The sequence below is a fragment of the Abramis brama genome (assembly GCF_963993115.1).
Source record: "Abramis brama genome assembly, chromosome: 16".
NCBI lineage: Eukaryota > Metazoa > Chordata > Actinopteri > Cypriniformes > Leuciscidae > Abramis > Abramis brama.
The window spans coordinates 28,364,457-28,508,635 of record NC_139978.1 but is presented as its reverse complement, the minus strand read 5'-3'; the positions used below and the strand labels follow the sequence as shown (position 1 = coordinate 28,508,635).

At 38.3% G+C, this 144,179-nt stretch overlaps 2 protein-coding genes and 1 long non-coding RNA gene across 8 annotated transcripts in view; 2 read left to right on the top strand and 1 right to left on the bottom strand.

The window, feature by feature from the left end:
* agbl4 (AGBL carboxypeptidase 4) overlaps positions 1-49,136 on the bottom strand; it is a 335,062-nt gene extending 285,926 nt beyond the window's left edge. Inside the window, exons 1-3 of the mRNA XM_084086490.1 lie at positions 49,038-49,136; positions 47,554-47,676; positions 21,396-21,520 (exon numbers count right to left, since the gene is read on the bottom strand). Coding sequence (XP_083942616.1) covers positions 21,396-21,520; positions 47,554-47,676; positions 49,038-49,074 — 285 coding nt within the window. The 5' untranslated portion in view covers positions 49,075-49,136. The remainder of the gene's footprint in view (positions 1-21,395; positions 21,521-47,553; positions 47,677-49,037) is intronic.
* Positions 49,137-50,686: 1,550 nt separating this feature from the next.
* Positions 50,687-52,843, top strand: LOC311065939. The gene is made up of 7 exons (XR_014602997.1): positions 50,687-50,983; positions 51,292-51,397; positions 51,495-51,601; positions 51,709-51,800; positions 51,914-52,197; positions 52,298-52,406; positions 52,709-52,843. It is a non-coding gene; the product is annotated as an uncharacterized lncRNA (long non-coding RNA).
* A 7,203-nt stretch (positions 52,844-60,046) lies between these two features.
* On the top strand, positions 60,047-138,355 carry elavl4 (ELAV like neuron-specific RNA binding protein 4). Of its 6 annotated transcripts, none has more exons than XM_084086483.1 (9): positions 60,047-60,628; positions 61,184-61,312; positions 90,795-90,881; positions 95,565-95,805; positions 111,804-111,907; positions 120,168-120,321; positions 126,862-127,087; positions 131,902-131,940; positions 134,352-138,355. In XM_084086483.1, exons 1-9 carry the CDS (start codon positions 60,581-60,583, stop codon positions 134,677-134,679), a joined length of 1,356 nt encoding a protein of 451 aa, XP_083942609.1. In that variant the 5' UTR covers positions 60,047-60,580; the 3' UTR covers positions 134,680-138,355. The 6 variants fall into 6 exon arrangements, with proteins under 6 accessions (XP_083942609.1, XP_083942612.1, XP_083942610.1 ...); XM_084086485.1 differs by lacking the exons at positions 60,047-60,628; positions 61,184-61,312 and adding exons at positions 76,851-77,084; positions 82,209-82,262; XM_084086486.1 differs by lacking the exon at positions 61,184-61,312.
* Positions 138,356-144,179: the final 5,824 nt, after the last annotated feature.

Below are 144,179 nucleotides of genomic sequence, written 5' to 3'. Positions count from 1 at the left end.
ACTATAGAACAAAAAGAGTTAAATAAACTTATCACTTCATCTAAAACAACAACATGTTTATTAGATCCTATACCAACTAAATTACTGAAAGAAGTGTTACCTGTAGTGGAAGAGCCTCTCCTCAATATTATTAACTCATCTTTATCTTTAGGTCATGTTCCTAGAACATTTAAACTGGCAGTTATAAAACCTCTCATTAAGAAACCACAATTAGATCTTAATAATCTAGCAAATTATAGACCCATTTCAAATCTTCCATTTATGTCTAAAATATTAGAAAAAGTGGTGTCCGCTCAACTGGGCTCTTTCTTACAAGAAAATGATATCTATGAAAAGTTTCAGTCTGGATTCAGATCACATCACAGCACTGAAACTGCGCTTGTTAAAATCACAAATGATTTACTTTTAGCTTCTGACCAAGGCTGTTTCTCAATACTAGTTTTACTTGATCTAAGTGCTGCGTTCGATACTATAGATCACACAATACTCTTAGATCGACTACAAAATTATACTGGTGTTCAAGGACAAGCATTAAGCTGGTTCAAATCATACCTATCTGACCGCTACCATTTTGTCTCTTTAAATGGAGAAAAATCTATCATAACTCCAGTAAACTATGGAGTGCCGCAGGGATCTGTGTTAGGCCCTCTGTTATTCTCAATATATATGCTGCCACTTGGAAATATTATAAGGAAACATGGAATTAGTTTCCATTGTTATGCTGATGACACTCAAATATATATTTCATCACGGCCGGATGAAAACGCTAAATTATCCAAATTGACAGAATGTGTTAAAGATATCAAAGATTGGATGACGCGTAATTTTCTTTTATTAAATCCAGACAAGACAGAGGTAATACTTATCGGTTCAAAAAAACGCCCACAGAACCTCTCACAATACAATTTTAACATCTTAAAATAGGATGTCCTGTTACTTTATCCTTTACAGTAAAAGACCTGGGTGTTATACTCGATTGCAACCTGTCTTTTGAAAATCATATTTCATATGTTACAAGAACAGCCTTTTTCCACCTTAGAAACATTGCTAAGCTACGTAATATGCTATCAGTTTCCGATGCAGAAAAGTTAGTTCATGCATTCATGACCTCGAGACTAGATTACTGTAATGCTTTATTAGCTGGTTGTCCTGCATCCTCAATAAACAAGCTACAGTTAGTCCAAAATGCAGCCGCTAGAGTTCTTACTAGATCAAGAAAATATGATCATATAACACCGATTTTATCATCACTGCATTGGTTACCTATAAAGTTCCGTATCAATTACAAGGTATTGCTACTGACTTATAAAGCCCTAAACAGCTTAGCTCCAGTCTATTTAACGGATCTTCTATCGCCCTATAATCCATCGTGCTCTTTAAGATCACTAAATTCGAGGCTTTTGGTCATACCTAGGATATCCAGATCCACCAAAGGAGGGAGAGCATTTTCACATTTAGCTCCGAAACTCTGGAATAGCCTTCCTGATACTGTTCGTTGCTCAGACTCGCTCTCCCAGTTTAAAACTAGATTAAAGACGCATCTCTTCAGCCAGGCATTCATATAACATTTTAAATCTTACTGTTCAAACTACAATCTGGCCTCTAGTTCATAAATGCCAGAGGAGAACTGGCCCCCGACTGAGCCTGGGTTCTCCCAAGGTTTTTTTTCTCCATTGGGTCACCTGATGGAGTTTTAGGACACCATTAGGTCACCTGATGGAGTTTTAGGACACCATTAGGTCACTTGATGGAGTTTTCGGTTCCTTGCCACTGTTGCCTTTGGCTTGCTCAGTTGGGGATATTTTGGGGATATTAATTTAATTTGATCAATCAATAAATTTACACTAGAAACAAACTTGTTGTGTTATTTTGGTTTAATGCTGTGAAGCTGCTTTGATGCAATCTGTATTGTGAAAAGCGCTATATAAATACACTTGACTTGACTTGACTTGACAGTCTCTTTCACGGGCACCAAACCAACAATTACTAAAAACACACACAAAAACTGATTTTGCACGGGCATTTTGCACTAGTCTATCTATAAATTACAGAAACGTCTGTCTGTCTGTCTGTGTGTCTGTCTGTCTGTCTGTGTGTGTGTGTGTGTGTGTGTATGTCTGTTATTTGCATATCTCTCGAACCGTTAGTCCGATGGATTTTAAACTTGACAGGTGTCTCGCTACGGGCACGAGTAAGTGCAGTGCCAAGTTTGACGTTGTTTGGATGAGAAATGCAAAAGATATCGTTAAATATATAATTTTTAGAAGGTTGTGGTTTAAAAATAAACATTCTGACATAAATACTCAGTCAGCTACACTGTTTACTTTGAATATTATAGTTTGGTTCCAAAACATGATAAATCCATTTTGATTAAGGCAAGACACGGCAGGCAAAAACATCGATTTTTCATGCATTGGTCAGTTTTGAGATTTTGGGCTAGTTTACTCCTTTAATATGTGTTCTTTCAAGCTGCTATAAAGAAAACGCTGAAAATATACATTAAGATGTTTATTTTATTACATTTTGTTTACTTGCGGCAGTAAGTTTCTCCCGAATTTACCAGGAAGTTAGTATTCCAACGCCACATGCCGAGCTCCGTGAGCCTCCGTCTGTTTACTGAAGTCTGTCATGACCGGTATCGCTGTAAAGCTCTGAGTCTAACCAATCGTGAATGTCCAAAGGGGGATTTAAAGCTAACGACGATTTCTCATTTAGAGCTATTTAAATCTTTAACTGCCGTTTTCTCAAAATGAGTTTTTTGTCATTCTCCAGTATAAACATCTCAGCCTATCTAGCACCTATGTACACCAAACTTCCCAGTTATACACTTAGCAGTATTCTGAAGATATTTTCAGAGGGATTTGTTAATAAATCCTGGCCTGATTTATGTGACATTTTAATTAAAAAAAATATGGCTAAAATCGATTTTTTAAGGCTATGGACAGTGTATTTTGATTTTCTAGGTAATGAAAGCATATATCCTGAAATCCCTCTGAGTTTTTTTTTTTTTTTTCATCTTGTGTGTAAACAAAATGAAAAAAGAATTTTGCACCTGGCTTTATCATATGTTCAGATCTATCTACCGAAAATATATGCAAAATCGTGCATATTTAATGAGATAATGCCTAATTTGCATAATTAAACATACACATTTCTAAAACTTGTAATACATTTTTTTATATACTTGTGTAAGTAATCAACTGATGAAGTTTCATGGTGATATCTATTATTTTAAAATTTTACCCTATTCACCTGTAGTGTCTCGCCTTAATTTGAGTAAAAATGTGTTTTCTTTACCAAGAAAGTGGCAAGATGAAAACCACTATTTTCTGTTTCAAACTTTCACATAGCATCTTTAGGTTATAATAACATAAATTCAAATCCAGATTTTGATTTTCAAAGATTTATTATAAAACGGATTATTTTTCCCCAAAAATGCAATAAATTCATGACACTTTTTTTTCAAAATGCTATCATATTGAAACTGTTGAAATCAGTCATCACTAAGAAATATCTCCTGAACTTTTTTGACGGCGATCAGCTCACAAAAACTGATTTTGCACGGGCACTTTGCACTGCTCCCTGAATCGATGCGCTTATTCATTTGTGGATGTTAACTGAATCTGTAAGTCAGCTATGCTGTTTACTACTGAATATTATATTTCATTCTGGTGCGCTTAAAGTTATCGCTACTGTGTAATAGTAGCCTAAGCTATTCACCAACTAAACATATCCTATTCAATGTGTTCACAGTCTCTTTCACGGGCATCATTTGTAGTTGCCTATTCACAAACTGTTTGCTCAAGCATAGCGTTTTCTCGGAGTTCACTGTGTGCTTTCTACCATGCACAAATAAAAATGTCACTGAACTTTTGCTGTGTAATTGTAACAATGAGCACTCAAACACACCAAACCAACAATTACTAAAAACACACTCATTATTTATAAAAAAATATATAAAGTGCACACTCAAAAAGGAAAAAAAAGAGGCTTAAACAGAGTGAAAAAGTGCAACTTTTGGGGGATTTTTTGACCTACTTGAGTGTGATGTTTGTATTTTAAATTAGTTTACATTTTGAGTCCACTCATCTGAAGTTTTTTGGATGTTTTGATTTGATTTCTGGATATTTGACACACATGTTATTTTTCATTAAGTTGCTCATTTTACTTAAAATAAATGGCTGTGTCAGTCATCGCTAAACCCAACATGTTGTTATATTGTATTATTGTGTCAGAGATTACCATAGTATCACCATGGTACGTATCCAAAAAACATGATTATGCCATGGTATTTCTATTTAAATATACAGAGGATGCTAAACTCACATCACCTCAGTGTGTTCTCTCTCTCTTCCTGCTGCAAGGAACAAAAACATAATTTTCTCAGTGCAGGTCATGCTTAAACAATTGTGATTGGACAAACAGTTTGTGTTTGTATGTGTGTATGAATGGAATCTATCCAGGCAAGCCAAACACAACAGAGTGTAAAGGAGATGATGACAGGAGAGAGAGAAAATATTACATAGAAACAGACAGGTATAGGATCCTTAAATTGGGGAATAGCTGGACGAGAAGGAATGAGATGAAAAGGAGGAGGGGGTAGATTGAAAAACACATTTACTTAGCGTTTGGCACACTGCTCACAAATTCAGCGCAGCATGAAGGACAATTTGGAGCTGACAAAGACAACACTCCATATGAAGGACACTGGCATGAGAAAGAAAGGGAATGTTAGTGCGTGTGTGCTGGGAGAGCCCTAATGAGATAATTCCACCTCAATCGAAAGTTCTCAAACTCTAAACGTGACCCCACAGATCCTCTCGGTTCTTACATAACAGCGTCAATCTGTACAATTACTGCTGAGACCAGTTCATATATACGCCGCCATATATATATACACGTGTCTTCCAGTCTTGGTTGAACAGAATTCCCCCTTCACCAAACAAGCCGTCCCATTATAGGAGAACAAACACAAACTAAAACCTATTCCCACTGCACTCAAGTCTCACTCGTGAAACGCACACTCGCACACGCCGCTCTAATTGAAACAGTAATGCTGGCAGTGAGCTGTCAGCCATGAGCTGAAACAAATGTGCGTTTGATTTGTTATGGTTTGTAAAGGAATGGGTTAAAGAGAAAAAGCAGGTGCACTAACGGCCTGCTGACAAATGGCGAGTGGGCTATATGAACCATGAAATGAACAATCAGGCAATAGAAGGCAGCAGGACTTTCAGCACCATGGTCAGCAACAAAGTGCCTGCAACAGCTCGCTGCCTGAGCGATGGTATTCATGAGGACAGAGAGAGAGTGAGAGAGAAAATGGGGAGAGACGGAGAGATGATCCTTCTGAAGAGAGATTACATGCTGCGTTTGGATTTCAAAACTCTGACTGGAAGAAAGTATCCCATCATATAAGTAATCAGAAAGAGTAAACATCTTCATCCTGACTGGCCAATGGGCACAAAGAGGTTTCAGACTCCACCTCCAGTGTCTCCTGATGTTTCTCACATCCTAATGCCCTGATAATTTTTTTTTTCTAAGTCAAGTTAATATTTTTATAATGTTGTATCTATAATTTCAAATTATGTGCAAATGAATGACGAAGCAGTCATATTTACCAGTGAACTCCATGATACTTGATGTTGCCAAGTTGGATCGGGTGTGCAAACATCAAAGGTGGCAGAAGGTAGATGGCATACAAATATAACTATAAGTAGTTATGTTGTAAAAGACGTTATTTAAAATTGTTTTTTATTTCAACAAAAACAGGACTGGAAAAGATGGACAACGTGATAAAGTGAAAACGGCTTCTTTTGAATGATGATGACAATAAAAATATTTTTTTTCTACCATATTCTACAGTAGCAGCCATGTTGGTGAAATTAGAATCCATTTAACTGATATCATCGCTTTATCTCTTAAAAACTGTTAAAACGTCCGAAAGAATTTAATGTGTCAATTAAATTTATTCTTCTGCTTATCATGAAAAAGTAGAGGTTAGCGAGTGATCATACATCCATGCTTTTAAGCTGCTTTTATGAACATGATTTAGAGCTTTGGTCCAGTATAAGGTCCTTGACATTAAAAAAAGCCATTTGAAGAGTAAAGAAAGAAGCTGCCCTCACATACACCCTATATTTCTGAGTCTTAAACACACAGGCACAGGTTAATATAGTCTATATCACCTATAACAGCTATATTCGCACACACACACACAGAGAGATACAAATAAACATACGCCTACACATGCACGCTCCTTCACATTCTCATAATCTGTGTTTGTAGCGTGTGTGAGTGAAATTACAGCCATTTCCTTATAACAAGGTGACCTGCAGTTACTAAGCCATGAAATTCACTTAGGGGTGCTGTCTGTGGCACAGTTTGAATTAATAGCACTAAGTTATGATGATTTGACCACTTCCATTATATCCTAAATCTCTGCATTACATCCTAGAGACAAAAATCTAACTTGTTTCCTTCATCTGTACAAATAGTATTGCTAGCTGACTGTCTTGCAATTTCATTTCAAATTCTGTTACATAAAGTCTATTCTCTTTTATTATGGGAGGACACTATCAGCCTGCATCTGAAGTGATTTCCTACATTCGCCTGTATGCATTTAATGTAATAACAGTCTCTTGAAAATTGAACATATAAATAAACAAACAAACAAAAATAGGTAACTCATATACTTATGAATGAGTACAGCTTGATATGGGTTTTCGGGTAGCCTGTTATTACAATAACCAGACCTGAAATAGAGGCCAAACAGTGGCAGATCTCATTTCATTGCCATTTTTTCATATGTGATTCACCTACTTTATGTCTAATTTAATGCTAACCCCCTCTCCAAGTGTCAACTTAAAAATTAAACACTGTATATATATATATATATATATATATATATATATATATATATATATATATATATATATATATATATATGATAAGGATACAGGAAATAATAATAATAATAATGATGATAATAATAATAATAATAATAAGGTAATAATAAGGAAAAGCAAACATCAGAATTATTGTCCTGACTGTGGGCCAACAGAAAAGATCCTTACTGCTAAAATAGCCAGAGTCTTTTAAAAACATTATAAAAAGGAGCATGGTTCTAAAACTTCACCCAAAAATGGCAAAATGGTGTCATTGTAATGGGGGTGTAATTAAAAACTGGCTCTCATCAAACTGCGGAGCAGATGAACGTTCTTTGTCTTCCTCTCGATGAATGTGTGAATACAGAGAGTATGAAATCATTCTTAATTACACATTTGTCACAAGAGAAGCATTCAGTCTCCTCTCTGTGTGTTTTAATGGCACCTTCTCTGCTCGCTGATTAATTCTGCAAAAGCCTCGTCCTGATGCCTCATTACATTAGAAAACTTTCCCTGCGTCTTTCATGTGCACATCCATTTTTTTTCTCTCTCTCTTTCCTGCACTCCTCTCCCAAACTCTAAATGTTTATTCAATGTTCAATTCAATGGTTTCAAATGCTGGCAGTCTCTAGGGACTAACGGTTTGACAACATGGAAAGCCTGCCACATTTTAACATGGGATAACTAATCAGGCTGAGTTAAGCCACAGGATTTCAATTACTGATATTTACGTTCCGTTCCATATCATACATGGGTGTTTTCTCGTTAAGGGTGTACATTAAAATTCATCTGTTAACTGGAGTGATGCCTTCCGCAAACTACTCAGTAGTCTGTAAAAAACCTGCAGCATAATTAATGTCATTTAGTGGTTTAATTAATGTAATGTTAATCTTTTATTAAATCAGGGGATGTTCTCTCAATTACTCATCTGACTGTGAGGGATAAATTAATAACTCATTGATATTTAAATGCAAACCTTCTGCAGATTCTCCAGATTACCTAAATCCATTGTAACTAAAATCACATGAAATTAGATTTAGTTGAAAGTCAACTGCAAAAAGCACAGCCCAAAATTGATAAGGAGGATGAAAGATATAGCCTACCTGATACCTGCTATCTCACATCACAACAAGAAATGTAAACAACAGATGGGAACATTCACAGAACACAGTTTTCGATGACTCTCTAAATCATGGACCACCCAGGATTGTTCTGGTATTTCAGAATATTCGAGTACATGTTTACTGATATCTGGGTTTTAATTTGGGGCCTGGAAGTGTTATAGGCTGTTAATCAGGGTCCTTCAGGTACAGCTTAACCGTGTTACATCTGGCCGATGAGCCGCCTGGAGCTGCAGCTAGCGCTGCTGATCAAATTCCCCGCTAGTCTCCTGATGAAAACATCATTTGTTTTGCATCCCGGCGCTGAAAAACAGGGCTGGCTGTGACTCTCTTTGTGGGCTCAGCATACTGCAATTTACACTGAATGAAAATGACAGCCACTGAACAGCGGCATAAGCAATTATGGAATGCAGGGGCCAGGCAATCGTGTGTGCATTTAAACCACGATAATACAATCTGCACAACTAAAGACGCTGCATATGTTTCAGCTATTAATGGCATGTGAACTCAACCTGCTTTCAACGTAAACGTGGCCTTGACGCACTCCCTGGATGAGATTATTATCCAGTCTCTTTATTATCATAAAAACTGCAGAAACATACATTAAAATGACTCCATTTCAAGCTATGAATTATTTGGTAATATTACCATGATTCGGTTGACAAATTTAAGAGGACATTTGTGTTTATCTCTTTTCTGGAGAGACTAGACCTTCTACATCCTAAAGACAAACACCAGCTGTTTACTATATGCAAACAGTATTTGGTATACCTACAGACCACAACCAAGCGTATGAGACAGAATAAAACATCTATGTCCAAGTAGAACTTTTTTTTCCTTTCAACAACTGTGGACATGGATAATAAAATGCAGGTTGCTGCAGGTTCCTTCACAGATTAAAGGGTTGGTTTCCTAGGAAAAAAAAGCTAAATCTAGTATCAGACTTTTTAAAAAAAACCTATTCAATAGAAAATCACCACTGACAGTGTAATTTAGCCCGAGCCTAGACATAATCTCTATCTGAGAAAGCATTGGCGAGGGAACTGCTGTGAATGAAAACTACATTTCCTTCTCATCTCTACTTTAACAGAACTTTAAGTCAGAATCTTAAAGAAAAGTGACATATCCATGATCTAATGATAATTTTCTTTCCTGCAGCATGAAACATGCTTGTTTCGAAGTAATACAAAAAAAAAATGATGTTTACTTGTTGCATTCAACTGGCTTTTTTATTTCTGTCAGGTAAAAACAGCAAGTAAAATCTTAGAGTAAATGCCATATTTTTAAATACTGACAACTTTCCCTAATCGTGTGCTTTACAGGATGAGTATTCAGCAAACACTTGATTGTTGTTGGTCCATGTGGAATGCAAATCCCCACACATACAGTGACAAAGGCCCTAAAAAGCTGTTGGATGCAGAGAGAGCCGTATCTCCCCCAGGGAACATGGGCAGCGCTGAGCCCTGTGGGTAGTACACTGTGGGTAAGAGCTACTTTGTTTCACTTCTACCCTGCCATATTCACTCCAGCTGCAGTCATGGCAGACAGAACACACACTGTCAGGCCTATTTCCTGCTTCATGAATTTGTTCTAGTCAGAGTTCTGTGGACGTGGACCAACAACAATGAAGAGCAGCCATCTTACCTCACATTTCTATGGTTATGTTACAACCACAGAATAGTGCCCTGTAAAGTGGACATCATACGACAAGTCATGATGTAAGGAAAGCTTGCATCAAAGTAAAACTTGAAATCAAAGGATGTTCTGTCTGAAGGGCACTGCAAAGACATGGGGAACAACAGAGTAATAATATTATAATAAAGTGCAACAAATGATAATCATTATCTGTGTCTATAATATTATTTATATATATATATTTAGACAAATGTATTATGACACTTATATACCACTATATAATATATATATTTGATATATAATATTATTGTAAAATTTAATAATACATATATTGTGTATAATATTAATGTATTTTAGATAAAGTAATTAAAAAATCATTATATAGTGTGGTGGTACATAAGTAATTTAGATGTATATATATCAAAAAATAGAAAATAGTACTGCTACAGTGGGCAAAAACTTGTCATGGCCCCCCTTGCCTATATCTAGCGCTGTGACTAACAGCAAAATATAAAATATAAGAATTGTTTTGTTTATTTTATTTTTTCTCCCCTTTCATGTTTTGTGTTGTTCTCTGACTGTACTATTTATATATCTGGATGTTAAAACTTGTAAAAAAAAAAAAACAAGTTAAGATGTTAAAAAAAAAACTGCAATAACATACAATATACAAAAAAGGACTGAGGTATTTTTATATTGACTGTTACATTATAATTCACTATACCCGTCAAAAGATTCAACACACCTGCTCATTCTTCTTGTTTTATATATTTTAGAATAATAACAAAAAGTCATTAAAAAAAAGTGCAAAAAAAATAAACAAACTATATCTACATATAAGGAGTGGTACTACCACAATGTACAACACTGTCTTCTATAATCAGTCCACATGCTGGCTTATCTTCTAAATCTTCTAAATCACAAAATTTCATGCATCTCTGTGTGAATCTTCAACCACTACAATCGATTGTGATAAAATGTGACCATAGGCCACAAATCTACATACTGTAGATAGAAGGTGATTTTGGAATTTGACAAAAAAGGTGGTTTGGATCCTAAATGTTTAATTTAAAGAGTCAATAGCTTTGAAGAAGCCCTGCTTCAAAATAGGCTAACTTATTATTGACCATTAAAGGCACAATATGTAATATTTTTGCATTATGACAGTCAGTTACAGTTTACGTTTATCAGTTTCCTGTGGATTAGGGTGTTGGTCTTGTGAATAATAAATGTTCTATATTTGGTGTTAGTAAAGTTAGTAAATTGCTAGTAAACATACTACATTGTGAAATGTGCTTTACTGTGAAAAAAAAAAAAAAGAAAAAAAAAAAAAAAAAAGAGCGTGAATATCTCTATTAGCTGCAAAGTACTAGTCACTGCAGAGCGCATAAACTACATTTAAGATTACACAAAAAACTGAATTGTAATTTAATACATACTTAATTCATTAAAATTATGTGTTTTTTACCATCATTCATTAAAAAGCATTACATCATCATCATTAGGGACACAGCTGTCATAAAACATTACAAAACTAACATGGCAGCGATAAAAAAAGAACACTTAATTTTTTATTTTCATTAAACAACATACAATATAACACAATATTTATAATTAAATTATACATTTTCTCTTTATTCATTAACATGCATAATTCAGCATCATATGCATACATGCAGTTATAAGTCATTACAATTCAAGTCTTATCATAACTGGTAAAACCTGAAAGCCAAAGAAAAAAAACATCTGTATTTTTTTACAGATTATACAAAATCACTCAATATTACTATTAAATGCTATGGTAATGCCGTAAACAAGTCCTACTTGTCGCAACATTCCCATCTCTGCCTTCTCTTATAGAATAAACCTTTTTATCATAGTAAAATCTACATATCTTTCCCAACAAAAGTATTGTTTAGCGTAAAACATGTTGAAGATTAGTGGACAGGCAGTCGATTCATTAAATGATTAGCTATTTCCCCACAAAAGTGGTTTATTCAGTGTAGTTCAGCCTCTTCTTCATTGACATCCATTCACAAAAAACGGTTTCTGGTCTCCTTCCCCCGTGTACCACCGCAGCGTTAGCACTAGTCGTTACGCTTTTTTGGCTAAAGGTTGCAGACTTGCCTTCTAGTGGATTTGTCAATTTGCGTCGTCTGTCAATGGCATCATGTCCGCGTTATCCTCGGTTTCCGCTTTTACTGCCGTAGAAACCATGGCAACACAGTCTCATAATAAAAATGCAGAAGTGGTAGTTGTAGAGTCTAGCATGCCACTCTGTTGTTGTTTCACACAGTCGTTATGGACAATGATTATTCATTATTGTTTGCAGCATGTTCTGTCGCCAAAGATAACAAAGAGTTTTGGACAAGAGGAGAAAAAAAACGAGGATCAGTATCGGTGTGGCATTTCCTAGATGGAGAGTGCTTAGGTAATTACCACTGTTTAACAAGTCTACGTCACTATAATTAACTACAGTATGTGTTATACATAAATAGTAAGTCAGCCTTTTTGCAAATGCTGTCGGCACGTTTAAATATACCTTTAGTATGATTGTTTTGAACACGTAAAACTGTGCTGCGTTACCTTACCAATTAATTCAACAAATAAAGTGATATGTATGAGTAGTAATTCAGCATTAAACATTAAGTTACTTGCAGCTAATTAGAATGAAATAAAATCATGTGGGATTGTAAGGGTTATAAAAATGTATTACCTCATCAATGAACATGTGAGTCCCGTCAGATTGATTTCCATCTGCAGTGGAGGTGAAGAAGATAACTCCCATCATCCCCCGCTCCTTCAAGCGTCATCAAGCTACGCTTTTGTTATTGTTTTAAATATGTGACCTCTAGCGGCGAAAATTACATACTGTGCCTTTAATCCACCCCAGAAACACACAAAATCAAGCTCCTAAATTCAGCTTCAAACCAAAATAACATGTAACTTATTTATCTGCCAAATTACACACAGCATCAATGAATTAATACCTTGCCAGGCAAAAAGTAAGCTAAATGGAGAACACAACATCTTCCTCATTTCTCTCTATCTCACTTCGCCAAGTCACCACCCAGCCCCCTGTTCACCACACCACGCATTGAAAACAACCATATTGGCTTTACTTAACCACATTAGCCATGAACACAGATTGACAGCACCTCTCTGCACTGCCTCCACATCAAATAATACAGAGCAAATGGCATTCAATACAGCCTCATAACCACAGAATTGGAGATTCAAAAACAATTTTAGAGCAATAAGTGGAAGCCACTGAATGGGATGAAAATGCAAATGTGGACAGCTCTCCGGCATGTCTCGTTCTAGGCCTCGGTCTGCCTTTCATAATATCCACATTCAATGCATTAAGAGTGTCATACAAAGGCAGAGCATGTTTGCATTTTGTAATTTGTGCCTTTTCATAACCACCAATAAACGTGGAGCAGTTTAGAGAGACGTCTAATGGATGGCAGTGCCCATGAGCGACAGCAGCACTCGTGAAGATCCTGCTCGTTTGGAGCGGCGAGGATGCTGGTGTCTGCACATGCCACTAATTCTGACAAGCAATTTCTATGAGCTCATCTAGTGAGAGATAACATTCATCTACTGCAAATACAACCAAGTTAACTGAGGATAGACACAGAGGTCATTAAAGTAACACTTAGTAAAATTAAAGTAACACTAAAGTAAAAATGAGTGATTAACTGTGTGATAAATCGGTGGTTGTCAACTGGATTTGATTCTGCATCCAGAAAAAAACAGTTTCAAAATTGTTAAAGGGATAGTTCACCCTAAAATGAAAAGTCATCATTAACTCACCCTGGTTTTGTTCTTATTCAGTATGCAGTTCTTTCTTTTTCAGACCACAAAATAATAATTTTTACAAAAAATATCCCAATCCTTGTCCATATAAATGGCACTGAATAGAGACCAGCATCAAGCTTTTTAAAACACAGAATGGCCCCATGCAACACGTGTATATACATCACAGTTTGTGCATTTGGAGTCTAAATGTGTCTTGGACACTTAGGCCCGTTTCACACTGGAAGACACTTGCGGAGTGTAAGCACATATTTTTTTGGTGCCCATGTTAACTGGGCCGAGGCAGTGTGGCAGCGCGTAGCAGGAGAAGAGCAGAAGTGGCAGTGCCGTGATCATTTTGGCGGAGTCTATTTTTGCTGCGCTGCTCATGCTGAATTAAAGCCACAGTGCATTGTTTTTGGTCAAAATAAACAAGTTAACAAGAAAACTAACAAATTTACAAAATAACAAAAATCCACAAAAACACATTATTGCCAGGAGTTTTTTGCCCAAACCTCAATAGCCTATTTAACGGACTAAAACTAGAGGTATATATTAACTTTGAAATTACTTTTATCATAACTACACACACATCTGTCTGAATTTCCAGTACACAAGCTTTGGTTCAGCTGTGCGTGACAAACACTGCCAGTGTGAAAGCACAATGGGCACGTGCTGCTCCCGCTCTGTATACGCACAGCTTCTGCGCTGCTTATGGTGTGAAAATTTTAAACGGTTTTAAAAGCTGATAAATCAACAACCCAACCAGAGCACACTTGCGACCCACCAGTTGAGAAACACTAATGTAAATCATCAAGTATGAACAAAAATTATATAAAAATGAGGATCTAAACATTTCTGGAAAACTTTAAAAGGCTCCAATGTAGTGAAAATTTGCTTTGTCTATTGGGTTTCTTCTTGGTAGGCAGAGAATAAAGGGCTAAAGCAAGGAGATGGCAGCTGCACACCTTCCTATATAAGGCATCTCTGCAGCACCCCATTGTAAATAAACACAGATATAACATCAAGACAACAATTTAGGCAGTAATTAACGGCGAAGAACAAACAGAATGGTTAGAGGGGGGCATGGAGCTGATTGAATTAAGCGCACAAACAGAAACAAAAGCTGCAACAAAGCATCAGCACGCCACAGCTCACCAGCTCCTCTTTGTTTAATAAACTGCAGACTCCCTGAATGCTAGTCAGCATAATGAATCTGACTTGGGCAGAGGGGTTCTGAAGGGCCCCAAAGAGTCTATAGCCTCAGCTTTCGCATTCAGCACATCGGGGCCACAATGGGTTACAACACAGATAGCGATCAGGAGGTACAAAGCAAGTGAAGATAGAGAACCAGCCTGTGCAGAACCCTCCTGTTTAAAAACAATGGTCTAATTACAACATTTATAACCCCAGAATTCTGGAATTGAATTTAGCCCCAACTTAAAGAGTATGCTGGCATGAAAAGACTATTTGATTAGAGCAGCAGTTGTTTCATTTTCGGCACAGCAGATTGCCAAGCATCTCGATCCGGCTGCGCAATCTGTATTCATTATGGCCTGTAAAAGGATGATCCTCGACCCGCTGCTGCGCACGTTTGTGCAGATGCGCGGCGCTCTGCATGGCCCCTGCCATTCCCTTACAACGCGCCCGCTAGCCGCGCCAAACACAGCAGCACCCAGCCGCCAAGTTCCGCCTTTTAGCCACTCAAAAGGGCCCCGCGGGCTCCCTCCCCTTCCTAGCAGCGGCCTTTATCAAAAAGCCCTGAAGTTGAGGCGAGAGATGTTTGGCTCTTTTAATGTATATAAATGGGCCACCTGCCTGGCTGCTTGGTGTTTCGGGGGAGGAGGATGAGGGACGCTGCAGATGTAATCTGAAGCTTTCATGTTGGCAGGGGGTCCGCGCATGGCACGGTCTCCGTCTTTCCCGCAGAGGGAGTGTATTGGGCTCCGTATGGAGCGCAGATGCACCCGCCATCCGGATGATCGCCGCGGTGCCGAGGTGCTGCTGGAGCCGCTCTGTGCAGCGTGCTTATATATCTGTGAAATGAGCTTCCTGTGCAGATCCCCTTGCAGCCTGGCCAAATCACAGTACATTAGCCACATTAGCCGCTTGTATAGCAAGACTGTAAATAGACACGCCATATTGGGAGGAAACACTCAGCTTGTGTGACCACATTAGCAATGGCTTGGAATGATCGCAAAAACAAAGCTGTGGCTTAATCACAATGTTTTTCTAAATGAACAAAGAATATAACTGCTGTTCTACTTTCTGCTGTTATCAATCAAAATATTATATAGGGATGTCAATCCATTACAAATTGTAACTGAAACCAATTTAATCACAATTAATGGCCTAGATCAATATTTGCTGAGAAAAGACTCAAATTAAGATAATTCTAAGGCATTAAAATATTGTGGCAACGAAGCAATGAATAGACATTTAAAAAATCAAATATTTGTTTTAATTTTACATAATTATAAAACAGCAATCTCCACCAGTTTGTAACCAGTCAAATGGATCTTCTGTAATGGTTTTTTTTTTTTTTTTTTTTTTACATATTTGGCCATTGGGTTGTACCATTTTTAAAATGTTTTGTTAAGTTATAAGAAGAGATCTTCGTGTTCTACTTCATTCCCACACATTATATCATGTAGTCCACTATAGCAGTTATTAAAGATAGAATGCATCCTGTGTGAAGGAAAGGAGCTCAACCTTTCAAACTCTCAAAAAAGCATCACAATCATTGTGTTCTGTTCCAATCTGTTGCACTCTATCCAACATGTAGAGCAGCTGGCTGCATTAGTAGTATTTAAAGCTTGAATTGCTGCAATGGTAGAAAACAATTCTTATAATGGCATTTACAAAAGGGTCAGGGGCATGATTAATTGTGCTAATTTTTAACACGTTATATTAAACTATTAATCCCACTAAATCAACATGTTAAGTTGACAACCCTAATTAATAACATAAAAATAAAAACAAACAACATCTGCAAGTAAAATCAGAGCTGATGGATTAAAAAAGGCTGTTTATTTCAAATATGACATGACATTTTAAGATGATGTTTATGAAGACTCCAGCAGGAGATTTTTAACCTGCATGAGAATATAGGAGGTCAATGTCTTGCTGGTTGGACTACTTTGCCTAAATTACAAGTGTAATCCTCAAACAATTCACCAAGGGTTGAACAGGACCCCTGCGACATGCCAGACATCTGCTCTCTCCTTCCAGCCCCCTGGAGACACCTCAAAATCAGTGGGCAGAGGGATGACAGGGAAATGACTTAAAAGCAGTTTTACACACAGACTGGAAAAAAGTGCCAGACAATACACACAAAGACTGGAAGAAAGTGAACAGAACCAACGCGAGTTGAAATAGTTATTTTTTGGTTTGTTCTTTTGATGTCTGTATAGTGGTATGACGTGTTAAAGACAGAATGCAACATATTTATGAGTAATGCAACATCTTTCCTAGTGAGTGGGTTTTATCATTTGGAAGATGCAAACATAACCTTTAAATTAGAATCATGTTAGAATAATTATCTTTATTTTCTATTTTCCTGTCATCCTGTCACCAATCTCGTAATGATAAATCTAGCTACAGTAGTATATCATATCCAGTATTGTCTAAATGGAAATGGCCACATGTCCACATCCACAAGGATACACGAATGGCAACACCCTTGGATATACAGATCTAGCTCTGGTCCTCTAGAGACAGAGCTGCAGACATCCATTACCCCTCCCACCATGTCCCTCAGTCCAGTCTGAAGGACACCAGAAGGGTTAAATGTCCCTGTACAAACACAGAGTTTTGTGCGTGTGTGCGTGTGTGTGTGTGTGTATGTATGTGTGTATGTGTGTGTGTGTGTGTGTGTGTGTGTGTGTGTGTGTGTGTGTGTGTGTGTGTGTGTGTGTGTGTGTGTGTGTGTGTGTGTGATAAGAGTCCATTATGCAGGTTTACAGAGTCAGATGCAGAGGCCGGGCTGTGCCAAAGAGCTGATATTACACAGCACAACCTCCAGCAGCCTTCCCAGAACACACAGCCAAGATCACTCAGCACACGCCCATTCCCGCAAATCTCTCTCACTCACACACACACACACACCAAGACCATCACATTCACACACTCACATAGACACACATTGATGGTGATGCACAAACACACGCTAATGCTACTGTTAATACAAGCACACACCTGCTCCACCCAGTCTCCCTCCACTCCAGAAAAAAAAAAAATCAATATGCATCTCATCCATTACAGCACTCATGGATGGGTCAGGATCTCTACTCCCATCTCCCTCTCTCCTTTCTCTGCTCTGTCTTTTCCTTTCTTTGTGCAGATACAAAACGTCAAAATGTTTACACTGTGCTGCCGTCACTCTGATAAGCTAATAGCAGTCTTCGATTCTCATACAGAGTGGAAAAAAAAAACACTTAATGACATTAATTAAGATCATCATACGCATGACTCAGAAGGTCCTTTCATCTATGAGCAGGTGTGATCAGGAACCTTTGCCTATAATATTGAAAGGAAAGGAAAGGAAAGGAAAGGAAAGGAAAGGAAAGGAAAGGAAAGGAAAGGAAAGGAAAGGAAAGGAAAGGAAAGGAAAGGAAAGGAAAGAAAAAAATCTTTTTTATACCCCAGTATTTTCCTGTCCTCTCTCTACTGTACCTTTCAATAAAAGCGCTGAAAAGGCCACAAAGAAAATTAGACATTTTGAAGCATCAAACAAAATCTAACACACACTCCCATCTTTCAAGCTGCCTACATTGTTTATAGGGTGTGTAATTCTACACTGAATATAAACATGCACAAACCCATCAAAGAAATTAATAAAAGCAGCTTTAATATTCACATCTATACTTTGTAAATCAAGGATGTGAACATTAAAAATGCCTAGAGCAAAATCATTCTCACCAAAAATAAAAACAGAAGAAGAAATGCCACTGATTACAAAATGACTATGAATTGAATAAAGCACCATAAGCACATCTTATGTGATCCAACTAAGGTGTTTCTGAGTTCCTTGTTCTCAAATACAATCATCCTCTCCAAAGACAATTAAATCTGTTGCAGCATTTTTGTCTCCAAAACAGGAACCAGGATAATGCACATTTTGGATTTGCATTAAAGCAACAACTTCATGACGCCACCACACACACACATTTACAGTCATCGATTAAATAGAAACCACAAACTCCATCACATCGCAAAATAATTAACCCCAGCTCAACGAGAGGGAGGGAGCCCAGGTTCTAAGGTAACCAGTTTTTTGGGGTGAAGAAGAAAAGGAAAAAGACATCCATCCATCATAAAAAAAAAAACACAGCAGCCAATTTCCACAAAGCCGCTAAGCTGATTAAGACGACCAAATCTGTTTCACCAGCTTACATTTACTTCAAAATGGTCATCTCAGCTTCAGTTTCACAGCTTCCCATTCCCCTGTTCTTTAGTAAAGGGAGAGTTGGGTGTGCAGGAATAAAACACTCGTCAACTTCTCTGTGCCTGGCCTGATATCTCTCCAGCGCAGGGCTGCCCAGATCAGTAAACTTTGATTTAACTATTTTGTTATTCAGCTTATTTGTGTTCTTATTCTCTTAAAAAAACTAAATGAAATGAATATAAATAAATATATTTATATATTTTATATATAAATAAAATAAATTAACAAAACATGCAATGTGTGTTGCATTTCACTCTCACAGACAACCCTTACCAAACAAACTCTATTCTGCTAAACCAACCGACCGCCCCACCTCCTCCCACTGAAGTAGATTAAATTCACACTAGTCCTCATTTTAAACGGAAATTGGATTGATGGAGAAAAGATTACGGAGACAGAGGGCAAGGTGGTGACAGCGGGAGAGAGTGGGGAGGGTGGAGCCGGCACCAACAAAGCACCTCCGAAGCTAATAGTGTAAATGTTTCTCTTTTGCCACCTGTAGTGTGTACGATGTAGTGTGTGTGTGTGTATGTGTGTGTGTCTGTGTGTGTGTGTGTGTGTGTGTGTGTGTGTCTGTTTTCTTTCCCCTCCTGATCTTTCTCTTTTTTGCCATAGCAGCAAATATCCTGTTGGCGCAGGATGCAGAGTGGTATCTGGCCCTAAAATCGATCAGACTCCCGGACTAGGGCTTCCATTCATCTCTTGCCCATAAAATTTGATTAGCGCTGACTACAGCACTGCAGGGAGATGGGCTGATAGAGTCAGGCTACAGAAGATGGCAACAGCATCCCGCATTTTCATCTAGTCTTTCTCTCTCTCGCATGTTATATTTTGTCTCTTTTCATATTTCTTTGTAAAGCACTTCCGATTAATAACAGCCCGTCTCTCTCTCCATCCCTCCTTATATCGTCCTCAGTATGTACAATCCTTGCGTGTAGGTATCTAAAATCAGTGAGATAGCGTGCATGCCCTCCTTCCGCCCCTCCTTTCTTGGTGTAAACCGTCCTCTAGCTATTAAACAAAAATGACAGCCGTGATGAGACTTCGACCGACCGGCATTAACAAAACTAAACAACTGCAGCCCGGCCCAGCCAGCTGGCCTGTCCGGCGGACACGCCCTCTGTTCCCACATATCACTGTGGCATGTGACCACTCCTCTCCACCAATGACAAAGTCCTGAGCTCATGAGTGGATACTGTCTGTCTGCGCAGTGAAAAGCTAAGAGGACAGGAGGGGGAAAAAGAGCTATACAGACCTGAATCTCGACAACAAGGTGAAGTTTGTCAATTTGACTTGTGCATGTTTCTTGGGAAGGACACTTCCACTTGTTGATTTGTCACATGATATTTCAAACCATGTGAAAAAGCAAAATAATAAAAAAAAAATAATGGAGAAGTTCATTCAAGAGATAACTTGACTCAATCATCCAAAATTACATTGTGTATAAACCAATCTGTGTGCCTGATGTTTGTACCACAAGGTCTCTGTAAATTGATTACAGGCATGAACTGGCACTTGAGCGTTACGCTTCTGCAGAAAAACTGATTTAAATTCATGTAAGCCTGCATGATTTAAGATTCATTTGCGATATTGATTCTTCCAGGAGCCGGAGACGTCATTTAAAGCATCAGTCATCCAATCTGCTGAGGATTCACGTCAGCATAAGGGATGAATTTATTTGGCTGATAATTGTCTACCTTTGGGAGCGTGTGGGTGACACTTGAAATTTTTTTGGCATATCATCAATGTGATAATGACAAGCAGACCTCACTGGCTCAAATCATTTTCAATCATTCATGACATTCAAAACTTTTGGACAGTTTCATCAAAAGTAACTTGCATGTGTTGCACATTACAATATTACAACAAGAAAGAAAGAAAGAAAGAAAGAAAGAAAGGTTAAATAAATTAAATGTATATAAATATTTAAGCACCAATGTGTGCAAAAAATTTTCCATCATACAAAAACCGTTCAAAATCCTAAAAAAAAAAAAAAAAAAAAAGTATCACAGCACCAAATTAGCATATTAGAATGAATTGTGTTGGATCATGTGACTAAACATTGGGGTAATGATGCAAAAAATTCAGCTATGTCATCACATAACTGTTTTTACTGTTTTTGATCAAATAAATGCTGTCTTAGTGAGCATAAAAAACTTCTTTCAAAGAAAAAAAAAAAACTAAAAATAAATCATACTGCCCCTAAACTTTTAAACAGTAGTGCATGTTTGTACATACTGCAAAAATCGTTGCACCTAGTTGTAATGTCTACCATCATTTTAATGGCTCAAAGGAAAGATTTGGGGTTAACATGATAAAACTGTTAATTTAACTAGTTAATTTAAGTCCCTAAGCATTTTCCTTTATTTCTTCTTCTTTTTTTTTGCACATGGTGCTCGGCAAGTTTTAATTTAGAGACCTGGATACATCTATATCCAAGTCTGAAAAATTCTAGGAACATCTCCGATGGGTAAGCTTTTGTAAGGAGTCTCTGTGCTGGTCTGGGCTCACCTGAGTCTCTCGAACGTTTTCCACCGTGAAGTTAAACCACACTCTGAACCGCGGATTACACGTGTCAGGCCTGATGAACAGATCAAACTCAAATTCACTGATGTAGTCAACACGGCCCAGGTTACCTATGGAGAGACATAGAGAATAACAAAGAAGTTGTCCAGAGTTACTTTCAGGCCTTGAAACTATTCCATAGCTCTATGATACACTAATATATGCATACAGAAACATACATTTCAAAAGCTTTACCTTGCAGAGCAGACATATATTTCCACACAGACAGCAGTGACTGGGAGAGATTTCCCTGTAGACTAATAATACATCAGTTGGGATTCTACTGATATATCTGTGTGTGTTCACAGTATTTCATTTATGTAAAGAGAAATAAAATGCTGCGCTGCCGTCTAAACCTTTTCTTTCCCCACAGATTTTGACACACACACACACACTTACTGGGTGGGATGGAGGAAGCCGAGCCGAGACGCTTGGCAGTCGCTCAGGTGACGACTAGACAGCTTTGGTAGCAGATCGCACAATAACAAGCCTCAACATGGCTGCCGCAAACAAATAAATATTAACAAACCAGAAAAGTGCTTTGTTGGTAACATATTATCCTGCAGGCCCCACACAAATGTCAAATGGCAGGTAATAAAGTTCAGCCTTAAATAAGCATGCTGATGGAAACACAGGCAATCTTCTTACACCATGCAGAGTAATAGAGAAAGTTTGATAAGCTGCAACAAAACATTGCCACACTGCAACATGCAAGTACAGGCTGCAATCTGAGGCCTTTACAACTGTCTTTAATGACTGATTTTGGAATATGAAAGAAAGGAAAGATAAAGCTAATTGCTTTACCAATAACATGGTTGCAGCCAGTTTGTTCCAAAGGGGGATTGTTGCTGTAATACACTGATAAAAGTATCTACTACACAACTAACTTCTTTATTTACCAACTAGTGAAATGCTGCATTGCCATGTACTAGTCCAGCAGCCCTGTTCTATGGTAATGCAAGTAAAGAGTTAACTCATAAGGCTGGATGAACAGAAAGAAAGAGGGAGGGAGGGGGAGATGCATCTGGTTGCCCTGCTCATGCAGTCTGGGTTCAGGGAAAGAAGTGTGGAAGTCACCGCCTGATGGAAGATAGCTCAGAGCTAATTACTGACAGATGGAGTGACCACCATTCCGTCACACCGGAGCCCAGCGGAACGTCATCCTTCTGCCAGAACAGAAACATTCCTAAACTCCTCGCAAACTTACTCGCCTGTCCACAAAACCAGCAGGAACGGATCCTCTCAGGACGAAACTGTAAAGTGCGAAGGTCAACCTTTTTGAGTTTCAACTTCCTGATATAGTCAGTTCTCACTATATAAACTTCCCAGACTCACTTTTCAGAAAAAAGCAGATTATAAATAAAACATGAAAACTTGTCACCTTTTTCCCCCTAAATATACAACTTCATAAACTAATTTATGCCTTTCTGTTCATTTTCTGAACAGCTGCCCATGGTTCTAATGGTAACTGCGTTTTTCTTCCAGTGTATTGGATACAGATTGATAGTGCTCTCCAGATGAAATGGATATTGGCACTTTAGCTGATTAAAGTCACTTTCTTTTAAACACAAATCTCCTGCAGCAAGAATCCAAGTATGACAGCAGTAGCACACTCCTGATGGAAAGGCGTTTTTATAGATTATCAGACAACTATTGCAAAGGTCAATGAGAGACCTTTATAAACATATCCGAATGAAATGGAAAGGTCCATGTGTAACTGAAACATGGTGCGTGAAGGAGAGAAATTGAATTCAATTTCATGTGTGGATCAATAGATGCAGTTTGCAATATTTTATGAAAGTGTGTTTGCATTAGAGTTTGATACCAAGCCATTGATACTAAATCAAAAAGTCTGGGCGACAAATGAAAATAAACTAGGGCTGTCAATAAATTCAATAATTGAATGAGAATAATTTGAGTTTAATCTCATAAACAGTAATTTTGTTAAGTTCTTTCTGAGGAAAGAAAACAACAAAATGTGCAAGTGTAATAATGTCATATACAGTATGGCTGAATATATGTGGACACCAGACAGGTTTCTGTATATTTCTATTTCTCAAATTTGATGCAAATTTAATTTTACTATAAAAAGGGTCCAAATTACATTTGATTCATCATCAAATTTTTATCTGATTAATACAGATTTTTTTTAATTGTAATATGAACCAGTTATACTGTCAAATTAATCATGTAATGAATAAATTACCTTTACACTGCCTGAACTGCACTGAATAGCAAAACATTGTCACCTGGGCCAACTACTAAAAAAATTGCTGGTGATATCGTAGCACTGTCAGTTTTTAGTAGAATGATAATATTTTAGGACCAGTATAACACACAACTGTGGTGAACACCCAATTTAAACTGAGACATCTAGATGAATGTAATCAGTTTTATAGTCCAAAACCTTCAGAGCAGCTAAGAACAAGATGTATTGCCATTTCACATTCCCCTTCATATCTTAACCTGAATGACAGACATGAACTCCCAGCAGCAGTGATAGGGCTCCACACCACAGCTCTCAGCAACTGAGAAGAGTCAAGTCAAACACACTTTACACCAAAAATAACATCTGTTTCACAGCTCTAACATGTATTTTTTATACATCAGCCAACCATACAGAGAAAGAGAGAAAGGATCAGTAGCTGAGCCAGTCACTGGAGGAGAAAAAGAGAGAAGGAGAGAATGGGAGATTGGTGGCTGCACCTGTTCCAGACAGATGTGCACTCTAATTCATCATTCATCCATTCCAGCACATTAACCATTTACGCCACTTTTAGCATCAAATATTGGTCATCGACATGCAGTAACAGTGATCCAGTGATTTGGTCTTAATTGTGATCGTTTAATAGTTGAGATGAGATTTCTCATAGTTTTCATGTCATTGTAAGACAAGCTACAATTAGTACATAAAAAATAAATACCAAAATAGTGTATATATATATATATATATATATATATATATATATATATATATATATTATATTATATTATATTATATTATATTATATTATATTATATTATATTATATATATATATATATATATATATATATATATAAAATATATATATATAGATATATATGGGGCCTAAAATTGACACTCGCCAAGAGCCAAATTCGAGTAAAAATCGGCGTTAGCGAGTATATGAAACTGTGTCAATCGCCAGTTGGCCGGTAACATTTTTTTTTTAATTCTAACAATGCATGAACATGAACAAACGTGAAGCGTGAAACGTGAACATCATAACGAAAGTTTGTGCCTTGATAATTTAAATATTCAAGCGCAAGAAGACACGAAAGGGAGCTCATTCCGTTACTCATGGAAAGATTTATACATCCGAAGCGCGTGCCTCTCTTTCACGTCTTCTTGAACTTGAGCGGACAAATTCACACAAAATCATAAAATAGCGAGTATACTAGTAAACTGCCTTTGGTTATGTCTTAAGTGAATGTAAACAGTTCAGAAAGTAAACACATGTGTCCAGTATCAGTATATTATATCAGTGAATTCGATTTTAAAGTAACAGCAGCTGCTGTCTGTGTTTTAATGTTAATCAAAAAACAAAGGACAAAGAAAAAATGCTCACTGCTCCCGACTGAATAACTTTTGTAACTTTACGGATTAATTGATAAGGACGTTTAATTTACAGTGAAGACTATGCAGTGAAAAACCTGAAAAGCAATATTTTTTTCATTTGTATATTTGCTATCTTGTATTTATTTGTGCTTTTGCTTGTGATTTGATTATTTGTTCATATTTTATCACTGACTGTTTAATTGTCTTTAATCATGTTTTAAAATTATATTAGTTAGGTTAGTAGTTTCAGCTGTGGTATCAAAATTGGAATAGGGAAATTAAAATTTTGAGAGTCATTACGGCCTGTTTTTACAAAAACAGTTCCATGGCCAGTAAAAAATAGGCTATATTATATATATATTTTATATAGCCTACATATATACATATATACATATATATATAAATATATGTTTTATATACTTTTCATGTATATAAAAAGTATACTTTTATGTACACATATTTATGTAGTTTTAAGCATACTTTTATACTTTTTATGACATTTTATGTTTATTTACTTCAATAAATGCTCCTTTGCTCGTTTGCTCCTCCCGCCACAATATATATATATATATATATATATATATATATATATATATATATATATATATATATATATATATATATATATATATATATATATATATATATATATATATTTTATATATAGTCACAATTATATTCAGTTTAGTTTGGTTTTCATTTCCTGTCTGCGTGTCTGATGTGTTGCTATGGTTCCTGTTCAGCTGTGTTCACCTCGTTAATCTGTGTATTTAAGTTCCTGTGTTTGAATGCTCATTTGTCTGGTATCGTCTGTTTTACGTGGTCGTACTAATTTGCCTGCCTGCCTTTATCTGAGTTTGTTCTGTGAATATTTACTATTAAGACTATTTAGTATTTTTATCTTTATCTTTATCTTTATGTTTATCGTCGTGCTTTGGATTTCCACGAGCGGGATATATAATATAATAGAATATAATATGTTCTTTTACAAGAAATAGTGTTTTACAAAAAACTGACAATCTCTACCCTGGCCACAAATATGGAAAGATAAAAAAACAGATCAATAATAGTAAAATGTATTTTTTTATAAGATTATGCAAAATACAGTTCCATTGCCAGTAAGAAACTAGTCATTAAATGTTCTTAATTTACTTGCTATTGGCAGGTATACAAAAAAGTTAATTTTGGACCCTGGCTGCATCTCATGTCATACATGTCAACAGACTGAGCTGTGAAAAAAAATAATAATACTGAATACGTTTTTTTCATACCGAAAAAAGGCAAGTTTATGTTGAGGGGGGAAAATACATTTTGCAAGTAATTTGCAATCTACTATCACAATTAGTTAAAAAGTTGATTGTTTTGAGCAAATATAATAACCTTTTACAAAAATGTAGTATATCCAGTTCAAATCTAATCCTATAATGTTCAATGGCTGAATGTTGATACAACAATTAAAAAAAAAATTGTATATCTGCAACTGAATTTTGTTTATTCCAAAGCCCCAAAAAATGGGGGGCACACACAAACCCGTTGAATCTAAATAGCAGATAATACTGCCTTTCTTTCAGAACACTTGACTTTTCAGCACCAAAGACAGCTCCCCAAAGACAGTGGAATGAATGTCGCTGTCCATGGTCCTGACAGACATACTGCAGTTTCCTATTAGAAATGCATTGCTGGGTAACTTCCAAACTCTCAATCACCCCTGCTAATTTTTTTATACACACAGCATTTTAATATGAATACAAGCACACACAAAAATGCTGATTTAGCTGCACGCATCTGATTAATTTTCCTTCAATGTTCAGGTATGTAATGTCTTACAGCCTTACATTTGTGAGAAGAAAAAAATACACTTCAGGGCTCCAGGGCAACAAGTCTCTGCTCAGCTTGATGGGAGAGGATATGATACACCATTGATTTGAGTTTTAATTTTATGGTGCCTGACTCCAGAGTCAGACCATGATGAGCTGTAATCTACAACACTTCGGCCAGCCCTAAACAAGCATAAATACTACAGTGCAGGAGAGGTCCAGCCATCACAGCGTGGAGGACGAACGCCATTTTGGATGACAGTTCACTGACAACACAGATAATTCAATGTATAACCAGGGGAGGAAAAATCAATGACTGTATTTTAACTTGTGGTAGCGTTTGTGTTTGTGTGTGTGTGTGTGTGTGTGTGTGTGTGTGTGTGTGTGTGTGTGTGTGTGTGTGTGTGTGTGTGTGTGTGTGTGTGTGCGTGTGTGTGTGTAGAAGGACAGAGTGGAAAACAGCGGGAGAAAGAGCAAGAAACAGAGATTGCAAGCAAATTCTCCTATGTTTCAACTGTTTTGAGAATTTCATCTACATACTGTCATAAGAGACTTCTATAACACAGTGCTTAGGATTTAACAAATTGGGTTTTTTGCAAATAATGCAAAAAGCTCAGAGGAGAACTCTATGTAGTTCAATGGGAATAGAGGCAGTGTTGTTTTATAGCCTGTTTGCTCTCAACAGAACGACACCACCGAGCTGCTGGGAGGAGAGACACTTTCTCATTTATAGGGAGTTAATTCCCACTGTTATCAGCGAACTGAAATAAACATTCCATATAGAGAAAAGAGTGGGAGGTTGAATCATCTTATCTGGTGTCGTGTGTGTGTGTGTGTGTGTGTGTGTGTGTGTGTGTGTGTGTGTGTGTGTGTGTGTTTCTCATGTGGTTAACCTTGTTATAGATGTAGAAGAGAAAAGCAAATGGAGAATCCGTATTAATGTAATGTGTTTGCTGTCTGGAGAAGCATGTGGGTGGTCTCCACTCAGCTACCTCACACTGTTCCTTCCTTCCAGCTGTTCAATTCAGACACTTATTTCTAAAACATACACTTGGCCTCCATTGCTTCTCATCTAATTTGCCTAACTTATATTCTTCGGTTTCTGATTCTATATTAGTGTTCAACACCTAGAATCTACAAACCATGTGCAACAGAAATATATTTCAAATAATTTAATATGTTGGTGGAATGGACAAAATCTATAATTCTATGTTTTTTAAGAGAAAAAGAGAAAGGAGAGAAACAGAATGGGGGGCAGGCCTGTCAAACATTGGCATACAATAGGAACATGGCTTGGCTAATCCCATTACAGAGCTACAAGCCTGGTCAGTTAGAGCAGTCCTCCTGCTTATCCAAAACAATGGGACACTCTGCAGTCTACAGCTTCCTAACAACCCACAAGCAGAGAACAGGACTATACAGGGAGAACCCGAGAGACTGAAAAAGAAAAGTAGAGGCAGAGAGAATAAGCCACCGATGAAGAAGTGTAGTTTATACATTGTACATTTCAGTGACAGATTATTTTATTAAAATACGCATGGTAAAACATAGCATGGAACCCATATAATGTTGTTTAGATTAAGTCACCATGTTATGCTAAGTAGCTGATTATAAAGCAATAAATAATAGGGATAAACACATCTATTTGAGCAACAAGGACAAGCACTATCTGGTATCTATTGACTAGCTGTACTTTAATTACTGGTGAGAAATGTGGTAATGTGGTGAGTCTAGAGCATTCCAGGTACTGATAACAGCATTGGACACAGATATATTTCAACCTTTCTACAAGTTTTTTTTTCTTTTGTTACAAACTGCATTGGAAATTAGAAGTGACTCTGGAGACTGGCCACCTCTTAAATGTGTTTTTGCCATGTGCTCCTTTTCATTATTGGAAAACACATCAGACTCTCCCACGGGTGAGAATACCTGGACACGGACAACTGATAAAGCTGAAATTGATTCAAACCCCAGGAAAGGTATCTGGCTCAAGACCTCCAGACAAACTCTCTTCATGCAGTTTTTCCTGTTCTCGGTCTAAAGGCAAGGTGTCACAGAGACAACATCAATCTCTCTCTCTCTCTCTGTCCCTCTTTTTCTCTTTCTCCATCTCTGCTAAACTTTTTCACATTTTTATTAAATGTTAAATCAAGACAAGAATAGAGCCATGACCTCTAACTCTCAGAACGTCTTTAACAGGTGTCAAAACTGTAAAAGCCTTCAAACTAGCATTCTTCACAACACTAGCGCTATTTCCATCGCCATTCCGGGAGTCCCATGAGGAAGGCCATGCTGCGCATGAATGTGGGTTTTTAGCCAAGCGGCCTCTAGATGCTAATTAATGACATCAATTACACAATGTCACCCGAATCACTAGACTGTCATTAAAATGGTACTAAATAGTAAAATAATCACATGCATTAGCATTTTATCAAAAATGGGGCAGGAAATAAATTCAAGAGTAGTAATTGCTTGACATCTATCTTTTAGCATGGATATGCAGAACCCTCAGTGGCACAAAATACAGAGTGTCTGCATCTGTGCTTTGCAGCCCACACGCTTGGCAGCAGTGATAAAGGGGCCAATGAATCTGAAAAGGTTCAAATTTTCTTGCTGCCCTTGTATCGGTATTGCTCGAATAAAAAAAGGGCCCAAAGCAAGTGTGTTCATTTCATAACAGTCGGCAGGTCACAGGGAGGCATTCACTGTGAAATGTACTAAATTGTATCATCGATCTCAGCCATGAAACATGCCGGCTTTTCTGAAGCCCCAGACTCCTGGAGGCACTCTCTTAAAAGAGCCACTCATCCCCGTCAACTGTGGTCTTCCCTCTTCATCTTATTTCGTGAAAATGCAGGGTTAACGTTGTTACCCCTTTATATCCAGATTTAGATTATGTATCGCTTTGTTCTCCTTCCCTTTCATTCCTTGCCTTATCATTTTGTTAGCTGTATGGTTTGAGTCCTTAGTGGGTAAACAGAAGTCACTTCAAATTTCATGCTCTCTCTTTACGAGTTAATTATATGAAGTCCTACAAAGGACAAATGACGCTTTGCCAGCGGGACAACAGTCTAGGTCCTTTTCTGTTTCTGTCGGCTGTTTTTTCAGGCTTTGTCTTTTTGTTTTCATCTTTCCCTAACACACTCCCTTGCTCTCTTTCGTTATCTCTTCCTCTAGTTCCTGCTCGATATCCCTGGCCTGGCAATAAGAATAATCTTTCCTGCGGAGAGTTGGGAGATAAAGACAGAAGAAGCTGAAGGGTCCTTGGTGAGCCTGTGGCGAAGAGAAGGTCAGAATGCTGCTAAGAGGGGTCTGTTATCAGGGTGGTAGCATCCTATTGGGGAGCGGCTGCCCTGTTTATTTACAGTTAATGCTCCCAGTTGGTCTGCGCTCTAATGCCTGGGGCTGACTTGTCAGTAATGGGAGGTGGGCACCAAAGGAGACAGGAACAAGGAAACCCAGAAATTAACAGCAACTCAAATAGGTCACTAATAAGAGAAGGGGCTTTCATTATGAGACACATGAAATGTTAAAACAAAAACTGAATAAAGATGAAATGTTGATCATTTCTACTAAAGTGCAACAAAACGCCTGGCACAAACTCAGTTAAAGGGGAACTATGCAGTTTTTTTAGCTTAATTTACCTTAACTGAACAGCTATCGAGTCATTGGAATGGTTATATGACTTTTTTCGGGTTGAATGGTGGTCTTCCCGATGTAACAATCAGGTCTCGCGATGTAACAAACTGCTTTATGGCACTGCACACATACACTATCTAAACATTTATATGCTAGCCTTCTGTGTATCATAAATACCTCAGTGGACATGGCTCCGTGCGTTCGCCGGCTTCTTTGAGAACAAATGCATATGAAAGGGAAAATATGGGGGGGGGGGGGTCGCCAACGAGTTTTGAGGACAGTGTTGTCAAATATCTATTCCGAAGCTGTAGGGGGAGCTCTATAGAGAAACCTGTGAGCAAAAAGCGAGAAAACAGCTAAGAAATTAACCAAACTGCATAGCGCCGCTTTAACCCTCTGAGGTCGACAAACGCGCGGGCGCATTTTGCTGGATTTTCTCCACATTGTAGCACTATAAACTTAAATTACTCCCGTCATTTATGGTCATACAGAAAAAAGATAATATAAAAAGAATCTGTGATATTTCTACTTTTGTATGTGTCCACTTACAATCAAATCAAAACATTGTGCTTTTGTAAAATAAAGAAAATAAACAGGGTGTGCGTTCTGCCTCTCCGTCACGGTGAACTTTTTTTTCTTGAGCACGTCTATAAACTGAAACAAAACTCAGCGAATACTTGTCACACATTTATGAGCCATATACCTTTATAAACATTTAAGTGTGTACTTTTAAATGATCGGATTCAAACTGAAAACAAATATTCTCTGTTTAAGTAATTTGTATAAAACAAACAAGATGTCCAGCTTCTCAAACGCTTCCTAATTATTTTTTAATTTACCACGCCCACTCGCGCAAAAGAGATTCACATGCAAATCTCCACATGGAACGCGATCGCGCTCATTAGGCCTACCTCAAAAACAAAACACCAAAACACTTCACAAGTCTCTGCTTTTAGACGCACCTGAGCTTACATTGGATTTACATCAGAAGAAGAAGAACGCGATTTGAAGACAAGAAAGATGTAAGGTAAGAAATTCTTACATATTAGTTTGCTGTTGTTGCATACATTTCACATTGCAGTTGAACTGTTGCTAGATATATGGTGAATATTATAATATTTAGCTTATTTAGATTATAATACTTGCTCAAACGTAGATATGTATATGGTAACCATAATGTTTTATATTTGAGCGCGATCGCGTTTGAATGTATCATATTTTGGATCGTGATCGCGTTTGAATGTATCATATTTTGCAGCGCGATCGTGTTTGAATGTATCATATTTTGCAGCGCGATCGCGTTTGAATGCATCATATTTTGGATCGCGATCGCGTTTGAAAAGCAAACGGCTTCATGTTTTTACTATTATCTCATTTCATATCATCATAACGAATGGAAACATTTGAAGTAACATGATAATCAATATATTTTTCTCTAGCTTAGTTGTTACTGAAATCTTTTGGAAGATTTATACTGCTATAGGTTATTGTTATTATTATTTTATCCAGCACTGCGCATAGCTTATGCCTACAAGGCACAACAAACCTGGTGTTCATTATATTATATATTGTTGGAAACATTTGTGTGTGTGTGTGTGTGTTCTGTGAATTTTAAAAAGCAATTTTAACCCTTGTATGGTGTTCGGGTCTGTTGGACCCGTTTTCATTTTTTATCAAAAGAAAAATGATACAATTAATTATTTTTTCAAACTGAGACTCATTGGCCTTGGCTCATTTTCTGTGAGGAATATATATCAGAACACATTTTCAATGAAAACACACTGTATACCCCCCCTACACATTTATATTACACACAGGATGTTCGGGTCCACTGGACCCGGGGCTAATAAAAGTGTAGAAATTGTAGGTCCTGTGTACCTTTACTCTGTCCTCCTCCTGTCAGGGCCTGCTGTTAGTGTGTGTATGTTCTTGTATATGGTTTATGAGGACACAAATGTGTATAATGACATGGGTATTACAACGTAAACATGGTTTATGACGACATCTGTGTCCTCATACTAAAACTTACTAAATGGTGTTTTTTGAAATTCAAAAAATGCCAAAAGTTTTCTGTGATTGGTAGGTTTAGGGGTAGGGTTAGTGTAGGGGGATAGATTATACAGTTTGTACATTAGAAAAACCATTATGCCTATGGAGAGTGACCGTACACCACATATCCAAGTGAGTGTGTGTGTGTGTGTGTTTTGTGTGTGTCTGTGTGTGTGTTGTGGGTGTGTGTGTATGTGTGTGCATGAGTGTGTGTGTGCGTGTGAGAGAGAGGTTGTGTGTAAGTGTGAAAGAGTGCAAGAGTGAGTTTTGTGTTTCTACTCCTGCCATTCCCACACGAGGTTGCAATTCTTAAATGTGATCTAACAAAGGTAAAGAGAAAATATTAACCATATATGCTGTTTATATTGCTTGTAATTGGGATGAAGTAAACATCTGTTGAGTATTTTAACATAACATTTTTGATTGTGTTGAATTAAAAACCCAAAAATGCAGCGGGTCCACCAGACCCCCGAACACTGGCTGAGTAACAAAAATATGAACACCACACAAGGGTTAACCAGAAAAATCTCAAATGTATTCCCAAAATCGTGCAGGCCTTTCTCTTGATATCAGTATGTTCACTTTTTTTTTTCAGGGCCCAGATGCCACTGAGGACTTCAACATTCACATGAGTCTCTGTACATGAACATGGTAAAGTGAAAATCAAACACCTTGGAAATGAAAGGTATGTACAATGTTTTTAGGAATGGCACAAAGGTCTCTGTCTTTGGATCGTTGTTTTCAATAAGTGCTTTTTTGGCATTTGTTGTGTATCTTTGGACTATGTTGTGTTGTAAATAAATCCAAACAATTTAAAAGCCATTCTTTTTTAAATCTCCTCATTTACAGTATTATGCAAGGTTGCTCAGAATGACAGGGCCTGATAGCTCCTAATAGGGCCGTTAGGGGAGGGTCTTTGTCTTTCTCAGGTGTGAAAAGCTTACATATTAATGACCTCCGCATAAAGCTTTTTCACACAAAACACGTCGTAAAATTTTTAAATCAATATATTGTCTTATCTGAATGAGCAGTTGGGGTGATTTTCACATAGTTCTAGAGCAAATATTCTAGGCTACGTGATACAATTTTCAAAAGTCTTGTGAAGAAATAATCAGTATGGGTTTCATGGCCTTATTTCAGTGAGAATTTTTTTTTGTATTTTCACAAACCACGCATAAATGTCATTATCTCAAAACTACAAACTTTTACATACATGCTGCTGATATATTATTGTAGCAGAGTTTGTGCTGAATACAGTGTAATTAGACTTTAGCCATGAAAATGTCACAAGTAACCGAAATAACCAGAAAAGTCAGAGCATGTCAGAACACCTCCAGGGCCCAGAAAACAGCTCAGACCTCAGAGGGTTAAAGATGACATCAGCAGGGTTGTGCACCATTCTGGATGCCTTTTAAATTCCAAATCAATTTCTGAATTGAATAGAATTTGAATTGAAGTTGCAAACAGGATGAAGATGTGAATTTAAATATAATCCATTCAAGAAATCTATGTCTATTAAAATAAATTTGTTAACTCTAATTATAACTTGCCTTGTTTGAAAGTCTTTTTAATTTAAAAAAATTAAGTGGTAAGAATTTATAGAATCCATAGATAGACAAATGGATTGATAGATCAATAATCCTACACAAAAATGGATCACCGTTTTCACTATAATTCTACACAAAAATGGATCAGTTTTATAGGTCTGTTAATAGATTACAATTTTTAATTGTGATCAATCGCACACTTATCGTGAAATTGAGCATACACCTCTTATCTTGTTTAACATTTAATTTTGTCATTATTTGCTATATCCAGCAAAATTAACAATCAGATTGAAGGATTATTCACACAAAACTGTATTTTCTGCAGGTTTTTTACAAGGAAATGCAGGTGTCTTTCCAAAAACCAAATAACCAATTGATATAAGGAGCCCATATAATTCATAAATGTAAGTACACCAAAGCACCCATGAAGAAGAAAAAAATCAGGAAATTACAACTTCATGGCACTGATGTTTGCCTACTGAACAACAATTGGCTCTGTACCCCTTCACCTAAACTCACTACTTCAGACCTATGTGCCCTCCAGAAGCTTGCAAGAGAAACGGCGCCTTGTGGTGCCATCCCAAAGAGGCACAAAATCACTTTCACTGACCTTTACCTTGACTGTTTCAAGCTAATGAAATGACCTGCCTAACTCAGCTCGAGCAGCTTTTCAAGAAAACGGCTGAAGACGCATCTTCTTCATCAACACTTGACCCATTAATACTAACACTTTCTATATCTATTTTTCTTAAACGCTATGTGTACTAACTGGTACACTAACTGTGTAGACTAACTGGGACTAACAGCACTTGCATATTGTTGCCATATTGTTGGTTTGATTGCTTCTATTGCTCTCCTCATTTGTAAGTGGCTTTTGATAAAAGCATCTGCTAAATGATTAAATGTAAATGTAATGTAAAGTTGCAAGGCTCTAGGCCTACTGTTTTCAAAAAAATATTAAGCAGCACAACTGTTTTGAAATGTTTCCTGAGCACCAAATCAGCATATCAGAATGATTTCTGTTGGATAATTTGACATTAAAGACTGGAGTAATCGCCGCTGAAAATTCCACTTTGCCATCACAGAAATAAATTACATTTTAAAATTCATAAAAATTATGAATTTTGCTCAAACCTTGTAATCAGATGTTTTCAGGAATCTCTAGTTTTTTTCCCTCTGCATGATTCATTTAAAACCGGAGAACAACACAGCTAGAGGCAGCACTGGTTCAACAAAGCACATCTATTTCCAGTAGGTTTACATCCAAGCTAAACCAAATGATTGTTTCATCTGGACTATGCCAGGGAATCGGTTTGGAGTGAATACTAACACACGACTCCTCTTCCAAGCAGCAGTCAGCACTCTAAGGGGTTGGTATGCAGTGATAAACTCATAGTTGAGTCCCATAGCAGTAGCATGCAGTAACTAGTGCACATCTGGTGTGCGCTATCGTGTTGTGCAGCAGTGTGATAAAACCACAGATGAATCAATGGCGCACAGCCATTGTGGACCAAGATGGCTACAAAATGCCAGCAAGGCTTCTTGGTCATCCCGAGCAAGAAACACAGAAATCTCACAACGTGCAAAAGCTTTTCAAAGCAGGGAATTACATAAAGTGATGCTACTGTCAATGGCCTGATAGACTCGAATGGAAAGAAAAAGAACGGAGGGGTTCAACTGCAAGCTGTTCAGAAATCTTGGCAGAAAATCAGTGTTCCTTCTCACCTCCCTTTGCACAAGCACTCTAGCAAACTACACCCACCACGGTGTAATTACTTAAGAGAATTAAGCAACAGTGCTCTAAATATATAGTAAAAGGAAAAAAATAAATAAATACAAAGAGAAATTCACTAGGGGGGAAAGGCACACTTATCGGATTTCTGCAAGGCTGCTAATACTCTGTCTATACATCAACTTTAGCTTTATTCACAGTCAATGTTTGAGACTGACAATTATATTTCTCAAGCTGTTCACACACTGCTTACATTGTATTTCAGCCATTACTGTATGAACAACTATCTGAACTTTTTTTAATTTTAAATCGATTCTCATTTTGAAGAACCAATATCGATTCTTAAATCCCAAAAATCGATCTTCCAGTCTATGCTGTTTTCAGTTGATGAATGAAGTTGATGAAAGCTTTGTTACATACCTCCCATCCAATAAGTAAGGAATAATTGACGACAGGCCGTTGAATTATTAGAAAAATAATGCACACCCGAGGTGGTAATGCGGTCACGACGCGAAGCGGAGTGGCCGTTACACCTCGGGTGTGCATTATTTTTCTAATAATTCAACGGCCTGAAGTCAATTATTCCGCTTATACTACAGTTACCACACCTCGAAACATTGTTCAGATTATGTATTTCAAGACGTTTGTAAAGTTTTTGTCATTAAAATGCTCTTGTATGTAGGACTAATTTCTTACGCATCTAATCCCATGCTCTGTTGCTAATTACAAAACGTAATTTTAGAGTTAGTAACGGAGGTTTGAGCCACTGATAGCAGACTAATGCTGGGGACACACGACTAGCTGACACATTCTCTGACTGTTTTCATCGACCGCAGCAGATTTTAAACACAGACTTTGAACACAGACTGAACGCGCTGGACGCGCGTTTGGGCATGATCAGTCATAAGTATCAAATTACATTCATTATGCAGTTATTAATGCAGTTATTAGAGAGAGACATTGCAATAATGAGACAGAAAAGCATGTGCGTCAATATTATTATTTATTTATTAATTCAATTCGTTTGAATTAATTCGTTCATTCTTTTTTTTTCCCATTATTGACAGATGACAGTAGACTATAGCCAAATAAATGAAACACAAAGCCCTTTTAACAAGTAGGCCTATCAATAATTATTTATTTGTTATATTATCTGCAATAAAAATCCGTGCTGCAGGACTATCCATTTATTTAGCCTATATTCAGTTTAATTTTATATTGATTATAGATAGGACACTAACGTTATATACTTTATTTAACTTATGAATTAAACTGCATGTTTCTATTGATTGTGAAGCTAGACATTGAAAATTGCAGATCAAGCGCATGGGGCTAAATGCTTTTTCTTGTTATGAATTGTAGCCTATTTTCCGTTATTACAGTTGACTACGCGAAGTGATATGGAACTGTAATGTGGTCAAGACCTGCCTGGAACTACTTTAGCCGTGCGTTTCCCTGAAAATAATGCACACCTTAGAACGTTCGTAAACCAATCAGATTCAAGCATTCAACGGCCCTGTAGTATAAATCACAATAAGTGATGTGCTTTGTTACTTATGATATGAAACAAAGTCTCAGCTTTCAAATTCTGTCAATTTTATAACGAATTTCAAACAATAAATACCATTTTGGCCCCATTTATTGTGACGTGACAGATCGCATAGCTCCTCAGTTGAAGCGAAGCAGCAGCGTGGTGCGCCTGTGAACTGATCATCTTTTCCGCTTTACTACTTGTTACAGCACAAAATAAACATCAGAAGGTGTATATATACATAAATATATATATATATATATATATATATATATATATATATATATATATATATATATATACATACATATATATACATACATATATATATACATATATATATATATACATACATATATACATACATATATACATATATATATACATACATACATACATACATACATGCATACATACGTGTATATATATGTATGTGTATATATATGTGTGTATTATATATATATATATATATATATATATATATATATATACACACATATATATACACATACATATATATACACGTATGTATGCATGCATGTATGTATGTATGTATGTATGTATGTATGTATGTATGTATGTATGTATGTATGTATGTATGTATGTATGTATGTATGTATGTATGTATATATATATATATATATATATATATATATATATATATACATCAGAAGGTATATATACATATATATATATATATACATATATATATACATATATATACACACACGTGTTACTGACCTTCTGATGTGTGTATATATATATATATATATATATATATATATATATATATATATATATATATATATATATATATATATATATATATATATATATATATATATATATATATATATATATATATATATATATCAGTAACATACTTCACTCTGTTTAAAGTGTTTTTCTATATCACTCTGGTTTAACTGGCTAGTGTGTGAATGTAACCGCATTTAGCACTATAAATTGGGACTGACTATGTTAAAGCAGACTATGAAGGATTCAACTTACATTTGATATTCATTTTTAATATCTCTTATTACAAGGGAAAAATAAATCAGTGATGGTCATTTTTGGCTGCATGGTAGGAGGCACTGGAATCAGTGGTGGCTGCCAAGAGCAAGGAAGCTTCTTGAACCTTCTTCAAAGGACAGATGCAAAGTTTTTACCCTAATTAAGGGCGAAGTATTTGCGCATTTAAAATGTTCCCGATTCAAAGACGGTGGGCGGTCTAGAATTGGTTTTCTGCTAGACATTGGCCTTTTTAGACTCTCTCAAAGAATCTTTTTGACAAAAATCTTTTCCGACACACTCCTCACAGCCTACAGTGGCAGATGAAAGGCTATAGATTTTGCTATTAATGTTACCATCTACCACACCAAATTTAGACTGAATAATATTCTTACATGATGAATATCACATCCTTTTACAGATCAATACTGATCATTCTGAAATAAAAATGCTATGCTGTGCTTACAGAGAAATCAGAGTGGAGAATGCAAACAAGAGGTGCTGTTAGCAAAACAGTACATCTAGATTCACTACGGCACTTTGTGATTTCACGTAACACAGAAGTGTTTGAATACAATCTCAGCAGAGAGCAACAATTAGAGCTTTTATCTTTGTAGGGGGGAATGTGCTCATCAAATGATGTAGAATAACAGTCAACAAGTTTGAGGATGGTACACAGGAAGCAGTTATCTGCTTGCAAAACATTTGTTATTTATCCTTTAGCACTGTATGTGAATGTGAAACGCAGAAAATGTCAGCAGTGGCAAAATCTGACAAACAGGTTTTGGTTCAGTCTCATGAAGCTATTAGAATCCAAACAGATGGAATTTCTATTAAAATTCCTCTATGTTCTTCTTATGCAGCGGTTTACAAACATACCCAGAGCATACAAATGTGTGAACCTGACATATCAATGAACTTTATCTCAAAGAAAATGTTTTAAATAAATCAGCAATATAAACAGGTGGTGTAAAATAAGAAAAAGGAAAAACAGAGCGCTAAAGCGGTACAAATCTCCAGCGTTTTCCCAAACTGCATGTCCTTGCCTAGAATGAGGAATGACAAGTCCGCCTGGCGCCTGTGTTTACGGCATCAGGAGAGCTGCTGGGGAAATGGATTACTCCATCATCGTGGAGCAGCGTGTTCATGTGGCAACGCATCACAACACGGCTCTGTGTGTAGTCATTTTCACCTGTGAGACACTCTCAATTCCCCGCTCGCGGCGTCGTTTCCGAACTTTGCTTCTGAATGCACAAAAACGGCATGTTTTTGATCAAGAGCTTTAACAGCAAACAATGGCCCGGCAGGCAGCCACGGGTCCTTGAAGCGTTAAATACGAAAGAAGTATTTAAACAAAACCCGAAAAGTGGAAACAAGTTGAAATGACTTTGCTACATAAAATGGAATGGTGATGCTGACTCGATCACTTGACCTAGTATATTAAACACTCTCTACACAAGAGTGGCGGCTTAGCTCTGACAGCTCTAGCACAAGAGTGGGTTAAAGAGCTCATTGAGAAAAACACACGCATACGGCATGACCCTGCGCAGATATTCAGGAAAGCCGCCATTCGTTGAAGTCTCTCCTAATAGGGGTCAGCGTCCAGCTAAAACCGCACAGATTCCATTTGCTTTAAAGAAGAGGCAGTTGTGCTCTGAGTTAACCTCCTGCTAATAACTGTAAAATAGAAAACGCTGAGCCTGTGAGTTTTATGCTAGTCTTCATACCGCCCATTATAATGTTCTGGTGAGAGCAAGTGAAGGGTGCTAATTGAAGTATGTGTCACGTTCACAAGTAAAACGCATGGCAGGAATTAGTTTAAAAACTGAGTGGCTGAAAGTGGGAACGTGTTGTACGGTTTGAAAACTGGTTCCTCACTGTGTCTAATTTGATAGCACTGAACCAAAAGATCGTTCAGCAACAGCACAAATGTGAGTGAAATTGAACTTGTGGACCAACCAAATCGAACAATTTTTTTTTGTTTAAAGCCTAAAGTAGATATATATAGATATATATAATATATACAGTATATACCCCAAAGCATAGAAAAAAGAACTTCAGAAGCCTTGACGACAGTGAAGGACGAGAGAGGACCAGGCCTGGACTATTTTAAGTTATGTTTTGTTTATGTGTAAGAGGCAGTCGTCTGTGACAGGCTGCCGCTTTTACTTTGGTTTTTCGTTTTGTTTGTTTATTTTACAAGATTGAAGTATGTTGAACGTTCGCCAGTTCCTGCCTCTTTCTTCTCATAACAACATACTGTGTTACATTGACATTCGCAGAGCAAGATACCAGAGGAAATACCTCAAAGAACAAGTCAATAAAATATGCGCAACCACACACGTTCACTCCATGATATTCCCATGCAGGAATCTCAACAGCCATCAATAGCCTAAGAGCTGATGTTTCATTCAAGATCTCTCCAGGCTGCAGGGCTCTGATCAAACATAACCAAGGCTGATGGTGGGAATGTCAGGCAGGATTATCACCTGTTTCATTTGCCTGTGCACATTTGAAATATCTGCTCGTCCGGCTCGTTCCACAGTGCGGACACTCTATAGCCGAGCACTCTAGGGGTGAGTAAATATTACAGCATGACTGTGCGCAGACCACTGTGCACTTTTGCTCTGAGAAGCAGTTGCTATACCGGCAGGAAGAGTGAGGACCAATTTAAATTATAGTTCAGCTATGCGGTTCATCTTTGTGTATGAGAATGTAAGGATGTGGTACAAACACGCAAAGTTCAAAGCACAAATGCTTGTTCTTCCATGTTAAATTACAATGACTTAGGAGACAATTTTTTTTTTTTAAATGCGAAGTGCAGGGCAGTGGAATGAAAAACATAACGCAAGGTCTAGCTATGCATCTTTTACCTAGATCGCCAAATTTTTAGAATGCGTGTCATGCATAAGATGCTGCAAAAGATGCCAGTGCACTTGTCAAAGAGGTTAGTCTAACACGTTTACAGAGAAAAACAATGGAGTGGAATACAAAAAGCCCCTTACTGTGCATAATTTGTTAGCTATTTTAAAGGACATTTATCAAAATTCAATAACATTTACCACCTCTGGAACAACTTTTATGTACTGCTGCTCTAGTTATTTAGCAGTACGGTGCAGCGCTATGATTTCTTGTTGAGTATGGGTTTAGCATAGTCCATTGTGGCGCTTTGATTTCGTGTTTTTGTAGTACAGTCCTACACTCCACATTCAGTTTTACTCATGAACATTGTAAACTACAGAAGCTTAATGATTTGGAACTGTTGCTTCATGTCGTCTTGACATTAACCTACTAGTGGATCAATTAGAAAAAGAAAAAAGACAGTATTTTGTCACAGAAAACACTGCTCAGACCACTTTGTGAAATACTTGTAAATGTTACAGCCGTTTGGCTTTGTGCATTGACTTGAGTGATATATGATTAAAGGGCCACAATGAGTAAGGATCTGTTACAGTAAAACTCAAGAACCGAGGCTGTTAACCTTGTGGTTTAGGAGGGGGAAGAGCGCAAAACCTCTTCCACACATGGTCTCTGAGTGCACAGATATTTTCTTCAGGGTCGAAGCTGTATAACATCACAGGCCTGAGGATCAGTTAGAGGAATGAAAGAGATAAAGCTACAAAATTGACAAAGGACAAGCAGGCTAGCTTCAACTAGCTAAATGGGGGACAAAAAAACACTTGATAAAAACAATAAATCAGAAAACTGAATCAGAAACCTAATCTGTTCTTCTCAGAAAACAGCCCAAATCAATTCAATTCAATCCTTCTTAAAACCTTGAGAGAGAAAAAAGAGAGAAAACCGTAAGGCACCAGACAGTGATGTAGCTTTCTTAGTAGGGGCATGACTTTTCTTCTAAACGCCAAAGCATTTACAAGCATAATATTCATCTTCTAAGCACTAAGCACAAAATCAGCAACTAATATCTCTTCCACTTGTCTTTTTATGCTTGTCCATGTAGTTGTTATGTTTTGTTGAGGGCAGGAATACATCTAGAGTAGCCTAATATCTGTTTAAGTACTCTTCATCCTCCCTGTAAAACCCTGCTGTGTCCAACAGCCACTTGTGCTGAGCATAAAGCCTGATTGTTAGAATGTTTCCACTTCTTTAATCAATGGGGATCTGAGTGTCTTGATTCAGGGTACATCTGAAGTATATAAATATCTGCTGGCAAGCCTGGTTGCTTTTTGTCCCCTTGGCCTTCTTACTTTTTTTTTCCTCCCTTCATCCCTCTCTTGTCTTTCTGGGGTGTTAAATGTAATCATTCATCCACTAGATGCACTCTGCAAGAGTGACATGAAGCATGAGGACTTTGAGGGAAGATAAAAACAGACAGAGAAACTCTACTGAATGTAAAAAAAAAAGAAGAAAAAAACCGCAAAACAATTAAAGCCCCATCAGCGGAGAGATTTTTCCCTACTGTTTATCCTCATTAGCAAGCGTGCGGCTGAGGCCTTGTCCCCTCTCCGAACACATTTCTTTTGTTCGCTGAATCGAAGGAGTTTTTTTTCATCTATTATGATTACAATGGATAATTTAAAATCCCCAGTGCAAATCCGTTAAATGCTTAGGGGGTACCGCACATCTCGGATTGTCATTGGTGGATACGTTATATCCTGCCCTTGGTAGGAATTGAATCATTATGTAGACACACATACGCATATATGCACTTGTGTACACACACACACCTTCTTCCTCTGCCTCTAGCAGGCACCAGATTTAATCAGAAGCTACAGTCAATAAGTTTTATCACTCAGAGCCTCTGATAAGCATCAGCATGTGGAGAAATATTTTTGACATAATTTACCACCAGAATGAATTATGAAACTAATGTGAGAACATCTACACGAATGAAAGGGAAGGTGTGAGGTAATGAATGACATGCACTTCAAAACCTTCAAGATCTCCTCAAAATGCTAAAAGGTTTACATTAAATATACTTGATTCTGGCATGCTAAATTTGGATGCTTTTATCCAGAGGCTATAGATTAATGCAAGACTATTAATCCTGTCAATGTCAGTTATGCAGTTTTTTTTTAAAAGTCAGCTACTCCCAAAAAAATATCGACAAACAAATGTTTCTAAATTAGAATAAAACCACATTATTAAAAACCTCAGATAATATCACACGATTAAAGTGCTAATTATAACCATTAAAGCTCTTTTAAATTCAAGAATCTATGGAATTTACATAATGCGGCAAACGTAACTATATCTATAGAGCCATCAATAATGTTTTAATGACGCCTTCGGGAAATATTCATTATGTTTTTTACTATCAAACTGTGCATAATGGGGGTTATTTTAATAAGTTATGCAAAAAAAGACAGAGACACAGAAGTGAGAGAATTAGAAACCTGTAGGCCCAAATGCCTAAGAAAAGATATACCACTGACCTAATCTGCATATGGCTGACAAGAAAATGAGTTACATCTCATCTAAATGTAAATTAAGTGTTTTATGCCTTCAGTAAACAGTTTACGTATCCATGGTCTGTTTTAATTAACCAATTAGAATTTATTACCCGGATACTAAAGATAAGAGAAATTTTTCTGACTTTTTTGTCTCTCTCATGACAGCTGTCTAAAGGGAGAGAGAAACAAGAAACAATTTTTCTGGCAGAGGGAAGGAACTTGAGTGATATCTTGGCTTTTAAGTCAGATGCATTTGCTTGAAGTTCCATTGGATGGTGCGATCAAGGATTGAAATCTTGTGTAGCAGTCACAGTGGAAATACTGTATAAATGTTGGGGAAGCAACTCTGAAAAATATTGTTTACTAAATTACAAGATAATCATAATCTGAAGTAGTTAAACTATACTCATGCTACTGCTTTGTAAAAGCAATTAGCTTTACTGCAAAACAAATAGAAGTGGCTAACTACAGTACATAGAAGGTTTTTTTTTATATTACATATACATACGGGTTATATATTACATATACAATATATATATAACTTGGATATAGCTGAGTCTCTTTTATATTTAACTATGTATATATGTATATGTATATGTATATATATGTATATGTATATATATATATATATATATATATATATATATATATATATATATATATATATATATATATATATATGCATGTATGAAAACTTTGTATGTATGTATGTGTATATATGTATATGTATATATGTATGTATGTATGTATGTATATGTATATATACAGTGAGGAAAATAAGTATTTGAACACCCTGCTATTTTGCAAGTTCTCCCACTTAGAAATCATGGAGGGGTCTGAAATTGTCAATTCTCTGATTAAATGATAAACTACATCGTTTTATATATATATATATATATATATATATATATATATATATATATGTATATATATATATATATATATATATATATATACATATACATATACATATACATATACATATACATATACATATATACACATACATACATACATACATACATACATATATATATATATATAAAACGATGTAGTTTATCATTTAATCAGAGGTTGCACAAAGGCAGTGACATGAACAATCTTGGTTGAGAGTATCAAAGTTAAACATGAAACATTGTACAGTGACTCAAATCATTTACATGAACTGCCTGAATGAAATATTCACTAGAACTAGATTCACTAGAATGGCTAAAAGTATCAATACTTTGAAAACAGCTGAACTAAATGTCACGCTCCTGAAAAAATGCTGTCAAGTTGGTAACATCACTGCTTCAAGTTAGTTACTAGAATTTACTAAAACTGTCTGCACAGTGCACAGCCATATATTTTGGAAAAGGGTATAACTTTTTTCTCAAGATATGAGCGAGTGATATCTAATGCATCTATACTATTATTTTCATTTTTTACAGGCTATCCGAGGGGATATTTTATCCTTTGACTGCGTATTAAATATCATTTCCATTTTGAAGGTGCTGACTTTCACCGTAACAAAGGAGAGGCTACGAACGGTGAAAAGTTATCACTCGCTGACAGGTGGCTTCTGACAAATGAGCCCACATCGCAACAAACCTTTACATTTCCACATCTTCTTCAACATAAAGGGAAGAGCGCTTGATTAATGACCAGGTGTGCCTAGCTCTGAAAACTTCAACTTTAAGTCCTTCAATTGACACCGGGGCTTCAGCTCTCAAAGTCACTTACGTCAAAACCCCAGACTGTTGCCAAGAAAGTGCCGCTTCCCTTTTGTCAGAGTGTAAGTGGTTAACATCATTTCACTGCAGTGTTGCTTTGCTGAAACAGCAACAGGACATTAATTTGACATTAGCGCTGTAACATCAATTCCTCTCCATTTTCCAAGTTGGATAATGCATTTACTGGAAGCAGATTAATATCTATTCCATAAATCATTCAGAGAATTTGCCGAGCCAGAGACATGGGGGTAATGTCATATATGTTAGCTGATCCTGGTCTTGCGGCTGGATGTTCATTAATCAGTGCCTCGGGGTCCTCGGGGCCAGTCAGAGGGGAAAACAGAGAAACTTATAAAACATCCTGATTATTTATTTATATTGACAAGGGCTCTGTAACTTATGTTAATATTCTATGTCCTTTTATTGCAGCCCTACGCCACTACGCCCAAAACATCATCCACTCTCGACAATCGCTTTCACATTGCTACCGCCAACATTCAAGCAAGCTTACAATGAACACCATTGTTTTGATAACAGTAATAAACATCTCTATGAAGACGGATGGTTTAACTCCTAAAGCACGATGTGAACATTATTAGTTCTGGTGGAGTTGCTCAGTCACAATCATATTGATTTATCAAGTTACTTTAGAATTGATTTGAAGTGGTCAGTCTTACGTTTCAGACACTGGATCCATAACCAACTGCTTTCTTTCAGTTTAACATTCAACCCAAACTACCAGATATGACCAGAATGACTCGCTCCACCTAAAAATTGTACTATTACAGAATATTTCCAAGACCAAAAAATCTATATAATAAAAAAAACCTCCCCACAGGGAGCCTAGCCACAGGCGAGCTCTTTCCCCGCAGAGGGGTGAATTGGTTGGCTGTCAAGAATATGAAAGCTGAGTCTCATCTGCTGGAGACCCTGAACCTAATCTCCCAGCAAAGAATGATATTGTGCCTGTTCCAGCCATACTGATTCACTGTCAATCTGGTCCAAAGCTGCTCTCAGCTGCCCACTTGACCTTGTCACTGCAAAAGCACTTTATTTTCATTACATCACTGTTCATTCAGACTGGCAAAAAGTGCCAAACAAAGGCCATTTACTCAAAAGCATTCTTTAAAATATCATAACTTGCTTTAATTACAGTTTTCAGTGAGGTAGACCGACAAGAGCAGTCACTTTCAAATGAAACACTTCAATTTTTACCCCTCCATTTAAAAGGGAGATAATTGTCCATTAAAAGCCCTGCTCACATGGACAATAGTCTCTCTCAGGCTGTGCTGCCATATGCTAAAATAGTATGGTTAAACAAAAGACACTGACAATGATTTTTGCACAAACATGTTTGACGATAGAGGTCTACTGCTCTCCTGGGAATTCAAGGGTGTATCGCATTTGTAGTGGTAACAGTGGGTTATTCTAGCTGTTCACCGTATTCATCCTTCTGAATCTATAATTAACTGCCATGTCAACATATTGTTCAACTAAGGTGCTGTTAAATTAATATTCTGTTTATGTACTAGATAAATTAGATCAGGAACATGTCAACGTCACGCTTATGTTAACATGTTACATTACACTCATGAAACTCGGCACAAGCTTATAATGGCAATTTAGTGTTAGTAAACTGCTGATAAAATATTGGTTCTAGATTCCTTTTACTTTGTAAATGTCTGATAAACAATGAATATTTAATATGACTTTAGAATAATGTACATATTTTAAACAAATATTTTATCAGCAATTTACTCACTGTACATTTTAAAATGTTAAAATGCTGTTTACTATTCCAGCTTACCCCATTTTTACAATTTTATCCTGTGCTAATGGTGCAGAATTTACACTAGTGTTTACACTAGAATTTATTATATATTTTTTTTACCTTCATTCAACAAAGATCCACTTAACTGATCTAAAATTACAGTAAATATATACTGACATTTATAACGTTACAAAAGATTTCTATTTCAAATAAATGCTATTCTTGAATGGTAGTGTAGACATGACAGCACTCAGTATGGGGATGAAAAAGGGACTAAAAAATACAAATAGTCAGATCTCTCACCACTCTCAAAGCAGGCGTCAAAGATGACATGACCTTTCTTGGGTGGTCCGGTGTATCCTGGAGGGGTGATCATCAGTTTGTTCACATTCCCAACCAGAGCATCCTCCCCCCCTGCTTCATTATCTGCCACACAAAATTCAGAAGTACATACAGTAAAGTCAAAAACGTTGTGATTGGCCCACAGTCTCAAATATCAAAAAACACATTTCATTTTAATACACCAAAAATTATTAAGCAACAGTTATACCATATTTATGTAACATAGCAATTGAAATCGGCCATCCAAACAGGGTTGTTGATCAGTGTGCACTGTGTGTATGACAAAAACAGTGCCAACACAGATGCTATTGAGTCATTGAATTATTTTTACATTAACATATATAACATGAAATGATTAACATATAACATAGAACATAACATATAACATGAAAAATGACATTGGAAATTAAACATAAAAAGCAGACATTATAAAAGAAATTGTTCTCCAAAAATGGTGTCTTAATTTACTCCAAATCTGTATCACTTTCTTTCTTCCACTCAAGCCAAAAGGAGATGTTAGGCAGAAATGACAGCACTCAGACACAATTCACTTCCACTGTATGGAGAGAGAAAAGAAAAGAAAAGAAAAAAAAAAGAAAAGAAAAGAAAAGAAAAGAAAAGAAAAGAAAAAAATGCATTCTGCTTAAGTGTATGCAAAGAGATGAGAGTAAATAAATGAAGATGAATTTTCATTTTGGGTGAACAAACCATTTAAGTACTGCTAAATATCCAAAGAACAACCAAACAGTATTGGCCAGTGTGTGTGTGTGTGTGTGTGTACACATGTATAGCGATAGAGATAGAGATAGAGATAGAGATAGAGATAGAGATAGAGGGGGGGGGGGGGGGGGGGGGGGGGGGGGGGGGGATACATAGGATGAATTTATATAGGACGTTGAATTTCAGAAAATTTTCAGAGAAGGCTGTCTGATCAGATTACTTCTAGAAGCTTGTGTATACTAGCAAAGTAGTGAACATCTAGTCTAGCTAGTCAGGACTTGTAAAGCTAACATAAACGAGTAACTTTACATGTCTTGTAAATTTTAACAATGAAATGCATAGGAAACCTAGTAGTCTCGTAAATATGTAGTAAAGCTATTAAAATGTGAATATAACGTTACCAGCGTCCACCTTAACAAGGCTGGACTACAAGCACACGTGGTGTTGCATTTCAAGACTTATCTAGCTGTAAGTGAATATATATCGCAATACATAGACGCTTTGTAATGTCTTGACTCTCTTGAGTGCTGGAGAGTATCACAATAATAAGGTTTATTGGGCTAACGTTAGCAAACAGTCACTGTGTTTACATGGACGAAGCGCTCATATCATGCACCTAACGGCTACATTTGCACGCTCTACATGCACAGACAGCATCCAACGCGTGTCTGTCAATAGAAAAAATGTCATATGACTCTGTATGAATGTGTTTTAATTTTACACACCAGTATCGAGATGTTCTCTGCTGTTTTCTTCCATCATCCGACCATACAGCCTCACACAGGCTTGCGACGCTGAAGGAGCGTTTCCAAGACGACGGCGTGCTGCGGCGGCGCGAGAAGAAGGATTTGACGTAACCAGCAGGTGCGTGTAAGCGCGGGAAAAGCACACAGCTCCCCCAGCCACACGGATGTCTCCCCACAACGCGCCTAGCAAAGCGTCCAAATGGAGAGAAAATGTCAGCAGTGTTTACAGACTGCAAGCCCTTTATTAGCTGCTGATAAAACATGCACTATAACATCCACTATATTATGCGTTCATGTTTTTTGTATGTGTGTCTATTTGATTTGAACCCACCTATGCAAGTGTGTAGCTAGGTCTACTCCTAAAAAGTTGGACTTAAAATGTACACACTTTCTTTTCTGGGAAAATAGCCCAAACATATTGTCCCTCCCACTAGGAAGTAGCAAATTAAGTAAATTATACTCACTTAATTAAAAGTAAAAGTAACCCAACAGTAAAGTTAAGTTAACAAACTTTCGATTGTTCATTTGTATAAAACAATATGTCTCAACAAACTAAATATTAGAATTTAATGTAAATATACATAATTGAAAATAAATTCAAAATACACAAGTGTACATACAACAACAACATACGTAACCCAACAGACGGGTTATTACTAGAAATTACTCAATTAAAAAACAAAAAACAAAACATTTTTGGAAAAATAACCCAACAAAGTGACCCAATATGTGTAACCCAATAGTTGGGTTAAAAAATAACCCAACATTTTTTTACTGTGTAGCTAATTAATGGCTGACATAACTACAGACTAATGGGGGAAAAAAGCTTTAAAATAGGCTATGTTCCACCCAAACATCCTGACTCAATGGAAAATATGGAAAAACAGGACAGACAGCTATGTATATATCCTAAAATGATAAGGATGTGGATCAGCGTTGTAGTACTGTGACCACAGTCCGAGAACAAGTCCATCTCGAGTCTCAGCCCAAAACCATATTATCTTGGACTTGTCATGGAATTGGGAGCATTTGGACTTGGTCTTGACTCAGACTCAATTTATTCAGGTCTTTGAACTAAATTCCTTCACAAGGGACCCATTGACAATGGATACATTGAGTGGTCAGTATAGGTAATTTGATCGTTAATGATCACATGATATTGGGTGGCATGTTCTCACAATTTCATTTCTGAAGCATTTTTCTTAAACAATCATGTTTGTTTTTTACCAGGCACCACACAAACAGCCAGTACACAAGCTGATTTTTTTTTTTAAACACAAGTGTCAGGGTTACTATGTCTTGTGTTTTTCCTGTGTTTGAATTTCACCCTGAGTTGGTTTTGCTCTGTTTTCTGTTTCCTTTGTTCCCACCTCTGGTTAGTCTCCTTGGTTGCTCATTGTTTGATTAGAGTTCACACCTGGTATTCATTGCATTGATTTGTTTGGTCTGTGTATTTAAGTTCTGTCTACGCATGCCAGCTACAGATTGTGCGAGTTCAGAAATTCTATAATACACTGTAAAACCTAAGACTGAAAGTTACTAAACTAAATGAGTACATTTAACTTATTTTTAAAAAAAAGTTAGTTTAACTTAATAAAATATGTGATATTAACTCAAAAACTGCAATGTATTAAGCAGAACTTAAACCGAATAAGTTATGAATAACCTATTTGTTATTTTAGCTTTTAAATTTTATTTTTCAAGAAATTACTTTTGTATAAGGAGATGAAATAAACACTTAAATACATACATTTAACATTTTCTGCTTCATTTGAAGCCTACATTTAGGTCTCTCTACGGCGTTCTCCCTCACGCACCGGAAAACCCCGCGTATTTATTTCAATCTGCCCATCCCCCACAGTTCAGCTCACACACGAAGTAACTCGGAGTCGGAACAGAATGGCGGCCATGGAGAGATTTAACAGGTAAGCACGGCAAAATGCTTCGTCCTCTTTAGAGCACTTGTACGTTTAACGTTGTATTGTCGTTACTCTTCATCTTATGAAGACCGACTAGCTAAAGTAACGTAGGCTACTAACTACTGTAATAAGACTTAGTTATGCCATTTGTGTCACGTCACAGAAACGCCAAGCCAACGCGACATTGCATTTAGCACTAACTTAGAGATTTTTTTTTAATCAGCGGCAGTAAGTTAGTTGTACTGTGAGTACACGACAGTTTTGTCACTGGAACAGTAATTTATATGTGTGTGCGTTTTGTCACATTTTTACAGAGCGTGTCCCGCGCAAATTTGGATATTTATCAGTGAGGACGAAACTGACTGACTCCACTAGTGCTAACGTTAACCGTCATTCACACGGCAAAAACTAAAGAAATAGGTAACGTTAATACAAGCTGACATACTCTTTAATTTATTATGTTGTGAGTAAACCACAGAAGTGGAAAATTAATATTTTTTGTGTTTTCTCATTTTAGCGTAAACAAACGTGTCCCGCGCAATTTTGGATATTGTGAGGAGACTAGCAGCTATAACGTTATCGTCCACCGACCGACATTTACCCGGCAAAAACTAAATAAAAAAGGTAATACAAGCTGACCTATTTCTTCATTTATAATGCTGTGAGTAAACTTAATTTTTTTCAGTGGAAGATTAATTAATTTCTGTGTGTTTTCTCACATTTTTGCTTAGACAAAAGTGTCCCGAGCCATTTTGGATCATCATCAGTGATTGAGACTACCATCCACCGCCCGTCATTCACATGGCAACAACTGCAGAAATAGGTAATACAAGCTGACTTATTCCTTTATTTATTATGCTGTGAGTAACGTAAACCAATTTTTTGACAGTGGAAAACTAATTAATATTTTGTGTTTTTTCTCACATTTTGTCATAGACAAATGTGTCCCTTGGGCAATTTTGGATATCGGTGAGGAGACTATCAACCACCGACCGTCATTCATACGGAAAAAAAAAAAGGTAATACAAGCTGACATATTTCCTCATTTATAATGATGAGTAAACTACAGTTTTGTCAGTGTAAGAGTAATTCATATTTTTGTGTTTTCTCACGTATTTGCATAGACAAACGTGTTCCGTGCAATTTAGGGTCTAGTGAGGAGACTGACTGACTGTCCTCCACATCGTCTGCCATTCACGTGGCAAAAATGAAAGAAAAAGGTACTACAAACTGACCTATTCTATTTATTATGCTGTGAGTAAATTATATTTTTGTCAGTGGAAAATGTATTAATTTTTTTTTTTTTTTTTTTTTTCACAGTTCAAAATAGACAAACGTGTCCTGCGCATTTTTGGATCTATTTCAGTAAGAAGACTGACTGACTATCCTCCAGTGACTGTCATTCACATGGCAAAAACTAAAGAAAAAGGTAATTTCCCAGGGAAAGCAAGAACTGAGAACTGATAAGAATGTAAAATGTGCACCTTGAAATGCAATGTAAGTCATTTTGGATCTTGTCAAATCTAGTTGTACTGTCAATCTCAAAGCTCTTTTCCATTTTAGATGTGTTTGTGTGTTTTTATAGTGAAAACAAATACTGCCGCTCAGTCTTTTTGCCACTTAGCCGACGGTGACGTCACGCATAACCTCTATTCTAGCATTTATGCTGTGAGTAAACCAGTTTTGTCAGTGGAAGATTAATGTTTTTTTTGTTTGTTTGTTTATTCACAGTTCGCCAGACAGAAGTCATGTGCAGTTTTGTATTTTGGACAGTGAGGAGACTGACTGACCATCTTTCACAACATTCATCACTGAGAACCTTTTGTAAAATAAATTATTTTTCAATAAATACTATTAATAACTGCATCCTTTTCTTTGACCATTTCTTTATACCAGGGTTCCTCAAACTCGGTCCTGGAGGGCCACTGTCCTGCAGAGTTTAGCTCCAACACTGATCAAACACACCTGAGCAAGCTGATCAATGTCTTCAGGATCTCTAGAAACTCACAGCTAGGTGTGTTTGATCAGGGTTGGAGCTAAACTGTGCAGGACAGTGGCCCTCCAGGACCGAGTTTGAGGAACCCTGCTTTATACCAATGTTTTTCCTTTGTCTTATAAAACTTTATTAATTTGAGTTTAATCAACTTAAATCATTTACCGCAATCGGTTTCCTAAAACCATTTGAGTAGCTATATAGTTGTTATGACTTGATTAGATTTATTAAATGAACTCAAACCAGTTAGTTTAAATGGTTTAAATTACTTTAAAAGTTTAATGGAATGAACTTAAAATATTCAAGTTACATATACTCAAAATGAATGACTAAACGAACACTAAATTATGAGTGAATATGACTCAATATATATAAGTTCACAATACTCATATGTATTTATTTTAAAACTTAAATGGTTTGCCGCAATTAGTTTCCTTAATCGGTTTGAGTTGAGTTAACTTGTTGGGTTTTACAGTGTATTAAATTACACTGTATGACATGGATCTAATATACTTGACATGTATGTAGACTGTATGATGATGACACCTATAAGGGATTTTCACACCTTAACCCTGGGTCATTCTAAACCCTGTGTAAACTGTATCCTGGGTTATCTTGCTTCACGTTTCACACTGCTCATAATTTACCCAGGGTTAACAGTTAATCCTGGGTATTCATAAGCTGATGTTTCACATTGTACATTCCTTAACCCTGCATATTTGCAGGGTCAGTGTCATTGATTGGATGAACACAGTACGCGACCTGTTTACATAAAAGCTCTAGCATGCGCATCCTCGTATTGCCGACTGTACTATCGAGTCTGAATGGATACTTCGAACTACAAAGGTAAGAATTAAACAGTCTCTTCTTCACTCAAATTGTCGTGTTTTCTGCCAGCATTTGACATTTTTCCTCTCAAACGCTGAATTTACTGTTTATACAATGTGCAGTGTTTCCGTGACTGTACACAATATGCAAATATGTACTCGATTGGTTGTCTGTTGCTAAGCGTCTAGCTTTAACATTCTAAAACTGCATCGTTTCACACTGTAGTTTGAAATGGCACCGCAATGGACGGTTAACACTGCAAAAGCGGTGCTAACCCTACTGCAGGGTTTCATAACCCCAGGTAAAAAGGGTGCTAACCCCGCTTCTAAATTACAAGTGTGAAACGTTCCTTTACCCAGGGTTAAAAGCGATGTTTAGAACGACTATAAGCCGGTGTTAAGCGCAGTGTGAAAAGCCCTATTGAATCATAGGCTACAACGCAAGGTAGTAGAAGAATAAAACATCAGCATGCGCTATTTACGCTAGTGCAAGATAAATCACACTTTGGCAATAGATGCAAATAGAGCAAGATAAATCACACTTTGGCAATTGTGGTTTTTATGTGTGCTGAAAAAAAGAAGAGCACTGTAAGCGAAAGTGGAGAATATGGATGTGGTTATGGTTAGGGAAAAGAGGCCAACTTGGCACGTCTATTTTGCAAATGGAGCTTGAGATAAGTAGTTTTAAGTTTTAGCGTTTTAAGTTGATCAATATGCCATTTCATGTTGTGTTTTTATTGGCTAGTCAGTAGACGTAGGCCGTAGCAGCAAACACACTGTGAGATGACACTGTCAGAAAATTATCGTAGGCTATCTTTAGTCACAAGACTGTGACAACAGCCGTCTTTGAACCTCTCTTACCACTGTTTAGGAGCCACAACCACAGAAATCGACACAATTAGTCATTTTTCCTCTGGGACAGCCCAAAATCGTACAATGTGTACCGGGAATTAGATTGCGTCATTCTGTTTATTTTGCCAGTTCTAGTCACCTGAGTATCTTGTTATTTAGAGTTTTGTTTTATTTAAAGAATTACTGGACCTAGATCCTGACTTTTATCATCACTGCCTCTAACCAATGCTGACACACAGACTATTTGATACAAATGTAAGTTATCACGACAATGTTATTGTATAAACGTGAATTTTGTGTTTACTATATGTTCTTGGCAACATTCAGATTCAAAATAAAGTAGATGTGATGTATGGTTTTGTGTAGGATTTTTCAAACTGCCACAATTGAGTGATTCCATTCAATTCCATTCAAAAGAAGATGCTCACTTTTGAATGGAATTCACTCCCAGATAAGAAATAAAGCAGGTTAGCACTCAACATGTAGGCCTTATATGAATTTTAAAAAGCATAGTATTATCTCTAGCTACCTAGAAGCTGATATTTCTTTTTCTTATATTGTGAGATCCGGACAGAGATTGAGGTCATTAACCACCCCTCTTCAAGTGTCTAATTTTTTTTAAAATTGCAATGTTCCTCACACCGACACTGGCTGTCTCTCAATATAGATTGATTAAAGTGTATGGATTCCAAGACAATTGGAGCATAGCCTCTGCCATCAACCACAATCAAATCCGACCTCATTCATTTTCCATTAATAGTGCAGCTTTCTGATTAGCCTGCAAATGAACAACCATATGACTTGCGTTTCAGGAGGACACAGACATAGAGACCCTCAGCCACTAATTTTCAGGTTATGAGCGGAGCGGCGAGTGTCAGAAGCAGATGAAGAGAACGGGGGTCATCTTTAATAAGACAAAATTGGCAATGATTTTTTCCCTTGCGATCATATTTGACGGCAAACTACAACCAGCAGGGCAGTCGGGGTAGTTTGATTGTTTTTAAATAATGATGCTGCACAGTACACCCTTCAAACTGAAAATTGAAAAGCTGTCCTTCATGGTATGTCATTCCCTAACATCTCCAATTATCTGGCTCCATGCCTCCCTGTTTATTTATTGAGACTGTCAATTCGTATTACGAATCGGCCAACAAAAATATAGATCGCTCAAAGCGATCTCCTCCAGGGTGCATGGCGATGTACATGCATACACCAACCGCATAGATCTGTGAACAAAAACCAGGAAATATAATTGTAGGGGAAACAGAATCACAGCAGATATTCCTATGACAATTATGACATGCCTGCAAAAGCAGAATTTCTTCTTCTTCGTGCGCTGGTCCTGTCATGTGATCTGCCAAGTGAACACATGATTTAATGAACCCATCAATCATAGAATACAAAAGCGAAGTACAGTCCACTTCTTGATCCTCTGATTTTTTAATTGGTTCCCATGAGACGCAATGTTTTTCCACATCAAAATAAGTTTTACCCCACCATTATAACCGACTATGCTGCTAACAATGATGTGAGACGAGTGTGACGCCAACGGCTATGGCAAAACTGGATTGAGTTAAACATTAAAGATGAGACTTTCTCTTTGGGCTAGAGGTATTTGAAGCAAACACTCTATAGAGTCAACTTGAGTGTTTGTCAGTGTGGATGTGCATTTCCAACGTGCCCAACATGTTTTTGGTGGTGTACAGGGAAACCCTTTTTAGACGGACCATGTTGGGAATCCACGCATGAGTCCCTTGCAGTGAATGGCAGGTCATCTGCATGGAACAGACAGCACACAGGAGAAGGGGCAGGCTCTGAACAGGCTTTATGAAGACACATAGAGTCACTATGGAGACAGCAATCAGAATCCTCCTGGGACCCTGGTGGACAGAGGAGGGAGAATGAGAGGCAGATGACTCTGGAATCAAGCAGTAGACTCCATGATTCAAGTGACAGCCCATCCCAGTGCGTGCGCATATACACACAATGTCTCCTGAACGATTTTTAACCAGGTCTGGTGTATAGGCTAAAATCCGGTATAGGCTACGGTACTTGACAAACATGAAATCCTGCACAGTGATAACATAATTACAGCGAGAGTGAGAAAACAGTGCTCTTTTAGCAATGGTGCCTTAGCATGCAACCCACTGGGTGGATTCTTAACTTCATAAGATTTGCCTATAATGATGTTATTCTAAATGGATTTAGCATTAAATGCTACAACGCAGATGCTGTGGAGGTACAAAATTGTTATAATAAAAAACAAATGTGATACAGTTTTAAAAAATGTCTCATGCACACACCATCTATGACGTAAAAATTGTAGTGTTCTCTCTCAACGCTCTCTCCATCTCTCTACTTTCAGTTGGCTTCAGTCCACCCTAACAGATGGGTCGGTGTCAATAGGCTGCTATTAACTGGACACACGCCTCTCATGGGGCCTGGAGACCAGATCATACTGTACCATACGCAGTTTTCAAAAAGAGGAAAGAAAAAAACAGCTCATTTTCCTGCTGTCATACCCACTTTTAGCTAACCTCCGCTTTTCACACTCACTAGAAACAAAACAGGTTGAAAATGACTTATTCTTGCATGCTTTGTTATTTTGAGAGAGAAACATGTGGTTTTGTGGTTTGTCTTGTACCTGAGTTTAGCTGTGTCTGTTGGCATAAAGATGATGATTAGGCTTTGCCATAGACAGAATTATATTTAATGTTGAACAATTAAAAAGTAATTGTTTAACACAAAACATCTTAATGAATCTTGACAATTTTATCCACTCTCTTTATAATTATAGCTAAACATTTTAAATGAAATATCTTGTTAAATTCTAATTTAGTACGGTATGCATATAGAATACTATTTTTTAAATGGTAAGATCACAGTGTTATGCAGTCATTGGCTGATGGGAATACATCTGCGAGTCTATGAATAAATCAATGAATAACAATGACCTCATGATTGCTCATACTTTTATAAGTTTGTCCATATAAAAGAATTATAAAGGAATCTAAAGCCAAGAATATGAGTCAACCAGTTATTTAAAGTAAAAAAAAAAAACCCATTAAATTAAAATAAATAGAATGATTTAAATCTGATTTGATTACTGTATTTTCCTACAAATAATGCTACACAGAAAATAACCTAAATTGTTGGATAACAATCAGGTTGTTTATTATTCTATGTAATTCTCAAATGAAATTAAAGGGTTTGGTTGTTGATGTTTAATTAGTCAGAGGACAGGTCATTACTCCTCGGGTTTCTCCTGCTAAGTGGGAATCAGCGTTTAAGTTTTCATCTAAAGATTATTGTATTTTTTATCTTTTTAAACTACTTCTAATGAATCAATGATTGTATTTCAGCAAATTCCAACACAACACAATTGAAAGACAAAAACTGTCTATGCAATTTAAAGGGGACATATCATGCCAAATGCACTTTTTTAGCCCTTAAATGCATTTTGTTGTATATTTGGAGTGTTTAGAAGTACAGAAAATATGAAATTATTCTCTTCAGGTGCTTCGTTGATATCTTTATATTCTGTTTTGGTCATATTTTTCAACCTGTTCCGATTTTTCTGTTATCTATGACGTTTTTTGAACTATTACGTCACAGTATTTGCAGCGGAACTGCCAAATAAGGACATTGACTTCTGGCCCAACACTTCGAGCAATCCGCCATTTTTATTTCTCGCTGCGGTTTTGTAGTCCAAGCTAAAGGATGCAGAAGTTACGAGAGGGTAAGTTAAAATGTTCGGTTGTTGGATGTAGTAACCCACACGCTTCATTACACCGTTTAATGTAGATGAACTGCCGCGCTTGTTACAGGACGCATGTTTAACTGAAAGAACGAGCAGAGAGAGAGAGACCCGGTCGCGCGCGCGCTCACTCTCTCTCTTCAGAGCCAGGCGAAATTGTAAACAAGACATCACCGTCTCCAAACTAGACGCTGTCTTGCTCTCTCTCCCTCGCACATATTAATCAAAATAAATCGACACGGTGGTAAAAGGTCGGAAGATCAAAGTTTCATGTGTAAATACAGTACACACCATTGCGATACATCCATATGAAGACGTTGTTCTTACAGGTTCGTCGTCTTCATTTTCATCTCGCTCCTGCTCCGACTCTGGCTCGAACATGTAAGGCTGGCTGGACAAGTCTTCCGTTGTTGACATTTTGTTAATAATGTCACGTGTGAATAAAAAGTTTCTGTTCCGCTAGATAATCGTATCTCTGCTATCAAACTACAAAAATGGCCGAACGGGGTGGAGTTGAACCGAGTGTGGGCGGGGTATGAAGTGTCTCAATTGTATTTAAAGAGACCGCACCAAAACGAGTTGCTCTCAGACGCACATCAGAAAAGGGGTAGAAAAGGGGCCTGTGGAGCTATAATAATGAGGAATTCAGACCCAAGCATTGCAGTTCCGCTTTACATAGACTACAAATGTATGATTTATATGTAAAAAGGAACAATTTAAAAGCATGATATGTCTCCTTTAATAATCAGGCATTATACAAATTCCTTTATACATACAGTACAATGGCCCCAAAACATATTTGAACACTTAAGCCAAAGTTGGAATATGTGAACAAATGATAAAAGACCTTTCAGAATTAACCAAGGTCAAGTCATATTAGCATGAAGTAAGTTCACACAGTTGTCTCTAGCATAGTAACCACAGGTTTCTTCATCTCATTAAATATGCACATGCCATCCTAACATTTGACAACCAGAAAGTATGCTTGTGCAACCTTTCTGTAAAATAAATACGACTTGGTTTGATATTTTGTTATCTAATGCAGTGGCATTTATATTTATTTACATATTTACATTTATACGTAAGTATCCAAATGCATTTCGGGGTCAGTGTAGCTATGTGAAGCAGTGAATCGAAGCACTGAACAGTGTACAACTACGCCAATGTCTTGCTCTGATGCCATTTCAGAGGAAGAGACGTGTCCGTTTCACAAATATGCTCCGGGAACGTTATGTCGACATCTCAGCAGGGGTTTTCTCCGGCTAGGTGCCACTGGTCAAAGTTTTCTTAATGCTATTGGTCTATAAATCAGCCCCGTTCTCTCCCATACATCAAACGAGGCTGTCGCGAAGCGACGAAGGCGCGGAGGGAGGCGAGAGAGAGGAGAATGGAGGTGAGCGGGTGCCAAAGCGATCATGTGTTCCCCGCAAGCAGCAGGAGGAGAGCCGTGAAGCCAAACGGAGAGGAAAAGATGAGCCAGGAAAGGCAGATGTGCCTGTGTCATGTCTGTTATGAACAGTCTTCCCACCTTGTGGTAACACTGTGAACTGTAACTGCAGGAGAGCGTGATCGAGAAATAGACAGAGGGAGCGAGTGGAGGGTAGGGTAGGGTGGGGTGGGGGTAAAGAGAAATAGAGAGAGAGAGGGAGTGTGAGGAAGGGAGGGAGCAAGGAAGGAGAGAAAGAGAAAGAGAAAGGGTGAGGGAGAGAGAGAGAGAGAGGAGTTTAAACTAAGAGCTATGTTTTGGGACGAACTAATCTGCTAGAGAGCAGTGTGAGGATCGTAACGCATTGTGCGAGCGAGTGTGTGGAGGACAGATAAGGGAAGAAGCCCGGCAGACCGACTGCTTGTTTTAATGTGCTGACTCTGGGGAGCTAAAAAAAAAAAAATATTGACTCTTCAGTCGTGTGCCGTGAGCCAGGGCACAAGCGCCACATTTAACAGAGGTGCACCAGAAAACACGGGCGCGAGAGAGGAGAAGATACATCCAGCCAGACAGCACATATAGAGGATTTCTCCTTCCTTTTCTTCTTTTTTTTTAATCTGTTCATTTTTCTTTCTTTTTTTTCTCGGGACTGATTCCCATTTCCAGTAGAGAAGAAGGAGCCGTAGAGCCACGAGAACGCAAAAAAAACATCACAAAAAGCGACAAGAAACGAAACACCGCCAACAAGATGTTTGAAATCAGCCGAACACTGAATGCTGCTTTGTTGAGCAATGAGGTAAAGGAATTGGATTTTCTTCTGTCACCTCACTTCTCTAAGTGTGTGTTCATTATTCTGTTGTGCGTAATGTTTCTCTGTTTTATCAGTGTGTCCATGCTTCTAAATGTGGCAGCTGACAGGTCCAAATGAATGTGCAGGGATTGAGCATTTAGGTCCAGTTAAACGTCTGCTAGCTGAAGGCAGAACCTCTTTGCTCTCCGGGCGTACTGTAATGGATGAGAGACTAGACTCGCTCTCTCTCTCTCTCCCACGCACAATCATTTCATTTTCTCATTTACTCAAAGCAAGATAGCTGTAACTGCTGAGCTTGCTTGATGACTTGCCCATCTGGGGCTTGCACTGAGTGTGTGCGTGCGTGTTTGTGTGAGTGCAGCGCCACTGTGAACGTAAGCACACGGCTCTCTATCACTGTGGCAGTCCAGTTTTCTCTTTCCTTTCGCCTCTTGCTATTTCTTTAGCCTGTATATTTCGTTACCACCTTGGCTAGCATTCTGTTCTCTTCCTCTTCTCTTCTTTTCTCCTCTTCCCTGTAAATGCGCACCTCGCGAGCAGTGTCTGAAGATGATGGTAAGGTGTTCACAGAACTCGGCAGTAGCCCAGGCGGAGGGCTCCTTCCCAGGCATGGGCTCGCCGCTTTTCCCCCGAGATCCATCCAGCCAACTGGGGGCCAGGGAGCTGGGGGTAAGAGGATAGACGGATCTGTTAGACATATGAACGAGAAAATAGATGGCACAGTAGAATAAGAATACTAACTTAATTTAGGTAAATGTGTGCAGCCCTAAGGCTTGAATTAGCCAATGTTTTCATGCCTCATTGTGTGATGATACGGCCGCCCACTCCGACTAGATCTTTCTATCAGTTAGCCAGAGAGAAAGAGAAAGAGTGAGAAAAAGCAGCTTGTGTAAGTGTATCGTTTGTGTATTCCAGCTCGGAATATGTTTGTGCGGCAGTGTACTGATGCCTAAAATTGAAAGTGCGCCACGTGTGTGTGTGTGTGTGTGTGTGTGTGTGTGTGTGTGTTAGTGTGTATGCTTCAAGTCATTTGAGCATAGTAAGGTTAGATAGCTAAAGGACAGATTTTTGTATGTAGGAGAGAGGTTTGTTTCGAGCATCATTTTGAATTTCAAACAACTTTCCGAATGTGTTGTTTTGGTGCTCCCTGCCGCCTTTCAGCAGAAACGTGCTTGGAAATGTGTGAAATAGAAAGCATGTGTCTTATACTGCACAGTCAGTTACAAAACTACCTGAAGTTCAACAAAATGTGAGTGGCTATATTGTATTTCTTTAATTCGTAGCACATCAAAATTCAGCCGTTTTATTTCTCCACTGATAGGTGGTCATAACAGAGCATACTAGACAAATAGCTGGCTAAGGTTTTCCTGATTATAATGAATGTGATTTCACTCAAGTCTGGAGCTATGAAAGTGGATATCCATCCTTACAATCTCATTCAGTCATTTTTGATATTCTACTACAGTCTTGGGGGGAAGAGAGATGACTGTATGGGAAAGCCCTGGCTGGCTGGTGCTGTACGCGCCGGTCGGTTAAGAATAAATCCCTGACTTGGTGCATTAAATCGACACGAAACTGTGGGTGTCTAATCTGTGATGGGCTCTCGTTCCTCGTCTCCACAAAACAGGATCAGCCTGCCTGCCTGGAGCCGCACCACATTCTCACACAAATCAGACTCATACTGACAGCACTGGAGCTCTTCTGCCAGTGCACAAACACACACACACAAGTATACATACACACACTGCGATCGCATGCAGCTGGGTGTTCATAGGCAGAGAGAGGAGATTTTTAAACCCTTCTTTGCAACCTTTCTGAGGTGTGTGTACACACTTTCCTTAAAATCCTCCACAGCTCAGGGATTTGAAACATTCTGAATATTCATCCTGGTGATTCTTCAGCTCTAAGAAGACAGAAAAAAGAGACAAGGCATGTAAAGTCACAACCACAAATATTCTCATTTGAACTACAAAACGATTATTAGTAAATCCGAAAAATCATTGTCATCCAGCAATTGGTCACTAAGCATGGGAAGGCGGAAAATCTAGGCAACATTTAATAATGAAAATTAGTGACAGCGATATGTATGCGCCACTAGTGGTTATGAACTGTGTGACTGCGTGAAGTGTTATTCTGGATTTTTCACAATAGCAGAACACAGTTTACAGTAAAATCTTTTTTTGAAGATAAAGACGGTTTGATGAGAAGTGAAGCTTCTCTCGGTTTCTCTTTCCACCTCGAGAGACTGTCAACAAACTGTTTTAAAGTTCTACTTTTGCACTTTTCATGTTAAAGACAGAAATGAATAGATTTAAACAATAAAATGACTGAAATGTAATTTTCAGTCGCTATGTCTGGCATAATTTAATTTCACATGTTTTACTGTTATACAATAACAGTCATTGTACATTATATGTAATATTTATTTTTTATCTTGATAAAAAATATACTCTTGCCAATATAATTTTTTCTTTTAAATCACATTTGGATAATAAATTGTGCTGTTTATACATATGGGGGCAGGGAAAAGCAGCTGGACTGTTGCTTCTCGTAAAAATCTGCATTTGTGACTCACATGTATCCGCAAACACACAACTCACATTTCAGATTGTAATTAACCAGGTTGAATCAGACCATCGTTACAAAGATTAATTGTGCCTTCATTAACTGAAGCCAGATCATTTGCATACATTAAATCATTGTACAGGGAAGAAGTAGAGGTCTGTCAAGGCATTTTTTTGCGAGAGGGAGATTTTATTCTCCCTTCTAGTTCTCTGTCAGTATTTTTTTATACATGCAATAGATTGCTCTCAGACATCTTGCTGAGGAAAACGACTAGAACGTTTCATTTGGATGCAGCTTTTTCAATTATATTTCTATATGCGCAGCATGTGTAGAATTCATATATCAAAGTAATGATTGTATTTTATGATTAAGTAAATCAATCAAGCGATGAAAACACTCAGAGCTAGATCTGAAGATGCTTTTACAAACACGAACTGACATTAAAAGCCAAGCGCAATCAAGAGAAGCAATGGATCACTAATTTTAACGTCTACCTATAAACAATCTGGAATAATTTAATAAAAGTAAAACATTTCATTTGCGGAAATAGAAAAACAGTTGCATCACATAACAGTAGTTATGTTTGATTTTGGCATCCTCGTGCCAAGCACTCTCATGGGTTCTCGAACATCCAGAAGACATTGAAATCATTTCTAATCACGGTTAATAACCACAGTGTTATTTTATTTTTTTAATCAAGCATGACACATTGCCACTAGAGATAATTCGCTAAGCAGGATACAGTGTGATTTCCAATTACAGAACATTTTTCAGCATTCAGCACAAATGATGAAAACCTCTGAAATAGCACAAAAGTACAATCATGAGAAAAGCGGCACGTTCCGAAGAAAATACATATGACTTGGTATGGTTACGTGCATTAATCCAAACAGATGCAGATTTGCTGGATTCAAAATTTCTGATGCTGATTGGAGATGCTGTTCATGCACACACACACACACACACACACACTCCAGCAGTCCACGGGTTACAGCTACTCTGTCAAATGCTTTTGTGCTCGCTTACTAACTTCATTTTCAGCCATTTTTGAAGGTTACGTTCACTCCTAAATTCGTTGGAGGGAGCTGAGAAACAAACAGAGATGAGGGGGAGAGGAGAGGGAATTGAAGAGCGATTGGCAAATGTCTGTTGGCAGTGTGAGAGATAGGCAGGGTCATCTCTATTTCACAACAATGATTAGCTCTGCCCATCTGCCGGCTCGACAGGCTCCTCCTGCTGTGATTGCAGTGTTCTCTGTTCAATGTAGCCCTGGAAATTAGTTCATTTGTGCTGCTCAACCCCAGCCTAACTGTACTGAGAACAGGTGCAGCATTCTACCCCCGCACAAAGCCGTAGCGAGCGTGTGCGCGAGTGTGAATCCTCTAAAAGAGCAGCCAAGCAGCAAGTAAAGCAGACTCATCAACTGTGAAAAGATTCGCATCTCGCAACACAATAGCAGTAGATTGCAGTGGATCAACTTCCTGTTCAGAAATAAGCACCTTTTTCTCCTTCTAGTAGGACGTATCTCCTCGCAGAGTTATTAGCGTTCACCTCAGAATTTCGACATCAATACCTTTTTACCTCTGTGTATATTTAGCCGGGTACAAAAGCCACTGTGTTAAACCAAATATGACACTAGCACTTTATTCTCGCTGCTGAGAATTTTAAGTACTTCTCATCAATATTCTGTCAAAATTTAATTTCCAATGGCTCTGTCAAGAAGCCTCAGTCTGTTATTCTGTGCTAGTGTGAAAATGGCAGAGTCATCACAGAGAAAGATCTGGAGCCCTGAGCCCTGCAGCTTCAGAGGCCTCCGCTTTTGTCAGGGCACTTTGCCATTTTGGAAGAAAAGGCCGCAAGAATGAGCTATTTAACCTGTGGGTCACTCAACGGGCACTGCGCGCGCACACACACAAGGCATTAGTGAGAGAATTAACCATCTTTCACTGCTCAAAACGCAAGTGTGTGTGTGCATGTGTAAATGACAGGGTGCAGAAACAAACTCCTGTTCCGTAAACTAGTGATGCAGGACCACCGGTTTTTAATAGACATACACCAAATGTTGCACAGGACTGCATCCAAATACTGTGTGAGCATTATGGTGGCGCTCTGCGCTCATATTGTAAATAGATGTGATATTAAGAGAAACTAAACAACGTATTCCAAATTTTGTGAATACCAAAGTAAATATGATTGTTGTTGTTTTTAAGTAATCTGATGGATGACAATAAAAATTGTCTATATAAAAAAAATGTGAAATACGAAAAAACTGAAAGCAAATGGACCTGCAATCAGATCATTTTTTGTGTTTCAGTACCACATAATCAGTGGCACAAACGTATTCTTATCAATTGACTGTAATAATGAGTTGACAACTGAGTTTGGGACTAACTAAAGAGACAAATCCAAGTTACAATATACATGGGACCCTAGACATCCTCTGAAACGTTTCTAAGGAAGCATTAGCTCAAGCAATCTGGATGCAGAGCCATAAATGCTCACAGTTTTGTGTTTTCAGGCTTAAGCATGTTAAGCAGAGAAACAGGATGAGAGTGCTCATTAGGAAACAAATGTAATGAAATTAAGTTCGTATCGTCATCACAAGGGTGCATGTGTGTGTGAATCTCACAGTCACATAAATATGACACACAAACAACACACACCTCACTTACATACACGCACTCGCACACCCGCGGTGCTTCAGGATGCTTGTGCATGTGAAAGTAGATGAAAAAAGCTGCATTGGGGTCCGTCACCATTGAGGCGAAGAGCAGGTGTCTCCAGCCAGGCAGAGAGAGAACCAGGGCAGCCTGCCTCAGAGTCTTAGCTCCACCAGAGCTCCCCTCGCCTGGGAGGACAGGTGACATCTGGCCCCTGTGCCTATGTAATGGAAGACGCTGCCTCCAGGGACATCAGTCACTGAATCTCTGAGCCCCGAGTCAGTATATGAAAAAAATTAGATTTTTTTTTTTCACTGCCTTTACTTTTCGATGATTTCACAGGGACTTGGTGTTGATGAAGATTGGAGGTCTTGAAAGCTCTCCCCTTTTTCTCTTTGAAAAAAAAGTCAGTGAAGAGAGGGGTCAGCGTGAGTTATACAGGCACCATGACCTGGAAGTAAAAAGCCAGTGATTTCAGCAGCAGGGGGCGAGTGCTGGTGATGATGGTCCCCAAAGAAAACACGTTCGCTTACCTCTCTCTGCGTACAGAATAAAGGTCTAGTCTTCATCTTTCTGCTGCGAAAAAGAACATCAAAACAGAGGATTCAGTGAACAGCGAGAGCTTTGTGTTTTAAGTGAGACTATTCAAGCAAAGCCATAAAAAGATACAAAATAAAAGAAAGAGCAGAAAAGGGGGAAAAATACAAAGGAAGAGTAATTTCTATGGCTGAGCCAGCACTCAAGACTGTTACTGAGAATGCATACTAAAATTCACAGTATTTCCAAATACAGAAAATAGTTCTGTTTTTTTTTTAGCAGCAGTGCTGTTTTATTCTTCCAGAAAAAGAAATAGACATTTTAATGATTCAGTATTTCACGAATGAGGATGGAGCGATTTATAAAAGAGAAACGTTAAATGCTTACACATGAATGTGTGCTAAGTGCACGAATGCTTGCTTGTCTGGTTTACCCCGGCTTGCTTAAGTACTATAATTAATGGTTTTGTTAATTGAACAGGAATTGCAAAGGCGCTGTAGTGTAGAAAGCAGCACCAGTAATTCATCAATTTCACTCTTTTTCTCCTTCCCTTTTTCACTTTGCACACGTTACTTTTACAGCTCGAGCACTGGCTACAAGGGTAACATTAGATGGCAAATTATACGAGCTACCATATTTTAAGAAATTTGAACTCAATTCAAAATTAAACTGACCACTTACTCAAAGTTCAGGAAAACAGATTCCAAAGATTCCTTGAAACACTCTAATGTGTTGGATTGCATGTTAAATACATTAAGAAAAGCAGTCAACCCTGCCGGTTGTTATTAAGGAAGTCCAATCATCCATCAGAATCGGCAGCCATTTTGTAGCAGGATTATCCGCTATGACAAAGCAGGCTGTTTTTGAAGTGATAAATGTGCTCTCTGCCTGAATGATAGCCTGTGCCCAAGAGCTGACACGTTGACGAACGGCGCTGTTTCCCCGTATTGATAGTTTCTGAGCCCATACATTTCATTGATTCGTTAATTGTTCAAGGGAGTTGGAGGCGCCTGACTGTCATGAATAAATGATAGATGCCTGGCATGTGTGCATTACCGAGGAAGACCTTTGAGGCGTGGTGTTGCTTCCTCAGAGACGCCAACCGTCCTCTTCACAGCCCTGAGGAGCTGCTGGTCCCCGTTAGTTTCCCCTCACATTAATAATGCATTCTCTCTAACAGCAGTGTTCAGCATTAAATGCTCTGCCATGGAGCCTGTTCAAAAACATCAATACAAACTCACTGAAATAACCCTGTTTCAGGCAGAGGGGGGAAAAAGAAGTTACATATGCTAATTGCTTCTTAAGGCATTCCTTCTGTCTACAGCTACAGGCTCTTGTATCTTTTCTCTTTCAGAATCTGTTCCTTTCTCTTGCCTTGCTCTCGTCTGCTCTGAATAAGTAAGGCACTATGAATTCTGGGAGAAAGACAGCATGGATGTAGGGGAGTGGTGCAGAAATACTGACGATGCTTTTCCCAGGGCTCAGAAAGACAAGGTGATGGAGTATCTACAAACAAGGAAAGATAGGTGGGGGAACAGGGGAACGAGAAAAGGAAAAAAGCGATATCGATGGCACATTTCTGTTCGATTTTACCCCAGAGATATGAGTTGTACATATTATATCAATGAGCTAAAAATGACATACTTTAAATGCTCGGAATGAAATTCTGTCGGTGCAGATAAAAAATAAAAAATAAAAAATCTGCCCCCTCTCTGAAGGGAAGCACTGATTAAAGACCAGGCCAGATGGACCACAGCGGTCTTCCTCATCGTGCTCGAGAGCTCCGACTGCGATCAAACACAGCAAAGGCCACCCTACAGCCAACCGTCATACAACTCGATCTTCACCATCGCTCAGTCTCCCTCCAGCCAACCATCAGTGACTGCACCACGCAAATGAGATGGAGAGAATCGTCAGTGATGTTAATGATCAGAAAAGAGCTAAAGCGTCTTGCTCAATGTCACCTTGGTTGATGCCACAATGAGAGCCACCCACCGGGTTAAATATCTGCTCAAGGATTCACCAGTGCCACATTTGTCTAATTTTCCACACAATCCATGAGGCTTTCCTTAATGTAGAATGTAAAAAGTCACCATGATAAGTACCAACAAAATCAGCATGATAATTATTAGTAGTCAAATTTTTTTACCTAGATGTATTTCATTAGCACTGAAAATCTACTAAACTCTCAGAGTCTTTGAGGAAAAAGTGAACCGACATGGATGATATATTTGTCTTTAACCAGTTAAATCTTAACTCAAACATTACCTGAATCCTTATCCTCTAAAATATCTTAGATACGAAGCACAACCGTCGTTTTCAGACAGGTTTTTCATATTTGAACGTGGCGAGCTCCATCAGGGTGAGCCGAGCCAGAGCTCAGCAGCCTGACACTTGCAGTGCTGCCTGGCGGTGAAGCCGCCAAAAAGAGTTGATGTGGTGTCGGGGTTCTCCTTTGAGAAGGTGACAGGAACAGGAATTGGACTGGGTGATCCTCATGTCCTCTGACAGAAAAAGATATTTGCTTCAGAGGGAGAAAACTTCACCCCTTACTCCCAAGACGAATGAGAATTGTGACAATCGGGATATGTCAAATAAGAGAGAGATTTTGATGTGAGGAGAAAAAAAATATTTGTCCTGGGATTATCCGTTTTTCGTTTTCTCCTTAATGTTTACGTTTTTCTAAAACAAAAGTTTAGCATTTTTATTGGCATATTGACTGGACTTTTTAAACAAAGTAATTTGAGGGAAAATACTAACTAAACTTTAACTAAACTGTAAACATGCAGTGTTTTGAATGAATTTCAGTTTTTTAATCTACTAATCTTCTAGTGAATTCCCAAATAACAGGACAAAGTGGATTTTTTTTTAATCAAGGCTCCAAAATGAGATGTGCAATTTTTAACACACTTCAGCTGACAGCTTGCAGGGGATCTACACTTCAGTGTCTTTAAATAAACCTGTTATTATTCAGGGTGAAAATTGAGACAAAATAATCTCACTGGAAGATTTTGCGCAGTTGAAACAATTATCACCATGTCGGTTGCATGTTTTAACATGTTAAACTCTCAGAATAGATGCCTGGTGCTCATGGTGAAAGCAGGAGTGAATGTGAAGTTAATGAGCAAGATGCATATGGTGGAAATCGATAACATTGACGAGACACTGATGGAGCATGCGTAACACACTCATCCGAGTGGACTGTAGATCTGAAATATTTGACAAACAAGAGCACTTGGACTTGTGGTTATGGCCAACGGAAGAATTCAGGTGGTGTGTGTGTGTGTGTGTTTGGAAGCAGGGAGAGATGGGGCATGCAAGGTTCAGAGTAATTAGTCAGATTGAGGGCTGAAATGAGGCAGTGTGAGAGGAGGCTGGGGCTAAGCATTTGTGTGTGTGTATTTGTGTTAGAGGCCAGGTTGGTGGGATGCTCTAATTGGAGCTAAGCGGCCGCAGAGGATCAGGGGTACTCCAGAAACAAAGGAGCATGGGCAGAGAAAGAGAGAGGGAGAAAGAGAGAGGTTGCAGTTCTGGGTGTGTGCATGTGTCTCTTAGTGTTTGAGTGAACAATAACTAAAGTGACATTTTACATGCTCAGCTAGCAAAGGCTTTGACCAAACCTCTGACTGCATCAAAATCACACACATAGCCAAACTCAGTTTTGAAAAAGAGAATAGATACATGAATTTAAAAAATGGGAGAAATACCGTATAAACATGAATATTTTCCTTTCCAAGAAAATGTGTTCCGAGTAAAAAAAACTGCATTTAAATCCACAATTACACAAATCAAATTCCATTTTACAGTCCAATTTAACTACTGTATAACGGACATATCCAAGATTTTTAAAAAAGAATAGCATTTCAGTGTCAATTAGTTAGCTGAGCATATAAAAACATCCTTTTTACAGAATGAAAATAAATCAATTAGCCTCGTTGCTTTTAGCTCGTTACTCAATTCGCATGCTGTTTCACTTTTAATGGCTTTTTGACAGCCGATAAATTATGTGATTTACATTAGCTGGCCTGTTTTAAACCCCTCCGCCGGTGGTCAGAACAGCCATCCTTTAGCTCGGCAATACCTGCATAAAAAGCCCATTTGGCAAAATGGCTGACATAAAATGCATGTGGGTTGGAGGACAAAATAACGGCATCTTATATAAAATGATGCTATCTTAGTTTGACTGCTATTACCTGCTGTTCGTTTTTCAGAGAGGCTTATCCAACGTATGATGACTAAATGAAAGTCGTTTATGTGTACAGACACACACATACACTTTTCTACAATAGTATAGATCCCCGAGGTCACATCCTCCCACTCAAAACCTCCATGCATTCTTGGCCAAACCTCCCACCGCAGACCTCATGCCAGTCTAATCCCTAAGACCCCTCCCTCCATCTGTCCCCACCCAGCCCAGGAGTGAACATAGAGACAGAGGGTCACACGCAGCCTCTGAGTCATACTGGACACGTTCCCTCAGCCTGCACGTCTACTGCTGGTGTACACGGCCTCAATTCAAAACACTCTCTCATACTGGATGCTGCAAATGGGTAGTTGACAATTTTATTTATTTTTTAATTAACAGGATTTTAGGTTCATATCTATATAACGTGTGCATTTTAGATGCTCATCATTTTTCACCACTTTTAGATTCTTAAACAGTCTTGTGGTGTGATTTCTATCAATACAAATATTCCACGCAGTTTTTCAATTCATATGGGGTCACAAAAAATGCATGTGTAATTGTAAATTACATTGAAAACCATTTTAGTTGAGATTTGGCAAAATGTTAAAATGCAGGTCAACTACCCAAATACTGTATAATGATAGTGATTAAAAACAAAATACTGATATTTTCAAACCATAGGCTATTTTGAAAACAGCATGATAGCTGGTATATTACTATACAGTGCAGATATTTCTGATTTGTCTCATGCTTATATGTTTTTAGTAATCTATGGAACTTTGAATACAGGGAAATTCAAATTGAACCTTCCAGATGGGATTTGTCTCCTCTTCTATCTGCCGCATCAGCTGTTACAAAGACCAGCAGCTGACATTTAGTCCTTTATAAAGATTTCCAAGAAAGAGAAGGTAGAGAGAGAGAAAGATAACTGCCCTTGTAAGAATCATTGTTATTTATGATTTATTGATGTTTATTTGACGCTTGACAAAAGCAACCATAGCGTAGAATACCTGGTAATGATGAATATTACAGTAATGTCACAGCATTCAAATCTATTTACTGTTATTTATTGTTGTTTGTAACTTACTTTTGCCAGGAGCTGATCTGTTCTGCTATTATTGTCTGAAAAAGACACAAAGGAAAAAAATCAAACGCAAAATATTCAATCTGTATGCAATAAATGCACTCCACTGAAATACAATATGAAAAATACATCTACATAAAGGCACTCAGTACTTTGTTTACATCCAAATGAGAGTGCAGAGACCTTGGCATTGACTACCCACATGAATATGTCTCTCTCTCACATGCACAATCTCTGAAATGCCTAATGGTCAGACGTAGAGAAAGTGAGTGTAGCAGTCTCCCACTACCCAACCGTTTTTCTCTCTTGCTCTGCATAAACACACAGTATGAAAGTAAAACTCAAAGTACACATTTCCACCTACCAACCATCTGATGATGAAAAATGGTTGGTGGTATCAGACGGATGGAGAGGTTTCTGCTTGTTCTCGTTCAGTTTGGAGGTTGTGAAGAGTTCAGTGATGGTTTCCATATGTGGTTGCTAGACTTCAGATTGGTAAACTCACACAGGTTAAAGAACTGACTCAAGTTTGCCTGTGCTATGATGTGAGGTCCTGTATAATAGAATCATGCCTGCATATGAATGAAACGACAGTCAGGTTTTTCTCTCTCTGTTGGTGGGAGGGACCTAAATTAATGTCTTGTTGTGAGGAAGATGAAAGGTAATGACTTCTATAACTCATATGGTGCCACATGGTTCAGTGAGCAAAATGGGAAGCAAACACAATTACTAGATTATGGTGTATTTTGCTATATGGGCTGTGCATTGCTGTTTTGAATAATGCTATTTTAACCATTATGTGAATATTTATGCATTTATGCATCTAATACATGTATTAATTATATATGTGTGTGTGTGTATATATATATATATATATATATATATTAGTGCTGTCAACGTAGCATCCGTTTTTTCTGTCATCCTTTGGCTGTAGTTTATAGTTTATACATTATATGAATGTCCTGACACACACAGGGAGCACAGAAAGACACGCGCCAGTATCGTGCGTGCGCCCAGAATCGAGTTCTCTTTCGCGCACAATATGAACAATAACACACACAATTATGACAAAATGTCAGTTTTGTCAAGTATCCTCATAAGAGCAGTCTTAAATGAGTTAAATAAAGTCTTAAATGAACGTAAAGAGTTGTGAGAGAATGAGACACGTGTGAGACGTGCAGCAGCGGCTGGTCTTAAAGTGAAAGCAGCCACTAATGCTGTCTGTCAGTAAAGTTAATCAAAGAACAAAGTTAACAGTGAAACAGTGACTAAAGAACTTGTGTAGTTTTAAACCTGTTAGATAGGTAGGAAGGGCACAGGTAAAATATGACATTTATTTATGGGTTTATGTGAGGATTGTTTGAAGTTTACTTAAATTAAAAGTTATTACATTTTTTGAAGCCCAATAAATGTTAAATGGATAGCTTTCAATTACACTGTAATGTTGAATGGCTATAATTCATGTTTAAAATTGGGCGTGGGGTGCGGGGGTGGTACTGATTAGTATCAGTGATCCTGGCCTTTATTCATAAAATGATGCCATTAAACAAGTATTTAAAATATACTTTCTTTATGTTGTCTCTACACTGATTTGGAGATTAACTGTGAAATGATTACATTATAATTATAAAAAACGTATAAAAATGTAAGTGTTTTTAATTGCGTTTCATATTTTTTTAATCGATTAACAACACTACTATATACTGTACATGAAGCACAACATCCTGCTATTGGGCCAAACACATATAAATGGTCTACATGAAATTAGGGTTTTCTCGGGTCGAGCTCTCAAGTACTGTGTCCCTAAGAGCGAGGCCTGGCCATCTACCGAGAAATGTCTTTCATTTTTTATGGCTCTGCTGGACTCTCATGCTAAAAGTAGTTCTTGTCAAGTCAGTTGCTCACCGTAAGGGACCTCCGCTGTGGTTTTTAGAATTGCAGGTGAAGAGACGATAAGACCACAGCCGTTTCCCAGCCCATTCCAGTCGTGTGAATTGTTCTATTGTAGCCTACCAGTACAGCAACACAAAGACCCACACCATATAAAAATGACACCCACATTATTCCCCCACAACAAACCTAAGAGCAAAATGCATTCACACAAAACTCCCTGAAGACCCAATGAATGTGTAACATTAGGATTGTATATGCGGAGTAAATGGGTGCAAGCAGGAAATGTGTTTTTGCCCGTGATGAATTCCATATCTTGGTAAATAAAACAAGATCTGAAATCCCTTCATTCGGCGAGCAGATGTGAAATGGGTTTTGTCAGGGGTGGGAGCGGCTGGTCTCGCTGTTAATTATTGATTCAGTGCATGTGCAGCTGCGAACAACAGAGAATGTGGGAAGAGTTTGCAATAATGTTTAGAAAAGAGAAAATGAAAGAAAAAAATAATGCATTGGATGACATTATTTTACAAGACTGTCCATTTTACCTGAGTAGATGCAATTGAATATAGTGTGTGTATGAATGAGTAGGGGGAGCAAGATGAGCTTGTGACATCACAACATGAGAAGGCTATGGTCATGAATATGAATTAGCTTGTGCTGCTATTGCTTATGTTCTATGCTAATATAACATTGAGATAATATAACAAGCCTGTTTTTTTAAGTAATTTGGATTTTTAATTTAACATCAAGATACTACATATAGAGATCACATTCACAATATTATTGGCACTAAATAAATTACGCATATTTTTTTTCTACGATGTGAGTAGCAGCTAACCATGATTTGTGAGACTCAACCTTACACCTGAAATAATCGTAGAAATAAGTTGCTTGCATTAATAAGATCTACGGCACAATATTAAACAAATTTTAAAGATTAAACGACAAGGGTTTAAACCAATTATGGGAGGAAGAGGGGGAGAGACCTTGAACCCACAGCAAAAAAAGTGTGGTTTATCACAATTATTCAAATGTGAATGTAAATGTGTAGGCCTATACATGTGTGTGTGTGTGTGTGTGTGTGTGTGTGTGTACACTTTTCAACAAGGTCTTCAAACGTTAAAAGATAGTTAGTAAAATAAGTTAGTTTTATCTCTCGCCAAGTAGACTCACACAAACAGATTCGCATGAGGAGGTAACCATAGCAACAATACGCTGTGACCAATAACTCTTATTTACCACTGTATTATAAACGTATAATTCACAAATATATCATAAAAACGTTTGTTAATTGTTTAAAATGTCTTAGGTTCGTAAATGTTCTAGTGGCGCCAAAATTACAACATGTATTGCACGAGACAAACTTCAACAGACTGGTCTCGAAAATTGCATTCAGAAGTCATTGCATAATTCACACACTGATATATCGACCAAGTTAAAAAATACAAAACAAAAAACACTGTAGCCTATGTATGTGCGCGTGCGTCTTCCCTCAGGTTCCAAACTATAAATAAATCCCCTATCTAGTCATCACAGGTAGTTTGCTTTTGACACTACACTTAAACCCAAAACGTTTCACATGTATCTGTCTTCCACATGCAACCGAAGGTCAAATTATTAGCTGTCAATCAGAGACCGCTGTTTCCCCAAAGGCGCGACGCTCCCCAATGACTCGCGCGCGCCTCACCCTCTCCAACAGTCTCCTCAAGAGCAGCGCGCGCCACCCCCTGTCTGTCCCCGCTCAACCAATCAGATCTCACACCAGCCTGACACTGTGTTCCATAAATGGTGTGGAGGAAAAAGGGACGCTCGCACTGCTAGCTCCACAGAGTCAAGGGAACCGATATTTTTTGTTTTTATTGTTTTATTTTGGATACTCCCCCCTCAGCTACATTAATTTACGAAACAATAGACGCTCGCCGACCGCAGCTGTAAGTTTTCGACTCTATCTCACCATATCTCTCAGCCGACCTGTCTGCATCCGACTGTCCTTGGGTCCACGCGACACCTCTCCTTCAAGACTTTCGGGAGCGACTCCCCCAAAAAACCGCTCAAAAGCGAAACGTTTATTTTTTTCAACCGGGTATAAAATAACGAGCTTTTTTTCTTTTTTCCCTTCACCTCCGGACACGAGAATGGTCATGGTGAGTAATGTGCTCGCATTTGAAAGAGAATTACACTGTAGTGAAAATCACTGAAACACGCTGTCACGCGCAGCCTTAGAATAATCCCTTCATCCCTCGTAATACTCCTTCTTCGCCAACTTTGCTCTTTTCCTTTCTCTTAAGCACATAAACGGCGACAATAGGGATGAAGACAGAATATTGTTATTTAGAGATGATTTTTTGAGTGCGCATTTTGTGTAAAGGTGTGTGTGAATGCGTGTGCAGTTATGGTTTTGTACAAAGAGCAGGTGTGTGTGCTCAGTAACCTGTGCGTTCTTCAACCTGATACTCAGTAGATAACAATTGTGGTTTATTAAGTAAAACATGTGTCGTCCCACAGTTGCAAATGACTAAAAATATGTCTCTTAATTGTCTAAATCAGTTGAATCAAACTGGTGTGTTGACCACTTCTTTTTGCAGTTCATGATATTAATGCACTGACTGTAAATGTACAGAGATAAATGTAAAATGTATGGAAAAATTATATAAAAACGAATATATTACAGAATAATGACCGTTTTCCAGGGCAAAGTTGTATAATTGACTGCTCATTTGTTTCCTGGCGTGTAAATGTTCTGTGAACTAATTTAACATTTAACATTCATGTCTTTATTAAGTTGTAAAGCCCTGTTATAAAAGGGATAGTGTAAAGTCAGCAGGTCATTATTGCGGAATAAAACCTGCGATAATGACCATCTGACTGTAAACTATCCCTGTATATATACATCCTGTGTGTGTATACTGTATGTGTGTATATATTATGCATATATACATATACTGTATATATATAAAAGCTTTAACATACTCCGTAATCATTGCATGCTTTACTTGCATTAATTAGCAGTGCCTCGCAGGCACCCTATTACCATAATGGCTGTATGTGCAATCAGTCTGCTCTAACTCAAGCAGAGACATCGGTTGCGATTGATTGCCTTTGCTGGTTCTGAAAGGGCTTCTGCTAGCCGAAGCGCCTGTGCCTTCGTCTGCAAGGCTGCCAGAGCGAAAGTGTTAATTTTCCAGAGTAGAGCAGATGATGGAGAGCTGAGGCAGCCAGTGAGAGAAGTAAGGAGGAGGGGGCTACTCTGACCTCACCAATGAGGAGGGGGCAGGGAGTGGGGCTGCAGCGTTCAGCTCATGCTGAAGCCCGTGCATTCACAAGCAGCCTCACTCGGAGGAGGAATGCCCACTCTCTCTCCCGCTGGCCGCACGCTGCCTCGCCACCTCTGAGACACATACAGAGAGAGAGAGAGCGAGGAGAGACCGAGAGAGATCTCCAAGTGAGGAGACATTAGCACGGCTATAGGCGAGAACTCTGCCCGCCGACTTACAAATGGAGTGGAACGGGTTTAAGATGGTAAGGATGCGGCGGTGGTTTTGTGCAGACAATTGTGTGTGTGTGCACGAGTGTGTGTTTGCCCTTGCTGTGTCTCACTGCCTGCAGCTGCAGTGGCAGCATTGGAGTCTCTCTCTGTCTGTCTCTCTCTCTATCTCCTTTCTCCTCTTTTTCAATTCTGCATGCTACTCCTCCCCTTTCTCTTAGGATGAGAGCAGCTTTATTTGAGAACAAGGCTGAGGAAAAGAGAAGAGCAGAGAGGAGAAGAGAGGAGAGAAAGGACAGGTGTAGCAGGTTCTTAGACGGTGCGGTTTAAAACCCTTCTGCGATGTAGAGGCAGTGTTGAATCTTAATGCTCACCTTTTTTGGCTCTCATCTTCCATTTTCACCCCCATTTTAACACTTGCCGTTCCGGTTTGATCTGTCAAAATAATACAGCCATATTATTCATATGAGTAATGTGGTGATCATTTAATTTTTCTAAACAATTTCCTAAACAAATGCTTTAAAATTTGCATAAAAATCCCATTTACAATGCATACGTAGAAGGTTGTGTAACTGTACTAGCGTACATGCTAGAGTGTAAGTTTGTAAATGAGAATGAGTGGGAGTGACCTCGTGTGTGTGTGTGTGTACGTGTGCATGATAATCTATTAGGCAGTGTGCGAAGGTGTGTTTCCGTGCATAGTGTAGTTAGTGTTCAAGCACGTCTGGAGATCACTGCCCATCTTCTCTGATAGAGGTAGGGCAGGCTGCACTAAACATGCTGCACTGTGTGTGTGTTGTGTGAGTGTATGTGTCCATTGTTGACTAAGGGCTCAGAGACTGCCTCCCCCGGCTGTCACCAGGCTAGTGGGAGACTGTGCCTGCCAGGAACCAACTCTCCCCGAGAGAGAAACGGAAGAGAGAGAGAGATAGAGGCAAGTAGCGAAGCTTACAGACGGAGCAGGGTAAGAGAAATCCTAGGCCTGCGTTAGCACATCATTTAAAGGTGGAAGACATCACAATTGCACCGTTTCGAACGGCCAAGACAGCACAGATGTATGTATTTACTAACTTGCAGTGACTGTCAAATTCCTCATCTAAGCGGCGCGGCATTCAGATTCAAATGTGGGCAGCATTATTCATTTTTCAGGCAAATGTTTGACTGTTTCTGTGTGGGCTTTAACATGCAATCAAAATGCTAATTGAAAAGAGAGTGATTCCCAACAGTGAATCCCTGTTTGCCTCCCTTTCTTTTGTGCGAAACACAGTTTGTGTAAGGCAGAAAAACATTAGGGCAGTGAGGGGGCTTGTCCACGATGCTTATAGTGAGAGAGGAAATAAGGTGTGGGAGGGAGGAAGTTAAGGGGAAAGAGCTTCCACATAGGCCTATACGTTTCTCCTCCTCCTCCGCAGTGCTGACGTCCCTGCTACATGCGCTACTATCGGCCATTACACAGAACTATAGCCACGTAGAAACAGACTCTCCTCTTCTTTCACCTCGCACCCTATCCACCCATACCTCCTCTTCATCTCTATCCTTCCTCATAATTTCACTTCCTCCTCCAAGCAGCCTTACTACTCTGCTTTAGGGCTTTCTCCTTTGTTGTCCGACTCCAAGGTTGCATATCAATGCTAATAAGGCTAAAGCTGGACTGAATATTAAAAAGGGGTGGATGAGGGCGCAGGTGGACAACTGAGAGAGAGAAAGAGAGAGAGAGAGCAAAATAGGAGACAGGCTGCCGAGATGCTGAAATCTGGGCAGCAGGGGTGGGAAAAGTGCCCCAGGATGTGTGATGGCTGGGTGGAAGAGTTTGCACCCCTCTGCACACAGAGTGACTACAGATGACAGCTGAGTGTCAAAGTGGGCCACTTGATTTTTCTGAGAGTTAGAGAGGCTCAGGTTGCCCCCCTCTGGCCGATAAGACCCGGGGATGCATGTGACACCACTGCATCCATCCCTCACGGTTCTCGCTGAAGGAGAACAGCAGCATCCATCTAACTGACTCCCTTGGCGTGCTTTTGCAACAAGCCCTCAGATGGTGGCGCTGTAGAGCTTCCACCTGAGTGAGTTTAAAACATGGTTCATTGTGCAAGTTTCAGTTTAAAAATTTCAGGCACATAGCACTTTCAGTATTGCTTTTCTGTAGAAAAAGACTTTCATTCTGTTATTGGAACTTTTTGTCTAGGTTAGAAGATATTTATCTTGAACTAAATTGGATTGGATAGCTTCTCTGTTTTTTTAATGCAAGAAAAAAAAAAAAAAGACAATTTGGCCCAAGAAATATTGTTTATTTAATATTTAATATGTCTTTATAGGAATCAGAGAATGTGCCAGATGATTAAATTATTATTATAACAGTAAATCGACTCTGCTCATAAAGACACAACAATTGACTGACATTAGATCAGATAACCTTAGATACAAGATGGGATACTATGATATCCTTTCTCAGTCATAGAAAGAATGACCACACAAAATAGAATTAATTTCTCACCCACTGGATTTAGCACACTACATTTAAGACTAAAGGACAACAGAATAGCCCAGAGTCTTTTATATATCTTCTAAATAACATTAAGTGTAGCCTTTGCTGTATAGTTTTATAATTAGAATCCATGCCAGATGCCATTTTTAAGTCTTTATGTTCTCACTGCTATTCCGACATGGCATCGTTAAAAGAGCAAACAACCCTCTGTAATCTATTTGCTATGCTCTTCATTCCGATTTGAAAAAGTATCCTAATACTTAATCGTTTTCAACAGCTCTGACAGATTTAGAACACAAATGTAACCTCTGAATGTAATTACTGAATGAGTCTCACTCTGCCAACTGATTAGAGAAAATGCCTTGAGAGTTACTGAGGTAACTGAACATCCAGCTCTAGGGAGGATAGAGCACACTGACAGGTGAAGTCAGAATGCGCTTATTAGACAAGTCTCGCATTCAGACTTAAATAACTCAGTGAAGATTTCAGTAGCTAATGTGAGCTTTCATCACATTCCATATTTGTGATCACTTCTGGGAGAGTTTTACCCTTAGTGTTTAAATGAGAATTGAGCAAGCCTATGAAGAAAACCTTGGAAACTGTGCATGTAAATTTGAGCTTGAGTTAATATTGACCAGTTCAATGAAATGCTCTTATAAAATCTGCCCATATGAAAGAGATATCGCAAATGAGATATCTTTAACATCTCAGTTGTTTCCCCTTGACGGCAACGAGACTTTAAGTCTCCTGCTTCTTAAGTTTGGCTTCTGAGAAAACTCTGCATTTCAAAAGACAGAATGTCACACATTGTGCCAAGATATCAAAGTGTGCAATCAAAAGTCAGAACGCTTAAACTGATCAAATTATTCCAAGATTAAATTATTGGTGCTATATTATTAACATTAACTTCATTGCTCTATACGCTTACTGGATATCAATAATTTTTGTCTATTTTTCTAAATAATCTTCAGGAAAACGTCTATTTATTTTTCTAAATAATCTTCAGGAGAAACATCTGAGAAAAAGTTGAAACTTTTTGACATTTGATAGAGCTACACCTTTAAAAAAAATTTGGGTAAAAATTTTATGCCCTTTATGTAAAAAAGATTTCACCTAATGCATTAATAAGGTTCAGGTTCGATTAAACAGTGTCCTATGAATAATAATCTAATATAATCTTAATAATATGCTTTCGCAAAGAGGCCTTTTATTATGTCAAAGCTAAATATACATGAATAACAACAAAACGTTCAGGTTTAAATTTTAATAGGCATCCACAGTGATTTCTCAGTTTGATTCATCCTCATTTTCCTTGCAAAGGAAAAGCTGAGGAGAGAGCAAGAAGGAGAGAGGGAGTGAGCAGGCTTCACAACCGCAAGCGTAATAATTCCTCTGGCGCAAATTCAAAGTGCCACGCACAGACAGACGATAATCAGCCGAATATACACACCACACACAACCTGCTTACCAACACAACACACCGCTCGTTCTGGCAAACCGACAGTTGCCTCTCCAGATACAGATTGCATAGGCTATATATAAATAAAAAATAATATGCTCTGCAAAGGCTCCATCACAAACGTTGATTGTTGGTAAGAGTTGATCACAACATAAAACAGAGAAAGGTAAAAGAAGCGCATTACCACCCATTTCTTTCAAGCTGGCTCTCATCCCCTATCATTCTAGCTTCCGACCTCCCTCTTCCTCCATCCCACTTTCTTTGTTTCATTCCTTCTCCTCTCTCCCCTCCCTCCCTCTCTCTTTCTCTCTCTCTCTCTCTCTCTCTCTCTCTCTCTCTCTCTCTCTCTCTCTCTCTCTCTCTCTCTCTCTCTCTCTCTCTCTGCCTGTGTGTTTTGGTATTCATACAGACGTTCGGATTTGAGTGGCAGGCTCTCTCGAGACTGTGCACAAACTGCACATTTCTCTGATCTACATTTTGCACCCCAGGAAAAGACAGCAGCAGCAGACGAGTCTTTGCTCCCACTATTGCAAACGTAGTCGCTTTTTCTCTCCTGCCCATTAGCCAATTAACTGACCTCCCTCCCGTGAGGCTAAAGGACATCTCAAGGTCATTCACATTGCAACAGCTCGCCTCACACAATCACATGGAATTTGAAACCTCTAAAACCTTTACAATGCATTTGACAAAACGACTGATGCATATTAAAAAACTGCATAATGATGTCTGGTATGGCATTCAAAAGAGCACACTCAAGGAGAGATTTTATTTGTGCATGTTTCCCATGGGTGAAAATGGGGATAAAATGAGGAGAACAAATGAGATGAGAAAGGGAACATGGATATAAATGTCAAAGATAGTTCCGCTCTCCGAATATCAGCGCCCAGAGGTCAAAGGTCACAGCAGTAAGGGGTTATGGAGTGTATGAGGTCCAGTAGCTCCCGCAACAAACCCCGGCTGAGAAAGGGCAAATAGAGTTGCCCGCATCTTCCCCACAACAGTAACCATAGATACAGCCATTGGCATTTCACAAAGGAATTGCTTCGCGTGAAATCTTGCCCCTGTAGATCCGCTCGGGTTGTGGATATTGTTATCTCGCTGTCAAGAGGAGTTAGGTTGATTAGAGGTGAGAGCAGACCTTTAGCAGAAGTTGCTGTCTTGTCCGGGAGCAAATGTCTTTCCTTAAACACACCCTGCCTTTTTTTTTCTTCCCAGAAGCCAGGCATTTATTCCATTAGGTCTCCATCAACCTGCAATCAGGAAACCATGGTTAGTAAAAGCACATCAGACAAACACTGGTTAATATTCCAAGCACAAACCAGAATGTAAAAAAAGAAAGAAAGAAAGAAACAGTATTCGCACAATCATCTCTGAACTCTGATTCTGATGGATTTTATGAGGATAACCCTATATTTTCTAGCACATTATATGTGAGCATAGATGGTCCCCTGTAGGCATTTTCAATTACAGTGTACCCCGGCATTGGAAGATTAATCTGCTCTTTTGAATGCATGCCACATTTGCTGCTTTCGTTGATATTCTGCAGAGGTTTTATCTAACCAGCTGCAATGGAACACATTAGGTCGCCCTCTCCCTCATAATGCCATTCTTTATATCCCCACCTCCAAAGAAAAAAGGACATCCTGGAGATATGTTGACACAGTGTTTAGGTCATTGCTGTTTTGTAAAACAAGACGACAGTAAATTCTATGACTTCGCTATAGTTGCAGAAGAGCAAGGGGAAGAAATGCCCTCTTGTAAATTACACTCATTAATCTGCATTTTGGAGCCTATATATGACTACATTATAGCCCTGACATGTATGAAGAGGTTAACAGATTGAATTTCATTCACCTCGTTGTCTCTCATATTGAGATGGTGCTATTTATTAGCTGCCTGTGTTAGTTAGTAATTCAGTCAATCTTCCATCAATTACCTCGGCGTTCTCTTATTAAAGCAGATGCTGTGGGGTTACTGCTCTGTCTTGCAGCTACTTTCTTTTATGAGATCAAACTTAATCAATAACCAAACTGACTTCATGCATAGAGATGTTTCTCCACCAGATGTGAGTTTTGTAGGGTTAAAGATATAAATGTATTGGTACAGATATTTTATATAAATATATACGGTCTGTTTTCTTAGAACAGCAGCACTTATAATAAAGCTCCATCTAACATTTTAAATGCTTAAAATTCATCAAAACATCATAATGTACAGTAAAAAAAATAATTTATTGTTTTATTCTGAATAAATATATATATATATAATATGCCTTCAATATCAACCAATAATTTTTTTTTCAGATCGTTTATCTGTTTAGATGATATTAATATATGTATCAGTCAATATTGCATATTTATTTGTGCATGGTCATTTGTCCTATTTTTACATTGATTACTTTCCCTCATCTAATACTTGTAATTTAATAAAAACTAATGTAATAACACTTCTGAATGTAAATCTTAGTAAATCTAAATGAATACCCATTTTTTAAGACTGTACATTATAATGTTGTGATGCCTATTTCACTTGTAGCATTTAAAATGGTTAAGTTAATTCGTTTTTATTTATTTATTTTAGACAAAATAGTATACAGTTTTATTCTGGAAATCTTTTGGTTATCAGCTATAACATAAAAATAGCTTGTTGTAACAGCCAGAATTAGAATATTGGTGTATTTTAAAATATTGGTTAATATACTGGAACAGTCATCACGCTTCCCATTTATAGGATTGGATTTTGTATCCCTGTAGTTCTTCCGGACTGTAGTTCTTCCCTGTAGAAACAAAAAAAAGTCAGAAATCAGGTGTTTGTTGGTGCAAGGAGAAGTCCAATACTGGTGAAGAAGAATGGTTAAAAACATGTAGAAGGTAAGGGAAAACAAAAGACCACAGGAGAATGAGAAGAGAGAATAATGGAGGAATTGTGTTTTGGAAAGGAAATGTGCAAATAAGAGATGATGTTTTGGAAAAGAGAGAGTGTGGAGAAAGGGACTTTGAGAAAGAGGCTGCAGGAAGATGAGGAGGCTGAGATTGGATTAACCAGAGCTCATGTGTGTGGTTTGTGAGACTAAAAAAAGAGAGAGAAAAGGAAAGCTCAGTTGATGTGTGTTCAGAAGCCCACCTCATCCTCTCAGGAACTTGAGATGCAGTTAGCTGCCTTACGAACACTGTCTTCCTTTCCTTTCGCTCCCCTCACACACAAACACACACATCTACTTTCAGGCTATTTGTAAAGCTTTTAATGTTTCTCTATAATGAGCAAACATTGCATGACAAGCTTAAACAGAGGAAATAATTAAAAGACAAATATATGGTGCAAGGTCTTTAGCTGGGTTTCACACTCTGCATAACAAAACACATTCATCCTCATTTTACCAGCTCTCCACACTCACTGCAATACTCACCAAGGGCTCCCAAGCGCAGCTTTAAAACTCATCTATATAGTCTCAATGTGATTTGTAGTTGGTAAAGCAGCTTGTTAGCTGGAGAGGTTCAGGAGTGCACAGTATGCATAGTTTCCAGGGCATGGAGGAATGAGGCTGTGCACGGCGCAGGTGCGACACTGTTCTGCCACCTGCCAGCTACCTACAGCCATGTCAACACCCCACCTGGAGCTGACACAGCCTGCATACTGCATGCACAGAGTAAAAGGAAACCACATAGACGCTTGCACAACTAGAGAGACAGGACACATATGCACACAACCTTGACAGAGGAGACATCTGAGAAAAGACTGCATGTGCATAGTGTAGGGCTGGGTTGTAAGACATATATATTTTATGTGATAGTACAAATGTTTTAGCCGGTAGATATTATACTGTGGTATATCTAGGGTTTGATTTAAAAAGAAGAATTCTATAGTCTACTCTGCAAAGTGTCTTGCGGGTGATTGTTTCTTGTGTGGATGTCGTTGTTGAGTGTAATGGGAGCAATTTAGTTTTGGCGCATCTCATCCAGTGAAGGCATGCTGTTGTTGACCAGTATAATTCACAACAAAGTTTTGCAGGAAATTATAAATATTATAATATATTATATAATTGGGGGTATGGTTCTGTTCTGGGCAAGAGCTCCCCACCCATCCATCCAGCCTATAGCATAGCATAGCAGGGAACCCCCTTATTATAAACAGAACAATACCAACATAAATGTTTTACAGATGTCATTAACGTTCTTAATGATAATAAATTAATGTAACAACATAAATCAAGATAAGTGTCAGTCTGGTTCGAAGAGGAATATCAGAAGGTCATGTGGACGAGAGGAGAAGCTGGGGATGAAGGAGGGTAATTAGCTCCTGAACAACGCGAAAACGTTGCATATAAAACTGAATGGTGCCTTATACAGAGATGCTGTGATAGGCGTCGTATTCCTATAGGTAGACATGGATCAGCTGAGTCAGCTGATGCGAGCTTGACTGACGTGACCTGTCAGAACTGATGCTATGCGTGATTTTATTCAAGATTTTTAATGACATATAGCATATTAAAACTATCTATCATTATATCAAATGGAATAATATATGATTAAATTAATTTATGTAATTTTATATACATTTGTGGGCATTTGACAATACATATTCTGTGTGATATATTGTTATACCATTACGTGCTATATACCATTACATGACAATCATTTATACTTTGATATAATATGTTAATCATACCGCCCACTTACCAGACATGGTAAGACCACCTTTATTCTAAAGTAGAAGTCATTAGAATGGGAGGCAATATGTGTAGGGTTAGATAGAAGCGGAAGAGTGTGTGAAAGATAAAGAGCATGTGGGGGTGGGCAGTGTGTCTCTGAGCCTGTCACTGACAATCAACTCGTGGTCTGAGGCTAGTTGACAGTCAAGGACACGTGCACACACCCAAAGAAGTCCCCAGTCTCGCTTTGATCATTACCATGCATATAAAGTGAGTTTCATAATACAGATTTGAGTGATTTTAAAGACACATCCACCAAATACTCACCCATTAAATCTGCTTTGATATTACACAAGAGCCTTGTGTCTGATAGCGAAGGCCTCTCCGCGTCACAAGCAATGATTATGTCCATGGGAGATATCACAGAGATGGCCAGGGGCTGGACCATGTCAGTGGCGTGCCACTGGGTGTGTATGTGTGTGTGCGCAAAGCCAGGCCCAGCAGGCTACTTGCCCCATACTGCCTGAAGGACGTGAGTCCTGCCGGAGCAGGCAGAGGGCCAAACTCTCTCATATTTCCATCCGGAGCCTGAGGATAGAACTGGTCACTGGAGCCACACAAATTTAAGTGTCATCCCTGAATCAAGATGCTCACCAATTTTCTGCTCGCCTTAGCAGCGAGCTGGGCCGCTACCAGCGGCTAACAGAGCCAGTGGCCCCATGGCAGCATGGACTAGATAGTGGATTGTGCAAAAAGCGCACATGCAGTCGAGAAATACAGCTCTGTATGATTTTTTTTTTTTGCATGATCATGGCTGCGTTTGTTTGTTTGTTTTTAATCTTCATCAGCATGCACCGCAGTTTTGTAACTTAACGAAAACATTCATTTTTGCATTGCAGTTCATCAGCACAGCATTGAAGAATTTTTTGCCTTTTTTATTTGAAAACTCTGCTGAACCCTCACCAACACATTAGCCGCACTGTCACGTTGGGCGCTAATTCGTTTCCACAGAAGATCTGCAAGAGAGGTTAATTTAAGGCCAAGGAGATCCCACGCACTGAGAGAAAATACAGCCATTCATCCAGAGAGAGAGAGAGAGAGAGAGAAACTGCAAAGGAGCGACGGTGGATAGAGAGAAAGAGAGTGGGGTCAGCTGATGAGGTCAACGTTGTGAGATTTGGAGAGAGTGGGTTGGGAGAGACGCAGGTGTTTCACCAGACCCGTAGCCCAAAGGAAAAACACGTGTCACTGATGCTGCCGTCCCCCACACGCACCCTCACATGTTTTCCTCCTATCATCCTTCCAGTTCTTTCATCTCCTACTTTTCCTTCCTTTCTTTTCTTACAAGATTTTTACATGTAATTTACATGTTCGATGAACAGTTTGATTTCTAGAAGAATCTAAGAACCAAGATTTTGTACCTTATTTCCCTTATTTCAAGTTTTTGATGTGTCAATCTGTATTCATGTATTTTTCATTTTTTTAAATCTCTGATAATGGTTTCAAGCAATTAAACCCTCAGACAATCAATCATCTCTCCATCATCCAGGCATTTAAATGAGAATTTTTTATTTATTTTATTCAGCTTGAATGATTTCAATTTGAACAAACAAAAAAAAGCTAGGTAGTTTTTTTTTTTTTTTATTGTGGAAAAAAAGATGCAATCCCGGCTTTCAGCATTCAGGTGTTTATGTTTCTGCAGTGGCCTGTATTCAACCTCACCTACTACTCTACAGACCTGTCATTATATAGTCACCCTGAATCACCCCAGGAAGCAAATCAAAAGGTCAGAGTGATTCCGCTGAGATATTCATTGGACTCTTAGATAAGAGCATGGAACCCATCTCTCAGAAACAGACGCTAAGAAAGAACACGAGGCATGGGCCAAATGAACAGCAGCCTTCATTACTGATCAAATGAGGCTCGCTCTAATGATAGGGTAATGTGATCAGGGTGTGGTCCTCGGCTTTCCACTAACGTCCTGGCTCAACCAGGCCCATCACCATCACCCAGGGGAGAGAGCCAGAGAAATTATGGGAGAACCTTCTTGGAAGCTTCTATTGATCCGGGCGTAACATAAAACCGGACTTCATCTAGAGAGGGAAGAAGAAAATGTGTCAAACAAAAGTTAAATGAAAAATTGCTTTTATACTGAGGCATTTATTATTCGAAGTCCCTCAGAGGAAGAATAATAGGGAGAGAGAGGTACTCAATGAGAGGAGGGAGGGAGGGCGGAGAAGAAAAAATCCATTTGGTAAAGTAGATGCGGATCGATGGTGACAGAGCGGAGCAGTCTTGGCGCATGCCGTCCCACATTACTGCCCTGATTGATCTGCCGGAGTGGCAGTCTGACCCGAGGGCTCTGGAGGAGGTGTCCCACTGAGGAGGGGAGCCCACGCAAAACACAGGGAGAGAAAAATAAAAATCAATACACACAGAGAACTTTCCTGACCTGACGTTAAGATACAAGAAATGTATGAAGCTGCGTACCTGAATGGGTTCTGACAGCTCACATCCCCTCCAGCAGTTCAGTGCACAGGAGGGTTGGAGTCTCGGGCAAGTGCAGCAACCTCTGTGAACATTAAGGAGACTTGTACCCTCCGTCCGGAGACTCTGTTAAATACAAATTTGTTTATTTCTCAAACTGAGAATTATTTTAAGGGATTTAGTCTAGGGCTACTTACCACACTCCTGCTATGTTTTAAAGGAGCTCAAAAAAATGAAGGAAGGAAAAGGTTGTTCCCCCGGCTACATGTTCCTGAGTGGTGTGAGTAAACAGAAATTACAGTGCAAGAAAGAACATTTCAAGATGAAATTCTCCCTTAGATAGCTTTGAACCCCATAAGTGCGTGTGGCACAAACAGCAAGATCATACATTCACATATATATATATATATATATATATATATATATATATATATATATATATATATATATAGCTACTGAGGGTGACCTCCATTTTATGGCAGGCTCCCTGTTTTAACAGAGCCTCCGTAATGTCAATTATCCGGCACTAGGTTGTGTGATATGGGCTGTAGGTGCATGGAAATTATTGTGTTGAGATGCTTCAGTGAGATAAGTCCAGTGAAGTTAATGTTTGGGGTTAAGTATTGGTTGTTTGACCGAGAATGTTCTGACATGGATGAAGTGGCTGATTTATTGACCATCATGCGAGCAGAAAAGAAAAGCGTGGGAGATTTTTTTTGATCGCAGAGGGTGAGGTGACATCTCTGTGTTATTGGTTTTTGTGCTGTGGCTACTGTGGTTAAGGTAATGGTGAAGTTATGCTAAGCTAATATGAGATGCAATTAACTTAACTAAATTAACTAAAAAACGAAGTCGCTAGACAACCGTAGTTTTCTGTCAGGTGTTAAAATAAACAGAAAACAGGGATGTTTTAAAATATTTTATATCATCAACATTCTCTGTCCTTTTTCCATGAAGAAAAAGACATTTCTAAATGCATATATCTGCTAAAAGTCATTTTGTCAATGTTAAGGAGAACATTAGCATATACATGGCCTCAAAGCTAACATTACATGGACTAAAGCCACAAAACTCTTAGTTGGATTTCATGGGGTATTTAATATTGGTAGGTATTTAATAATACTAATAAAAATACAGATTATCAGTGATTCTTTATCATCAGCATATTTTTGAGCATCTACATTTAGAGCAACTAGAGAAAGAGAGAGAGAGTCAATAAGTTAATGTAATTAAGTAAATATATTCAAAGAAAAGCCTTCAGATAACTTACCTCACCCTGCAAACTGTGGCTAATCATTTCTGGCATATCTGATAAATGATTTCTAGAAACAAACATTGATTTAATTTACATGTTTGTTGACTGTTTAATTGATATGAACAACAGCAGTTTGAGTAGTTTTATTTTTTCAACAAAAAGAATGTAGAGAGAGATAATAAGACTGAGAGAAAGAGAACAAAAAGCTATTTCTCCATTGTTACGTATTCCGTGTTTGATTCCTGTGAGCTTTGAGAAAAGGTCAGTGAAAACAGAAGATGAATTCATTTATAGTCTGTCCTCTCCCTTCTGTCGCCCGTGGACATTGATCTGTCCTCTGTAACCAGAGTAACAGCGAGAGCTTTTTAAACCTTACTGTGAATGATGCACCAAAATTCTGATGCATCATTTGGCTGTGTCATCCCGCTTCTTATTGTTTTTGAACGATTCAGCATGTGGATCTAATGTTCTGGATTGGTTCATGCAGATATGATGTTTCATCAGAGAACAAATATATATACATCACATTTAAAGCTGAATGTACACTTATGTTTCATCACTAGAACAATAAAAGTGTTTTGTTACACCCTGCGGTCCTCACTAAAACTAAAACCAAGGTGGCACATGAGATTAAAAAAGATTCCCATGAGGCTCTTTTTTAAATTACAGACCCATGCCCCAGATAACACTACACCGAGAGCTGTCAGCAATCCACCTGCCCACCCTATCCCTCTCTCCTCTCCCTCCTCCGCTGACAGTTCATTTTTCTGTAGATCCCGACACCTGGACGCTTACACGAATGTTTTAAAGATCTGCAGAGGACGCCAAGCCCCTCCCCCCAGCCCCCTCCATCCCTTCCGATGCAGAAGTGTCTCCTCCATCATGTAGTGCTGGATGCCTCCTATTACACTCCTCCTCTATTCCATCCATCCAACAGAAAGGTCACGCTCAGTGTCTCCCTCTTTTCCTAAATTGGCTGTTTTCCCTGTTAGTGCCACGGCTCAAGCTGTGATTGCGGCAGCCTCGGTATTGGTCCTCTAAGGTCTTGTTTACGAGGCTGGATTTGTCGGAAAGCCCATGATATTAAATCTACAGTAGGACGCTTGCTGTTTTTCACAACTTGCAGTTTCTATATCCTACACAAATTTGTCTATGGCCTGGAGTGTGAAAAAATACTTCCGTTTCATCAGCAAATATGCTATTCTATATATCACCCATTCTCTGCATGCATTTATAGCACCCGTTTCCATTATACTATATATAAAACCCAACTAAATTCAAACGATTGTGTCTTTCGAGTCCAAATCAAAGCCACCTGTGTGTTTTAGTGTGCCTGGAGACCGGCAGGAGTGTTTGTTTGGTATGGAGAAAATGGGCATGTTTGAATATTGACCCTGCCCCCCTCCCGTAGGGATCGACAGAGACTCAGTGGCGTCAGGCAGACCTGCCGCAGCTCCAGGGCTGGGCTGAGAAGGGACTGCTGACACAGCCAAAGATGGTAAGGAGACTGCTGCCCACTAACTGCCATTTTTACCCCATTAATAGACATATTGCTACTATGAAATTGTGCTATGAGAGGGAGGGTGTGTGCAGGGGAAGAGCAAAACAGGACTAATGATACATTTTAAATAAAACTTATTATTAGTATTATTACTGTAATTGTTATTAGGGATGTTACTGGATAATATATTTTGGATGGATGTTGTATTGTCAATATGTATAATGTCTGTGCAACCTTCCAGTGTCTTGTGCAAGTACAAAAATTACATTAATGCATAAGGAATCACTTTAGAATGTAAAGAAAAGATTGATTTTGCATTTGGTTTGTATTGCATTCGCAAAAAAAAAGAAAAGAAAAAAAAAATCCAACTTCTTCCCTTTATTTCACCTTGGATTTCACCTGAAGATGATTCCCAGTGTTGTTTTCTCCTAGATTTAGCTGTCACAGATCCACATAAATAAGAGCCGACATCTATAGGAGGGAGCACTAGCATCAGAAGGCTCTGGTAATAACTGGAGAGCATTACCAGTAAAAACACACATCAGAATAGAAGCCTGACATTTTATCATCTATAAGGCCATTAAAGTGCCATGTTGAAATGGCAGGTATCAGAACACACACCGAAATGCATCTATCTGCAGTGCTGTGAACACACACACACACACACACACCTCTGGCTCTGCGTGACTCAGGGACATTGGACTGGTTGAACCTGTATTTTTATCCCTGTCCTGACATCCTCTAAGGCACTTATGTAAGACAGAGTGGCAGAGCCTCTTCCTTCCCGCATACACACACACAGACGCACGCGCTCGTAGCCTGAGCCGGCCCGAGCAGCGTTCAGAAACAGTCGGCATATCTGCCATTGCGTTTGAAAAAATAAAGGAATGTAATCTGGGGCTACTGTTAAGTTGGATCAAAGGGAAGATGATGTCTGTCCCCCGGCTGACACCAAGGCCTTTGTGATGGCTTAGCATGTCTGCCTGTCTGCTTGCCTTGCCTGTCTGTCTGTCTAACTGTCTCCCTGCCTTCTACAGCTAAAGCACAAACAGACAGAGCCAGCTAGGCTCTGCCTTAGCTAGCATCCAAACCACAATAGTTTATACTGTACTGTTCAGTTAAAGGTGCTGTAAGCACAATTTATGTATGCCACTCATTAAATTTCCCTACTTCTTGACAGATATCACTGAAATAGATATCCTGAGAAATCATATCTTTCTCTGTGACAGCCCTAGACTCTGCAAAACCTGGACAAAGCTATTCGTAAGCATTCCCATCAATATCACCAAATATCAATGGCAGTTGCTCAGTTAGCACATGATCCCCATACTAAATGGCCCAATATAATTAGCCAAACCTTTCTGTAAACAGCAACAAAAAAAGAGCGAGTTGGGGGAAGCAGACTACCTTTTTTGCCTAACCACAACTGCTTTCTGCCGTTTTACATGTTCAAGTTTGCTGACAGGCCCAAAAGCTATTCTACATCACACAAAAAGTATCCAAATAGATTTTGTAAAACGGATAGTTCAAGTCATGCTGATTGGTCAACAAAGCATACCATCTGAGATAAAATGCACAATATAGCAAGGGTTTCACAGACTTATATCTGATTCAGCATTTTTTAATGAATCAATTGGCTAAATAACTCAGTGAATCACTCATAAAGACAGTTGTCGCCACCTACTGACCACAACCTGCAGAAAAAATCGCTAAAATAAAAATCTTAACAGTAAAATCTATTTACTATGATTGCCATTTTTGCCTTTCAATCTAATCTTAACTACTTAGGGAAAGTAGTTAAAGGAAAGTCACCACACTGCCCCCTGTCAGCTTCTGGGGCAAATGTCCAGCAATAGTGAGTATGTAAAAGAACAATTACCCTTCTCAATATGACAACGAGGTACTTCAACTACAGGAAAATAATAAGGCAGCATATGAGTGCTAGTGAAAGGATCAGAAAGGAAAGAAAGGTTTTTAATTGGCCATCGAGACACAACAGGTCCTTGGAACCAGAATGAAAGGTGTCCACTTCCATCGGTTCCTTCTCTGGAATATTCAAAGCTCTTATCCCATGAGGTTTGAGCATTTCTTTTTCCCCTGAAAGAACAGTGCACCGCAGGAGCTGCAGACAGACTTAATATGTTTCCCCTCACACATGCACACAGATGAAAACACACAGAATTAAACATGTACACACACACATCAATCAAAACCTGCTGTGGCGATGGCTATTTTGTCCCTTTGTGTCGCTCCACCCCCCTTTTCTGCAGAGAAGTGCGGAACAGGATCCATTTACATGCATATCCTGGGAGCTTTGCAGATGAGCCTCCTATGGGCTGCAGGCAGCTTTTTTTCTATTTGTCACGTCGGAAAAATGTGAACGTCTACAAAGACTAAAAACAGAGGCACAGCAATTGATCCAAAAAGGGGCATCTGTCTTTTTTGTAATAATGTAATAAAGTGAAACATGATATTTATTAAATGTACAGTATATATGTAGCAATCGTAAAGCACTGACTTCTTACTGGATGCCACGATTGACCAGAACCAGAATCTTGATCAGAATCAAGTATTTCACAGAGCCGTGTAATAAATATATATATATTTTTTTTCCTTTTTTCCTTTTTTCCTTTTATATAGTTGCTATTGGCTATTGGTTAACATTGTTCAATAAGTCATGCAGCATAAGTGATGCCATTGTAAAAGGAAAGTCATTTCAGAGGAAGAGCCAGTTATTACATTTTAATACTTCTTTTTTAAATTTGGAATAACTTGCCCGATGAATAATTCATAAAGACCCAAAACAGGCATTAAGGAAGTAAATAGGGTCAATTTTGATATTACATTGACTTTAAAGATCACTTAGGGAGACTGAGAAATGCTGCAGCTATTTTTGATGGTTTCTTATCATACACAACTAAATAGCTTTGGTTTTAGCATCCTCTTTACTGTGCCTGCGTGTTTCTCAAAAATACTCCAAGTGCAAACACGAGCGTGGTGTCAGATGGGGAAAAATTGTTAACCTTTCTAAATATTCCCACTTTGATAAAGGAGAGTCAAACTTCAGAGTGCAGATGCAGTGTATTTTTTTGAAGAGCTAAAAATAAGTGCAGCTGAATTTCAGCTTAGATCCATTTTTTTTCTCCTCCTCAACTCTATTATTTTACACTCTTGAATCTATCAGCAGGAAACATTAGCGCTTTTCCTTCACTCTCTCAGTGCAGATCTTGATCTGAATTATGCCACATCCAATCAGAGAGGAAAAGAAAATGAATATTAAACATGGTTGACTTACAGAATCAGCTTCGAATAAGCTATAATCAGGTCATGCTTGCTGTTTTAAATCTTATTTGTTTAGTTTTTTCCTTCTTCTATCCTCTTTTTGGTCTAAGACTTTTGTCTACCAATGAGAACATTCATGGAATGTTCCTAAAAGACTGACACTTAAGCACACAACATAGAATGGGACAGCGTTACACCGTGTCCTAATCAGACTCGATGTGACAAGAATCTTCAAAGATTCCAACCAGACTGTATTTTCTAAAATTCCTCTTATGATTTTTAGTCTCTCCTCCTCTATGTTTAATATACATGAGGAGCAGAACTTTGGTCCAGTAATATTTCAGCGCATTCTGGGCTACCCGAAATGACAGCGCAGAAATAAAAACCAAGCGACAGACAAAATATAGTGTCACTTTGTCACATCACGTCTGGTTAGGACACGGTTTTAGGCTTTGCCATGGCTGTCCAGACAGTCGGAGAATGTCAGTCTAGTGTTATAAAAGGTGTAAAAGCTAAAGCAAAATCTGTCATAAACGTGCTCCTCTGACTGATGTAGCTGTTGTTTGTTCCCCTGAGAAAATCTCATGGAGTTTTGCTTTTGCAACCATTAAGACTTACCCCCTAATCTGCTCTCGCTTACACACGCTCACTCGCACGCATATCTTCAACCTTCGTGACAGTTAGAATATGACACGATTCCAGATGTCACCCAGCCCCCTCAAATAGAGTCGGGTGACAAAATTAAACACACATGCGCTCACACACAAACATGCTTTATGCAAATGGGTGAATACATTTAGCTGCGGTGTGGAACAATCTTGAAATAAAAAGTTTGAGGCTGAAAAGCAGCACAGACTGGGGCCTCCTCTGTTCCTTCTTCCCCAGGGCCAGCCAGCTTCTCTTCAAACACCTGCTCTTAAAAGCGCACAGCTAAACCAGTGGCAAATGATGTTCGCCATGACAGTCGTTCCACACTGAAGGGCTCACATTGTTAACCTGTCAGGTTGAGCCAACCATCAAAACGCACAGCCAAACTCAAAAATATCAGTAATACAGCGAGGGGGAGGGAGAGTGGAAGGAAGCTAGTGAAAGTCTAGAGATGCATAAACAGTTTTTCAGTAAGTGTGTCATGCATTGTATTATTTAGAGTCAGTCTGTGAGGTTTTGCAGTTAATAGTTGCAGTTGCAGCTACATAAACCAGATTATTCTAAACCCCTTTATCTGGGATGTCAGTAACTCCACAGATTTTCTTAAAGTAATCAATATATAGTAAATCCGATTTGTAAATGCTAAAATATGCTTTTTCTCTATGGTTTAATATCATAATATTCTTTGAGGAATTAGTAAACTGCATACGTTTCAGATGCCACATCCTTCAAACCTTCTTTTGTCTGCAGATAATCAGCAACATGGAGCCTCAGGTGACGAATGGGCCAAACTCTGGCACGGCCAACGGGCCCTCCAGCAACAGCCGCAGTTGCCCCTCGCCCATGCAGACCGGCGGCCCTAATGACGACAGCAAGACCAACCTCATCGTCAACTACCTGCCCCAGAACATGACCCAGGAAGAGTTCCGCAGCCTCTTTGGCAGCATTGGCGAGATTGAGTCCTGCAAGCTGGTTCGAGACAAAATCACAGGTAATAATAAGGAGGGGGAAAACAAAACAAAAATTGCATCTGATTTGCATAATGAACTGTGTGTAGTAGAGGCAGAAGAGGCACAATGTCTTGGATATTATAGGTTAAAAAGGGAAACTTTGGGATGGGAGCCACTTTGGTTGGACATTAACTTTTCTCAGCTGTCTATTAATGTTAATCAAATGAATTACAAGATTTACTCAAATATTTATATGCTTAAAGCATATATGGAAATATATTTAGAAACATTTTTAAAAATGAGGCAAGCACCATGCGATCTTTAAAATGTCAACTAAATAATAATACAAATAAAATAAAAAATGAAATTATTTTAGTTTTAATTAAAAAAAAATCTAAATAACAAAGTCATTTTAGAATATTCAGCATTTTGAAGGTCCATCCAAAACCAGCAACCTTGTATCACAAAAATGGCTTTTTCTTTTTACTCCATTGTTGAATATTTAATAGGACAAATGAAATTAATAATGAAGTCTTGCATAAAAATCACTGCTTCAATGGGTCTGTTCGACGCAGTTGTATCAGGTCAAACTGCAATTTCAGGGAAATTCCAGAGTTGGAAACACTGGATGAGAAGGGCTATTCTTTGTTTACAGTTCCCAGAGAGAAAGGAGGAGAGAGAAAGAGGACATAGAGGTGTTTAAGCAGCACTCCCCTGCTAATAAGAGTTCTAATCCCACCGTAGTGACTATGTGGGTGGTAAGCAGATGGATGGCGAAGCTGCTCAGAAATAATGCCAGATAATGGCCTCCATTTTATATCCTACTTAGTGACACTTCGCTCTGGATAATCTCATTAAAACAGGGCCGGGCCTAAAGCCACTGGTTTTTAGACAAAAGGGGAGAGAGAGAGATAGAGAGACAGAGAGACTCTTGGCTCTTGACCACAGGTTTTGTCGGATTTCATTGCCAGGCAGTCAGATGGTCGGGCAAGAGAATTGTCATTAGAACCATCGTCATGAGAGTTGACACATGCTCCTTTTTCAGTCTTTACATGTGGGAAATTCACTAAAGTCTCAGGAAATCCTCACATACACCAAATGGAACGCGTTTTATCAAATTGACGGTTGTGTAAGTGAAAAGATAACGTTAACCGGGATCACTCACTGTCTTACCGCTCTGTCCTTGTTCAGGCTCGGTAACACATAGTGCATCATAAATATGGCTCTTCCCTGTACTGCACTCTTTGCTCTGGGATCCCAGGGGTCCAATTTCCCAGTTCAGAATTTTAAGCTAACAAATCGCTTCTTGATCATTGTAAAAGCAGAGCGAGCTAGGAGACTGTGAGTTCTCTCTGCTGCCGTCATTAGCTACTGTCTGGGGTTCAAAATAGATTGCGGGGCATCAGAGATTGTATCTGAACCTCGATGTCATAATATTTGACCAGATCAACCTTCCTGAGCTCTCCGCTCGGCTTTCATCTATAGGGTATGGACGTCGACGAGAAGTCACTTCTCAGCTTTTCAAAGAATTTTGACGTACAAGAGAGCCTTTTACACAGCACTTGAAAAGCTAGAGAGAGACGGCTCCCTCGACAAGGTGAGAAGCTTTGGGCCTTTGCACATAATAGACAGGGTTCTTCTTTTCTTTTTTTTCCCCTTCCCCCGCTCCTGTCAGCTTTGATGAGATGCAATGCAGTGATGTACCGTTTGCCACGGCTACTGTTCTCTTGCCCTGTCAAACCCGGGTGATTGCCGCTTGCAAAAGTGCCACCCCAGATTGTTTATCCGTCCTTCTCTTTCCTCTCCTTGCACTTTCACATGCACACATGCTCTCTCATCATCTTCTTTTGACCTCTAGCTGTACTTGAATACACCGGAGACCTGAGGCTCAATCTTTTATTTAATGTAGTCATACACGCACGGATGTTTCTTCAACTATGGTCACTTTTGGCCCTGCAGCCTTTTATAAAGTGAAATACCTTAAAACATACTTTACAACCTACTAACAATGTCCAAAATTTTATTTTCATGCATCAACCACCATTCATTGAACGATGGAAATGACACTTAAACATTTTAGGATTAAAATGGCCAACTCCTTTGTCTTGCTAAGGCTAATTTCATAGTTAACGTGATTTATCCTAAATACACATTATTAAAGTCCGCGTGAACCGGAAGTTGCAAACGACTTTTCTCCAGTGTTGTGACGTATTTCCCAGTGAAACGGAATATTGAACTGAGGGCAGGGTTTTACTCTAGCGCTCCTCCTCTCCATCTCTTGCTCATAGCAGACTAACGGTTTGAGGGGAGTGGTTAAGCGTTTCCAAACCCAAGCCTATGAAGGACTAAAAATGACAAAACGAAAAATAAATAAATAAATAAATAAAAGTAGAAATAAATAAATAAATGCAGAAATAATAGTGAAAATAAATACATGTTGGTAATATAAATTGCTATTTCTGTATTTTTACATGTATTCATTTATTTATTTATGCATTTCTATATGTATTTATTTATGTATTTATACATTTATTTATATATTTCTGTATTTATATATTCATTTATTTATTCCTACATTTATTTATTTCTGTATTTCCACATTTCTACATTTATTTATTTCTGTATTTCCACATTTCTACATTTATTTATTTCTGTATTTCCACATTTCTACATTTATTTTTCCCTGCGCATGTATGCTAATTGACCTATGGCTAAGCCACGCCCCCTCCACTCACTCGGACAAACAGTCAACATTCGGTAAGCAGCTGTCACAGTAGGAGACATTTCACAGGAGGCAATTGATGATTTTTTGGAGACAGAAAGATTATATATCATCTCGATGTCACCAAAAGGGCCTAAATATGCATTGGAGGGTTATATTAATAATTTTATTGTTGAGGAGGTCGATAAGCTTCAGCTCCAGACAAAGTTTGGTGCTATTTCGCTTCAAACGCTTCTATTCGCTTTGGATTCAAAATGTTCAAGCGTCGAACTAGACGCGATACGCGCGAATTTGACGCTCTGTTCGCATTTAGTGTGAGCGCAGAAGAACAGGTTGGGTTAGCTATGCGTACTGTGATTGGCTCATCGCGTTTGGGGGCGTGGCTTAGCCATAGGTCAATTAGCATACATGCGCAGGGAAAAATAAATGTAGAAATCTGGAAATACAGAAATAAATAAATGTAGAAATGTGGAAATACAGAAATAAATAAATGTAGAAATAAATACATATAAATATATAAATAAATAAATAAATATAGAAATACATAAATATATAAATAAATGTATAAATACATAAATAAATACATATAGAAATAAATAAATAAATAAATACATGTAAAAATACAGAAATAGCCATTTATATTACCAAAATGTATTTATTTTCACTATTATTTCTGCATTTATTTATTTATTTCTACTTTTATTTATTTATTTATTTATTTATTTTTCGTTCTGTCATTTTTAGTCCTTCATACAAGCCATCAAACCTACATCATCAGAGAAGGAACGCCATTCCAGACCGGAAGTAACTTTTCAAACTTTGATTAAAGATTACGACGGCAAACAATTTTTTTCTGTGTATTAACTTGCACGGATTAATTTTTCACCACAAGACTAGTAATATGCGCTAACAAAGTAAATAGGGTCAATTTTGATTTCAGTTGGACTTTAAATATTTCATTATTCAAATATTTCATGTTAATAGGAGAGTAAATGACAAAAAATTAAAATAGTCTATTCAAAAGGGAAATTTACAATTAAAATAATTTTTTTTTTTAAAATATATATTTTATAGTGAATTTTCCATGTTTAAGATTGAATGATTAGAATAATAAAATCTGTACAAAAAGAGGACACTTGGAAAAAAAAGCACAAAATAAATTATGAAGACACTGTAAAGTTTCCAAAACAGTGTTAATATGACCTTCATATAATTATAATTCCCTATAGTTGAAGAAACAACTTTTTATATGCTAATAATGCACAAATGTACTTACAAACCACAAACAAAACTCATCTCTGATTTTTTTTTGAAATTGTTGATTCATTGCACAAAAATAATTCTAAGAATAATTTACACTCTGTGAGTAAAAAAAAAAAACAGTGGACCAAATATTTATCAGCGATTATGTAAACTGTCAGCAGAAACGGCTTTATCACATCCCTCTCAGTGGGGAAAGCATTTCAGAAGTCATTACCGCAAGGATTGTGTCGAGATGCCGAATAAAGCAGATGGCGATGCTGCTAACTTAGCGGAAAGCTTTTGTTTTTAAAGGTTCATATCAAGCTGAAAATCCCCTACTCTAAATGCACACATCCCCAGCACAGTGTTGCTACCTCAGCAACACCCCGTTCTGTGCTAATAATGAGGATAAACACATAGCCCATAGGGAGTAATGGTGATTTTCTTGTGAGCCAGGAATCATATTGAATGAAAACTTTTAATGGAATACATTAAGAAAGTGTTAACGCTTCTGGCTATCAGCACAAAGCAAAATGGAAAAGACTGATTGAGCGGCGGTTTGAAAGGGGAAAAGAATTGGATACTTGTCAGGCTTTCGACACGGCGGATCCTTTTTCTGCGTGAAAATGAACACAATTGTGTTTATAATGATACGGCAGAAAAAGGACACACTCAGGCAAGGACGTGAATTGATTGCATCTGTGATTTTCCATCTGATGAGGAGAGAGGGGGAAAAGAGCGACTGCAGATAATCTTCTGTTCATATTCTTCAAGCAGTAAATAATTACCGCACGATTAAAAATGGCTTCTGAGAAACAGCGCCAACCCCCCTCGCACCACCCCCCTGCGGTTTAGGCCTCTCTCTGTGTAGCAGAAAAGCAACCGGCACATGCTATCGCTCCCAGCCTATTTGTCGCCTGCCATTTTGCTTCATTATTTTCCCTTTCTTGTCCAATCCACAGATGCCATTGTTGGTATTTAATGGATTGGCGCAGGCGGCGGTGCAGCTATCAGTTCGCTCTGTGTTTAACACTTATGTAGCTTACATCAAAGCTGCTTTGTGCGACTGCTTGTTCAGGTACACAACCCACTCGCACGCCGAGCACCTAACCATCTGTCACACTGCTGACCCAAACGCGGTGTCCGCTGTCTGCTGCCAAGCTTAGCGCGTGCTAACCTTAGCGCCAAGCTGAGCCGACATCAATATGTAGCTGTATATGGCTTCTGTCTCTACACTGACCAGAGTGCAGCCTGCGCCGCCCGCCAGCAAATTAAGAACGGCATGTGATTTAAAACCAGAAAGACATCTAAGCAGTCCTTCGCAGATGTGCTGAAACTCACACAATCACACTGATGAAAAACTGCAGGGAAAAGCAGATGTAGTGGCATGAAAAATTCATTGTGCTTGATGTTTGCAAAAGCACGTTGAGGTTTGAAACACCTCAGTAAGTGTTAGACTGCTGCGAACGTGTGAAAAACCACCATGTCAAACATGCGCCGTGTTTATCTGATGCTGTAGAAATAAAACATGAACTGTTTCCCATGTTTTGTCATTTCCTGTTAAAAACAGCATTAGGCCGAATTAAACGAGCCAACACATGCAACACAGCATCTAAATGGCGCAACCATACAGCTGAAATTGGTAGTGGGAAAAAGTCTGATAGAATGGCAGGAATTAGCTACTATAGTGATTGCAGGGAACACTGACTTCCTCACATAATTCAGTGCTGTGATGTGTTCCGCACTCAGCCTGGAGTAAACAAAGTAAATGATAGGTTGTTATTCAGACCTCATTTACATAGTTTGACAATGAACTTTCTGTCACCATCTCAAAGCTACTGACAAACATGAGCACAGGAATAAACTAATCACCTTCTGTTTTGTTTGTTTTTTTAAAGGCTATTTACCCTCTATTGGGTTTATAAAAATGTGCATGGGGAAAAACTGACTTTATTTTCTCTCTTTTATCTTTTTTTGCTGCTGACATTCTTTAAGCAATCATATACCTGAGTTGGAGCCGTGGCCTTGTGGTTAGCTGTTGTGCGGCAACAATAAGTTGGGCAAAATTCAGGATTGAAGAATTGGCCCCCTTTTAGTTTAGTATAAATGTGAATTGGCCACATCTTACAGGAAGTTGAACTGGAATGACAGGAAGAGGACTTTATTGAATTGCATTTCAAAGGAATTCAACACAGGTAATGCATTCTGGTGAGTGTTCTATCACCCCGGTCTGCAAAAGTTAATTTATTAAATATACAATCAAATAAATAAAAATACAAACAAAATAGAAATTCTAAAAATGGCACTTAAGTGGCATCTTCAATTATGGAAATTTCAGTTATACTTTTCAAAATTCAAATTCAATTGACAATTCTGCATCCTGTTTGCTCAAATTCAGGAAATTAATTTGAGTTTCAAGAATTGAATTAGAGAACCAGTTCACAAAATTCCACAATCCTTTTCCTGTTTCCATTATTTATTTTCCTCTCTTTACCTATATATAAATATATAAAAACATTTTTTGAGGTTTGCTTATTCTTAGTGAGTCACCATTTATCTATATCAGTATTTCTCAACTGGTGGGACCATTTTGAGTGGGTCGCGAAATGTGCAGTCAAAGAAACAACAACAAACGTAATTCCATGTTTTGCTGATTTGAGACTTTTATTTTGAAAATTGTGCGTGAAAGCTGTTGACTTCTGTCAGACGCAGTTTAAGTAAAGAGTGCCTGAGAAAAACACGCTGTCCTGATTCAGTATCTGCAGTCAGATTAGATGTTATCAGAAGTCAGTGTCATTATTCTAACGTTATTTTCATAACTTGTTTACCAACTTACTAACTTTATTGTATTAACAAAAACTAGTTTGGACTGCTAGACTACTGTATATATATATACAAATTCTTAGAAGAAATTGGGTTGCTGCTTAACGACCATGGGAAAATGTGGGTCCCATGGCCAAAACAGTTGAGAACCACTGATCTATATGATCCAGAACCAAGCTTAAACGGCAACAAATTTTCTGAAATCTGGACAATATTTCCATTAATGATCTCACACATATTGCAAACTTTATTGTTCTTTTTTCCCCTAGCATTTTTACTAGCCCACGAAGTGTTGTTGAGGTTAGTTACAAACGTTACCTTACGGTTAGCTTGGCATTAGCCACTGGCTCCATGCAGCTCCAGCAGTTCCAAGAGAGCGTGGGATCTCAGCATTCCCTGGGGTGGCTGCCAGTGTTGTCATCTAATATGCGGGGTCTGACGTTGCTTCGTTGGGGTGTCCCAGATTTAAAGGGGCTCCTTTCGTTTCCACATGCACACTACTCCCAGACAGCCCACACACTGCAGGCTACACGCCAACACGCCGCAGGCTCCGGCACAGCAGAGTGGGGGAACGGGGGCGGGAGATTCCTGTGTCTTCCAGCTGTCGCCAGCCTGGCACAGCAAAATACAGACGCACAGTTTCAGATGGATTTACAGTGTAGGGTTTACTAGGGAAGGAGTTGGTTAAGACATTGGGTAAATGATCAAATTGGTTTCTCGATTGACTTTAGCAATGTGCCGGCCCACACGGAATCTGTGCCTTCAGAACTCCAGAAAACGCAGCAAACAAAAAGTTAATCAATCTATGTCCCATTATCTTCAATTTTATATAATTCACTTAATACACAATGAGATTTTAAATTTCACATATTCAGCTTTCTTAATTGCAACTTCATCTCACAATTGAGACTACTTTTATTTAGCAGTGCATTAAAATGATCAAAAGTGACAAAGACTTTCACATTATTACAGAAAATTTCTATTTCAAATGAATGCTGTTATTTTGAACTTTCTATTCATCAAAGAATCTTGAGAAAAATTATATAAGGATTTCCACAAAAATATTAAGCAACAAAACTATTTTCAACACAATACGTGTTTCTTGAGAACCAAATTGGCATATTAGAATGATTTCTGAAAACTGGAATAATGGCTGCCAAAAGTATAGCTGTCATAACAAGAATAAATTACATTTTAAAATATATTAAAATAGAATTTTTTTATTTTAAATTATAATATTTTCATACTCGGTGGATAAAAGATGCCCTATTTTTTGTGAAAGTTGAAAAAATTAAACACTGCCTTTGTGGTTCCATGGTTAAATTTTCAAAAATTTGTTTACCCTTTTTAGAGCATGTTAAATCTTTGTGACTGGATACAGTCTCCATTGACTGATTGACCATCTACACTGCACAATTATTTTTGTTTTTCCCAGTTGAGCTCTTGTATCGTCAAGTTAGTAGCACACATTATTTACTATGCGCATGACTTGATTTTCCTATATCCCCCCTTGATTTTCCTATATTTTTTATTACTTCCCTTAACTTATTGGACCTAATTAAGGCTTACTTTTGTTTTGGCCTATGTCTGTATTATTACATATGGTTCTGTTGTAATGTATTGTATTCTGTACTCATCCTGTTATAGTTGGGTGAGGGACTGCGTGTGGTATTTTTGTATTGCTTTGGTTGTTTGTTGTTTATTGAAAATTCAATAAATATATTTTAATTACAAAAATTATAATTTATCATGACAACTCTAAAAAGATTTTTAGCATGGTAATGGATATAACAATGTTAATGTATTTGGTCTTAGCTGAAAAGATCTGCTACGCTGCTTCTGCTGCCATACTGTTGATTATTGCTGTTGTTGGTTATTGCTGCTGCAGAGCAAGTACGGGACTTGCTACTGCCAATACATACACCGATACTCTGCTGTGAGCATGTAAGACATAGGCCTACTGCTTCATAGCATAGAATTACCTGGTGCAAATCTATACAGCTGGAGCTAGGGAAGGTGGAGGGTTTCAGAGGAACTCTGAAAGAGTGCTGCAAACTGCTACGCTTACCAGCTACTTAAATGTTGAGCCTCAAGCTCATTGGCTGCAGATGCGACATCAGCTTGTGCCATGTAGTGCATGGCTTGTGCAATGTAATTATCATCAGGTTGCATTAAGGACCCATCTAGAGTTTAACGACAGAACTTGGTATATATATCACAATATGACTGTTTACTGAATTTTTGACAAAATAATTCAATCTTTTTGATCAAATCTTACCAAATCCAAACATTTGAACGCCAGTGTATGTCACAGATTTATTAAATTTCAACTTTAAATACCATGTGATTTTGTATCCCAAAATGGAACTTTATATCTTATTTAAAAAATCTTGCAATTACCTTTTTATTTTATTTATTATTTTTTAGTGTCCATATCAATATAAGTTCTTTATAAACAGAAGGGGAAAAGGCAATGTTTATTTTTCCTTGTAAAACACGCAGTAAAATACACAGTAGGTAGGTACATAAGGAAACAGGCCTTACATTTGTGCAGGGTAAGGTAAGCTAATGGTTTTACACAACCTCTTAGGCGAAATATGAATCTCTAATGCAAATCCAATCAGAATGATGCTTTTGTCTGGGAGAGAGCACTTAGGCATCCCTTAAGTGTTTTATGTACAAATGGGTCGAATTAAGGCTATTAGATGCAACGATAAACAGCATTAAGAATAGAGATTATCTCATTGCACCTTACATTATCTAATTACACTTCAGTCAGCTTTTGTCTCTTTGGATGGAAGATCACTAAGCTAATTAAAATGAAGCCATAAAGTTGTACGTTGCCATCTATTGGCATTACATAATTCACGATGACCTCAGTGATGCAGCTGTGTATTTCTATATCATATAAAATGCAACAAAAATGTCTTTGAGATGTCTTTTACTGCAGAGACATGTTTCTGTCCCAAGATGCAATAGTGACGAGCAAAATGTCAAGCAAGCAAGCAGCAGCAATACATTTGTTTTGACAAATTGAAATGGATTTTCGTCTTTGCTTTTTTTTCCCCCTTCCACATCTTAAATGTGACTAAATTTAAGTCTGACCAAACAGATTTTCCTGTTCGTAGCCAGAAAGCTTTGTGATATCAAGGTGCGTTAATGTCAGTTGCTCGTTGAACTGTCATCTTGCGTCTGTGCTGCTGTTCTCTCCCAAACGAATGCTAGTTTCAGCTTTCCCACCTGATTCAAGCTTAAGGGAACTGCAACTGTCGACTCAACATGGCTGCCGGAGGGTTTGTGGAGGGGGGGTGTTGCTGGAGGCAGTTTTGTGTTTGCTACAATGTTCATCTCATTTTCAATCAATGGAAGCACTGGGCCTTTAAATTATGTATCAACTATTGATGTAGAGAGAGGGTGAAATTAGCGAGAATCCAGTCTGAAGACTTTTAGCTCACTGCCAAGCAGCAGAACAGTGAAAATCAGTCAAATATATCTTTCATGTGCAAAGCTTTGATGATAAATGATGTTCAGCACAGGGAAATATATGTGTGTGTGAGTGTGTTATTGTAAATGATATGTACCATGAAGTAAAAATGTACTGTATGTGTGCGTGTGTGAGAAAGAGAGGAAGGACACCCACCGGACACACTCATTTTATCTTCTCACACACTCTGACTCCTGCTGCTGAGGTAAGAGGCGTAATGGTTCAAATACGACTCCTCCAAATGGAGCCTCTCACTCCAAACAGCCTCAATTTAACGAGAGAGAAACATCTCATTCCTCCCATTTAACTCAGCATGTTCCTCAAGGGCTAAAGGAGACCCATACTGGGGTGGGGGTTGGGGGTTGTAGCTTACGCCTGCCCTTCCTCATCTTCCTCATCCTCTCGATCACAGAGACAGTAATAATCTTTTTCATGTACACATACCGTGGGTTCACAAACATGACAACACACGCTATGTCTCTCTGGAGCAATATACAGCTGTGCATATTATGGATAATATTTTTTGTATCAAAAACATATACCCAAGATTATAAAATCATACAGCAGGGGGTCTATAATACCTGTTATCCATTCCGGTTTCTCTCAATGGCAGATGCTAGTCTGGCAATGGACCCCCTGTAAGTACATGACTTGTAATCGGCCATCTTTGCTCCTCATGGGAGCACATCATTTTTGAGCCAATCACCTAAACTGTGAGGCTCTGGATCTGCAGGAAATGACATCATGAAAATCCTCATTGATTTTCGGCACCACAAGAACATGCACTAAGCATTTATCCTGAAAATATATCACAAAAGAAAATAATACAAAAGTCATTTTAAATTGTAATAATATTTCAGCATATTACTGTTTGTACGTGTTTGTGATCAAACAAAAGCCTTGGTGAGCATAAGAGACTTCTTTCAAAAACATAAAAAAAATCTTACCACCCCAAACTTTTGAAAGGTAATGCATGTTGCTTGCATACAATTTTATTTCAATAAATATACATTCTACAGTCAAACCTATACTCTTTGTTTTACCCACACACTCACAGAACACACACCGTTTCCATCAAGCTCTCGTACATTACTATTACGCTCCAGCTTTAGCCGTGTCCCATCGCAATGAAAAACCCATCAGGAGCCTACACACTAATAGTCATAAGCTGTTTATTTGTGAAAAATATCCTTTTAATTGGTGTTAAGCATTGTCTTTGAAAAAGCCTTTCCAATGTTTCAAAATTTGACTGCACGTCTATCCTGCTGGGGAACAGAAAGTGCTGGAAAAACGGAGATCAGCACTCATTAAAAGCTCATTAAAAGCGCAATGCATCATTTCAGTTTCAATTTTAATTGACAATTAAAATATATAAGTTAACGTAACCATTATACTAATTAAACAGCATTGAGGTAATTCTCTTTTACTGTGGCATTTGATGTTTAATGCATATATCTAATGGGCTCTGTCAAAATCCTCAATCATCTTTTTGCAGTTTCAGATTTGATACAGTTTATGTATCGATCATCTTGCTTTACACCAGAGAAAAGAGAATAATCTTTTTGATTTCATGTAAACGGCACACTCGGCCCTGAATGCTTATGACAGAACAACACAAAACGTAAATCACACTTCTGTAGATCAAACATGAAATGAAACATTCATAGAATAGGTATGATGCAGATAGCAAACGTTGACTTTGCCATGAAACATTTTTTATTATTCCTATACTTCCCTCGATAATAAATTCATGAGGCAGACCTGACTGTAACCCTCTCCGGTACCTACGCTGTTGTCCATTGTAGGTAACCCTGGCTGTGCTGAAGAGATTGTGTTTCTGTGCGCTTTGCATTCATGTGCTGTCTCTGCGTGGGTATATGATCTGGTTGTGTGAACAGAATTTTATATTCTGTGTGTAGGTGTGTATACCATATATGTATGCCCAAGTACAGTATACAGTATTGAGTATATATATATATACACTCATGTATAGGTATCGTGTTTGATGTTTAGTTTTTATGTGTCTGTGTGTTTTAAGGAAGTGCAAAAAATACATGGGTTGTCAGAACAACTATTTGGCTTTACTGAAGTCCCATATAATTGGGTCCACCAGACTCCACCCAGCGTGCTTTATGTGTTCAAAATCACAGCTGCAAAAAAGACAGAATGAAACAGAATGCAGGGGGGTCTGTCTTGAGACCGAATGCTGAAAAACACAGCAAAAGCCTCAACACAATGTCCATTGATGGCCAGTCTGTTCATAGACTGAAAATAGCACAGACTAAATGTTGGAACATATAGTCCTTCGACAGATATTGAACCATATTCCCTGATTTGATTCAATTCTGATTCACTAGCTCTCTATTCAAATTAATTTTTTGATTTATAATGGGGTTGTTTCAGTAACAGTTATAATGTTAATTTTGCTTACATATGAAATAAATTCTCTTTCGGCCAATTCTGCTAACTACAGAGGAAACCTTCTAATATGGTACATTTTAACACTAGACAACACAACCAAAAACTGCTCTGACGATATTAACTAAAGTAAACTTTATTCTGAAACTGTTATTAAAACAATGTTTAAAAAAGTTTCAGTTACAAACCCATAAGAGTATAGAAACTCTCTGAATGCATCTACAAATGTAGTCTAAATCAAAACATTTCAAGTAAAAATTCACATGAAAGTGTAAACAAAGGTTCTTTTAAAGTTTCGCAGTAATGATTCAACTTCAGTGCCGGTTTTAGTGTGCTGACAATTATTGTGAGATTTTAGCATGTTAATACTCTCCCTGCAGAGTTGCATCTCATTATTCAACCCCTTTAAAGCATCACTACTAAAATATTAAAAACAGTAGATAAACTAGTCAACCTCACTAATCAGTAGACTGTTATTGGACAACTAGTCGACCACCCTTCCCATCCTTAGTATGTCTGTATGTCCATAAGCAGGTGCAGCATGCAGCAGTGAGTTGTGTTGATAAAGAGGGAGTTTGTTTAATGACACGGCTATGTGCGTGTGTGCATGTCTGTAAAATTACATGTTTTCTTTGAGATTGTGCCTCTGCAGTTTGTTAGAGAGCACAGATGAGATATGAGATATTTAATAGAGATCAGTTTAAGGTTCTGTTAATGTGTCTGTTCGCGGGGAAATTAAATTAGCTAAATAATTGCCTTGCCAAAAAAAGGGCCTTAGAGATTGTCAAAACAACTCGCAGCCTCCTTTATTTAAAGCAGGGTGATTTTATTCTTTGTATTGCCATGGACTACAAAGTCTAATAATGAAATTATGCACTTAAATTAATAATTAATGAACTCACTAAGGGGTTCTTCTTTTAATTTTCTTAAAATATTAAGAATACGACTCAGTTTCACAACAGCCCTTGTAACCCAAGTGTACGTGTGTGCGCTAGTGCTTTTTTCTTAGCAAACAGCCTGGTTCTAGTCCCCCACTGAGATCTCAACTGTCGCACCGCTGTGTGATGGAGAAGGGATGTGTGTAGTGTGTGTGTGTTATACTGGTGGGAGAAATCCCTTTGACTGAAGCGGCCTTGGTCGGCCTCACCTTATCCTCAGGCAAGAACTCCAAAGGAGGCAAGAACAACTGCTAGCGACGTTATGGAAATGCCATCAGGCAAAGGGGCATTACAAAACAGATTGTTTTATGAACCCATTATTGTACGCTCAAACACACAATCATGCAAACACACGCACCCACACACGCGCACATATACACACAATGAAAATGGCATTACGGGGCATGCCAACGTGGGGCCAAATGCTCTGGGCCTCAAAGGAAAGAGCGAGGAACACAGCTGAAATGGTGAAGACAGAGAAAGACAAATGGAGAGGTTAGGCAGAGTCAGTGTCTTTCTTTTCTCTGGTGCATTCTCCGAATGTATCATTATCCAAGTTCTGCATGACAGCACTTTGGAAACACACTTCATTTACACTAACCTTTTCCTTTTCTATTTTCTCCCTCACACACACATGTTGGGTTTCCAAGTTTTATGGGGACTTTCCATAGACAAAATGATTTTATACTGTACAAATTGTATATTCTGTTCCCTAACCCTAGCCCTAAACCTACCCATCACAGAAAATTTTCTGCATTTCTACATTTTCAAAAAACATCACTTAGTATGATTTATAAGCTGTTTTCCTCATGGGGACCAAAACATTTCCCCAGAAGGTCAAGGATTTTGGATATTGCCCCCTTTGTGGGGACATTTTGTCCCCATAACGTGGGGTTTACCTGAACCCCACACACAAACACTTTTTCGCTTTTAGAGCTTGGCACAACACGTCAAGAATATTCACAATTAGGTCACACTTTAGTTTGGGGTCCAATTCTCACCATTAACTAAGACTTTTGCCATAATAAACTCTTAATTACTGCTTATTAATAGTTAGTAAGGTAGTTAAGTTTAGGTATTGGGCGGGATTAAGGGATGTAGAACAAAGTCAAGCAGAATAGGGCATTAATATGTGCTTTATAAGTACTAATAAACAGCCAATATTCTAGTAATATGCATGCTAATAAGCAACTAGTTCATAGTGAGAACTGGACCCTAAATTAAAGTGTTACCAAAAAATGATATATTACATTAACAAATACACTAGTGTTCAAAAGTTTGGGGTCAGCAATTTTTTTTAATGTTTTTGAAAGGAGTCTCCTATGCTCACCAAGACTGCATTTATTTGACCAATAAAACAGTAAAAACAGCAAAATTGGGAAATATTATTACAAATGCAATATGTAAAATGTAATTTATTCTTGGCAAAGCTGAATTTTCAGCATCATTATATCAACTTTTTTGTGTGGATATTTTCCCCTTCTTAAAAAAAAAAAAAAAAAGAAGGTATCTTTTGTATTATTAAAAATGGCTTTACTGTCACTTTTGATCACCTGAGCAATAAAATATTGTCTAGGATCACAGTATTTATATTTAAAGGAATTTTGAAACATCAGTGTCAGGCTTTGAATAGTGCCTCTTCTCAGTCTTAATGAATGACAGAGGGATTGGTAATCCTCCATAATCCAGAGAGAAAGAGATAGAGGCATGCTGTTTGAAGCGAGGGCAGCAAGAAGTTCTCCGCTTACCCCCCACGGTATCTGGCACGCTATAGCTTATGTTTGTTTGGCGCAGGGTATAACACTCTTACGCATTTATGATTCACTTTGTGTGTACACTGTGGACTTAGCGCTGTCTGTTTCCATTAATGAGGATAAGTGCAGCGCTGTTCTCGAGTTCCACTGCACTTGTGTGGCGAGATCTTTGAAGAACGAAAAGGAAAAGGGAGGAAAAAAGCAGTACCACACAGGCCTTTAGCTGCAGGGTTTCTATTTAAGTTAAATAGCAGCTGATGTCTGCCTCGCCTTCAGAGGAGCAGACGACGGTTAGAAGAGGTTAAATCAAAATAATTCCACCAAAGACTCTGTCAGAGGTTTCCAGCGGAAGCTTTCACTTAATGTGCACTTTCTAAACAAGCTCAAACTAGTCACTACTAATCAGGCTAACGCTACATATATCATTAACTGTTAATGTCGTCTTTTTCATAATGTATGCATAGTTTTTGTGATGAATGCTTTCAAGTGGTTTTAAAGAATTTTTTAGGGTTGGTAACTAAGGACAAGTGATTGGCTTTCAAAGGAAGGGTGGTTAAAAGAAATGCTTTCACAATTTAATGTCTTTTTAAACATAATGAAATGTTTTAAGCTAAAATAAAAATAATATTTTCTTTTCCTTCTCTTTCCTTCACTACAGGGCAGAGTCTTGGCTATGGTTTCGTCAACTACATTGACCCAAAAGATGCAGAGAAAGCCATCAACACGTTAAATGGACTCAGACTTCAGACCAAAACTATTAAGGTACGTGACTACACTACCATAAAGTCCAGTCTCACACATGTCAGGAATTTTAAAAAAGGTGCCAACACTATCAACACTATGATTATTATTTTTTTTTTAAAGCATGAATCAGCTTTGCTATCACAGAAATAAATTACATTTTAAAATATATTAAAATAGAAAAAAATATTTTAAATTGTGATAATATTTTTTGATCAAATAAATTAAGCCTTAATGAAAACATCTATCTATTATATAAACATCTTTATTTATTATTTAATTTTAATATTTTTAGAGTGTATGAATTGCTAATGTACAGCATATTATTAATTAATGAAATGATATGCTAATTAATTAATTGAACAGATTTATCGCCACATTATTTTTGTATGATTAATGTAAAAAAACATAAACAGCTGTATTGCGGCATTTCTGTATACATACCTGAATGTGTAGATCTCAGTGTTGGGATCAGCGTTCGGGTTCATGTTATTAGGCTACTGCCTGCCTGTTGTTTACCAAACACTTTTTTGCCAAAGCAACCCACATTACGCTAATTGCAGGAGCGGTGACCCCTGGAGCCAGTGCCACTCGCTCAAGGGCACAGCGTTGACAAGCTTCTCTCAGTACCTCTCCGGTTAACAGGTCACCCGCACCTGGGATTGAACCTATTTAAACGTAACAGATAACAGAGACGGTAACAGAGCTACATCTCATTTAGGTGGAAGCGCTCTCCCAGTCACCATTTCTCACGTCTGCGCCAGTCAATGCGTTGAATGTTTCCTGTCACCGTTTGTGCCAGTGGAGCTGCAGTGATTAGAACATGTGGCGTACACTGCCTCGTGCTGGGCTGAGGCGCGGCGGCACAAAGAGAGAGGAGGGCAAATCTGACTCATTAAGATGCAGAAGGAAACAGGAAAGCAACTGAAGGAAGAAAAGGGAAAAATAGTGTAATTGATATGTAAATGAATCTCCAAATGTCAAATCATGAAGTCACACAAAAAGAGGGAAATAGCATGTATAATAGAATAATGTGGACATGCTAAATAGAAATCTAAAATATGTCTGGTTTCCACCCTAGAAAAACACATCATTCAATTCTGTTCTATCATGTTTAATCTATATTTTATTTTATTATTTTATTTTATGTTTTGTTCTTTGTTGTTCTGATATGTTCCATTCATATTCTGTTTTAATGTCTTCTGATTTGTCATATTTAATTCAATTTAGATCTAATCTGTCTTTTTGTATTTGTTTCATTTTTGTTATGTTCTATCAATGTTCTGTTGTATTCCATTCTCTTTTGTCCAATTCTATGACGTTGTCAGATTTTTACTATGGTTTTTGTTCTGATCATGTCCTGTTCTGATATTCTATTTTATTCTATTCAATTTCATTTTATTCTCTTATGATTTGTCATGTTCTATTATGCTCTGGACTGATTTGATTTATTCTTTTCTATCCTACTCATTTCTGTTCTATCATTAAATGAAATTATGGAACAAAATAGATTCACCACAATCTGATGGTTTCCATTTTCCTCAGCAGTGCTTAATTTAGAAGCAGCAGCTGGTTTTAACAGTAAATTCTGACTGCTGCTTACGGCATAATCTGGCTGTGTGTGTGTTTTCATCTGGCCTATAATCCCAGACCTCTCACTTACATCCGCCCTAATCTAATCAGATTGGATTTCGCCTGCTTGAGAAAACACGGCTCAGTCTGCGAGGCTCAGTACCTCTTAACATAACAGCAAAATAACGTGTGTGTGTGTGTGTGTATGTTTGTGCATTTGTGTGTGGGAGCGAGAGAAAGAAAAAAGAGAGATGAGAAAGAAAAGACTTGTCAGGGCTGTTTTTGAAAGGGCACAGCATAATGCTCACAAACATGGGCGTTTTCCAGAGTGGCAGCATGTGTACGTGTTGGCCGGCAGTGTTTCTAGTACTGGTTTCAGCATCAGCTAAGAATCCATCAGAGACAGAATGACTCACTCTGTGTGTATTTACTGATCATCACAGCTTCCTGCCACGCGGCACTTCTCTCAGTGACAAAACACACTTCCAAGGAGGCAGCGGTACACACATACATTAACAGTTAAAACACTGCACTTACTGGCCAAACACACCAGCCTTTTGCTATCCTAGGGCTATGACCGAGTGACTCTTGAGCTGGTCCTTTCAACTCCCACACCCCTTTAAGAGAAAAAACAAAACAACAAAAAAATAAAATGCCTTCAATTCATGGCTTCTTTGTACTGTGAATAAGTCAAAACCTCCCCAAGTTATCAATTTGAATCATTCTAAAGAATAATTTACTCAATCCATCACAGCAGTTACTGAATTAACATCTGACTCACTGAATTGCAGGGCATAATAGCTGTCATTCATCGATGACTCAAACTAAACCAACATTTTATGTGAACTTAACCCTATATGAACCACATTAGGAAATGAGGATTGTGAGACTTCAGTATAATTGCTTATTGTTGAAGTTTTACAAAAAAAAGTTTAAATTGATGTAGCCACCATTTTAGGATTATTAAAATTTAGCTTTTTAAATATTAAATACATTTAAAATAAAAAATATGATTTAATATATTATTCATTATATATATATATATATAACTTATTTATTTGCATATTAAATATTAATATTATTTTATTATACATATTATGAATATTATGATATCATATTTTTAAGACTGGTAATAAGTTTAGTATTATGGTATTATGTTTTGAAATTTGAAACTGATTTGAGCATACAGAGATTTGGCATAACTAAATTTAGCGTAACTAAATTTTGTGCTGTCTGTTGTTGAGTTATGTCAAGTCAAGTCACCTTTATTTATATAGCGCTTTTTACAATACAGATTGTTTCAAAGCAGCTTTACACTGATAAAAGGAAAAGAATGCAACAAAGTTTGTTTCTGCTGTACAGCAGATCTAGAAGAAAACATCGTCATGATACAGCTTAAGTTCAGTAATTGTTCATTTTTGTTGTAAAAAAGTTATTAATTTAGTCCATTTATATATATAGCTGCTCTGGAGAAAACAGTGATGTCATCGTCCAGCTCAGTTCAGTTCTCATATATTGGTGTCAATGTAGGCAGATCAATAATATTGTTGAATATTAAGTGTCCCCAACTAAGCAAGCCAAAAGCCAAAGGCGACAGTGGCAAGGAGCCAAATCTCCATCAGGTGACAGAAGGGAGAGAGAAAAAACCTTGGCAGAAACCAGGCTCATAACTTGCAGGAATGATGTTGCTGAGCATACTTCTAAACATGATGAATTTCCACCTCCAGCCACATACACACTCAAACAAAAGCAGACTTTATGGGTAATGAAGCAAGAGTTGTCTTCCGTGACTAACCCTGCCTACATACACAAACAAAAGGCAGGCTACTGTACACTGTGCTGTTCACATGTGCATCTCATGCATGATTGATTTTTTTTTTTTTTTGCCTGCGCACACACACACACACAATCATGAATTCTGGAATTGACACAACCAAAGATGTGCAAATTGACAAGCAATTTGTCTGTCCATGATGAAAGCCTATGTGGAGAAGAATTTTGGACCAATTTCGCACTAGACGGTGCAACCAAGTGCTACCAGAGTGAGTTTGGGGAGGGGGAGCTTCATAAGAAGGCTGAGCTCATGAATATTAATTAGCTAATACTGATGATCCACACTGATTTGATATGAGACACAATATCAAGCCAGATTAAAGTTTTATCTTTGAAATGTCAAAACTGAAATGTCACCAGTTTAACATCAAGATACAAAGATCAAGATATTGAAAATAAACTACATTCATTTGAAAATGTAAAACCGTCAATAGTTCTGTTCCTCTATGTTCCTCTACGTTCCTCTACAAAAAGAATTTTGCTCTCCTAAAATCACTGAAATTTGTGTGACATTCAGAGTTTTTTCCGCTCAGTTCATGAGCACAAATGAACATCAAATTTTATGCAATAACTTAATTCTCAAAACGAGCAGAATACACAAACTCAAACATAAATTTACTTTAGTAGGTTTGATGCATGAAGATTTAACACCGCGCATTCTCTGATTTCTCCACCTACTTATTACTGTCAATGTTCGTCTCTGAATAAGCACATTCTGACTATCCGCTCTGGTTATTTAATATGTCAATGGATAGATCTGCCTTTTTTACCTATATAAAACAGAAACTATTGCAAATTATCAGAAATTAGGTGCTTTTAACGCGAGACATACATATTTTTATATCAGCTGACTATGTTCGGTTGAGTGGGCTAAAAGTCTTTGCGCCCTGAGTACAGAAATAGAAACCAAGCAACCGTCAAAATATGCTGTTGTTTCTTGTGGTCACAGCTGGTAAAGACAAAACTGTGATTTACATGGAAGAGCTTTGATTGCTTATCACTTCATCACTCCAATCTGTGCTCTTTGTTAATCATCTAGATCTTTTTATCTCCATATTTACCATCTCTTCATCCATCCGTCCATCTCAGCGTGGGTCAGAGAAGCCGATGTCTTTATCTCTTCCTTGTGATCTCTCTTTTACACCTCTCATGCTCTCGGCACTCCCCGCTTGGTCTCCTTTCTCTCTGCACTCCATGAAACCTTTTATTCAGACCAGCACCAGCCCTCTCAAAATGATGCTCTCCTGCTGTAATACGACAAGAGAGAGAGGTGAAATCCTCTATCTCATAACTTCTAATAAGAGTGTTCCAAGGTCATCCTTCTCATAAAGCCTCCATCGAGCCGGGATGAAGACAGACCATCTAATAGCAAAAGACAGCTGTGTCTAAGAGTGGATGAGCGAGAAAAGGGGGAAAAAAGAAGGAGAGGGTAATTATCCGAAGTGCAGTTCTTTGCTCTTTTCAGTGGAGCAAAAAAAAAAAAAAAAAAACGCAGTTTATGAGGGCCCTCCTGCTGAAATAAGCTGATGATGTATATGTTTACAAGAGGCTTTTTAGACGAGAAAAAGGAAGTGAGAAAAGATGTCTGTGGTGGTTTACGATGAGTTTATATTCTTTGGCAAGATGCCAGTGTCAGGTTCAGGGACATGCTGTCGCTCGAGCACATCAGCTAATGCAGGAAGTCCATGAAAACAGATCAACAGAGCTGCGTTTCACCGGCTAAAAAATAAAAAAAGAATGAGAGTTTCAATCCAGTCACAACTTCCACACCCTCATCATTTTGTTGCACACACACACTTCTCCATGACACTTCTCCGTTTCTCAGCAAAACTCCGGCTTTGCCTTCCTGTCGAGGTGTGATGGGAGAAATCCCACTGAGGGTGAGAAGAGCATAGCCTTGTGCTGTGAGATACGTGTATACACACACACACACACTCCTCACAGCAGACAGGGTGTTGATAGATCTGACATCTGGAGCTGCTTGACAGGGCAAGAAAAAAAAACAAAAAGAAAAGAGGTGAGGAAAAGAAAAGAAGGGAAGAGAGGAGAGGGAAGAGCCTGCCAGGGTTCCATGGCTTTTGCCTTCTCCATTTAAGTGGATTTGAGGAGATTACAGCGGAGTGTTTAGCATGTTTAGCTCAGCATTTGTAGCAGTGTAACAGCCTGTGATGGCTCTGCTGCCCAAATGTCAGAACTAATGAAAATATGAGATGGAAAGGCTGCTTCAAGCATTAATGGGAACAGATTAAATTGACGTGAGCATTAAAAGGGCAGGGAGATAGAAACATCTCCCTATCTTGGATTAAAACTGAACTGTAGCGGGAAAGAGTGAAAACAGACAAGAAATCATGGAGTCAACAAGAACATTCAGTCTGTTAATAGATTTGTTCATCTAAACTGTGTCCACATGACTTGAAGTATTTAGACATGCGATCAGCTAAGGACAAAAGGGAAAAGAAAAGCTTTTTTTCCTCCATAAAAATAGTAGTTATTATTCAAAATAATATTTGTATTTTATTATTATTTATATTATAAAAATTAAATCAATAAAGAAATATATTACTATTGCAACAATACTGTTGTACTTCAAAATAAAAAAAAGTATTTAATAAAAATTATAAAATACTAGTAAAATAAAAATACTATTATTTATGGCTTTATGGATTTTGTTGCTTTCAAACGTTAATTTATAAGGGTTATATTGTGGAGGGAAACTGCTGCGGGACCTTAAAGCATCTCTTTTGTTAATTTTTTATTATTATAAATGATTCTCATTTCAAATTTAGGAAGATATCCATGCATGAAATACATCCATTTGAAAACTAAGCAATTTAGCAACAGAATAAATCACATGATATTCAAAGTCTTCTAAAGACATATGACAGCTTTGTGTCATGAACAAACTGAAATTTAAGTCATTATGTGCTGAAAATCTTGAGGTACACATATAAGAGTAGAAATGGTTGAATCATGAACGAATCATTCTTTTGGGTTGGATCTTTTCATTGAATCACTTCAATAATAATAAATTATATTTGTATGAAAGCAGTTATATGGACTATGATATTCTGTGAGTAAATAATTTTGGTGAGAACTATCCTTTTAGAAATAATTATCATTCAAGATAATCCAGGATGAGCCACAGCACTGAAGTTTCCCACAAAGATTGCTTTAAAAAAATCTAACTATCCCTGTACATTTGTGCAAAGTTCAGTGACATTATGGTATATTAAATTTGCCAACGCCTTGATTTGATTGAGAGAGTGCAATGGGTGAAAACTGTATTATGTGAGTCAGAAAAAAGAGAGACTGGGATGTGAAGTTGAAAACAAGCACTGTGTGTTTTAGAGTGTGACAGACTCTGTCCAAGGTGCTGCCGAGTTTGACAAGTCGAGAGAGGTGAGAATGTGCCATGTGAGTGTGTGAGCGATAGATGGAGAGAGTATGGAGGAAAGAGCGCTGTCCAAGGTGCTAGTAAGCGCAGTGCGCTGATATTAGAGCGTGTGAGGAATGCGCGGGTGAGAGAGAGCTATAGATGGATTGGCTCTCACTCTAGGCACAAACAGAAGGTTCCAAAGTGTTATTCAGCACAGATGACAGCCAGCCTTCTCTCTCTCTCTCTCTCTCTCTCTCTCTCTCTCTCTCTCTCACACACACACAAGCTCTTCCATCATGTGTGTTTTCTGAAAACAAATTAGCTTTTATCATTTACTGCTGTGTGCTCTAAGTGAGGTTTATGAACCTTATTCTAAAACAATCTGTACAACTGTAGAAAAGAAACTGAAACTGTCCAATTATGTGTAATTAAATCCATGCTTGAATATTTTTGATTTACTGTTGGTAACTTGTTATTTCAGTTTATTTGAAAGGTTAAGAGCTATCCTCAGAAATATAACATGGTCACACATGTGGTTATGACACCATTGTGTTTCTAGATTTGGTAACACTTTACAATAAGGTTCTATACATTAACATTAGGTAATGCTGTAATTTTTATACCAACTGCATATATTAATGCAAGTTTTTCTATATATATTTGTAATTTCAAGTTGTATAAACATGAATTATATATATATATATAAATAATATATATATAATTCATGTTTATACAACTTGAAATTAAAAATATATATAGAAAAATGTGCATATATATATATAGAGAGAGAGAGAGAGAGAGAGAGAGAGAGATATTTGAGGCCTATATTTATTTATTTTCCCATTAACCTCCTTTAATAAAGGCTGTAAAAAAATATGCTATATTTCTTTTAGTTCTTATTTATGACTGATTTTTGGACAGCAAACTCCATCAAAACTTCTTTCAAAATAGACCAGAATTATGCCTGTAGTTTAAAGGGTTCATGGACTTTGGGTGTATTTCTTGGGTACATTGTGGGTTAGAGGTGGTTCACATTAATATTGAATTTTCATTTTCATTCCTCCTTTGAGACATTTGCAAAGCTCTTTGGGTGTCGTGTATATCCCTTATCTGTGAATTAGTATGGATCATAGAGAATCCCTTGCAGCAAGTTGTTCTTGTTCAAAATATTATAAGTCGAAAGGATTCTCCTTTGTTCTTAAGTGGAGGATTTTGGGGCATTATCTTTCTGAAGTCTCTAGCTGCTCCAGGTCAATGGAAGAATACAGACCACCAACACAGTGTGATACAGAACAGGTGCACAGAAGACCTCTGGCATCTGAATGCTGCATATTGCCAATGCAAGATGTTGGCTATAAATTGCTTAAACAGATATCCTCCAAAAATAATAGTGAAATTAAATGTTCAACAAGCACATATGGAAGTGGAGTTCGAATGACCACATAAACCAATATAGTTCCATAACTGCAATGAATTCTCAAAGTATTTGTTGTCTTACAGGTGTCGTATGCACGGCCCAGCTCAGCTTCTATCCGTGACGCCAATCTGTACGTGAGTGGGCTGCCCAAAACCATGACCCAGAAGGAGCTGGAACAGCTTTTCTCTCAGTACGGACGGATAATCACCTCCCGCATTCTCGTCGACCAGGTCACAGGTATCAGTGGGGCCGCTTTTCTCTCACCCTGTAGCATACTAACAAACAAACAAAAAACCTCACAATCTACTATAAGATTTTATTTGTAAAGCCTCTTGAATACATTCAGTACAAATAAAGCCAAAATATAAGGAATTCTGCATTACTTTGAGTAATTTGTTGGCTCTATATTATATAAGGCCATGCTAGAGTAAACCAGACTAAGGTGCCATTATCTAGTCTGAATTCACAAAAAAAAAATAGACTAGTGCAATTTTAGCATTTTAGCACAGACTTTTTGCTTCAGTCCAACTGAAATAGACCTTCTAAAGTGCATGTAAATGCACTTAACATGTACTTACTGAAACTACACAAAAAAACTACATTTTGTAGCCATCTTCTGTGTGTGTACATTTATGTGCAGGTTGGTTGGTTGTTTGCATTTGATCATGACCAAGCATCCTAATCTTAAGAATGATCGAATGACATGGAATGACTGATGAGTGTATTTTAAAGCATCCAGCCATCTCCTTGGCCTATCCTTCCTCCAGCATCATGAATAAATCAACTTGGATATAAATGGTCATGGAGCTGAATTTCTTACACATTCAATATTTTTCCAACTGCATAATTCATATCGGCACTTTCCATGCAAACAATATCGCATAAGGCACAGGAAAATGTACTCCACGTTCTAGTGGTGCAGAACCCTTTCGGAAGAACTGCTGAGGAACGCTGCATGACTACATGCGCGCACACACACACACACACACACACACACACAGAGGCCTTCCTCCCTTGACACAGATCCTTCCTCTGGCCCTATGAAGGCTCCCCGGGAGAAAAGGGTCCGCATGAGGGAGCTTAATGATTAATTAAACTGGAGTTGCTAGTGATTAAGTGATTTGAAGCTACTGATCGGAGGGCTGCAAAAAAAGAGACATTAGCAAATATTACAATCCTTCTGAAAAGCCTTGAAAGCCAAACAGGGATTCTGCATTTGTCAATAACAAGTATTGAAGTCAAAAAGGGATTGTTACTCAAAAGCAGTTAATAGTTTCATTAAATCTCACATGAATGTTGACAATTCAGATTAACTCACCGGTTACATGGGCCACCGTTTTTCTGACAGAATCTAAAAGTACAATCATTGAAACATCAATGCAAGCCATTTGTGGTACATACAACAAAATAAAAAAAAAAGTAATTGTGTGCACATCCCACCTTCTGGCAGGTGCAGGACAAAAAGAACGTACTAAAGTGAAAAAATGTAATGTCCGCAACACTCCTGCTTTAAACTCCCATATTTAATATAAGGCAACGTTTCGACCCTGCTGGGTCTTCTTCAGGCAAATGCCCACAAGTGCGGGCAAATGCGGACATTACATTTTTTCACATACAACAACAGCAACACTGCCCCACATTAGCATCAGTGATTTCATACTAGTGAAATATTAAAAAATGGTTCCCTAAACACGTTTCTTGTCAAACCACGCATATACAGGATGGCGAATTAATGAATCTTATGAGACAATTATTTTAAATGCATCTAAAATGAATCACAGCGTAGTCAAAAACTACTCTAAAACTAAATTAAGTCATGCAAGTTATTGAATTAATGACTCAATTATGACTGAAACGCTTTACTTTTGGTCTTGTCGGACTTGAAATAAACCAAGAATTGTTACTGTTGTGCCTACTTGCGCTTTGGGATATATACATGTATATTATATATATATGTGTAATATCTAATAAATATACATAATAAGCATAATAAGCATATAAGCTAGCATAATGTCAATAAAGATTGTTCATGCACACACACATTTTCAAAAATCAAATCAACATCTGCCACATGCTTTTTAAGGCAAATCTAATTCTGTCATATTCCTCTCAGTATCAAGAAAAATACAATATCGTGAATTAACACAGAAAGTCATTAATAAAAACAAACACATATGGCATGGTAAACTAACAGTGGCTTTGCCTTTCTGAAATAATAATACATCATACATCCTTGTCAAATGTTTCTTGGTAACAATTAGGAAAGTATTTTCTCTGTTCACCCTCACAGAGAGGATGATGTATTGCTGTGGAAGTCCTCTTCCCACATGTCTTGTTTATATAACTTGTTCCCTAGGGTGTGTCTGTTTGTGTTCAGTTTATTGGTAAAACGTGACTAAATTACAGGGATTTGAAAAAGCTTCAGAGCATTAGACTGAATCCATGCCACGAGTACTTACACATAGCATGTAACCTAAGTGAAGTATGATAGGTTTGGATTTTTGATCAATAGTCAAATATTCAGAGGGGCTCCGCAGAGCCTTGCAGTCAATACATGTCCCATCAATGAGAGCAAATACAATTGATCCAAAACGGCGGCTCCTACAAGCTGCGCCTCTTAAGTGAAAAGCGACTGCCTTGACTGAGCTACTTGTGGAAATCCCTCTTTTAAAATGCTACGCTTTCTCCTCTTCTGTCTCCTTTTCTTTTCACACTCATTGATATTTTGCCATGACTTGAATTCCATTAGCTATAGCATGATGTAAGGAACGGTTAGAAGCACGACGTCCATGTGCATTTGAGCCAATGTTGCACGAAGAATTTCCAAATCAAGGCCTGTAGAACACAAAGGATCTGTGATGTATACAATGAATTGAGATGCTCCACCAGACATCGCAAAGCATGCCATGACACCGCTGCCTTGGCCTCTAAACACGCAAGGACAAACAGATGGATTTATAGCCGTGAGCCGGCAGAAACAGGCAAAGTGCTGAGAGAGTCTTCAAAGACTTCCTTTACTGAGCCTTTTCAAACACCATCTGTAGCGGCAGCATCTAAAAGTTACATAAAACGAGGATGCTGCTCTCCTTTCTCTGATTAGGCAGAGGCTATGGCGAAGAGGTGTACGCTTTTTTTCCTCATAATATATTTAGCGCACTAGTTTAATAAATGTTCCATACAGTTGGCACAACCACTTAAAAGTGAAAGATTGAGAGACAACGGAGAGGTGCTTATGTTCAGACAGAGGAGAGAAGGCTTTCATTAACAGCCAAGCTTTTCTGAGCTTTCTCTTTTTCCCCAGAGGACTCTCTCTCTCTCTCTCTCTCTCTCTCTCTCTCTCCTGTACGCAGTAAGTGTCGAGGACCAGAACAGTGGGCGTGCAGTGGAAAGCGCTTTGTCAGGCCGGCTATAGCGGTCTCCTGCCACTGTTTCTTGTGCGCTCGCTCTGTGTGTCACGGTTATTATTAAACTCAGCATTCTCCGGCTTCATGTGTGCTGAGCTGAGATAAGTACAGGTAGAAAGTTACGTAAGGTAGGACTGATTACTGGGTAGAATAGTGCTGTTAACCGGCACATTGTAGCTGTAACTCTGTTCGGTTCATGATAAGCGCTAAAAAGGAGCTAGCAGTGCCAGTGTCTCCGGTTTTAGCCCGGCCGCTCGCTTTGTTTAGGCAGCCTGTTATAGAAACGGCTGCAGGCTCATTATGGTAATGTCAGAGAAGCGAGAGAAAAAGAAAAAAGTAAAGCACAGTCAACATTAAGGCTCCCATTTGCATTTTTTAACTGTTAAATTGCTATTTTATTTTCTGGAACCGCAATTTTGGCGATTCTGCAGGCATCTGATAGATCGTCAGCTGTTTGCAGCCTGAATGACATTGGTCAGCACTATTTCTACCCGAGGAAACTGAGATCCCATCACGATTTCATTATAGTTGTGTTAGAGCACAGTGCTGAAACCCTCTGGATTGAATCGTACTACAGATTACCTGCCCTACGGCCCTACACTGTTTTTTAAGGTATGATACAAAACAGACTTACAGAGGACAAAGGGACAACATTACATTTACAACATTCATTTGCTGTTTAATAGCCATCATTCCCATCATTCATAATGTTACGCAGAGTTGTGCAAAATTCTGAATTTAAGAATTGGCTCCCTTTCAATTAATGAGTTGGAATTTAAATTGAATGTGCCACATCAGAAATTTGAATTGGAATAACAGGAAGAATTGCATGAATTGCAACTGAAATAAATTCTAAATGTGTGATGTATTCTGGGAAAAGAAGTGTTCGTGGTGGATGAATAGGGTGCTTGCCCATTAAAGTTAATTTATTAAATATAATTAATTAATATAATGAAATTAATTACAATTTCTATAAGAAAATATATTGTTTATAAATATTTGTTTTTAAAGTTTATGTGAAATAGTAGGCATGATTTAATAATAAACATTCCAACATGCTACTTTGTTGTTGCATAACCTCATTACATTGTGTGTGATTGGTGTCCAGCATGGAAATGAAAATAGTTACTTGCCATTTTTTATTAAATTTTGTATAGAAATTATATTTTCTTTAATTACTTCTGGGTCATTCATTGCAATGCAATGGAAGTCAAGACACCATTGCATTGTGGGATACAGTACTCCATGCACTGCACTGCATATTTTGATAAATCATTAGGGTATTCCAAGCACACAGAAAATTTACATACTGTGCATAGTATATAAAGAATAGAAATAAAGTAGTATGCTTGAATGGTTTTCCAAATATAGCCATATAATAGGTCTGTAAGGGCTTGACCTTTTACCTCTGGTTTTGTGTATGGCAATGACAGGCAGTGATTCGTCACCAAAAATCACATCTAATGAGCTAAAAACAAATTCAAGAGAGCTTTAAAGCAAGTATTTAGTGACCACAATACTTATTTCTAGGAAGAAAAGTAGGCATATGCTGAAAAAAAAAATCACTGTCGATTTTTATTTATTCCACCAACCGTCAAACCGCGCGTTGTGAGATATGTAAAATAGAAATCTCTGCTGCCATCAAAAGCATTTAAGGCAATATAGTAAAGACAGGATGTCTTGATGCCTCCCTCTCCCCATTTTCGATCTCAAACGGTGTTTGTGTACAATCTAAACAAGCAAAAGCACGGATAGCATATAGTTTATGTCAGATCCATCAGTTCATTCCTGCACAATTAAACTGACAGACAGAAACAAAAAGTCGTCTAGTTTTGGATAAAAATGTTATGAAACGGAATGTGTAATCTCTTGTATTTTTAGATACTTGAGCTGTTGCATGTCAAATATCTTCTAGACAGAGAGAGGAACAGAGAGAGGAGGTGTCATTCCTAGTTTCCTCTGTCTGCTCCACTTTCGAAGGATTCTGCTTTGACCTCAACATCACTCCACGGTGAGCACGAAGCTAACCGTGCAACCTAAACTCTCTGGAATAATGCATGCTTTTCCTTCCTCGAGCCTTTACTTCTGACGGTCTAATTAAAGAGAGTACGTTTTTGGAAGGGAGAGGGGAAAGTGAAAAGCTGTCAGGAATGACTCATGCTGCGAGGGAAAGAGAGTAATGCAGCCGCAGTCTGAATGAAAGCTCACTGCATTGAAAAGATTGTGTGCAAATATTTGTTTGCAGAATGGAACGTATCAAAAGACACTGATTTGAATAGACAATCAGGCAGCCCAACAGAAAACATCAATACTAGCGGATGACAGCTGAGAGAGTGAGAGGAGAACGAACTGACAATATAGAAAGCAGAGCGCAGACACACACAAATACGCATTCGTTGTATTATGCAAATTGCCCTCTTGGCAAGTCGTCTCCACACGCACCTCCCCAGAGTAGAAGGATCGTCTCATTAAAAACCAACCCAACAAAAGACCTCCCAGTAAGCCAGGCTCTTTTAAATGTTACTTTCAGGTAGCGGTCAAAACCATCGCCTTGGAAACCATGGAAATGTCGCGGACAAGCTGCATACCATGAGGCGGCGTGTGGCCGTCAGCTGGCGCAAACCACACAGCGTGAGGCCGTCGCACACACACGCTCAATTTCCACACCAGCGGGCGACAGCCTCTCCACACAATATCGTCATCCTCTCATGAAGAAAAGAAAACAAATTACACGTCTGCCTGACAGCCTTGGAATGCTGGCCGGCCAATAGAATCTCCCTGTTCCATCTCGCCTCATTTGCATAATGTGACACCAGCAATAGGATCCGTCACACAGGCTGCATATCTCTGAAAATGATTCGCCGTCGACAAATGACAATATCTAAATATAGAAATGAATCATTCTGAACTAAGGTGTGCGAGTCAGGAAGTGTGTGCATTTGTGTATGTCACATTTCCGGGGTTCTCAGAAGAGGAAGTCGTCATAGTTGGATAAACTTCTATTGTGATTAGCGGAAACTATAAAGAACAATTTAATTTTTGCATTCCTATTTGTTCCAGTAGCAAAAGAAAACATCAATGATGAACTTTTTAGAACTTTCCAAAAGAGGAAAGAGATTGATTACACTGGTCAGAAGAGAGAGAGGTCAAATTTGCCATCACTCCATCTGCCATTGTATTAGAAACACTGTCACAGCAGCATTAACTAGTTTTCTGTAGTTTAGGTAATATAACAATGTATAGTGTTATAAATGTACTTCCATTTTTTTTTTTAAATGAAAAAATCTAGATTTGCAAGGTCTATGTTACTGTTGCAGGCCGGATAAAGCCAGTAAACGTATGGTGTGTTGTTTCTGGTGTGCTGGCCCCACAGGTGGCTCGCGGGGTGTGGGCTTTATTCGCTTTGATAAGAGGATAGAAGCGGAGGAAGCCATCAAGGGTCTGAACGGACAGAAGCCTTCAGGTGCCGCCGAGCCCATTACGGTGAAGTTTGCCAACAACCCCAGCCAGAAGACCAGTCAGGCGTTACTGTCGCAGCTGTACCAATCCCCCAACCGGCGCTACCCAGGACCCCTCCACCACCAAGCGCAGAGGTTCAGGTAAATACAGTCAGCCTGCAATAACAATCTGTATCTTTCGTAACTTTCTTTCAAAATTGGTGGAACAGAAAAGCAAAATAGGTGTCTGGATTATGAAACTGTTACCTGTAGAGCTGAAGTTGAATGTGTCACGTCACCACCGAGGAATAGCTGATCCAAAAAAATCTGCAGAAACAAAATGAAATTCAGAAAAGAAACAGAAGCAAAGGACTGATAAGAGACAGTGGGGTTCTGTCGTTCACAATGTCCCTCTGATTTCTTTTTCTCATCTGCCATCCTCCCCTTCTTTCATTTCACATCTGTTCCTTTCATTTCAGTTCAGCAGGCCAGCAATAACTTCACTCTGGCAGCTAACACCTTTACAGCTTTGGGCAGCGCTTCTCAACCTTTTTAAAGGCGATGTGAAGTAAATTTTCTCTGCCATACCTCCTCACTACACATATAGTTAGTCACAGGCAACAATAACAACACCTTTTGATCCAGCCGTTGACTTGCTAGGTCTTTGCTTAAGATCTCCTTTCCTCAGAGGCTAATTCACATTAACTATGAGTCACGTCTTATGAGCTTCGAGCTGGCGAAGCCTGCCAAAACAGATGAGCCCATCTTGCAGTGAAAGTTTACTGCTTAAAAGCAGCAGATATTAACTCACAATCAAGCTGACAGTGAATGTAGTATCAATAGTGTTAGCTTTAGCCATTTAGCTTATTGGTGCTTTTAGGACAAAAATTATTAATTTTTTCCAAAAATAGAAGCAGATTGACGCATATCTAGGTAGTAAGCTATAGTATATGGTTACATAAACTAGTTTTTTCAATGCAGTCTACAACATGTGTTTTGTTGTGCATCACACTAGACTAAACATGTAAACTTAGTTTGAATATGGGCAACAGGATTTGATGTCATGTGTTAAGCAACTGCTCAGAGACAAGACGTTGAGATACAAATGCAGCTTTATTAGGGTTAATCCAGACACGTAATCCAAGAAACAGGCAATGGTCGAAACACAGGAAAGCAGTCCAAACGAACAAACAAACGAACAAATCAGGAAACACAGGCGGGGTCAGAGGCAGGAGAATAATCCAAGGAACAGGCAGGGGAACCGGGATCCGCGAACCGGGAACCACTCAGGAGTGCAGTGTAACAACATACAAAACTTCGCGGAGAGTGAATGAGTGAACAGGGTACAAATAGGCTAGGGAGACTAACAGGGTGACAAGACACAGGTGAATGCAATCAGTGAAGATGAGTCCAGGCAGTGAATTATGGGAAATGTAGTGCGTGGCTGATCGTGACATCATGTTTCAGGGCTCCTGTACTAGAAAAAAATAATAGATTATTTAAAGGATTATTATATACACGTGTCAGTAGGTTTTTTTCCAGCAGGGATGCATTCAATTAATCAAAAGTTACAGTAAAGACATTTATAATGCTACAAAAGATTTCTTCGTTACACTTTATTTTAAGGTGTCCTTGTTACAGTATAATTATACAAATAAAGCTGCAGTCGGCAAGTCTGGCAAATTGGGTCGACTTAGCCAAAATTTTGAATGTTTACAACTCTCATGCCCCTCCCCCACTACCAGCGAGCACCCTCCCATCGAGGTCGTGCTCGTGCGTGTATGTGTACCTGATTTTCTGTGAACGCGTCCGTCTCTTCAGCATCGATCAACACCATGGACTCGGAGGTAGGCTGCCCTGGCTAATCTATCCATAGATAGCAATAACCGAGGAATTGGAAGCTTGTTAGTAGATTTTCTCTCCGCTATCACGCTTCGTGCAATCTTCAGGCGAACTTCAGGCGTGTCGTGTGCATGTGATATTGTAACGTGCGCGTCGCGAGGGAGGGGGGATCTGTGGCGTGTGCACGACCTGTGATTGACAGTCAGATCTCACACCCCCCTGCGCTGATTGGACCCGATGATCCGGGAGCGGTGGATTTTTGCCAAACAAATAACACGCTCCAGGTGGAGTTAGAAGCTCGCGTTTTTTTCTAAAACCACCTTATTTATGTTGTTCTGTCGGATTATAGTGTCGATTTCACTGAATATGATCAAAAAAATGTTGCCGACGGCAGCTTTAAGTAGCTTACTGAGTCATTTTAATTAACTACATGTACTTATTATAGGGTAGGGTTAGGAATAGGGTTTGGTTTAGGGTTAGTTGCATGTAATTATGTATAGATTACTGTTATTATTACATACATTAGTATTTTTTATAGTAAGGCAAGGCAGGTTTATTTATATAGCACATTTCATACACTATGCCAATTCATAGTGCTTTACAGAAAGGAATTAAAATAATCACAAAATAAAAGCAAGGACAATTAAAACAGTTATAAAAGAAATTAAAAAAGATATATGATACAGTTATAAAATTAATTAAAAGAGTAAAAAGATGGTACATAGATAAACTTCTCATCTGGCAAAACACCGGTGTATCATATTTTTCACAACTCCCAGTTTTGAGATTGAGTTTTGAGTCTCTGAGATTTTCCCATAGTGATTAAACTGTGTCTGTGGTGTTATTTATAGTAAGTGAAAAGGTTTTTTAATTTGAGACGTTTATAGCTTCTTTTGGTCAAACACCTTTTCACTATACAAATTTGCAGGTCAGAGTTCACCAAAAAGTTAAATACCAAACTTTTACGTTCACGCATGTTCACAATCATATGAATGGAAGATGAAGTGTGCAGCTCATGAGAACCATTCAAAACATTTAATAATTCAATTTTATCACAAATACAAAATACTCTGTATGAGTTACAGTCTATCTCCTCTAGATGCACGAACTATCAGTGTGATGTTTGCTATAAAGCAAGAGATCTTTTGTTTAGACAAACAGGACTCATCAAGCAATTAGCACTGCACAGCAATACTGATGACAGAAATCAGAGATTAATTCTTTATACATCACAAGCACTTATTATTGAAGAGATCTGAAAAGGATGAGTCCCATTTGCATGTATTAGTCGGCCTTACAAAGGCTTCATTGTGTTGTGTGTGTGTTTGGAGAGGAAGTGTGAAAAGCTGTAGGACGGACCGAGCCGGGTTGAGACACTCTTGCATATATCTAACACATCGCCTGCTCTTGCACCTCAGAGCCCTCTTTCTCCAATTAACTCATTTACCCACAAAGCAACCTGCCTCCCTAATTGGCTAATTGGCATCTTAATGACTCGATACACTGAATGTCCTCCCTTTAGTTTGGCTGCGTTTTTTCTCCAAGTTCACAGAAGGCAGAGTCACCAACTGTTGACCCACCACGGAGAAGGAGGGGGAGCATGTGTACGTGTGTGTTTGTCTGAAGAACTTCAGTTTGAAATGTGAGAAAGCAGTAATTAGCCTTGCCAGCCATCTTGCTACAGCTTTAATAGGAAATGAGACAAGGCCGAACCGAGTGAGGAACGGAGGTCGCAGAGTAGCCAAACAGACAGGAGCCCAAAATGAGAATGACTGACAGGGAAGGAAAACGTAATATACCGGCCCGGTGGGTCACTGGGGCTAATAGAGAGACCGCAAAAGAAAGTGACAGCAAGAGGAAGAAAGGGCACTCCCAGTTAATGCGGCATTACATCCTGCCTCCAACTTCATTGAAATGTCATTTTATATTAAAGTTTTCAGATAGCTGAAAGATGGCCCCAGACCAATTTCATTCATAACACTAGCATATTATCTGCATGTGTTTTGACACTAAGATTCATTTTTAATATATAATTTTATATTATCTGTATAATATCTGTTTGTATGATTGATTTATTTCTCTTTTGAGTTTTGTTTTCAATTTGCTCATATTCCTCTAAATCATTCTTTAAATGTCACTATAGAAATACATTACAGCATTGCAAATAGAATCAAAATATAGACATTCTTTTCAATGACAAAAGTCATTAAAAACATATTTAGAAAAGTACAAATTTCTATATTACAATTATGTTTAATTGTAATATATAATTAAACATAATGTATAATTAGAAGAAAATATTATCATTATAATTCAACCCCCATCCCATATCGTTTTAGTCCTAATGAGGAAAACAGCATAAAAATCATACAAAGTGATGTTTTTTGGAAAATGTATGTACCTATAAAACATGAAAACCCAGCGTGTGTGTGAGAGAGAGAGAGAGAGAGAGAGAGAGAGAGAGAGAGAGTGAGTGAGTGAAATGAAAACAATAACATATGGCCCAATTTACCTGAATAAATTTACGCTCCTGTTTTTGAGGTGTGGCTTCCACAGGATTCAGGGGCTGAAGCTGTACCTCAGTCCAGCTCCGGATTATTTGCTGCCAACAAAACAAAATTAGATATATTCCCAAAGCATTAAGTTCATATATCATATCATATCATATTACAAAATATATACACACACACAAATAAATGGCAGTACATTAAAACTCATTTATTATAATTCAGCTCCCCTCCCCACATTGTTCAAAAAATAAAAGAATTCTTCATTGTTCTTAATTAGTGCATGCAAGTCAACCTATGACATTTTGTATACGTTATGATGCAGTATACAATACAAATAAATGATGTAGTGACTAATATTTCAGGACTGCAGCACTGTTAAACTAAACAGCACTCCTAAAAGGGTGGGCATTCAAGTGGCCTCCTGTTAGCATTAGTGCTGCTGCAAGTCTGCTGCTCTTTGGATGTATGATTGACTCTGTGAGATGCCTGATGGGGCAGCACAGTGTAATGGCCCATCGCTAGATGGGCGTCTTCCTTCAGTGAGGCAGGGATGTAGCATTAGTTCCACTGAGTGAGTCAACCATCTGCCTGGCATTAACCCCAGAACCCTCCTTCTCTTTACAGGCTGGACAATTTGCTTAATATGGCCTATGGCGTTAAGAGGTAATTAAAACTTCACCGAATGCCAGATGTCCATGTTGACAGTATGATTTCTATCCTGTTTTTTCCCTTCTTTTTGAAAATCACATGCATTCAGTTCAGTTCAAGGTTTTTCCTTTCCCTTTAGTTCTTTTGCTTTACCTCCTTTTTATTTTTGATTTCAATCTACCAGTCAGTAGCTCTTAAAAGTAAGTGTAAGTATCTTTTATAATTTGTAGTGTTTGATCATGAATTTTTTATGAGTTCCGTTTTGGTATTTTGTGTTTTATTGTGTGTAGCTCCTGTTTTGAGGCGTGGCTTCCACAGGATTCAGGGGCTGAAGCCGTACCTCCGTCCAGCTCAGGGTTACACACTGCCAACAATTGGACAAAATTATGTATATTCCCAATGCATTAAGTCTAACAGCTATAAGGCATGAGAGATAGAAGGCTCATATATTTTTCGTCTTACTTCTTTGTTTTAATTGTTGGATTGAGCTGGTCCAGAGCGAGACGGAGGGGGTGACAGCTCACCTGGATCCCTGCAGGAAATGTAGTGTTTCACTGCAGGTTTAGGAGCCTCTGATCAGTTGGGTTTGCTCATGTTCTTTTTGCTTTGTGCTGCTGTGGATGTAGTGAAAAGGCTTCTTTTGAACATGTTTTAGTGCTTATGACATTTTGTTGCATATTTTAGTATCTATTGAAACACTTTGATGTCCCTCGAACACCAAAGACTTAAGGCTAAGATGGAGGGAGTGGCATGAAAGGTTGTGCATTGTGCAAGTTTCTTTCTTTCTTTTTTTTAAAAGATAGCTCTCTGTAAAGACTAAAGGCTCCGTATTTACTAGATTTCTTCTCTTTCTAGAAAAGTCTGTTGTGTTTCAGCGCTGGCTGATCAGAATGAATCATTCTAACGATTGTTATAAAAAAGAAAACATGCTTTTAAAAAAGAAAATCTGACAAGTAACAGGAAGTGCAACAATAAAACAGGATATGCAAAAGAGGCAACAGCACCTTTCAAAACAAATGACGAGACGAAAGATTCCCTTTTATTTACACTCGGTGCGATCAGCTGTCAAATAAGCCCGTCTGCCTCGAGAGAGGGAAAATTTAGGGGAGGCGTCGTGCTCACATAGCTTGCTGTAGAAGGTAATTAACGAACAAAGCCCAGTCTGAAGAAGTGAGCATCACTAGGTGAAGGTGGGCAGCTTGGAAGGGTGGGATGGCTCTAGGTCAGTCGCTTGTTGCTATGCAACTCCTCGTCCAACTGTTCGTCTTAGTTCGACCAACAGACAGCCCTAGTAGTCACCAGACACCTTTGTGTCAGCAATACGCTAGTCCAACCCTCACCCGCTTGCCCGCAGATGACTGGCATCCAAATTACCATGAAGCTATATTCGATGAATAATGGCACCGGATTCATTATTTACACAGAAATACCAGCGTAATTGAAGTCATGAGATGGTTGCTTGTCACACGGTGCAAAGTGAGCTGACTTACCATTATACCCTTCATTAACATAATGAGACGCAAGCGACAGGACACAAAAGCGAAAGAGGGAGACAGATGTATTGACTCTGCCAGGACGAACAGGCTAAAACGCAGATGAAACGTCTGAGTAATTCTTGGCAGAACAAGAAGCAGGGAATTGGCCGGCCCTGTAGTCCGTGCAATGCTATCGATCACAGTCACACACTGCGGAGCGGCAGAGGGTGTGGGTGGAATACACTCTGTTCCCCCGTGCTAGCTGGCTGAAAAGCACCGCTTCCATTTTCTGCTCGCTGGCAGCTTCCTATCCCCCCTCCCCAAACCTTTCGGATTCGAAGACGACGGCAGCGGCGGCAGCAAAGCGGAAATCTCAATTAAAGCACACCCAATAATGCCTATAGTCATTCCTTGAGAGGTGGCAGACAAAATGAACCTTTTATCCAATTTACCTTTTATTTAAAGTGGAAATTTCCTTTAAGCGGAAAGGCAATTAAGTGAAATCAACTGAGCATTCAAATCTCTGTATCATGAGGGAGGGAAAAAAAAGGAAGAATGGAAAGATTACAAGGAGAATGAGAGCAGATTTACTCGTTGCATGTGAAATCTCTGATGAATTTCGAAGGTATTAATGTGCAGAGTTCCTGTAATTTAGTTCCCCAATAGATCCGCGCAGGAAGAGCTCTGCATCCTGGCGCCCGTGCGCGTGACACTTTTGCATGGCCCCCCGCAGCCGGCACCAGAGCGCAGCCTATTGAGTCTGCATTCAAAAACCTCACCGGTTGCCTTCCGCCTGAAAAAAAGAGGAGCAGATATTTAGACTCCAAAGTGATAGATTGAAAATATGTGGCACTAAAATTGCTAGCGTAACCCTTGAAGAATCAGTTTGCAGTTTGGCTAGTGGCAGCGTGACTTACGCATCTTCCTCACTCTCTCTCTTTTGTCCTGCAGGTTCTCCCCCATCACCATCGATAGCATGACCAGTCTAGTAGGGATGAATATCCCCGGTCACACAGGAACGGGCTGGTGCATCTTCGTCTACAACCTGTCCCCGGACTCGGACGAGAGCGTCCTGTGGCAGCTCTTCGGACCGTTCGGTGCCGTCAACAACGTCAAGGTGATCCGCGACTTCAACACCAACAAGTGCAAGGGGTTCGGTTTCGTCACCATGACAAACTACGACGAAGCGGCCATGGCCATCGCCAGTCTGAATGGGTATCGGTTGGGTGACCGTGTCTTGCAAGTGTCTTTCAAGACCAACAAGACCCACAAGTCCTGAACTCCCCTCTCATCACTTGTGTAGCTCCTTACAGCTCCTCTTACACTAAAAACCCACCTCTGCCCACTCAGCTACTCAAAACAGGAACACACCCAACCAACAAACCCACAAAAAAAGAACTGGATATGGCTTATAATATAACTTTGGACCTATAAGCCAATGTTGCCTAAGTATTACAAAATGACAAATTGAGAATATTCATTATTTGGAGACCCTGGAAGTGGTACAGGGATTCTGTTGTATATCTTTTTGAGTTCTCGTGGTTGTCTTTACTTTTTTCTTTTTTTTTTCTCTGTAAACAGTAGCAAAACCAGACCGCCCTTATTTTGAAGAAGAAAATGTCCTTCTTTAGATCGAACTCTCTTGGTGTCGATTCAGGATTTTTTCTTTCTTTTTTAAATCCGGATCCACTGTCGTTAGAAAAACACCTCCCTGGTAAGAGAACGGGAGGGGGCTCTTTTTAAAAAAAGAAGAAGAAAAAAAATCGGTGATCATTCATTCATTTGTTTTGGTGTAAATTGTTAGAGAACCCCAATGAATTGACAGGGATGAGGCCATCCCTTTTCTCTAATGCAGAAGATGTTTCTAGCATAGTTTTGGTTTTGTACTGCAAACAAAACACACGTCTGTCCTCACAGGGGATTCAGGGGGAAGGGGCGAGGGAAGGGATGGGCTAGCGCTCCTGATGACACGTTGCATCAAAAAAAAAACTACACACACACTGTTGCCAAAGAGAAAGTCTCTTTGCTTGAAAATGCGTTTAGAAAAAATGAAAAAATAAAGAGAAAGAAGATCTATTTTTATAAATAATGATTAAAATAATTATTGAAGAATTTTTACAAGAATCTGGATTTGAAAAAAGAGAAAAATATTTTGACTGGCTAATTAGGGACGGGGGGAGGGGTCAGGTGCCACCTTGTCTTGTTCGTTCTGCCGTGGTACTTTTTAGGATCCAAGGTTGTTTGTTTTTCGAGGAGAACCGGATTGGCGATGGAAGAATTTTGTAGATGGAAGAATTTATCAAGGGATGCAAATTCAGGCAGGTAATTTTTCATAGCAGTAATTATTCAACAGCGATACCCAATAGGAGAGGGAGAGGGGTCTTCCCAGGCCGACCACATCTTCACAGTCAAGAGCCCAAAGCAAGGCCACCCATCGTCCACTCATTTACTTTAGACCATCCGTCTTTGGGATATAAGTAATAAAGATACACACACACTTCTTTCTCCATTCGGACGACATATACATGGTTATGTTTAATTCGCTATGATTTCGTGATAACGCATTCGAGATGTACTTCCTTTAGCGATCAACAGTAGGTGCTATATTACATGGTTCACATATCTTAAATATCCAACTTTGTTGTTCTTCGTGTTGTTTAGAGAGAAAAAAAAGAAAACTTCGATGTTGGCATTATATTAAGCTGCTGTTTTTCTTCTTTCGTTGGCGTTTATTCTTTCGAAATCGTCGTCGTTGGCCGGCGTATGGTCTGGAGAAACCCCAGATAAACAAATTCGGGCCTTGACGACGTCGTTCCTTTGGCTTGCTTCCTTCTAGGTTATTTGCTGAGTGTACAGCGTTTGTCGAAATTCAGCGATAATTAGCTAGTTCTGTTAGTCTAGTATTTGTTTCCTCAAAGGATCTATTACGACTGTGTCTTTCTTTGTTGTGTACAAATAGATGATATATAGTCAACATTTTCTGTTCCAATATCTATATCTATCTGAGTTGTCACTGTTTTTCGTTTGGGATTGTCTTTTTTCATATGAAAACTTTATGAAGTGATGGTTCAGTTACTTAGAAAAACTTGTGAGGAATCCTGTTTAATATGTTGTCATGTCGCTTGTGAAGATAAAGAAAAAACGCAAAAAAAGTACTGAAAAATTGGATCGATTTATTTGATTTACCGCCGCAGCAAAAGAAATCGAACAAAAAGCTTCTTGAGAAAAATCTGTATTTATTTATTGATCGATTGATTGATTGTCTCATTAAATTATTTATTTATCTCGATTATTTATTTATTTACTTGTTCCTTTCTTATGTTGTCTGTGTTTTTGCGTGATTCTGGTACAGGGAGGGGGGGGGGGGGGGTCTTTCTGAGCTAAAGGGAACAAACGACTAGGGGAGACGCTCTTCCATTAGTCCTGTGCACTGAGAAATTTTAGTACGTTTGTGCTTTGTACCAATATATCAAAATTACAATATAAAAAATTTAAAAGTCAAAAACTAAAAAAATGTCAAGAGGGTTGGTGAGGCTCTTCCCTTATTAATAGAAACAGTTACTCGCTATGCATAACCTAGCCGATAGTTCAATTTGCTATTGCTTTTTTCTTGTCTTGTTAAACATAAATCTTTAAATCTTTTTCAATAAAGTTTAGTCTTAATAGAATGTTATAACAGTTGTTCTGGTTCAATATAACCTGTGATAAGTTTGTGTAGTTTTAAAAGCCACTTCCCGCCCTCCCTCCACACACTACCGTTGCTTTGTGATTAAACTTTATGCAAAAATGTGGGTCTGAAATGTAGTTTCTCATGGATCTCGACAACTTTCATGTCAGGCTTTGCTGCCCTAATTTGATTGAGTGATATGTGTCCATTGTTTTAGTATGATTCATCGACTCATCTGAACTGTAACCTTCATTTAAACCACATTGATACTCCAAAAAAACAAAAAACAAAAAAACAAAAAAAGCATTGACTCTGATTGTACTGGTTGAACAAAAATAGCTATAGCAGATAATATTTGATAGATGACACCTGTTATATATTTTCTAAGATATAGTCTATTTTGAGAGGTAAACTTCCTGAATGGAGAGCTCGGCTCTTGTTAAGACCGGTGTGAGTGCTGGAGAACAAAAAAACAAAGTCACGTTCATGAGCAGTCTTACATTCCTCCACCTTTAATGCCATCCATCCTCCTCTGCTCCGTCTCTAAGGGGGCGGCGGCACGGCCCTTCTCAAACCCCGCTGCGGCTGGGAGTTTGAATTATGCAACGACCCCAGTAGAATGTTGTTCTGATGTACGAACAAATTTCCTGCATTACGTCCTCCTCTTTTGGTTAATACCACCACCCTCCGCGTGTCTGAGCGTGGATGACTGCACGGGAGAGCGTCTAGGACGCGTGAGAGTTTGCGGGGGTGTTGGAAATGCGGGGCCGTGCCTCTATAGTGCGTGCCCATATCGCAGTGTCTCTCCCCCTGTAGCGCCTTATAGTGGCAGCCTGCCAATAGGAACCCATCAGCCAGTAGTGTAGGAGGGAAGGCAAAGTGAGGAACAAGGCTCTTGTCATAATTCATTTTCTCCTGAAATGTGTTTGTTTACTATCTGAAAAATCTATAAATCTTTAAAGATGAAAAAAGATGAAAAAAAAGGAAAAAAAAAAGTTCACCGGACCAAGCTGGTCTCTCCTACTTACGTTATTACTTATCTATCGATTATTGATTATTGTTACTATGATTAATATTATTCTCATTATCCTTATTCTTATTATGAATCAAATTACTGCGATGAATGACTTCATGTTATCCTTGCTAGTTTAGGTCATTTCTGAAACTGGAAACAAAATATGGAAAAAAATACTTGCTGTAAATGTTTTTTTCTTTTTCATAAAACTGTTGTGTTTGAATTATTTGTACTTTTGAATGTTGGGACAATAAAATAAGGTGTTGAAAGCTGTGTGCTGCCATGTCATTTTCAAAAAAAGAAAAGAAAAGAGGTTTGCTCCTCACATAACACAAGGTGATTTAACAAATAGCGACTTACTCCCGTAATATGTGAAATGAATGTAGGAAGTTTCATTTTCTCAAGAACCTGAAGGCACCAAATGTCACTTGAGCTGCAGCTTTTTGATAAGAGTTTGATCAGTTATCGCAATGAGCGTGAATGTCAGCGTTATTACTCGCACAAAAGTTGAAATTCAGAAAGAGGCACGGAAACTTCCAGTAGGTTATTACATTAAGCATATTCTCTCGCAGGCAGTAATACAAAACAGACAGATGTGATGTAGTGAGACATGAGAGCACAGCGCCCCCTATGTCCTTCCTGGAGAATTAGCTTTCTCTTTCAAATACTACAAGCATCTCTGCTTTAAAAACTATGCACATGATGATATTGTATTATATAGTTATAAGAATAATTTATTAAAAGATGTGCACTCACATGAGAGGAAGACTCCAGTCATATTAGTCTTCTTGAAAAAGCTGTTTTCTCCTGTGTCCTGGTATTCATAAGACAATAATAAATAGTACTTTTTTTAAAGTACATCTGAAAGTATATCTAAAAATAACATGCAAAATAATATAATAACAAACACAATACAATCTAACAACACAGTATAACTCTATAAGGACAAAATAAAATGCCCAAACAAGCAGAAAATAACAGAAAACAAGAATTGAATTTGAATTGAGGTAGCAGACAAGATGCAGTATTACAATTCGAAAGTAGCATTAAAATGAACTGAAAACCAAATTAACTGATTGCAATGGAAATGTCATTTTTAACTAGAAAACTTTGAATGATGGCTTCACAAAGTCAGAAAGTTAAAGATGTCAAGTATAAAGGTTTTAAAGTCCTTATCGGCATATAAACAAACAGGTGTTTGAACCAATGTAGAAGAACACTTAATTCCCCAAAATTAAATTACCTGTTTTTACAAATTTAAATTCCAATTAAACTTCCCGGGAACTTCATTTCAAATTCAAACTTAAAATAGTCGAAAAGAAACAAATAACAAGATAAACAAACAGCTTTTGTTATAAAGCAGAAGCAGTTACTGAACAAACTTCAAGCATCCACACCATCAGGTTTCAGTACAAAGTCCAAAATCGAAACCACATGAAGAAAAGTTGAGTGCATCTTTAACTAAAAGTATGCAAACATATTTAATTCAATCATCACCCTTGAAACAAAAAGTACAGCCATATTCAACAAACAACACTTTTAGCTTGCCTGCTGGGGCATTTATTATGTTAAAATGTGGCGCAGGATTCATTAAAGTCCATTAGTATGGATGTGGGTGCTCTTACTCACCATATGGATGGTTGGCCTCGGTTTGTGGCTTGTGGCGTTGGGGTGGGCAGGGCTTAATGGTGGTCTATGTCCTTGGGGTGGGCAGGGCTTGATGCTGAGCTGAAGGGCGAAAGGAACGAGGCGAGGGTGTGATAAAGCCATCCGGTCGTTCCAATTCTCTTCACACCGTTAAGGATTTAATGAGGCAAAAGCCCCATGAAAAAAGAGAATCGGCATCATGAGTCATCCGGCCTCCTCTTTAAAAATTCCTCTACTACCCACAGTCTCCTAACAAAGGCTGAAGATCTGAGGCACCTGATACTGAATGTAACTGATGGGGCTGATAACTTCTTTACCTTGTGAGGTATCCGCTATGGCAGACGAGTAATGCAAACATCTTGCGTTTGATTGCCATCTTCCACAAACATCTGGCTTCATGCCATATGTGACAAATTTGCATGTTATGCAATGCAAACTCAATCTCTCACAATCTGACATACATTTGCTCAAAAGACGAGGAGTCACATCATTCACCATGAAACAGAACATTCAACAGCTACACAGATGTCTTGAAATGAACACACCTGTAGAGCAGGTATCCTTCATACATTGCCAAATATATAAAGATTGTAGAAAGGTACTAATATAATACTGATATATTATGGACACTTAAGTCACGCTTACATTTTTTTTTCACAAAAATATCAAATTAAGTGGCATTTGCAAACAAATGATGCAGTTTCCACTACATTCCTTCAGAAAAAAGTGTGCTTGTGCTGTGTATTAATATTTTAAATAAATGGCACTTGCTTTGATATTTTGTTGTATAAATGTATTTGCTTTATATATTTAATTACAAATGTATAATATTGTGAGCAAAGAGTGGGCACAAATTAAATAAGGCCATTTCCTCAGAATAAAAGAAATTAAAACGTAAATGGCATAACTGCAACTTTACATTTTAAAATACCACAGCTGCAACTTTATTGCTCATACTTTGCAGGGTGGTTTTTTAACTTTATATTTTTTTTCTTAAACTTTTCTTAGTTTTATTTATTTCATTTTTTTCTCCAGCATGGAAAGGGGATTCCATAAAACATACACCTAAAATATAATATATCCGTGTAAAAAAACACGCATAAAATGTGCATCAATCATTGTAAACTTTGGAATTAGCAGAAAAGAGAGCTGCCACTTCTATTTCAAGGCTGAATATCTCAAAAGAGCCAAATATTACGTGATTAAATAGTCTGATACCTTTTCTATAATGAAAAAGTTAATTGAACTACAATGTACAGTACATTCAATGAAAGAAAAATACCTTTTACACATATCCATCACAAAGGCAACTTACCATTTAGTTGTGACTTTCTCACCCCTCTCAATGCAGAGCACTCCATTAATTCTGCCATGAGGAAGAGTTGGACAGTCTGTGGTTTGAGTTCCTCTCACAACCAGACACATATGGCCCGCTGGCTTTGCTCTCTCTGTCTTTCTGTCAGCCGGCGTGTGGCCGATGGCCTCCCTGCTAGGCTCTGGGGTGAGGGAGAGATAGCAGTTTGGGTGGCCGGGGCCCAGGATCTGCTGCCTGTTTATTAGGAGACAGACGGCATAGGTCTGCTCCACTCGCTCCATTCTTCAGCCTCCGACCAGGTGGCCCACCATCACCAAACTTAGCCTACTTATCTATCTTTCTCTCTCAAACACACACAAACACACACACAAACCATTTGTTCTCAGTTTTATAAACTTTGTACTCTTTAACTCTCCATTATGATTCTTTTCTTTTCTTTGATTCTGAAATTGATCGTAGTTTTGATAGTAGACGAATAGTTTTACATCATTACACCACAGGCCCCGCCCACTGGAAGCAAGTATTGCGTCAAAAGCTGATAGAACGGTTCTATTTGAAGAATAGCCCTTTACCCTCTATATTATAATCGAGAACCCATTATAATCACTGACACTGACTACACTAGATACAGTATATAGGTGCCCGTTCACTTTACTCCACGAGCTTGAGTCTGCTGACAGGAGGACAAATGGAATAGTAAATAGAAGCATAAAGGAACGTTTGCTTCGACGCATCCTGTTTAAGCAGCTTGTTTGAGTCTCTGTACAGATTTCAGCAGCATCAGGAACAAGTGGATGGTTCATTTTTAATGGCGTCCTGGATGGTGTCTGAGGATTATATGTTTGTTCAGAGAATTTGACAGCAGATTGTTTTGTAAACAATGGAGAGTTTGCAAAGAAACATTTGTTGGCAGATGAAGCAGTCAGCAGTATTTGATCTAAAAGCAGCTACATTGCAAATCGGAAGTAAACTATTTCATAATGCTTTGTCTGTAAATGAAAGTTTAATATGGATAATGTTATCAAAACACTTACTCGTGTGCAATAGTGAGTGGCGTTGAAACCATTTCCTATGCAATGACGTTAGCCAATCATAATAGCGGCCGATTAGTGACAAGCCTTAAAGGAGCCGCCCCTTAAAAAAGGCAACAACGTTCTCTTAACACTTGTGTGCAGTTCACACCGATGAGCCCTTCAATTTATCGGCTACGCTGTTGCGGAGACTCTCTATCTATTCGTTCCGATGAAATCACAAAACAAAATTCACACAAACGTGTCCCTGCTCTTGATATACAACATCTTTGGTTTAAATGAGAACAAAAACTACAAAAGGGCGGATTAGAAACCAGAACTTCTGACACGCTTAAAGGGTTATTTCACACAAAAATGAAAATTCTTTCATTAATTTACTCACCTTCATGTCGTTCCAAACCTGTCAGTCTTTCGTTCATCTTTGGAACACAAATGAAGATCTTTTTGATTAAATCTGAGAAATTTCTGTCCCTCCATTGACAGCTACGCAACTGACACTTTGACTCTTTGAAGAGATGGTAAAACTAATACATATGAATTGAGCAGTTTAGTCTAGAGATGCACCGATTACAATTTTCTGGGCCGATTCCGATTTCCGATTTTTCATTAAGTGTGACCTGCCGATACCGATTTTAGCCGATTCCGATTTCATTTTTTCTAACCACTTTACAGCACACACAAATATTTATTTTATATCTTTTCTGTAATAGAACATTTTACAATTTGCATAGTTCACACACATCTAAAGTGCAGTGTTATGGAAGAACCATTTCCTTTTCACATTCAATATCCAATATTTTTTTATATATGTATTTAACAAACTAAACGTCTGTATGAAAACAGGGAATGGCAATAAAATAATATATAAATAAAAAATAAAATAATATAGCCTTGCAGTATAAAGATATTTCTCAAAGCACACACACACAGGCCTATTGCAATCACTTGTACAAACTGAATAATAAAACAAGTTTAAATGGGTACATTTTCTATAAATATTAGTCTTCGTTTTCTTTTCTGACATAGCCTACTCTAGTTCTTGTTAAAACACGCAAAGTCTGTGCATTTTTGGCACTTTTTTGGTGAAACCCTATTTAGGCTATTTTGTCCATCAAAAGTGTGCTTTCCCTTTAATTGAGCGTGAGCAGTGCAGCAAATGGACTCGGCGCCGAAACACGCGCTTCACTGCTCGCGACGCTCCTGCTTGACGCTCACGCGCTGCTCCTGCTCCCGTTGTGAATGCACTCAATGGGTCTCATTCATGAAACATTCGTAAATATACGAGTAAATATGTGAGTGATTTGCGCGTAAAGAGACATTCCCGAAAATTCTTCTCCTGATTCACAAATACTTCGTAAACGTCAGATTTGATAGTGAAATGTGTGTGTGGGTTAATGAATTCCAATCACTCGTAAATGGGACGCGCGTGCACGCTCATTCTCAATTACCATAAATCCCGCCAATTAAAACCGACTGACAGCTATATATGGGCATCATATTATGACACGAAACGAAGGATTTCAACATGTCTTCTCAAAAGCGAATGCTATTGTATTATTACATGTATAATTTTGGAAGAAAAAAAAAAAAAAAAGCGAATGAAGAAGAGAAATTTCTCAGATGCAGAAATTGAAGTTTTATTATCAGAAGTTCATTCAAAACGCCACATTTTATTTTCAAGCGTACATAGTGGCGTATCAGGTCCTAAAAAAAAAGGATTTTTTTAGGTAATAGGCTACATGCTTTAGGTAAAAATGCTTGGCAGCATATTACAGATGCAGTTAATGGAGTTTCATCTTTTAATCGAACAGTCCCAGAAGTGAAAAGAAAATGGTTCGACATGAAGCTTGACTGCAACACTTGTAACTTGCGGACTTGTAAAAAACAAAACAAAAAAAAAACAGCTTGAATATAAAAAAAAAAAAAAAAACTTGTGGACTTGTGTTCCTTTTGCAGATGCTATTACTGGCTCTCGTAATACAAGTAAAAAGAAAAACCGTATGTAATTACTATATATAATACTTTTTCAAAATGCTGTGTAAATATGTACCCGATTACGTTGAATTAAAATGCAGTTTATTAATGAGCAAAACGTTCGGATGTT

Bases quoted from the DNA above. Each gene is read 5' to 3' on its own strand.
- elavl4 (XM_084086483.1), top strand. From the start codon at position 60,581: ATGTTTGAAATCAGCCGAACACTGAATGCTGCTTTGTTGAGCAATGAG. The intron at 61,313-90,794 runs GTAAGAGGATAG...CCCCTCCCGTAG, and splicing joins TGGGGGCCAGGGAGCTGGGG to GGATCGACAGAGACTCAGTG. The intron at 111,908-120,167 runs GTACGTGACTAC...GTTGTCTTACAG, and splicing joins TTCAGACCAAAACTATTAAG to GTGTCGTATGCACGGCCCAG.